We start from the raw sequence: 119,224 nt of genomic DNA, 5'->3' as shown, positions 1-119,224 counted from the left end.
ATTACTCTGGGAAACCAAAGCAAATACACTAGAAAATGGACGTTGGACAAGCCGGCTTCTAACTAGGCGTACCATCTCGACCTATAAATATGGCTTTACACTCTCATCAAATCATCACCCAACACACTAAACACACTTATTTTTCTAAGACTAATATACAACCACATAATAAAGCAAAAATGGCTGTGGTTATATCTAACAAATCCCTTAATTTGGTTCTCATGCTCTGCCTTTTTCTCATCATCTCCTTTGCTGAGGGCAAACAAATAGGCGGCAGTAAGTTTTATGGTATTAGAATTTTAATTGTCCAATTATGAATGGTAATCACGTATCATCGTTTTTTGTAAAATAAAATGAAATGAAATCTTCTCGTTTTTTAGGGAGTTGTTATTGACACTCTAGCAAGTCATCTAGCAAACACCCTTTGCCAATGTAAATTACAAAAATGAGGGGAAAATGCAGACTGACATTTTAGGAGTGCTAATAACAATTTATTTTGTGAGATTATATGGGATATTGATATGTTGCGTTTTGTGTTTGATTTTTGTCTTATGAATATTTGATGGTGTAGTTGGGTTTGTGGGTGTGAAAGCAACTCCAAGATGCCAACAAGTTTATGGGGTAGAAGCTGGGGATACTTGCAATGGAATCATGGCCAAGTTCAAGCTGACTGCTCACTTCTTTGCAATCAACCCTAACATCAACTGCAACACCATCTTTATTGGTCAATGGCTTTGTATTGCTGGAACAACAAAATAAGCGCTGGGGGCCGGAAGAGGGGAGAGTTCGAGTTCAACAAGAGAAAATAAATGCAAGAATAAAAAGAGCACAAGCAAGCATCAGTGTTCTTTCCGGATTCCACTTTTTTCTTCTTTTTCTTTTTTTTTTTTTCTTTTTTTTTTTTGGTTAGTTTTTCACTTTTGTGGCTTTATATCTACTTCATTTCTTAACCAAAATCCATGAAATTTATATGCATTTGAAGGTCTCGAAGAGTAGAACATGTTCGTACCTATTAGAAGTCCAAAATCCAACGAAAAACGATCGAAAAAATCCTTGGAAAATCCGGCCAACTTTGCAACTCTTCAAACTCACCTATTCCGCCGTCCACTCCACTCCAAATCTACTCTGAAGTGCTAGGGAAGTTGCATAGAGACCATCCCGAACCTCAAAACCTTGTAAATCGTCCGTGATCGTTCAAACTAACTCCTCGTCAGAGCTTCTGGTTTTCGAGCTAAAACTCACCAAAACGAAAAACTAAGGGTATGGTGGTGATCGTGTGGTCGAAAGAAGGATGGTGGTGGTTTCCAAAAGTTCGATCCGTGAGAGTTTGATGATGGTTGTGTATGTGGGGTGTCTCGGGTGTATGGAGGGAGAAGAGTTGAGAAGGAGAGAGAGAAGGAAAAGTGAGTGTGTGTGTGTGTGTGTATGTGTGTGTGTGTTCTGATTGGCTAAGAGAGAGAGAGAGAGAGAGAGCTAATTTTAATTGGCCCAAAAGAAGAAAAACAAATTATTTGATTGGGCTAAAAGAAATAGGAGCCCATATAATTGGTGCACGATTTGCCCATTTACGCACCTAAATAATCGTAATTTTTTCGTTACAGCTCCAATTCGGTTCTAATTAACGCACTCGTGACGTTGAGTACGATTTAATTACGATAGCGGAAATAATAATTTAAAACTGCATATACACATCCATGTCACTTAGCCAACAAGGACATATTCGTCACTTTACACGCTCGAGGAGAAAATTATATAATAAATAGGGACGGGTTGTCACACTATGAGTGACTTACACATTTTAAATGTTTTATATGCGTAAATTGACAAAAAGAAAGTCAAATATTTGAAGTAAATGAATAATTTTAGATCATGCTAGAAGAAGCCCCTCATAAACCAATTAAAGTAGCTGAATTTACATAATAAAATCGGTCTCTATAGAATTTACATTAAGAATAGAGAAAATAATAGTTAATAAACAATTGATTGAATCACATTATTACTAGCCCATTGTGAGGCTAAGCCCACTCCTATCTCCCTTAGTGTAGATAATATCGTTTATTAAAAAAAAAACAATAATTTGACAACTAATTTAATTACATTATTATCCGCGTGTGAAAGACCTTTTTTATAACTGGTATTACACGTCTCGTAAGATGTTTTGAACGTGTTTAAAAATAGAGAAATTGAATCACATTATTGCTAGCCTATTCTGAGATACTAATTAAATACCAAAAAAAAAAAAAAATACAAACAAACAAACAATCAAGCCACAAAAAAATTAATTATTAAAAAAATACCGTTAAAATTATGAAAATGCCCCTGCCTTAATCTGAAACATTATTTTGGAATGCTTTTGAAGTTTTGTCTTGGGGGCATTTTTGTCCAAATATTTTTGTTGAAGTTTAGTGACACCAAAATCACTTTTCACCTTTTCCATTAGCTTTATATATAGATTTTCAAATCTACTATTTTATCTTGTAACAAGAGTATTTTAAAGTACTCTATAGAGGGCAAGTCGAACTTAGGTGGCAGCGTAAGGGTGCGGGCACATCTCTTGGCCAACCGATCTAACCCAATTTTGCAAATTTAGTACAGTGGTCAAATAATTAAAGTTTACTCGAAAATTCATCTCTTTCCAAAAATAGTCAGCATGGTTCACTTACAATACAGTCTCGGTGTTTAAAGCCATTGAAAAGTAATCACTGCAAATAGTGTTTCTTTGAAAACAACTTGGAACCATTTTGTAACTACAGACCGTGTCGGGGCGCCAAAACCCCCGATGAGGAAGCGAAAATGCCCGTCCGAAGGGTACAAAAAAATTTATACAAGCAACAAGGGCATTGTTAACAGCCCTAATGACGCCAAACAAATTGTTACAAAAGAAGAAAGATAACAAAGTTCCGCAACTGGCAACGAGACATCTCATTAGGAGTACACAACTCACATGGCACCCGTACGAAGAGAAAGATGATCATAAAGATAAACCCAGGCTCCTCTGGTGTCCAAGATTATGCGACTTTATCTCCCATGAAGTATTCTGCTGTTGCTCCTCTGGAAGGACGAAAGGTAGAGAGATCTCACGGATCATCAAGTCCCCACAAAATGGGCATTCGCTGGCCACTGCATCATCCAACTGCGACCGTAGCTGCCAACATGAAATACTCGGTTTAACTTACCATACAGATCTTAATTTCATGAATCAATTAGGGATCAAATAAAAAACAATGTAATGAAGATACGTTTGTAAAACTATCACCAGAAACTGTAAAGTTAAGTTGAAATCGTATACTTGAAAATGTTAGATAATCAAAAGCAAATCTTATCGAAAATGGCTAAAAATCTACTAGACTCATTTGACAGCCATGAAACAGAAAACAAATCAAATAAGATAATGTAAAGCAAAAGATGAGAGAGCAAACTAAGATCAAAATGCAGACCTTATCTACGGGGGCCATGCTTGTTATGGTTTCCTCGGTAAGGCTACCATTTGAATCCTTCCTAGCTTCCCCGTCAAGTAGAGTTAGCTGCTTCTGCAGATCCAATATATACTCTGCCTACAATACACATTAAAAAAATGGGGCAAGTTATAGAAAATTCCTGTTACTGAAATACATTTCATACCAAACAAAAAATTAATTCAACTGGCACAAGCATCATCTAGCCCAAAGTATTTCTTACGCTTCAACTACTTGGGCGCACATAGTAAAGCTTTTGCAGGATACTATGTTATTATGAGCTGGTAATGATAAAAGAGAAGAATACAGAAAACAATACTTCAACTTACTTGAGCTTCATTTGTACTACGTGTGACGTGGGCAATCAGGCATTCGGCATGGAAGGCATGTCCGCATGGAAACACATAGAATGGAGCCATTTGGCCTACGGATGCATAGCCTCTAGCCAACTGATACTCCCTACCCACAGTTAAAATCTTACGCCGACAAACCTGATAGAAGAAGAAAAAGAAAAGCAAGTATTGGAAAAAGAAATGAAAGTATGAGCAAATCCAATTTAACTTACAACTATAAAATCAACATGAGCAATACCCCGCATTCTTCATCACGATCAATCACAGCATATCTTTGAGCAAGTGCACTAATGTCATTTCTAATGTTATCGGCACCATGTGTCGCATCATTCATCTCTTGCTTCAGTTCTTCAATTTGATTGTTGTAATCCTCTAATGACGAGCAAATTGCCTCCTACATACATACAGATTCAGTTCAAAATCCAACGTGCTGAAAATTAATAGTTCCAACAGCACCACACAAGTAAATATTCTGAAAACCACTTCATAATGGAAATCTAATATATAAACAACCACTATAGCAATTGATAAAGAGGCAACCTAAAGGGGAAACAAATGAAGCTATATAATCATATTCACTGTAACCAGAACACAATAAAACATGTTTCCATGCATGCAAATAAATTCACAAATGTAAAGTGGCCAACAAAAACAAAAACGGAGAAAATCACTCCTGGCGGAAAAGAAGAAAGCTTGAAACTTCACATAAGACTTGAATCATTATAAACAGTACAAACCCTGACAAAGCAGAAGGGTACGATAATTCTACCTTGAAGTCATCAATGAGAGCAAAGTCCGGAAAGAATGGTAATATATCCTCTATCTTTAAAAGGCCATCGGTTTCTTTAAGAAATGCTATTGCCTTCCGAATGTTCTCCCTTTTAGCTCCCTTTTCCTGTTCTATAACATGCTTCGCAACCATAAGCCAAAGCTTCTTTCTCAGGTCCTCATCATCTTCAACCTTGTCAGCCTCAGCCATAGCAAGCTCAGGATCAACCTTAAGGCACCAAAAGAACAAGTTATGAAACAATAGGATAAAAACCATTTCAACATACTGGAGCAAAAATAAAATTACAAAACCATAAAAGAATTATGTAACAATTAGATTTTTCCTGGGTTCCACTGGAGAAGAGAATATTAGGTGGAGGTGATTGTTTCTATTCCCATTGAGTTGGAGAAACAAGATACACAGAATTTATTACTACTACAACATTCAGATAACCTCAATCTCTATCCCAATGGCAGCATATGTTGTAAAGGTAGTTCTAACAAATATATAAACCAGAGAGGACCCTTGGTATCCAAAAACGAGAATATCATGTAAATTGAAATCCTTTTGCTACAAGTAAAACAATATATGGATTGGGGCAATAATAGTTGAATCACAAAAGCATAGCCTCAAACTATACCTGCAGGGCAAGAGCAACTGCTTCTTCATGCATGGACATCATACTATATATATGAACACAGGCACGCATTCGCTTTTCCTTGAGGCAAAGGCGTAAAGCATACTTGGGATCATAGAAGAACTCAGGGCCAATTTCCCGTCCTTTTCCGAACTTGAATTGAAGGAAACGCAAAAGTGCACTGTCGTCTTCCTGTAAATTATTGTGAAAGCAATGAAACGCATTCATATATAGATATGGCTATAAGGCAAAGAAATTCTCGTATACATATAATTTCATCTAAAATAAACCGAGGGGAAGTAAGAGATATGGCTATAAGCCTACAATTAACTTTTAAACTCAGGATGTGGTTTTTCTGCAAATTTCAAGCTACAAAATATTTTTCCTTCTTTCAAGTTGTGGAAACAGCCTCCTTGCAAAGCAAGGGTAAGGTTGCGTACAATAGACGTTGCGAACCCCCCAACCCTCACAAAGCGGGGAGCCTTGTAGGCATAAGTGAGTTAAGAAATGGGGACATCACAGTTTTTAAAAGATGTATATAATAATTAATAATGTATGTATGTATAGACACCTGTAAACCAAGATCATATTAAAAATCATATCAAATTCTTCAAGAAATCAACCTGTTTGGCATATAGCGATAATAGCAAGTTGTGAACACCAGGATCCTCATTATGCAGACGATGAACACAGTATTCCAAATATTTGATGACTTCGTGTGTTTCATTTCTGCATGTGATATAAAATAAATAAGTAGCAGTAAGAAAGAAGAGTAAAGCTTCAAAGTTTAAATGCATCATTAACTAACACACAGGATATAGAAATCCCGAGTTCTATAGAAACTGTAAATTAAAACTACTATCAACGAAAACTGTGTGCCTGAATGAAAGAGACGATGCTTCAGTGACCAAAGAATAAAAACACCATGGGAACCTAATATGTCATGCGAGAGGAGGGGTACATGTATACAAAGAAGGCATTGCAATACACTACTTCTCACAATGAATTCGAAATTTCAAGTTTTATGTCTAAAATCAACAAATAAAATATAGTGGATACGTGCTTTTTTTGTGTTAAGGGAAATTGATTAGTATCTAAAAAGCCTTATCCAGATCTTCAATTCATAATTGCAATTTCTAGTCCAGTATATACATGAGATAATACCTTGCATGTGGTTCACTTGAATAACGCATCATTGCAGGAATGAGTTTCCTTGGATTGAGGTTGTTTGTAGTCATCCATGACTCCACAGCTTCATATGCATCAAGCATGATTAGGTCTGGTGCAAACTTGTACTGCAAGTGAAGAATTGCATAATTTGATAAAATAAAACACATACATACTAATAATATTATACTACATAAACACTTGAGAACATGTGGAACCTGTTCGGGAAAATTTTCAAATACCAAACCAGAGAACATAACCCATACCTGAAGATCTATAGGAACAGTAGGTTTTTGGAGCACCTCCAATGCTTTCTTTGCCTCTCCTTGCTAATGTGCATTCAGTCAATGTAAATCAAGCATGACTAGAAGGACATTTAAAAAAAGAAAAAAAAAAAAAAACCATGGAAGTAGCAAAACAGGTGATAATGACAAGAATTTGAAACCAGATAAGAAATAAATCGGAAGCACAAAGCACCTGAATATAATGGTGGACTACAATTTCATACTGTTCCTTCAGACTAGCAAAAAAAACCAATTCTTCGACTCGGCCATAACTGCAGCATGTAGCCAGAGGATCCTTCGTTTTAGTATTCTTTCAACTGTAATATAATCTAAAGAGAAAGACCCACCAAGTACCTAATGGCACAGATCTTTCACAATAATCTAATTGTAGATGATAATACTTAAAAATGACATTTTCTTCTACTGATACATTTAAGCAACATGATATTAGCATATGGGATTCCACAGCTGTATAAGAATTTGAAAAGAATGGTGCGAGATGAACAATTCAAAGCAAATTCAATGACAATTACCTTTCTAAAAGTCTCATGGTAGTTGCCTCATCCAAAACATCCTTGGAGTCACTAAGAAATGCACGAAACTCTTTAATGATCAAGTGGTATTCTGAAGTACGATTATCCACTGCAGTATCATCTTCCAATAGTAGACGATTTATCTACAATGAAAAACAACATATTAGTGATGGCTTTGTAAATTCAAGGAAAGGAAACTTTCAACGTCTACATTATTCTATTTTAAGAGTGCATAAACTGACGACGGAGTCAAAAGGAAGATGTTCTCAGATTTTGTCCTAAGTAGAATGCATCGTCATTAATTATCGTTCTTGCCCTTTGATATGCATTAAGAAAAAAGATTGCAACATTTACAAGCTATCTAGTATAAAGCAGGAGAGGTAAGGAGAAAAAAGCTAGTTCTTTATCCAAGAGCTAAGTAAGACCTTATCCAAGTACAGTTCAGTTGCCCACGTCGAAATCATTGTTACTTGGCATTTGTCATCCACTGCAAGGCTATCAAGTTTCCGCAATAGAAAGGTTCTTAAAGCATCCTGCAAGCATGCCAAGTAATATAAAAAATCCATAAAGAGTTTAATACCAAATAAAAAACACAGACAGTGCAAGGAACATTTTGCAAGTACCTGTTCATTTACAGTGATAAACTTCAAAGTGATCTCCTCGAATGACAATATGTAATTAATCTGCAAGAAAATCCCATAATTTAATAAATGAGCTGTAACAAGTTATAATAACTAGAAATAAATCAAAACAATCATAGAGAAGCGGCAGGAAAATCATTGTTATTATGCTTCTACCAAATTAAATCACTAATTCAGTTACTCTCAGCATCCATCAAATATGAGACTTGGATGATCAGAGTGTGATAGAATGGAAAGGGCAACCAATTTCAATTTAACGATATTAGTAATATAGCTGTTCACTGAAAAGATATTAATTGGTAATTTCTTAGATATTGCCTTACAATATGAGAAACATCAAGACAAAAACAATGTGTACCTTATAGTTTAATAGCTACCACACAATATCTCAGTAAGTGAAGCATATTCCTAAATGTCATCAATGTGACTGCACAATTAGAAGTACTGAGTCTACTGACACGTTCAACTCTAGTATAAATATAACCAAAACCAAAAAATCGAGGCAATAAGATTAGAAAATAATCATATTATCATTAATAAACAACAAATGGCCTGCTGCACCTATAGGCAATATTGCAATAAATATATGGGAAAACAGATTAAGGAAATAGAGAATTCACTTTTGCATAGAATGATGATGCTCTAAGATAATCCTTGGCAGCAAATGCAGCTTCAGCCTGCAAATCAAATTACTTCGTTACTGACTACCCAGGTAAATACAAGACTGAGAAGAAAAATATACAACACAGCAATGCATTAATCTTCACAATTTTTTTAATTAAGTGCCATGGTGAGAATAAATTACAATAAATGACAATGAGTATAACCATCACTTAGATACGACCTGCACCAAATATACTTGGTCCCTCTGAAGAGGGTCACGGCAATTTGCCAAAGCAGCAGCGTACTCCTTCATGTCCAGGTAAACTTTCCACATGTCTCGGCCTTCATCATTAACAGACACCTACATTATGTTCTCAAATTCAGCAGTATGGAAAAAATTACTGTCTGATGCAAAATGAACAAAATTCAGAAAATATTTAGGCAATAGAAGACGCAAACCTGAAATACAGAGTTTTGATCATATGCATAGAACAACCCAGCAGTGGCGTCACTACACAATCCAGTGACACCCCTTGAAACTGCTTCAGGTGTTTGCTCAAACTGAAGTTCCTCAATAGTTTGCTCACTTATTCTATTTACAACCTAAAAACAATTACACTCATAATGGAAGCTAAAAAGGGGGCAGGTGCAGCATTCAGCAGTATTCTGTGAATAATAAAAGAATAACATATCTAATGCTTTTAACCTAATGCTTAGCACCAGCAGCAGTTCATAACATGATACTCAACAGGGACAGAGAGATAACAGCACTGAGAAGAAAAAAGTTATTCAGAGAATTAATATGTGAATACCTTAACCCGATTCCCGATAAGAAGCAAGAAATGAAATTCTGAAACTGCCATAGAACTGGGTTTCACTGGTTCAGAACCCTCATTCAAAGTTGAATAGTTCAAAAGAGCCTTGTTCTCCACAAAATTTTCATCTCCATCAGGAGAACTGCAAAAGAGATAAATTAGGAGAAGGTTACATGCTAACAATCATTAAATATTAAATATATCAAGGAATGCTATTAACAAGTTTCACAATGTCAATCATAAAACTACTCAGTAGAAGACAGAATGATCAGAATCTAGACAGACAAAGCCATCAGAAAAGAAGGAAGAACAGAAGAATGTTATCTTGTACCTATGTTGTGCTCCAAAATTTAAACCACCATGATATATACCAGCACCAGAAAGCCATGCAAAATGTATTGCTCTTCTTTGCTTGATATAGAAATGCAGTTCACTGAAATATGACAAGGTGAAACCAGAAAGCTCAACAAGAATGAGAGGAAACAGTACAACAATTTTGCAAATCAAAGGTAACCATTTATTTAATACAAGGAACAACGATTCCAAAAAAAGGGAAAAAAATAGGAAATATTTTTATCCCATTTTGAAAATAATTTTAGTAGTGTCAACATAAATACTTGCCTGTTGGGAATTTCACCAGGAAGTTCCATGAAATGCACCGTTTGTTCCGAGTAACTAGCAAAAACAGTCTAGAAACGCAGAATATTCAGGTTATGAGAATTGTAACAACAACAAATACATTGTCACTGGAAGTGACAATTTCACTAGGCATGGAAGAAAACTTACTTCCAGTGATCCAATACCAGTAAAAGAATAGAGTCTTGTAGGAGTTACAGCCATTACATAGTATCTAGTCCCACTGAGAATGGTTGCCGTTTCCATCTGCACACAAAGAATGAGATCAATATCATGATGCGTAGAGGCAAATTGGTATAACTGTCAGAATCAATTTCCTATTAGAGAAGGTGATCAAAGATAACCTGCAAACTCATGAAAGCCTCTGGAAGTTCCAATAATTCAAACAAAAACTTTACGTATTTCTCCTTCTTATCCTTCTCGTCAACTGCCATTTCATGAAGTTGGCCGTTGTCTGTACCAAGAATGACTTCCTTTGTTGAAGCTGAGATTTTTACGAACAAAATCACACACAATAGCTCAAATGAGTCAATATGCACAAACTTCCATTCAAATGCAATGGGGGAAAATAGTCAATGGACTGACCAATTACCTTCTGTAATCTGTTGTCTGTTCCAGGCAACAGCATTCACGACAAGACCCTTTAGCTTGGTTAAAAGACGGGGCTTGGTCCATTTTGCATGAGTATAGAACGTATCAGCACCCCCACTCCCAACAACAGTGGCAATGCAGTGGCTCCCTCCAGGATCAACAAAAACTCTATGGATGGATTGCTCGCCAGAACGACCCACCGAAAGATCAACATCTATAGCTCAAATAAACAACAACCATCAAGCATTGCTTGATCATACCATACACAAACTAGAAAGCAAACGAATCCAGTCAACCGAATTCAACAACGGGTTTCTTAGTAACCAAAGCAAATCATTGTTCTAATCAATCTCAATCAATCAAGTAAATTGCTGCTAATCATATCCTATCTAAGCTAATTACGCTAAACACTATCACTAAGCATATAAGCTCGGATCAAAATCCGAAATTTGACAGGAATTCAAAACTTATTCTGCAAAAGAATCACTAATTCGAGACGAAAGTTCCAGAATTTCATGTCAATTACAAAAGATTGAATTCCAAATTCTCATCAAATGGCAAATTTGTGAATTGGTAAAGAATTGAAAGTGCCAAACGAAAGGATTGGTTAAGAGTAACGTACCAAACGAATCGCCGACGCCGAAATCGTGTCGAATGATCCACCCTTTACTGGTTCCGAGCAAAATGACGTCGTTTCCGGCAGCCATACAGGTGATATTTCCGCGCCCCTTGGCCGCATATCGTTCCAGAAGATCCACCGTGAACACCTGCCTCCCTGAATCCATCTTCGAATCTAATTCCGGGATAATTTAGTCCGAAATCTTTATCCAGGCGTACAAACAGCCCCCCCTAACGGCTCACTGGAAGAAGAAGCTGACGTTAGCACGAGTTTTGGAGTTGCAGAGGGACTAGTGCCGCTGATCCGAACGGTCTAGCGTCTACCTGGATCCTCTGCCTTACTGGCCTAGTACCGGATTGTACAATGCTTTTAATCTGGACCGTCCATTACAATCCATGATGCATATTATGCCACGTCCATATGTGTTTTTATTTTTATTATACAAAATTTACATTAGGGAGTTTTAACGAAAAACTCACGGTACTGTTCACTTTAACGAAAAACCATATTTTTACACTAAAGAGTAGAAAAATAAATTCTATTAAGGGGTAGAAAAATAAATTAGTATAAAATGAATCATCCACTGAACTTGAGACCACCAAATCAAAGTATTATGATTTCTATAGTGTTATGATTATTAAGGGAAATGGGAAGTGTTCAAATTATTACAATAAATTATTTAGGAGTGAGAGGAGTTTCGAATACAAAATGAGTTTCAAAAGGCAACATAGAAATTAAAAATCTTGTTGAATTCATGATTCTAAAAGATGTTAAATGCTAGTCGGAACCTAGGCAGACTAGGTGAATTTAAGTAAATTTATTATATATTGTATGAATAAGTGTTTGTTTATACTAAAAAAATACATAATCATTTTGGGATATATAAATTGAAGAACATAATGACATATATTATAAAATATTAGAACATATTAAAAACAATTATAATAAAAATATAATTAGTGTTCATTGTAAGTATTCGACAAGTCTCTAACAATTTAGGATAAAAAAATAAATGCAAAATTAAAGTTATCTATTTCTGCCTAGACGGGAATGTTTATACATTTTAATTTGTATTACGTATCGAACCTGAAATATTAAACCAACTATTAGTTTGATACCTTCATTATCTATATTGATCGAAGCACATTCGGAAAACAGTCATTCGTCATGCAAACCGGTTGCGATTTTGACATGAGCAGATGCCGGTGGGAATCCCTCTATCAAACCAATTTTATCTGGATTTGTCTGGGGAAATTCAGTGTCGGTACAAAGAATCATTTCTTGCTAGCTTCCTCCATGTTGAAGTAAAAACCTTACGACGCTAATCACACTGTCAGGGATCATAAGATTCAAAGGATAATTGGCTGCAACGATCTTCGCCATCTTTAGATGACTCAGGGAGGGGACTCAAAACCTGAGCTTGACTCTCCCAGTATTTTTCTTCAGTGCAATCAGCATTTTCCAACAAACTGTTGTTCCATACCTGCAACAAAATTATAAAATATATCGTTATTACTTATGGAAATTGTTATTAGCACTCCAAAAATCTCATTCTACACTCCAAACTTTCTATATTAGGAAAGAAAAATACACTTGTGAGGAGTGTAGAATGAGATTTTTGGAGTGCCAATAACACTTCCCTTACTTATTAGTTACATATTCAAACTCTATAACGTACACGAGTGGTGATTTCAATCAGAAGAAAAATCAAGCTTTTCCCTAAAACGCATTTGTCTTTAAAACTTGCTAATGTACAGTATACCTAACTAGGCAAAAACTTACATCATTGCGGTCGCAGCTATGGGATAAATTGATTTTGGGAGTGTGGAGTATGGGAGAGCTCTTGAACAGGCAGGTTAGACCTGGGATCTTGCGTTTGCCGAAGCCCTTGGTATAAATTTCCAACGTCCGGAGTTTCACAAATGAATTTGCCTTTGGTAGACCACCTTCAAAATATACTTTGGATAAAACCTGTAAATGGTTAAATTAGCCATGTATTAATTAAAACTCTCCGAAGTTCCAGAGTAGTAGACAAAAAAAGAGCTGAGCAAATGAACCTAGAGAGTGTCGATGCTGAGGACAAGTTGTTGAACATGGAATAATCCAGATAATAGATTGACTGCGCCACAAGTCATCGCCTTGCTAATATTATTATCCCGAACCAAAAATCAATGTCAGATGTTCTCAGGGTAGTTGAGATTGGGGTCAGATATTTCACAATTGTAAGGTGATTAAGATTCCAACGAAACGTCTGCAGATTTGGAGCAAAAATGTCGACGAAACTTTGAGTTGCATGGACTAAACAGCTGTCGACGACCAAATTCTTCAGTCTCATTCCACATTTGTGCAGCCTAAATAAACCTGTTCCGAAAATATGTACTTCTTCGAGGCGCGGACAACTTATTTTGAGATCACCTATTCCTCTACATTTACATATGATCAAATTCAATTTCTCAAGCGAAGGGAGCGCTGAATCAGAAAATAAATCCATAACCAAAACACTACTATCCGAGAATTCCATAGAACCTAGGAACAAGGTGTATAGTAAACGGAGACCACTAGTAGTAATAGCCCTCCTAACACGGAGAAACGAAAAACTGCTAGTGGCTAACACTGTGAGACTCCTGAATGAATCACACTCAAATACACAGGCAAATCAAACATGCCATTTACGAGCTTCAGATAGAGTACAAGTTCTTCAACCTTATTATGCTGCACCACCAAGCAGATAGAATCATGTAAAAATTTTAAACTTGCACCTCCAGAATCTTTTATCGCAATGCGAAAGATTTTTATGTTAAGAGTTTTCTTGATGTCGAGTCAAAGCATTGGTTATGAACTGCATCCGTTTAATATCATCGACGTCAGATGGAAACCCCTTGTAGAAGCCGAGGATGGGAACAGAAGTCCATGAATATTCCCATCTTCTAGATAAAACGCTGGTTCGTTCTATGGATTTGACGGGTAACAAAGAGAGTATGCGATACAAAACATCATTTGGAAGATCGCTGATTCTGTCAATACTGCACTTTTGCTCATCGTGTGCTTCCTTTTCTTCCTCTATAAAAGCTCTAGTGATTTCCATGGATTAATGAGTTAATTACCTGCTAAAAAGATCAAAAGAATAAACGCCCCCCAAGTGAGTGCTGATGATGATCAGGGCCTAAAAAAAACTTACTTATACGAAACCCTAACCAAATTGTTTGAGCTAATTTTATTGAAGAACGTCCAAGCATGTAGACAGCCAAAACAAACAAACTTGCTATATATGACATGCCCCGATCCCGCTGTCCGGAGGACACTAGGATAGCCATGTGCTGGCCGACTCCCAAAGGGTGAAGCAAGCCATCATATCATGCTTATACTAAGAACATGTAAGCATGCTTGCAAATTTGCGCCGAATATAATAATCATATTAAAATACATATCTTTAAGATTTAAAGTGTGAGAATGATGAACATGTGTAGAGCATACTACTACTCAAGATTACAAGCGGAGGGAATAATATTTAAAGGTGGGGTTGCAAAGAAGAGGTACTGCAAGGAGGGGAGGACCTTGAGCTACCAATATGGGAATGCCTCCACGCCAAGGTCGTACGCCTCGTTTCTATGTCTTCAAGAGGGCAAAAACAAAGGTTAGTGGACCAGAGTTTATAACATAATAAGTAAAATCACTTTTCTTTTTAACGTACTAACCCCCTATTTTGGAAAACTCATATAGTATATAGTTTGTAGTAAGTTTTTCTGAAAAATTCCAGTATGCCATAAAATATTTGTATATTAGCGATATCATATTCATGAAAAGACTCATGGTCAAAGATGAAGCTATACGACATTGAGTTGCGCCATTGAAAAAAACATGGCGGGCCCCATCACCCGAAGGTGAAGTTGTACAACACTGGGTTACGCCAGTGCAGAAAACATATCACTCCAACACTAGCATTGGTTAGTGAAGTTGTCTGACACTAATTTCATTATTGAAGCTAGAAGTATATCATAAAGTACCTTGATACGTGTAAAACAAGGTCATATGGGCCATAGACAGGTACATACTCGTGTTATGTGTATAAGTGTATGATTACCTAAATAAGTAAATACAAAAAACATAAACATAGTCCTTTCATATCATAGCATAAAAGCTTAATAGCTCTAAACATTATCATAAAAACATGGGAGCTTTCTAGCCCAAAACATCATCATAGATCATAATCGTTTTCTAAAACGTGAAATTATTAAATTATGTTTTTCATGTATGCATCTCTAGTACTATAACAACAACAAAGTCGTATCCTACTAAGTGTGATCGGTTTAGAACATTATTGCCCTCAATTTTGCGCCAAGTCTTCTGTTAGCTCCATGTACTCTGTCTTTTCTTAAAGTCTCTTTCTAAATCTTCCTTTACCCTTTTTGCCTAAGCCTCTATCTCATAATCTCATTTTCTAACTGGAGCATCTGTAAGTTTTCAATTCACATGTCAAATCACCTTAATCGATTTTCTCTCATCTTAACTTTAATTGCAGTAACTCCTACTTTACCTCGGATATCCTCGTCCTTAATCACGTCATTTCTCTTGTGCACACATCTCCAACAAAGCATTCTCATCTTAGCTACACTCATTTTTTGCACGTGTTAATACTTGACCACCCAACATTCCGTGTCATAAAGCATTGATGACTTTATTGTCGTCCTATAAAGTTTTCCCTGGAGTTTTAGTGGCATATGATAGTCACACAACACACATGATGCCCTCTTCCACTTCATCCATCCAAATTGTATTTTATGGTTGGGATCTCCAACCAATTTTTTGTTCTTTTGCAAGATAAATTGAAGATAACGATAATGTTCACTCTTTGGTGCTTCGTGATCTCTAATCTTCACTCCTATCTCATTTGGACCCCCACATATCTAGTAATATATAAAATCATGCATTTGGAAAAAGTGTCCACTTACATATACTCCATCCACGAAAAGCAGCTCAACATAGAAAGAACGATGTCACCGATAACAATCGCACCTAAGCATATAAAATTACTTATTAGCAAAACTCTGTTGAAACAATTGATTTGGAAGAAATGGAGTGCGAATTCAGAATTAGCGTGTCGAGATACCCTAAAAGGGTCTTGAAGCCGATTTCGTCAAAAAAACAACAAACATTGGATGGTCAATGTCGATCCGAGCCCGGTATGGTCTGATCCGATCAGATTTGACCCAATTTGAAGCGATCGAGCCAGACCATGCCAATTAGAGCCTAAATGCAAAATACTCACAAAATTATATAGATTTTCGCTAGAATTTTTGCGTTAACTGTGTCATCGTGCATGCTCCAACGTCTGGTTTGATGACTGTATTATGCTTTAACCTCTAGGTGAGTCCAATGGTGGTGGCCTCGAGCCTCGGTTGTCTGTCGTTGGCCAGAAAAGCTCGCATGAGTCACTAAAACTTGCCAAAAATAAGGTTTCGCAGGTTTTTCTGCATATTTTTCAAATTGTCATAACTTCCTCATTTCTCAACCAAATTGAGTGATTCAAGAATGAAAATCCTACCTTAGAACACGCACGTGTTTTGGTTAGAAAGTTTGAGGCAAGCATGGGTGTTCTAGGTTTGTGAGGATGACACAAAGATGGTGTCCTTGATTTAGGAGGTGGTGGAAGAGAAAGTTGTGCACCATGTGTGCATAGTGACAACGGAAGAGTGTGTGTGATGGATGATAGAGGGAGAAAAAGGAAGGAGAGAGAAAATAGAGAAAAAAGAAGGGTGGTGCTATTTACACACCTATTACTTTCATACATTTTTTTTAATTTATATCATTTGATCTAACGACCTAAAATTTAAATAAAATAAAATAAAATAAAAACAATGTAGGAAGCAAAAAGAGATGTGGATAACACATCTCAAAGAAAAGGTAATGTAACAACACGTCCTTAATTTTATGGAATTCGAAGCGTTAAAGGTATTTCGGTAATTTTACGTTTGCGAGATATTTTCCCGTTTCGTCTCTTTTGGCTTTGTGTTGTGAGCCACTAGGGCCCACACTTGTCCCCCTGATTCCCTTTTCCTTCTCTTCACTCTCTTTTCTGTGGCTCTCTCTCTCATCTTCACTCTTTTTCTCTATTCCCTTCTCTTTCTCTCATTTCTCTACACTCTTTGTTTCTCTTCGAGAGACACACACACACACACATACTCACCTATAACAACAACAAGGAAAATTCCATCATCATCATCCTCGTGCCTCTGCAAGACCCTCAGACCAGGAACGACGAAAAAACCCTCAGAAATACCTCCATCGTGATGTATTGTGCAGCCACTGTGCACAAAATTTCCTTGTGAGTTCCTACCGTATCCAGGAATGTAAGCCCTAAGTCCATAACTTAGTTGACCATGTCTAGGGATACGATTAGAAGGTTTTTAATAAGTTTTGGTGGCTTTGAGACCATAAATGCCTCAAGGAAAGACTTCCCCAGTTTTTCAGCGAAAATTGCAAACTTTGCTGGCGTTTTCCAACCAACTCTGGCCACCACTCGGTCTAAATTGGTATGGATGTGTTCTCCTCATTTTAAGCTTCATTTCCATATAAAGATCGTCGATTTTGGTTAAGAATTGAAGAAATTCTGAACGTTTAAAATTTACCCTTAGTTTCTGGCGACCTCCGCCGCTTTCGAGCCATTTTTCAACAAAACCATAACGAGTTAGCCATTGAAAAGTGTACCAATCTTTTTGTCCCCTTTCGAGGTATGATTTTGCGCTTTTGAATCATTCAATTTCGTTGAGTATTGACGAAGTTATGGATGTTTAAAGTTTTTCCAGTTTTCAACGAAGAACCCAGTTTTCATGTGGACTTGTCACCTTTCAAGCTATTTTCTGGTCGTCTCTAGCCACCATTGAGCTTCCAAATAGGTATAATCTTGTTCTACACTTTCCTATCGTCGTTTTGATATATTATGGGTTGAATTTGGTTAAGAAACAATGAAGTTACGAAGCTTCGAAATTTGCCCAAATTTTCGACCAAAAATTCCAAATTCTGGTGTGAGCTCCGGCAGCTTAGGTTAGCTCGACTCAGCTTTGGCAGCTTGGCTTGAGTGAGTCAGCCGTTGACTTCTCGGTCAGCGTTGACAATTGACTAGTTGGTCGTCAATGTTGACTTTTGTTGAATTTTTTTTCGGGTTTCGACCATGACCCCTCCTAGACTAATTTCAACGCCCTGATTCCAAATTCGGGCTCCATTTTCCCAAATTCAATTGTTTTAGTAAGGTTTTAGGTTTTACTAATTGGTCATTTTATGTGCTTAGGTGCATTTGTTAAGGACGACCTTGTCCTCCTTAGTTTGCATGACTCTTCAGCGACAGATTATCTATGAGTGGACCCCTTCTCAAATTGCATGTTTATATCAAAATATTAGGATTGCATTCATGAAAAGCATGATTTCTTGATTTTACGCTTCATGAGATATATTTATGATTTATCAAACTTACATTTTATGAAATGTTTATGATTATTGAATTTACGTTTAGAAAGATTTGCGAACCATGACTTTTTATACTTTACGATATATGATGGATTTACAAATATGATTTATGATATGATGCTTGAGCTTTTGAGCTCCGATGATTTGATACAAGAGATATGATTTATGTTTCTGGTACTTATTTAGTGGGTAATCATACAACACATACACACAACACGAGTATGTATATGCCTATGGCCATGGGACACAGTTTGATGAGTAGTGAGATATTTTATGACATACTCCCAGCTTCACTGGCGAAACTAGTGTCGGACAGCTTCACTAGCCATGGCTAATGTCAGTGTGTTATGCACTTTTTCTTCTTTGACGTAATCCAGAGTCGTACAGCTTCATCTTCAGGTGATGGGACCTACCATGTTTCTTCACTGTCGTAACCCAGTGTTGTACAGCTTCATCCTCGGATGATGGAATGAATTCGGGCGACTATGATACCCCTAGTTAAGTACACTGTTTTATGATTTATGAATGTTTTATGGATTTGCCTTTGAGTAACTATATTACCATTACCGAGCACTGGTTTATACGTACATGTTTTACGAACGTTTTCATGGCATGTGAGGGTTTTCAAAAAACCTATTATATAGTATTATATGTGTTTTCAAAACATAGGGTTAGTATGTAACATCCCACATCGCCCAGGGGAGTGATCCTTATATGTATATTCCTATCCCTACCTAGCACGAGGCCTTTTGGGAGCTCACTGGCTTCGGGTTTCATGGGAACTCCGAAGTTAAGCGAGTAGCGCGCGAGAGCATTCCCAGGATGGGTGACCCATCGGGAAGTTCTCGTGTGAGTTCCCAAAAATAAAACCGTGAAGGTGTGGTCGGGGCCCAAAGCGGACAATATCGTGCTACGGTGGTGGAGCGGGCCCGGGAAGTGGTTCCCCCTGGGCCGGGATGTGACAATTTGGTATCAGAGCCTAACCCTGGCTGTGTGTGTGCCGACGAGGACGTTGGGCCCCTAAGGGGGGTGGATTGTAACATCCCACATCGCACAGGGGAGTGATCCTTATATGTATATTCCCATCCCTACCTAGCACGAGGCCTTTTGGGAGCTCACTGGCTTCGGGTTCCGTAGGAACTCCGAAGTTAAGCGAAGAGGGGGCTTGAGCAATCCCATGATGGGTGACCCACTGGGAAGTTGCTCGTGAGTTCCTAAAAACAAAACCGTGAGGGCCTGGTCGGGGCCCAAAGCGGACAATATCGTGCTACGGTGGTAACATCCTACATCGCCCAGGGGAGTGATCCTTATATGTATATTCTCATCCCTACCTAGCACAAGGCCTTTTGGGAGCTCACTGGCTTCGGGTTCCGTAGGAACTCCGAAGTTAAGCGAGAAGGGGGCTTGAGCAATCCCATGATGGGTGACCCACTGGGAAGTTGCTCGTGAGTTCCCAAAAACAAAACCGTGAGGGCCTGGTCGGGGCCCAAAGCGGACAATATCGTGCTACGGTGGTGGAGCTGGCCCAGGAAGTGGTCCCCCCCGGGCCGGGATGTGACATAGTATGTTCAAAAGGGAAAAACGGTTTTCTTATTATTATTATTACTATAAACATTGGTCCACTCACGTTTTGTTTTGCACCCCCTTTAAGACTTAAAAACGAGGTGTACGATCTCGGTGTTGAGGCATTCCCGTATTGGTGGTACCTTCAAGTCCTTTCGATGTAGGACCCCCTTTTCTTTGTAATCTCATTGTTATATAATATTTCTTTCGTAGTATTCTTGATTAGTTGTATACTCTAAACACATTCCCGCATTTCATATCTCAATATATTTTAAATTTACATATTTTATTTCCGTTTGTTCTTTCTTCATAACTTGCATGCATGTTAAAATGATTTCGTCACCCTCGGATGTCGGCACGTGTTCATCTTGGTGTTTGAAGGATATCAGAATTAGGACTTGTTAAGTAAAGAGGATACAGTGTCAGTAGCGTGGCCCCACGACACATTAATAATTGGAGTTCCGCGTGCAATTTTGCAACTTTTTCGTATGGACTCCGCATGGTGTGAGCACAACTCGAATAAAATAGTAGGAAAGAATTATCATTTTTTTGGGGGGAATGGATAATAAATTTGAATTATAAAAGCAACAATTGAAATCCTAATTCGAAACAATAAATCACTAATTTCAAAATTGAAGAATCAAACCAAATTGGAGAGGGATAACACAAATATTCTTCAAACATGGGAGATGTTTTTAGTTACATTTTCATACATGGGAGATGTTTTTAGTTACATTTTTGTTTGTATTCAATTTGCATACAAGGGAGATGTTTTTAGTTACATTTTCGTTTTGATCACATATTAAACATGAAGAACCAGCTAATAGCTTCATCATCTACATGGATCCATGCGCATTGAAAAACAATCAGTCAGCAAGCAAAACGATTGAGATTTTGACTTTGGCAGATGCTCGCGGAAATCCCTCTATTAAACCAATTGTATCCTTCCAAGGATCTCGGAAATATGTCGGGTGATAAGAACCAAGAACCATGTCTTGCAATCCTCCTCCATGTTGAAGTAAAACCCTCACAACGCTAATCACACTCTCGGGGATCATAAGATTCATAGGATAACTGGCAACAACGATCTTCACCACCCTTAGATGACACAGGGAGGGACTCAAAACCTGAGCTTGACTTTCCCAGTATTGTTCTTCAGTGCATTTAGTAATGTCCAACAAACTGTTGTTCCATACCTGCAACAAAATTATAAAATATGTCATTAATCGTTATTAGTTATATATTCAAAACTCTATAAAGTTCACAGTGTAACCTTAAACCGTATTAGTTATATATTAGTAAACTTACTAATATACAGTACACCAAAGTAGGCAAAAACTTACATCATTCTGGTCGCTGCCATTGGATATGTCGATTTTGAGAGTATGGAGTATGGGAGAGCTCTTGAGCAGGCACGTTAGACCTGGGATCTCACGTTTGCCAAATCCCTCAGTTTGAATTTCTAACGTCTGAAGTTTCACAAATGAATTTGGTAGACCATCTTCGAAATATATTCTGGATAAAACCTGGATATGGTTAAATAAGCCATATATCAATTAAACAATTCAGAAAATGCATACAAGTAGATGATATCATCACTTAACACAATTTCTCTAGTCTAATATATATCTCATTTTATGAAATTAAAAGTCTAAAGAGCTTCAAAGTAGTCGACAAGAAAACAGATGAGGAAATGAACCTGGAGAGCGTCGATGCTGAGGAAAAGTTGTTGAACATGGGATAATCCGCACAAAAGATTGACTGCGACACAAGTCATCGCCATGCTAATATCATTGCCCTGGACCAAAAAATTTACGTCAGATGTTCTCATGGTAGGAGAGATTTGGTTCAAATATTTCCCAGTTGTAAGGTAATTATGTTTCCAACGAAACGTCTGCAGACTTGGAGCAAATATGTCGACGAAACTTTGAGTTGCATTGACGAAACAGCCCACGACGTCCAAATTCTTTAGTCTCATTCCACATATGTGCAGCCTAAATAAATCTGTTCGGAACACTCGTACATATTCAAGGCGCGAACAACTTATTTTGAGATCACGTATTCCTCTACATATTAAAATGGTCAATTTCTCAAGGAAAGGGAATGTTGAATCAGAAAAGAAATCCATAACCAAATCCCTATTATCCAAGAAGTTCACACGAATTAAAGACAAGGTGTGAAGTGAACGGAGACCAATAGTAGTAGTAGCCATCCTAACACGGAGAAAGGAAAAACCGCTAGTGGCTGCCAGTGTGAGACTCCTCAATGAATCACTCTCACATACACAAAGAGGCAAATCAAACCTGCCATTTACGATCTTCAGATAGAGTACAATTTCTTCAACCTGATTATGCTGCACAACCCAGCAGATGCAGTCATGTAAAAATTGAAAACTCGCATCTCTAGATTCTTCACTCCCAATGCGAAAAACCTTTATGTTGGAGTTTTCTTGACGACGAGTCAAAACAGTGGTTATGAACTGCATCCGTTTTGTATCATCGACCTCAGATGTGAAGCCCGCACAGAAGTCGAGGACGGGAACGCAAGTCCATAGATATCTCCATCTTCTAGATAAAACACTGGTTCGTGCTGTGTATTTGACGGGTAACAAGGAGAGTATTTGGTACAAAATATCGTTTGGAAGATTGCTGGTTCTGTCAGCACTGCACTTTTGCTCATCGTGTGCTTTCTTTTCTCCCACTATAAAAGCTCTGGTGAGGGTTAAAGGGTTCATTACCTGATGAGAATATAAAAAAAAAACGCCCCTCAAGTCAGTGCTGATGATGATCAGAGCCTAGATAAAATTTATACGAAACGCTAATATATATACAGTGTTCGTTAATTTTTTTGAACTCAATTAGACACCTCAAACATTTCCTATGTGTCTACTATTTTGCAAGGATAATCTATTAAGTGCATCTTAAAAAATAGAAGTTCGGATAGTTGGATTCAACATGTATATAAACACATACAAATATACGTACATATTGGTGAAAATACATATAAAGAGAACTTACGTTACAGAAGAAGAAAGAAGAGAAGAATAATAGAGGAGGAAGAAGAAGATACAGGAAAGTTTCCAACTTACAGTCACAAGAGTTGTCATTTGACAAGGCAAACGATTTAGGGATTCGACTTTGACCCTTTGTTCATAGAGAAAGATTGGAAGTGGGTTGAGTGAGCTGCGGCTAGATGATTGGGTTGGGGCTGAGTCATGACCTTTGGACACCCAACACACGGGGAATTTTTTTTTTTCTTGGAAAGTGTCATCGATCGCTGGTTTGGTATGTCGCTCCAAAAGAGCATCGCGGAAAGTCAATCACATATGAAATGGTCAGCGATCTCAATTATGAGCATAGTGTTCGTGTGTGTTTGTTGAGCCCCATGTCTCTATCTCTCTAATCGGAGCCTTCCTATTCATATATTGATGCAAGAAAGCTGGCATATTTATTTTTTCTCAGTTGGAAATTTGTCAGCCAATTATTTTTGGTATAGTCGTAAATAAGTTGAATTATCATTCTCCATTATTAGTTCCGTGGTGAAGGGAAGAGTCATATTCCACCCGTAATGCTTGTAATCCTGAAGGAACTGTTCCAAAATTTTCAATATTACCAAATTAATTCCATAAAAAAAAAACCAAATTAATTGAAAAAAAAAATTGAAATACAACTTTATACCATGAAAAATTAGGATCATGGTCTTGCCTCTTTGGGTGGGGCGGGCGAGGACATGATTGAGATTTGCTTATACTAATAGGTCGCACAACTGTCAATTTTAATGAATCTAGTCCTCACATGGTTAAGAGCACCAAATATGAAAGATGTCTAATCTTAATAGAAAAAAAAAAATTGTTAGAGGTGACATCACCCTTACGATACTCATGTCATGTCCGAGCTACTGAACAAGACTTCTCCGTACAATATAATGTTGAAAAACGAGGATTTTACCATGTGATGTCATGAATTATATATTCTCTTCAGTTTTCAATTTTTAAATATTCAGAAATTGGGTTTCCCAAAATCGCCCAATTTAGTGTTTGAAAAAAACAAAATTATATTTTCTGAGAAATTGGGCACTGCCCTACGTAATAAAAACCTCTGAACCAAAAAATATAAACGTAAAAGGTAAAAACAAATATGTCCAAAAAAAACAAGAGCAAAAATACTTCAAATCTCATTAAAAACAAAAAACTTTAACTCAAATCGGAGCGTCTATAGGAGCCGTTTAGCATCCGACGGCTACGATTCCATGGAGCCTCAGGCTGGCCCCAACGTCTAAATTTCTTCCCAACGGTCAAAAATCTCAAAATACAAAAAAAATAAAGATCGCCTCTCTCTCTCTCTCTCTCTCTCTCTCACATCCAAGAATCACAAATCAGCAGTTACAGTACAAAACCCCATCATACAATCTTTCCATCTACCCCTAAAATCGTTTGAGCTTCGAACCCAGTGAGCGAAAATGAGTGTAGTTGAATACCAAGACGCCATTACCGCACCAGACCTTCAGGTGTGGAACAACGCCGCCTTCGACAACGAAGACTCCGAAGGCGGCTCCTCCGTCGTGAAGGCTTCCTGGTCCGATATACTCCAACCCCTTTCGCTGAATTGCTCTTCCGAGTCGTTTGAATCGGGTTGCAGCAAAGAGAATCTGAGCCCCGCTATTCTGAAAACCCCTGTCTGCGTCAAATCTTCGGTGCCCTTCAAGCCGCTGGACACAAATACGAATCTTGATCCCTTCTCGGCGGTTGCGAAGAAGAAGGGTCTTGCAGAGGTTGAAGAAGGAGAAGAGAGAGTTCGAGATGAGGGGAAGATCGATGCGGAGATTGAAGAGATTGAGAAGGAGATTAGTAGATTGAATTCGAGGCTTGAAGCGCTTAAACTTGAAAAGGCTGAGAGAAACGAGAAGGCGGTAGAGAAGCGTGGAAGGGTTGTGGCGGCGAAGTTCATGGAGCAGAAACAAAGTGTGAAGAATTTGGATGGGTTGAAAAAGATTGAGTCTATGATGATGAGTGTGAGGTCGAAGGTTAATCGGAGAGGAATGAGTTTGGGGCCGTCTGAGATTGTAGCTGGAGCCGGATTTCAGAGGCCGAGTAAGTTCGAGATCACCCCTGTTCAGGCAACGCAGAGTCGCAGGAAATCGTGCTTTTGGAAGCTTCAGGACATCGATGAATTGAGGGCTACGAAAGAGAGGGGCAAGAGTTTGAGTTTGAGTCCGAAATCGAGGAAAACTGTGTCCAAGGTTCAAGGTCCGAAACAGGCTGCAACTACTGTTGGAGGGTCCAAAAGGCCTATGAAGAAGCAAGACAAGGTTCTTGCATCAATTGGACCCAAGAAGCTTTTTAAAGACGGAGCCGAGAAGTCTGTGCCTGCTAAGAAAACACCATTCAAGCCTGGGAGGGTTGTGCCTAGTAGGTACAATCAGATTGGGAATTCGGCAGTGAGTGATGGTCGGAAGCGGTCTTGGCCTGAGGATGATAAGGATGACAGTAAGAGAGGTGACAAGAGGCGGGTCTCCTTGGTTGGAAAGCCGCGTGGCATTGCCCGTGAGACATCCAGGAGTCAAGGACCGGAGTGCCGGGTGAAGAAGAGGTGGGAGATTCCAAGTGAGATAGTGGTGTACCAAAGTGCAGCAGAGGATAACAAGTCACCTTCAGTTATTGCTGAGATAGGAGATGTGCTTCCAAAAATTAAGACAGTCCAATGTGGTATTGACACTCCGAGGGGTTCGGGGCCAGCCAAAAGGGCTGCTGAATTGGTTGGGATGAAATCCTACTTTAGCACCAATGGGGAGGTTTGCCATGAATTGAGTTTTGCAGAAGAAGGTGCTGAAGAAGAATAAGTGGAATTGTCGAGGAACTTCACCTCGACTGAATTTGTTAATTTTTGTTCTAAAGTTTACTTGATTTTCAGTTAGCCATAACTCTTGTTATGGAGTAAGTATGCACTTTGTAATGGTCAATTGGGTTTGTAAGTCTCTGGTTTCTCTGCTATGCAATAATAATAGATGAAGCTATTTTTCTTGCTTCCTAGCAAGATATGTCTGCTAATAACAACGATTTCACTCGAACAAAAGTGTCGAAATCTGAATCTTGATACAAAATCATTCCAATTGGTATACAACTATATACCAATTGGCAATAGCAAGAGACCTTGAAACCAAAAACCAAAAGATAACTTCAGCTTCTAACTACTTACAAGTGTATATTTCATTTGGAGTCCATAGGACTAGTAATCCGAGTATCATCAGTCTGCAAATAAGAACAACTTTGCTCGAAGAAAACTGTTGAATTCGAATCATGTTTGATAAAAATCATTTCGAAACTGAGCAAACAAAGTGAATAGCACATTTAAATCACTATACAACTACATCAATTGGCAATAACAAGAGACCTACAAATCGAAAACCAAATGGTATCTCCAGCTTAGAACTACTTACAACCGTTTATTACGTTTGAAATCCATTGGACCAGCAAGCTCCGAATCACACGAATTCATCTCCTCTGTTAAACTCAATGCCAAGTCCACCTTCCCCATCTTCTTCAGGTTCGTGATCAGTGACCGATAAACATACAGGGAAGGACAAATGTGCCTCGCCTTCATCTCGTCGAAGAATCTCAATGCCTCCTCAACATTTCCTGATCTTCCCAGGCTCTCAATCACTGCAGTATAAGTAAGCAAATCTGCCTCCACACCATTTTCACCCATTTCCTTGAAGTAAAACATACACACATCGAATTTCCCAAGCTTCCTCAAATTGTTCAACACCGTATTGTAAGAAACCACATCCGGGACAATGCCGGTCTCTTTCATAACCCCGAACTGACCCAGCATTTCATCAATCCTACCGGCATATCCTAAAATCTCTAAAACAGTGTTGTGGGTGTACAAATCAGGCACGAAATCAAGAGTTTTCATCTGGGAAAAGATCAGGAGCGCCTTCTCAGTCTCTCCGCATTCGCCGAAAGCAAAGAGAATCCTGTTTATGACTGTCATGCTGGGAGAGGTGAGCTCCATTACCTGCTTGGTTAATCTGAGCAGCTCCGCGCAATCATCCGACTTTGCGAAAGCTTTGGCGACAGTGAGAAAACAAGCAGAATTTAAAGGTTGAGAAGACGCGATTGCGAGCTGAAGAAGCTGGGATAGGAAGGAAAGAGCGCTGCTTTCGGCTGCGGCCGCAACCAGCACGCGGTTGAACGATTTGGGGCTGAGGAAAAGGCGGTTTTCGTACAAGGATTCGAGTAATGTGGCGGCGTTTTGTATGGAGGAAAGAATTTGATTCAGGGTAGCCTCTTGCTCTAGGGAAGAAGAGGTCCGAGAGCTGCTAATGAATCTGGTTGCGGTGGAAAACAATGGCGGATCGACTGAGGTGGAGAATGGCGGGGGGTTGTGATTCGGGCGCCGAATTGGAGCGGAGTTGGGGAGGACAGTGAGAGCGCGTAGGTCTGATGCTGCGGCTGCTGCTATGTAGCATCGCAAGTGCCTTGAGGAAGAAGATAGCATGCTCTGGATATTCATAGCGGATGGGGTGGGGGGTTCGAAAGTGCAGGTAAGGTGTTTGATGAAATGCCTCAGTCGTCAGTCACTGGACTTGGGAGAAGAACGTTGAGGCGCGGCTGCTGCGCGGGTTTTAATAGAAGTGCTTTAAACAAGCCGGCACACTTGGTTTTTTCACTTCTCTCTTGGTTTTTTTTTCACTTCTTTCTTTTTGGGCCAGTTTTGCCATTTTGTTGTATATAATCATTTTCCCTGCTCTTGATAGGGAGAAATTCTAAGGTCTGGCACCCGGTTCACTTGTACTATACGGCAAGACATAAAAAATCACACCTACCTTATCCCTTGGTTTTTAGGCCTACACTTACCCATTCATTGATCCCACCCTCTCTCTCATTGTCCCTAGTTCGGTTTTTGAACAGAAGAACTTCTAAATAAGATGTTATATCTTTATAAAAAGGAGACGGGTTGAGAAAAGTTGACTTCTATTCATTTTCAACTTTGATCTCTTTCGTTGACATGGTTTATGTTTTTAGCTATCATTTATAAAGTTTTTTTTCAATACAACCAATATTGAAGAAGAGAGAATTGAATCTAGGACCTCGGGTGCAAGGAATAAAAGTTGTTAACCATTTGAGCGCTTAGCTCCTTCAGCTTTAGACTGTAGATTTCTAGTCTTGGCTTGGTTCATACAAACAACTACTAGATGCATACAAAATACAAATGTGTTTTTTGCATATATGTAGTACAAATATCATAACTTCAATCCGGTTACAAGTTTGACAGTAAGAAATAAATGGAACCAATGCTCTACCTAATACATTGCAAGACAAATGGTGGAAACACAGTTCCAGTGTGATGATATATTTGCTCCCATCTGGTCTCAAATCCGACTGGAGTCCCTTCCAAAAATAGATCGCCTTCCCCAATCCGAAACCACCAGCACCCTTGTGCGCCAACTCACTAGCTTGCTGCAAAAATTCCAATAATTTTCAGTAGAAACCGATATGCTAATGCCAGATTTAAGCTGAGTGAAAGCAAATGTGCATCAGATATTTACCTAGCATATACTGAGTACCAGAGCCACTGAGTGCTGTGGCCAATTGAGACCCAATCTCCTGGAAGATGAGCTGCAGTTTGTTCTCCTCCCAGTGGGGCAAACATCCCAAAGTGTTTGTACCTTCAAGTAAATCATATAAAAAGTTCATGCCAATGAGCCTAGTAGCATAGCATTGTAACTAAGCACGACATTAAAGTCAGTTGTATGATGGATTGGTGATAGAATTTCACCTGAAGGGTTGAAAGCGGTGGCGTCCAACATCCCTGAACTTGAGGGGACCTTCAGGGTACTTCTCACATTCCTCCATACGATTGAAACAGTTGGCAAGGTAGGCACCTTGTTGAGCAGCTACCTAAATTATTAAAATTTCGAAAACAAAAATAGTTAAAGAAATGGAATATGAGTTAGAGGATAAGGAGATGTGATGGAAAAAGAAGTGAATATAATGAGTCAACCTGGGCAGTTGCTGGAAGATTTTTCATCTGCGAATCTGCTTGGGAAAGAGCTGCTTTAAACGTTTCAATATCGATTTCATCTTTCGGGTTTTTCCAACTATTTTCCAGCAACTCATCAATATTCCTCATATGCTTGCTCTTCAAATGAAGGCTTAGTTGAGGATACCTGACCATGAGGTCCTCCATGACTTCTTGAAATTCCTCTAGACTTAATGTACCAGAGTTGTCTTTATCTGCCTTTTGGAATATCGAAACAATATCATCCTGACAATAAATTGGTATGCAATGACAACAAAATATCATACATAGAATCAGCAAATTCTACCATACAACAATATAGGCATCGACACTTTCAACCACACTACAATGCATGGCATAAGCAGAAAAATATTAAATAGATACCACGACGCGGCGTTGATTTACTGTTGCACAATCACCTAAAGCATACACGCCGTCACATCCTTCCACCCTCAGCCATTCATCCGTAGCCAAAACACGCCGATTCGTCTGTTTTGTGCAGACAAATTACATCATTTGATTAATTGAAGCATCAAATCCAAAGTTAAGCTCTCGACTACAATTGGAAACAAGCACAAGTTAGTATCAAACCTGACCAATCTGCTTCATAAAATCAATAATCTCAGGGCGTGGCCCGATACCAGTTGCCCAGAGAACCATCCCATAAGGTATATTTGAAATTTTTCCTGTGTCTCTATCTTTAGCGGAGACTTCCTTATCAGTTAATTTTACGACCAGTGAACCTGTTTTTACATCAATTCCGTCTCGGAAGAACTTCCCTTCAGCAAATGAAGTAATTCTCTTGTCAAACCTGCAACACCAAATTAACCAAGTGTGTAAAAATTAAATTAGCATCTTTAAACATGTAAAACCCTAATACAAAAACCTGTAAGCATGCCTTACATGTTCAAAATATGATCGCTTGCTTCGATCACAGTAATTTTTACGTAGTCTATAACTGAAGGGTATAATTTGGCTAAATCCTCTTTTACAAAGTCATGAAGCTCTGCAGCAAACTCCACACCAGCTGGACCGCCACCAACACATACAAAACTCAGAAGTTTCTTCTTCTCTTCTTCGCTTACGCTAGGAAGACTTGCCCTTTCAAAACAGTCAATCACAGTCTGTCGGATCCTCACAGCGTCTTCTATTCCCTGCAAATCAAAAGCTCAAACCTAACATTAACACTTACTATTTCTTCATCCTATAAAATACTTATCGGACATGGGAGGAAGAATAAATTTAAGTTACCTTCAAGAAATGAGCATATTGCTCAACACCAGGAGTGTTAAATGTGTTTGTTTTGGCCCCCATTGCAACGATCAGGTAGTCGTAATCTACACTAAACTCAGCTTCTTTCAAACCCAAATTACTGTGTTGGGTTGATCGACAGAGAACTTTCTTATTCTTTGGATCAATTCGATAACATTCTGCTTCCCTAAATTCAACATCTAAACCTTTCTGCCATATCATTGAAACCAAAGAGAATTAAGCATAATTGTCTCATCATATCCAATTAATCAATCATTCGGATCATAAAATTTATATACATTACATGTCTAGGCACATACCTTATCAGTAATCTTGCGAATTGGTTCAACAATGCTGCGTGCTTCAACCGTGCCACATGTAACACTCGGTAGCAAAGGCGTGAACATGAAATAATTTTTGGGTGACACCACTTCAACATCATAAGAAGAACTCCTCAAATTCTTCAAGAAACTGACTCCGGCCCAACCGGTTCCTAGTACTACCACCTTCTTTTTCTTGCTTGTTTCGGCTTCCTGAGCCGAATCAGCATATACAGTATGGACTGGTTTGCTCTCATGAAATGTTGCTAGGCCTCCCCCACTGCAAATATATGCAATGCAAGTTAGAAGAAATCATGATATGTAGAGTTTCATTTAACATAAAATGCCAAAGATGTTATATCTACCATATATAATCGGCAAAAAAAGATATAAATAATAAATACATAAATCCTTGCAAAAGAAAGCTAAACAAAAACTATGCAAGCTCGTATAAACATGTGTGTTAAAGAGAGAAATTTCATGTGCATGACGTCTGTTCTTTATTAAAAAATGAATACATATTATTATTCTGAAAAATATACTAATATTGACAATCAATTGTTTTTTAAAATAAAGAACAGACGTATGTTTCATAACTGAACAAGTACCTCACAGTGACAACAACGAGAATCTTGCATAGAGAGGAACGTTGATGGAAAAGCCTTGAGGCTGTCTCAAAGAAAGAATGTCCCCACATTCTGAAACTCAAATTGTTTCTGAATCTTTCTGGGAAAGAAAAGGTTAGAAAATTACAATGGCGGATATATTATTTCTGGATTTAGAAGAATTCGAAAACTTGGGGTGTGACAGTTTCTAATGGTCGGGTATGTGAGTGAAGGTCCGAGGTCTAAGGTTAGACAGACACTCACTATTTTTTGGGGTCTGAGGTTGACTCGTCAAACCGGGAAATTAGGAGACGTGTACCTTGGCCAACAATCCAAGACTAGGTTGTAAATTATTGAGTAAATTTTAGTTATGGTCCCTTAACTTTAACTCAATTGGAGCAATGGTCCCTTAACTAAAAATCCATTACCATTGGTCCCTCAACTTTAATTCAACTGGAGAAATGGTCCTTTAACTTTAACCCAATTGTAGCAATGGTCCTTCTAATATAACTCGTTTTGACAAAAATTTTGACGTAATTGACGAAAATGACCATAATTACACACTTTGATGAGTTGAGGGACCCTTATTATATAAATGGTTATTCCAACATAACTTATTTTGACAAAATTTTGACGAAATTGATGAAAATGACTATAGCTACATATTTTGATAAGTTGAGGGACCAATAGTAATGGATTTTTAGTTGAAGAACCATTGCTACAATTTACTCAAATTAATTTGTAATGCTTTCACCATCTAATCAAATAGGGTTTTCTCTGATGATGAATAACTTTTGTAGGACATGAGTAGCCAGTCGATCGGCAATTAAGATAGTTGGGTAACTATTCACATCGTGAGATTTGTCTCTCATACTAATCAAATTGTATTCTATGAGTTTGTGACATTGTGTCTTTTTCTTAACCTCAGTGGTATGAAGGGAATTGTATCATATGATTCTGTGACAATGTGTTCATATTGTACTTACCAAAAAACAATTGAGTTAATTCTATGCACGTTTTCTCAATCAATAGAATATATAAACTACATATTTGGTACAATAAGCTCGACATCTCGCACATTCAAAAGAATTGATAGAACAAGATATTACTGCAGTAAGTTTGACATTGTGATAGTAAACAAATCGCATAAGCAAATGCAAACACTCATTATGCCACAACAGTGAACCTAGCTAATAAGGTTAATAATTTACATGTGCCAGAATGTGCTTTGACCTCTTCAAATACGGGTTGACATGTGCCAGCATGTGCTTTGACCTCTCCAAATACCTCTTGAATCTCTCCCAAAAATGAACGCTTAAAGCATTTGTTTAAAACTTACACTATGTTTGGATGAAAAAATTTAAGATTACTAAGGAATTTTAAAATGACGGGATTTTATTTTCAAGAATTTGTGAATTTTCTTGTTTGGTTAACCTAAAAGAACAATGGAATTGAATACATAATTTGTTATTTTTAAACTTTCAATCATAGAAATTGAGAAATAACACTTATTTACGTGGAATTTAAACTTGGGAATTGGAGGTCCCAAATTCCAAGTTTTTTTTCACGCAGAAATTCTAAATTTTGTATGTTTATGAATCCAAACAAGAGAATTGGTGCATGTCAATTTATAAAGTTTGACTTTAATCCAAATTCCAAGTTTATTTCTCTTATCCAAACATAGTGTTATAGTTTGTCGTGGTGTTTTTCTCTAATTTACTGTACTATTTTCTTATTTGCTTTCCAGTCACTACTCATGCAACCCTTATCAACCTTCTGGCAAACTCATGGTGACTGAATTATGGGAAAAATTGATAGGTGTTCGAGGAGAAAACCAACAGCACCAAGATTCATGTGTAGAAAACGCATGTTTTTTTGGAAAGTGAAAGAGGTGTAGCTTCATTGCCCTGCAGAATATGAACTACTGAAGACATTGTTAGTCGATCATTTGGCGCTTCTTGAACGCACAAAAACCCTACATGGATCAGGCCGGCATGTTTCCCCTATTGATCCATCAATCACCTCATTTCCTATTCCTTCTTTCCACAACTCCCATGCCTAATTTAAATTCAATATATATATATATAGATTACTCATAAATTTACAAGAGTTAAACACAGAATGAGAATAAGTTAGAATAATGTTTTAGTACTTACCCATCCAGCAAGAGTTGCTGAACTTTCAAAGCAATAAAAAGCAGCATTCTTCTTTCTACTTATAATCTCCAACAACAACACTCTGAAACTGAATACATCTAATTTCTCAGAGAAATGGCCATATCGGAGACATGTATGTCCCTGTTTGCCACCCAAACAATAGTCCTCTCAGTAACTATGTGCTTGGAGTACCATATGCCTATATAGTAGTTTGAAAGCTAACCTGGTTTGAAGAAACCTAGCTCGAAGATCCCACCTGAAGAAACAATGGTTGATCACTGGTTAGAGAATTGTTTTCGCTGATGGTGTCAGCTGCAACGGAGATACGAGACTTGAGAAATACACGTAATAAAATAATGGAGAACTCGAACAACGAGATTGGGTTGGTATCCATGGCTGCACAAAAAAATTAGCAGAAAAGGTAGAATTTAAACCATACTGTATGCATTCAAAATCAACTATTTAAGGGTAAATTCATATATTTATACGTCTACAACTTAACCTTCACATTGAAATCTTGTTATACTTGATATTTAATATTGATCAGTAGCTGCCATTACGAGAAATTTTTTATTGTGATCGGAATACGGATGGTACGTCATGTGCTTTTATACAAGTGGTTGTAAATTTTATTTTGGATAAAGTACAAAAAACTACCTCAACTATTAGGATCACGACAGTTTCATACCTCATCTTTTAAAATTGACAATGTCATACCGCATCTTACGAATTTGTGATAATGTCATACCTCCGTCAATTTTTTTGTTAGTTTTTCTGTTAAATGCTGACGTGGCAAGAGACGGGGACCACTTTCTATTAAAAAATTATTAAAAATTAAAAAAATATTTAATATTTTTTAAATATTAAAATAATAAATAAAAGTAAAATTAAAAAAAAAAGGGTAAAGTACAAAAAACTACCTCAACTATTGGAATCACGACAGTTTCATACCTCATCTTTTAAAATTGACAATGTCATACCGCATCTTACGAATTTGTGATAATGTCATACCTCCGTCAATTTTTCTGTTAGGTTTTCTGTTAAGTGCTAACGTGGCTTGATTCGAGACCTACTTTCCATTAAAAAATTATTAAAAACTAAAAAACAATTATTTAATATTTTTTAAAATATTAAAATAATAATAAAAAGCAGAAAAAAAAAAAAAAAAAAAAAAAAAAAAAAAAAACCCTCATTTCGTCCCTCCCCTCCCCCCTCCTCCCTCCTCTCTCCTCTCCCCATCTTCATCTTCTTCCCCCACCTGCAAATCCCAACAAAAAAAAAAAAAAAAAAAATATCCAATTTGTCTTCCCCCCACACCCACACCCACACTCTTCTCCCTCCTGCAACCTAGAAGAAAAAAAAAAAAAAAAACCCAGATCCCGTCGGCGGGAAGATGGGTGAGCAGAGAAGGTGGACGATGGGTGCGGAAGAGGATGTGGAGAATGGATGAAAGTGGTGGATTTGGGGTTTGATGGGTTTTCAAAATTTTTTTTTTTTTCCTTCTTTTTTTCCTCTTCTTCTTCTTCTTCTTCTTCCGCATGGGAGTTGATGGTTTTAAAAATTTAAAAAAAAAAAAAAAAATTCCTTCCTCCTTTTTTTACTCTTCTTCTTCTTCTTCTTCCTCCTTCTCTTTCTCCTTCTCCTTCTTCTTCTTCTGCAAGGGTGTGTTGATGGGTTTTCAAATTTTTTTTTATTTTTTCTTCCTCTTCTTCTTCTTCTTCCACGCCAACAGGGGGGAATTTTTTTTTTTTTCCTTCCTCCTTTTTTTCCTCTTCTTCTTCTTCTTCCTCCTCCTCCTCCTCCTCCTTCTTCTTCTTGTTCTTCCGCAGGGGGGTTGTTGGATTTTCAAAATTTTTTTATTTTTTTTATTTTTTTGGGTTTGCAGGTGGGGGGAAGAAAATGAAGATGGGGAGAAGAGAGAGGAAGGGGGAGGGGGAGGGGAGGGACGAACTGATGGTTTTTTTTTTTCTCTACTTTTTATTATTATTTTAATATTTAAAAAATATTAAATAATTTTTTTTTAGTTTTTAATAATTTTTTAATAGAAAGTATGTTCCGAATCAAGCCACGTGATCACTTAACAAAAAAACTAACAAAAAATTTGACGGAGGTATGACATTGTCACAAATTCGTAAGATGCGGTATAACATTGTCAATTTTAAAAGATGAGGTATGAAACTGTTGGGACCCCAATAGTTGAGGTAGTTTTTTGTACTTTACCCTTTTTTTTTAATTTTACTTTTATTTATTATTTTAATATTTAAAAAATATTAAATATTTTTTTTAGTTTTTAATAATATTTTATTAATTTTTTAATAGAAAGTGGTCCCCGTCTCTTGTCATGTCAGCATTTAACAGAAAAATTGACGGAGGTATGACATTGTCACAAATTCGTAAGATGCGGTATGACATTGTCAATTTTAAAAGATGGGGTATGAAACTGTCGTTACCCCAATAGTTGAGGTAGTTTTGTGTACTTTACCCTTTTATTTTTTAAGTTATTAACTTTTTAACACACATATCTCACCACTTATATAATGACACGTAGTGTACCATTCCGTGTTCCGGTCACACTGACCATGTCTTTGTGAACTATGAATATTCTAATGTGAAATTCTTTGTTCTAGTTGGACTAGTTAGTTTTTGGAGTAGTGTACTTGTTTTCTAAAAATTGGGAGATGTCAAAAAATTCCTTGTTTTTTATTTTAGTTTAGCGTACTTGTCTTCTCATGATATGGTTACGTCCACATCTGTAGTTGAACAATAATAAATAAATAAAATCTTGTGTTATTAAGTTTAGTTTGGATGGGAATAAACCATAAACCACACAAACGGTTCCTGTAATGTGTTAAAATGCGCAAAGAATACCAAAAATCCATTTTGTATATACGTGTCTAAGAGACTTCTCGCATTTGAGGGGTTTTTCTCTCTCTCCAATTGTGCCCTTGAAGTGTTTGTATAAAACTTATAGTTGTCAGGGTTTTTTTTTTTTTTTCCCTAATTTAATACACTATTTTCTCATCTTCTAGTCAGTTACTATTCTTCCAACCCCTATCGACCTTCTGGCAAACCCGTGGTGATTGCGTTGTGGGAAAAACTTGTAGGTGTTTGAGAAGAGAAAACAAAACTGGAATTCTTGCATGTTGAAAATGCAGGTTCTTTGGAAGGTGGAAGAGATGTAGCTTCAGTGCTCTGCAACATACGAATCTCCGAAGACATTGTTGGTCGATCAGTTGGAGATTCTTGAACACATAAAAACCCTACGTGGATGCACCTCAAAGCTTCATCTGGCCGACATGTTTCCCTTACTGATTCATCAATCACCTCCATTCCTCTTCCTTCTTTTCACAACTCCCATGCCTAATTAAAATGTTGAATTTACGGTCATTTGCAATTGCTAGGCTTAAAAACAGAATGATCATAAGTTGGAATGTTTGTTTAGTACTTACCCATCCAGCAAAAGTTGGTGAATGTTCAAAGTGATAGAAAGCAGCATTCTTCTTTCCACTTACAATCTCCAACAATAGAACTCCAAAACTAAATACATCCAGTTTCTCAGAAAAATGGCTATATCTTGCATACTCTTGTGACATGTAACCACTGCATCAATTAATGGTACAATAAGCAAAAGTACTAAAGTAGTGGTTGAGTAAGGTTTAGATGATTAAAAGCATGTACCATATCGACTTACTATGTGCCAACAACCCTATTGGTATTTGCTTCAGTCTGATTTATCTCGAAAATCTTAGCTATTCCAAAGTCTAATATTTTGGGTTCATCGAGCCATCCAACAGAACATTACTTGCTTTTAGGTCCCTGTGAATGATTTTCAGTCAGGAGTACTTGTGGATGTAAAGTACTCCTTGAGCGATCCCTTGGCTTCTATAATTCGAAAACGCTTTCCCCAATCTAATTCTTTTTTTTCACATGGATCTGATTGGACAGACCATGAAAGCAAATGAGCTAGTGTTTTTTCGATGGACAAACCGAATCAAAGTTGACTTCCCTGAAATCAACAATATCAAAGATATAAATCTTAGAAATGATGAGGATATACCAAACAAAAGTTTGTCCAAACTCCGATTGGGCATGTACTCGCAGATCAATAGCAGTTCCTCCTCTTCGACACCACAACAACCCAAGAGCCTAACAAGATTGGTATGCTGAAGCTTGGCTATAAGCTCCAACTCATTCAAAAACTCCTCATGTCCTTGCCTTGACTTCTTTGACAGCCTTTTTATCGCTACCCCTTGATTTTCAAGTAAAGTGCCCTGTAGAGGAAGGGAAATGCCACAAAGAGAACCACCACCGTGCCAATATTACTTAATTGGGGAAAAGGTTACTACGACAAGTACAAAGAAATTATCATTTTTATCAAGAACAATCAATGTACTTTAGTATTACAAATTAAGTGGAAGGGTCACCTTATAAACAGCGCCAAAGCCTCCCTCTCCGAGTTTATTAGCTTCAGAGAAGTTGTCTGTAGCAGCTAATATTCTCTTTAAACCGAAAAGTGGTAGTTCCGTATCATTCTTTACACCTCCAGCTCCATAGTTTATTTCAATCCCACCATGCTTCCTCCTGTGCTCCCTGTTTCAGTCTTATTGTTAGAGCATGGATCATTTGTGTGTATATGAGAAACAAAGAAAGACTGCTAGGATCCATGCTCCTGCGTGTACTTCTATTTTTGTGTGTGCGCGTGCGCGTATGAGAAGCAAAGAAAGACAGGCAGAATGGTAGCAGTACCTTTTCTTTCCCAATGTTTTCTTCCGTAAGAAATAGCCAAAACTTACAGCAAACAATCCTCCTGCTGCTGAGACCATTGCAATTTTAAGGGAACGCTTATCAGCACGACCCTTACCGCCTGCAAAAAAATTAAAAGATTGGGTTAACCAATAAAAATGATGGCTCTCCAAGTAATAGACACTCAAAACAACCCGAATAATCGTTCGCATATTACTTTTAAGATACATAAGCTCAGAAGCTGCAAGTCTGATGTATAACATTCTTCCATGACTGTCATCTTCCGCAAGTTGTTCCACGCCCAAGAGATCTTCGGTCCAAATTGAACATCTAGTACTGCTATCATAAGCATAAGCAGTGCGAGAGCAGTTACTTAAGCAGACTGATCCACATTTCTCAACACTCGTAACCTCCACAGCCTGTTTATTTTCAGGCATTAACATGTTATGCATTTCTAGGAATCTGTCTTCCGTCCCACACTGCAAACTCGTTTTTCTTGAACACCCATCAGAATAATCCTGCAAATACCAGTCCAGTGGCGACTTTGGCTCAAAACCCATCAAGCAAGTGCAGAGGGGCCCTGATGCATCATTGCAACTCCCGAATGCGCCACAAGTCGCATGAACTTCACATTGTCTTCTTGGTTGAGACCAAAACAAATTCCATTGCCTGGTATTCTCCATCCATGACAATAATTGAACCTGCCCCATGACAGACATCAAGCATCGATATACTAGCTTAGGATCATAAGGAGAATAGGTGAAGTAACTTATGTTTTCATTTGTTACATATCTGAAATTATACATAGAATTAAGCCTCAGCTCAGGATCCAACCTGAAAGTACGCGAACTTGCATCCCATGATCCGCTGGTCCAATACTGTATAGTCCTATTCCACCATATGCTATATGAATTGCTTCCATCTTGGTTTATCCCAACATACAAAAGGCCCGATGAAGGATCCTCCGAATTCTTCCATGAAGTGAGAAATTGGGTTTGTTTGGTAATTTTGTTGAATCCAAGTTGACCTCAGGGTAACCATGTATGAGTGGGATGATCGAAGCTTTGGCATAAAGGCTCTGAAGTATTATTACTAGACCCCGCTCTCAAGACAAGGTTTCCACTATCCCAAAGAACCATTTGGACAGAACCAGAATTGATGGTGGAGTTTAAATTTGTTGACCAAACTGGGGTTTTGGACTCGTTAAAGACAACTAGATTACCATCTACGATCCTCAACGCCGAAGAAAATCTTTCGGAGACTGGTATTTCCCTATTTGCTACCCAAACTACAATCCTCTCAGATGCTACTTTCTTTGAGTACCATATGCCTATATAGTAGTTTGGAAGCTGACCTACTTTAGGCAAAAGATATAACCCTATGCATGGTACTTGAACTTAACCTATATGCCCTTTTCGTGGTGATCAATTCAAGTCACCTATATGCCCTTCGCATAAAAAATCTTGTTTTTATACTCACGTTGGTTGACTGCACTTACGTATGTGAAGTACATGCGACTTGTGAGCCCTGATTTATCATTGCAACCCATGAAACAACTACATATGAGCCCAGATTCACCATTGCAACCCCAGAAGTCGCACGTTCAGCACGCAGCTGCCATTGTGGACCAAGCCTATGTAGAAAAAGCAATGTATGGAAAAGGCTTGAACATTGTTCTTCCCGTGTCAAAGCTTCTGTTCAAACTCATCAATGCTCAACCATGTGAAACCCTTGAGGCAGCACCTACCCAAAACCCGAGAAGAGATAGAAGTTTGAGTTAGGATTAGGACATGTTCGAGTTAGATTGCTTCGACTGCAAGCTAATGTACTATACTAAGCACTTATGCTTGCTATGAGTTATGGTGCACGTATATTTCAACGGGGCTACATACGATCATGATGTTGGGAATGAAGGCTCTAAGCTGATTTATTAGAGTTAAATTATTCATGCTGATGTGTAAATTAGTTTGTCACTGTTGAAGGGCTGTGATTAAGTTTGTTAGAGATCTTAGGCTCAAATGTGAGCAAGCGGCATCGTCTCGTAGGGCACTGTTTGAATGGTTGAGATGAGTGATGAGTCAATACAATATTATATGTTACCATAATCTTAGTTTATTTTGGTTATTATTTTGAAAGAATTTTGATATTTTAAATTGTATTTTTAATGCAAGACATTGGACTTCCTCTTAAGCAAAAAGTGATCAAACAAATGAATTTTGGAGTGATTTCAATTGAAGGAGTCTTTCAAGATGATTGTGCCAAAATTCCAAATTATTCTACCAAGCCGTTTGACCGTGGCAAATAAAAGAAGGCCCAGCACACAGCTTTTCCGAATTGACGTTTCTAGACGCTTTGAGTATTTGAAGGTCAAGATGGCATATTTTGAGGAAGATTCCTTTTGATGATTTGTTCGGAACGTCTCAAGCTTTAAAAAGAGACATTTTGGGACCTAATCGGAGTTGATTTGGTTGGTCAAAAGATGGATTTTCTCTGCAGTCCGAATTTCAGTTTAAATAGGAGACATTTTATTTCCTAGTTATCTTATTCTACTTGGCCATTAGAGAGACCAACGCATTATTTTATAAAACTTTTTCTAGGTATGATTTTATTTTGTGGTAATATAAATAACTTTATTTGGCCATTAGAGAGACGAACGCATTATTTTAGAGAAGGCGCTACTTTGAAGAATTTGATGATTCAAGTTTATTTTCAAGGTGTTTTCAATCTATGATCTTAATAATATTTTGTTTTATAATTGTTAGTAACTAATTTCCATTTGCTAGGACAAGGCCACAAGCCTTAGTAATAATATGTAATTTCTTTTCAATTTGCTTATAATATTATACATGAAGATTTTGAATTATTAATCACTGTGTTAAAACTATATAATTGTCTTGATGACTGATCACCATTAGATATTTGGAAAAGTAGTTTGATGCAATTTTGGCGAAGAGTTGTCCTGACTTCTTGTGGTTAATATATGTAACTTCTTATGATAGACGCCACGACTTAAGAGTTACACGGTTTTTCAAAATGTTTTCACAAAACTTAATGAGTCTTGAATGTTCACATTTAATTTGAATACCATAAACAGATTGCATGTTAAATATAAATTTTATGTTTGCACAAGCGTGATTCTCCTGCAAACTATACAAAATCTAATTCTGTCAACAATAAAAAGATTAGCAGCATCAACCCGAGTCACAAAAAGATTAGCGGTCCGACCCGGTTGATTCTCCTGCAAACTATACAAAATCTAATTCTGTCAACAATAAAAAGATTAGCAGCATCAACCCGAGTCACAAAAAGATTAGCGGTCCGACCCGGTTCGCCGGTCCGACCCGGTTCGCCGGTCCGACCCGGTTCGCCGGTCCGACCCGGTTCGCCGGTCCGACCCGGTTCGCCGGTCCGACCCGGTTCGCCGGTCCGACCCGGTTCGCCGGTCCGACCCGGTTCGCCGGTCCGACCCGGTTCGAGCGGTCCGACCCGGTTCGAGCGGTCCGACCCGCTCCAAAACTGGAAAACCGATCCAAACAACCTGTGAGAGGGCCGTTTTAAAACACAGAACTCGTTCTTCCTATTGCGCCACCGTTCCTAACAACGTACCGGAAACAGATGCTTTGTAGGGAGACGAATTAGAAAAAAATTTGGGACGGTTGGTAAGAATCAACAGCAGCAATTAACAACAAAACAAACAAGAAATCAAATTAGGAGAAAAACAAAACAATTAACACAAAAACATTCGCAGTAAATATTAAAAAAATTAAAACCTCAGTTAAATCCATAAAATTCATATGAAATGCAGTTTCGCCGAGGGGTTCTCCCTTCAAACAGGGTCTCAGTTCCACTGTACCTCCAACAGACGGATTCAATCATCATCGGCAACACAAACAATAAAAAAAAAAAAATCAAATAAATTTATACACAAAGGGCTCAGAGTATGAAACAGCTCTCTCGATCACGAATTTTCTGAAGCAGAACTGGCATAAAGCTGTATAATTCAGTCATCAGCGCCAAAATTAACCAAAAAATCCAACTTTTCAAACACACATACCAACAAATCACAATACAAATTGGCTCATATCAAGAAATTCAACCATTGATTATCACATTCTACTTCATCGATTGCTCTCAGAAGCGCGGATAGTTTGTAATCAAAGCCAAAAATTCAACAAAAGATATCAAAATCCACAAAAATATTTAAACAAAATTAGAAAATTTAGCGGACGTTTTTAGAGGAAAAACTATGAGAAGAGAAAAACCCCCACGTGTGACACCGCCATTGGATTTACGCCTCCATGACTAGCTCAGTTTTCGGAGATTTTTCGAAAACAGGCTTAAGGTGTGTCGAGGCGCGTCGGATCGGATCGGATCGTATGAAACTGAAAAATTGATGAAAATATTTAGGGTTTTGGGGGAGATGTAGCCGTCGATTTGACACAGAAAAGCCGTAGGGAAGAGCGAGGCTAAGCTGCAACACTTGACGGCGACGTTCTAGCACGAGCATTGGGGCTTTCTTCTTCAGTGAAATATACTCTCAGAGAAGCCCGGGGTGCATCGTGCATGATTGCAAACTATAAATTGCAGAAATTAAAGATTAGGTTTCGATTGCATGAAGGGGAATTGGGAGAATTCTGGACGAGAGGGGTAGAGGAGGCTTCGATGGAGAATGGAGAGTTTGAATAAGGAGCGGGGGTTAGTGTTGTTTATATAGGCATACAATGCCCTACGGAAACCCTAGGGTTTCTTCTTCGCGATTGTTACGGTGCTAACGGCATCGTTTTAACATTCATGGTCCAATAGTCATCTTTTTACGAATTTACCCCTCCACGGTCTTTGTTCCACTTCGGCCCTTTTAGTTTCAGTTGTTGCGTTTTGAACTCATATTGTTGCAAACTTGCAATTCAACCCCGCAATTCTGCAATTTTTTCAACATGATTATTACGCAAGAGGCATGTGTGGTGTTTTTACCTCAGGCTCAGAGAAGTCCGATTTCCCTCAATGTCACTGACGAGCTACTTACGACGAAAGATCGACAAATGTAACCATGTAAGTAACATTGTCCTTGAATTGCATAAATTAGCACACTACAAAGTCCACAATCTACGAAGGGTTAACTCGAGACAACTGAAACTGCAAGACCAAAGCAGAACTTCGCTTAAACTAAATGGACTGCACTCGTGAATTGGCGTCTTCTTACTTGAGAGCCAAGCATTTATAAGTGAGAAGGCCGTAAAAATCGAATTTGGCAAGAAACTATAGAAACATTTTCGGTTTGAATTCTATGGAAGGCTAGCTACTTGAAATTTCTGATGTTGTACAATCACTGAATTACAGAGAGAACACTTTTGACATCTCATATAATGGTATTCTTACACTCATACTATCATCCATGTCAAATGCCGGTAGCCAGCCCACTTAGCAGCAAGACGAATTCCGATGGCTAAACCTGCACCAAGCAAGGGCATTGGAAGCTTCCTGTTAGCCACTACAATTTCCTCCTCCGTATCTGATACCTTCTTTGAGTGATGAAAAATGGCCAAGGCCAGATACGATGCGATCACCAAAACTCTAACCCATGGTTCTCCTATGGCAGACATCACAGCTGCCGCAGGCAATGCGGACGTAACATCATCCCTCTTTTTAACTAATCGTGAGTAACCGTAGAACCCTACTAGAATCGTCCAGAATAAAGGCTCTGAGATGTAACCTGCCACTGCTGCGTAGCCTACTACACCAGATGCTGTGAGAAGAAAAGGTTGACAGTTTACAGCATTTGGAACAACAGCTTCTGCGATAGCAAGAACAGTTGATGCAAGTATGATCATTGTCATCAACTCTGGAATTGGAGCGTATGCCACTATGCCAGAGTAGAAAGAGCGTATGGCATACAATGTTGTTTCTATGAATCTAATCACGGAAGTAATGGGATCTCCAATGAAATGAAAGATTAGAGCCAGGATAAGTTTCAAAAGGTATCCCACAAAACGGACAACGCCCTCAGCAGCCTTTCTCCAGTTAGCTAATTCCAGCAAGACAGCTCTCCATGCATAGATAAGGAAGACCAATGCTGCACGATCAATGACAAATAGTATTTAGTCAGCTGCATAAACCATTATAGTGCAATTTGTATACGTGAAAGCCTCAACCGGAAAATAAATAACAAAAAAATTTATTTCAGCTTCAATTGAGGCTTCAAAAAGTTATAACTAGAAAACATCTCATAACACCACTGACGTGTGCACGTATCAGGAGCTAAATAGTCTAAACCAATACATTAAAGTTTCATCTCGTCAGGTTAAGTACAATATCACATCAATAAAGTCAGTGCTCAGATCTGTTTTACTCCAGAAACCAGTGCTTTCTTCCCCCTCCTAACTAGTTTTTAAATTTCACAAGCATCCCGATTCACCAATTTGTTCTATACTCATACAATCGCAATGAAAAAGCATTTGTCGGAGAGAATGCTGTCAAACATGAAGAAGTAAGACACATTAATCAGAGCACTAGTCTAAATCATCTTTCACAAACCCAATAAACTTAATTGTGTTACAATGTGTGAAGATTAAGTCATGAAATATCCCCGATCAGAATGAATGTAAAACTATGAGAAAACACAATTAGTTGAAGTTTCAACCACATTGTAATGCCTACACATATTACAACCTGCTAGCTCATTTTTCAGATGCTGGTGACAAATTCATATACTTTTCTTCACATACGCATCAAACATTTCCAAAATTCGAGGAAAGTCATGGTAAAAAATGTCAATATACTTTCTAACAAGAAATTAACCAAACAAGCTGTATTTATACATGGAAGCAAGTCCCTTCTGTTCTCAAATCTTGGGGCATTCGACAACAATCCCAAATACTCAAACTTTCTCTGTTTTCTCTCTTTCATTTACCAACATTTTCTCAGCAGCTAAACAGATGGTAAAAAGAAAAAGAAAGAGAGCAGAACAGTTTACCTACAAGCCAAGGCCACCTGACAGGAGGGTCAGGAGCTTCCTTGGTCAAGTACCTGAACCGCTCAGGCATAGTACTCTCCCCTCTGCTCTCCTCCTCAGCTGCATCAACACCCTCATTTTTCACACTCGCACGAACCCTCAACTTTCTCTCAAACAAAAACCCATTTGTTTTCCAGGAAAACCCAGGAAAATTCTGAGCTTGTATTCGGTTCAAACATTGGAATTTGGGTAAACTGCGAAAAGGGATTCTTTGGGTATGAGGTTGGATTCTGGGGGGAGTAAAAGAAGTGACTTTGAGTCTGAGAATGGAGGGGGTTGGAGCGGAGATGGTGGGAATGGAAGTCGCCATGGCTTGGGATTAGAGGGGTTTTGCTGCCATTACCGGTAGCAGCGATGGAGCTGCAGAATTTGGTGTTTTGGGGTTTTGAAAGGTTTCGACTTTTTGTATTATGGCCCCAAAACACTTCACAATTGGCCCATGTAACACTAATAGGTCCGGTCCATGGAAATGGAAAGTGATTTCCGTACTCTCGTTTTTTCCTCATAAATTTATAGCTTATAGATTGAATAAAATCAAACAAGAGAAAATAAACAAGGTATACTGTATACATAAAGGAAAAAAAGGTGTGCGAAAATTCTTTCTTAAGAGAAAAACTTCAGTAGGACAGTCAACTCTATTGGATTACATGTGTTAAACCATGGGCTAGATATACCAGGTGGCATTGTCATGCTGTGTATATGATGAACATAATATTGTCTCCTTGTTTTGGTTCACCGGGACCATGACAACTTCTTATTGGCCGATCGCACACGATTGACTATGTGACGTTGAACATTCACTATTTGCACATTTTTGTTCTCCTAAATTAGAATTTGCAACGCGGTTGTTTTAAATCCCAAAAACATTGAATCAAGGGCTTTAATTTTGTTAGGGATGACACATGACATGTAAGAATGCATTGGTGAAAACAATTCTAAGACGAATGAAAGCCCTTGATTCAACAAGGCAGCTCACATACAATGTTGAGTTGAGTCATTCAGAAATTCGGTATTGAAAAAGTGATGAACAATTCTAGACAGAGACACTTCTGTTGGATCGTTGTAACTGCGTGCGTTCTTTATCCACGCAGCGCAAAATAACTCTTAAGAATATATTTTTACATATACATCCGGGGACCTAAAGCAACTCAATGTATCTTCACTCTTCACCGTCTTCAAATTTCAGTAAAAAACCAGAAAATTCGTGTTGAAAAAATGAAGACATCTTGAAGCTTGCCACTGGTTCGAAAAGAAATTCCTTCCTCATCATCTGATCTCTCCCAAAAACGCTGCTTCTTCGTTCTCAATGTCGTAGATTAGGGTCAGATATTTGACAGGCGAAAGAAAGCTGTTCGCAGTAAGGCGAAACCTGATAACTTCCCAACACCTGAAATTAGTCTTGATAAACCACCCAACTAGTGCCAGATGATGCCTTCACTCCCTTCTCCTTCATTTTCCTTCTCATTCGTTGCGCTTCCTCATGCCTGCCTAAGCCAGAATACATTCTTGCCAATAGTAAATAATTGGCAGGATTATCAGGTTCAATTTCGGACAGAGCTTTCCCTGCAATCTCAGCAAGGTCCAAGTCTCCGTAAGTTCTACATGCTGAAAGAAGAGCACCCCAAGCTTTAGCAGTCACCTTCACTGGCATTTTCCTTATGACCTCATATGCCTCATGCAACCTCCCTGCTCTGCTCAGAACATCTACTAAACAAGAATAGTGATCACTATTTGCTTGCACACCATAATCCTCATGCATCCGACCAAAATAATGCAGTGCTTCATCTGCTAATCCTTCAGCATGGCTGCACGCCTTCAGTACCACAAGAAAAGTAATCTCATCAGGCTCTACTTTCCCCAATTCCATCTCTCTGAAAATTTCCAATGCAGTTCTTGCCTCCCCATGAAGTGCATACGCAGACATCAGACTACTCCATGCAACCACATCCTTTTTCTTCATATAGCGGAACAGATTACGCGCATTTGCAAGACAACCACAGCGCCCGTAGGCCTCTACTAGGCCACTACTCAATTGGGAATGTGAGTCAATCTCATTTCTCACATCATAACCATGAATTTCCTTAATAAACCTTAAAGCCGCTATATCAACAAAAGCACGTAACAGAGCAAGCAGCGTTATTAAATCCGGTTCCCTTCCGCACGCTCTCATTTTCCTATAGAACTCGACAGCCTTAAACGACCCATCATCCAATCCTGACATACCAGATATAATGGTATTAAAAGTTGACACATCGGGTTCAACATCCATTGCGTCAAACAATCCCAAAGCATCGAACACATTACCGTTACGCGTATAAAGTGATATCATAGCATTCCACACAACAACATTCCTGTGAGCAATTTCATCAAACAGGTTGCGTGCGGTCGACAATAACACGCACTTGCCATACATGTCGACAAGAGCAGAAGCCACAAATGGGTTTGATAGGATGGAAGATTTGGCGACATGGGCATGGACGGATACGCCGAGTTGCGGGCGGTGGACGGCGGAGCAGGACTTGAGAACAAGAGAGAAGACATGGGGGTCGAGAGATAGAGCCAGTGAGGTCTGCATGTGGTGGAAGAGGGAAAGGGCTTCGTCATGACGACCTTGGCTGACATGGGAGGTTAAGAGCTTGGTGAAAGAAAGCAACCGTTGGAAGTTTGACTGGTTGTAGGACCCCATGTTGTTCAGTGCTTTGGGGATCAATCAAGTATTTAGCATTGAACAAGCAAGTTAGTTAGATCTTTGTTCCCTGATTTAGGGGAGGGACTTAGAAAAGATACCCTGGGATATATTAACTATGTCGTTTATTTATATTGTTATACGAAAAATGCTAAGGAAATTCTCTCCAAAGTGAAATTATTCACTATCTGTCGCATCATGTTTTTGCACAATGTTTTATGATATTGGTATGATAATGTTAAATTATGAGGTGACGGAAAGTCCATAAAGAGTCATACTTTTAAAAAATCTCCTTAACATTACATTGTATGTTATTGAGTTTCGGGTACACATAAAAGTTTCTCCTCATATTTTACTCAATTAGAGTTTATGTGTGAGAGTTAAAAATCCACAAGTCCTTGAATTCATCATAATCAGAAGCAATGGCTTTTTAGGTAAAGACTAATGCTAAGGAGACTAAATTTTTAGACTACGTTTGTATATCATGTGATGAGTTACCAATAAGAAATAAGCACTTAATCAACACTTAATAATTCAATCATCAATAATAACATCATATAACTCACAAAATATGGTTTAAATAAACGGTATCTTTAGCATATTTTGTAAACCATATGACACATTTGTTGACGATTAAATTATTACTTAAATGATGATTAATATGATAATTTCATATTTGTGACATATCACATGATTTACAAACATGATCTAAAAAGTTGGTTCCATCTAGATGTCATAGGCTCAAAAGTTCTATTAACTTGAAATTCTAATTTCTCAAGTTGCCCAATATTTTCCATATTTACAAATGAGATGAGACTTTCTTGCTGATTCCCGCACTTACCCTTTTACTTTTAGGAAAGTAAATGTCCTTTCACCTACCGTTTCAACTAAACAAGACGGGAAGACAAATATAACCTCTCTTTTTTCAACATAAGTGACATGTGACATGTGACATTGAGGTGAAGGGAGAATCGAACAAATAACTTTATGTAAATTTATTTTGCAACTTGAGGTTGGCGACATTATCAATAAATTAAAATAGTTTATAGTATATTGTTAGAGAAAATTAAAAAAATCAAAACAAAAAGAAATTGTAAGTTTATGAAATTTAGACCAATCCCACATTTCTTTCTCAAAACAACTTCCTCTTCAAATTCACCCCTATATCCTTAAAAGAAAGAGTATGATTCAAAAAATTGAAATTATTATAAGCATTTTGTAACATCATCATGCACTTTTTTTTTTTTTTTGGGCAGGAAACAATTATGGATATGCATGGGAAGCACCAAATATTGAACAAAAGATTTCGAGTATATGATGAATATTTTTTTTGTCAAAAGAATATTTTTTTTTATCAAACGATAAATTTTGTTAGATTAGATGTTATATTAGCCAACAACGTGGTTTGAACCGATGATGTCATGCAAGAGCTCAACACTTTTTCATCACTGTAGTAAATAACTATTTGCGTATGATGAATATTTTTAACCACTTGAACTACAACCACCGTAAAAACGTACTACAAAATAAATTTTCCCTCAAAATTACCAATACACCACTAAAAATGGAAAAGTATGCATAGACCCCTGAAGTTTTGGTAATTACGACAAAGACCCTGAGGAATAATATAAAAGAGCGGGCCATATACTTGCGGGGAAAGAAAGAAAAGCCGACCGCACCAGAGTTTCTAAAGAGTGCGAGAGAATCCACAACACATCTCGAGAAGCCATGGCGGCCGCCTTGGGCTGCCGCCTCAGCGTTCTTGCCTCCCGGTACGTGTTCTTCCTCCTTACAGCTACACTTTCTTTCGTAGTTTCGTTCTCCGAAAATCATCAAAATTTGGAAACCAAAAAAAAACGATTGTTTATGTAAATCGCCAGAGAAAACGCTGTATTATGCTAAAAGTCGTTTCCTTTTTTTTTTTGGAAAATTAGATTCAAAAGAAGGAACAAATTCTGGGTTTCGTTTGCCTCGTCCTTTTTTCGCTTTTCGATTTATTAATTCCTGGAAAAGTGAAGAATTTGGTTTTTTTTTGGGGTTGTTATTTGTTAATGGTGTTTGTAATGTTTTTAAATAATTATCTCAGTGTTTTAGCTGTGGTAGGTTGTTTCTGAATTGTTTTTCTTGATGCAAGAGTTTGATTTTATAATTTTCGGAGGTCAGGAACGAAAAATTTCTTCGGAGTTAGAGAGTTTTTGATGTCATGTGAGAGGGAACAATTAGGAATTTATGAAAATTTGAATGTAGTTTAGAGGTTTGTTACATGAGCTGAATATTGGTCCGTAATTTAGCACTCTTCTTTTAAGCTCAACTTTTAAATTCAAGGTCGAAAAGTAGGTCTGTTGGTAATTAGTAGTTGATTTCTTGTTTATAGGCGTATGAATATGATATCGATTTAGAGATTCTTGGCAATGGAGTATAAGTTGTGTTTCTGCTGCATATTTAGATTCTTGGCAATAGAATGTGATTAGTTTTTATGGGCAATTTTAAGCGGTCTGAATTTTTGGTGAAGCCTTCTTCCCCTGTTTGCCTGCAGGATTAACATTCTCCGAGATTCTTAATTTTAGTACTTTTTTCATTGAGTTAATATATCATTTGTACTGTTTGCATTATCGCCTTAAGTGTGATTAAGTAGGGGACACACTTGAGTTGCCTTGCTTTTAATCTGAAACAGAGTGTGACATTTGGGAACATCTTATTTGTATGTGTTAAGGGAAGCCATAACTAATTTCTAAAATTTGTTTAGTTTGGAGGATCGGAATGACTTTTCAATCAGTAAGTGATGGTGGAGATACCAAAAGAAATCGGTTTTGTTGAATCTTTAATTACCAAAAGAAAGGATGATATTGAGCTTACGGAATAGTCGTGTTAGAGATGTTATGTGAGGAGCTTTTTCCGAGGCTTGGAAGACAGATTCTAACCGATTTCAATTGTTCCCGAGTATTTGTACAGAGTACGGCAGTTTTATTTTTTATAGTCTTGAGATCCACCTTTTCTTTTTCTGGTCTGGAATAGGGACAATTATTACCAGCATTTGAGTAATGAAACAAGAGTGTTGCTAAGTGTATATGATTGTTTCCCAGCTCATGTTAATCGATTATATTATATTGGTCTTTTAACTAGGTACAAGGATGTGAATCTAAATAGACAGAACAAGCGCAACGGGGTTGCATGCAGATCTAACTTGAATGCAATGCCTATACTGTCAAGCAGCAGGAGTCTACAACAACGTAATCACAATCTGCATTCCTGGGCTCCTAAAGGTATGCAAAGTTTCGTACTGAGTATCATCCTTGTTTCTCCTATAACTTGATTTGAAATTAGTCAGTTAGGTATACCAGAAGCAATGCCTTTAGATAGGAGCGTCTTTGAGATTTGTTATGTCCTTATAACCCCAAACTTGTAATTTTCAGGATTGCCAAGCTTGCAGCTTTCTTCTACGTCATCCACACTGTTAAGAGGGGACCAAGGCGATCGGTCACACAACATATCTGTGTTACCAAGACAACGGAAATCTTCAACATTGGTACAAGCACAGAAGAGTAACTCCATCAGTATACCTTTTCCAAAAATGAAAGAGAAGCCAGAATGGTGGTGGAGAACTTTAGCATGCTTCCCCTACTTAATCGCTTTGCAGATGTCTGATACCGGATTTTATATTCAACCCTTCGCAGAACACTACGAATTGTTTGGAGACTTGGTTTATTATGTCCCAGGAGCAATAAAGAGGTTACCGTATTGGTTCACAATGATATATTTCTTCTTCGCATACTTTGGAGTGGTAAAGAGAAAAGAGTGGCCTCACTTCTTCAGGTACCACGTAATCATGGCAATGCTATTAGAAACAATGCTGCAAGTGGTGTGGTACTCGAGCAATTTTTTCCCGCTTATACACTTCAACGGCATATTCGGCATAGAATACTGGGCGGTCGTGGCATTCGTGTACGTTTCGGTCTTGCTCGAGTGTATACGGTGTGCTCTTGCCGGCAAGTATGTTAAACTCCCATTCTTTAGTACCCCTGCTTTAGTCCATACTCTTTTCCAAGTAGAAGGATACCATAAACCTTTCTGAAGAGTTGTATCGTTTAGGTCACAGTCTGAGGGAGTTGTATCGTTTAGGTCACAGTCTGAGAAGTTATATTGTTGTTCTAGAGTGTATCATTTAGGCACACTATCATTTTTCATGTGCATCTGCCGGTATCACTTAGCTATGCGCTTTATATGAGTTGTATCATTTATATGGACGTTAAAGTGATTGGTTGCCTAGATTATACAAGATTGTCTGTGAGACTGTCACACAAACACGTATGAAATATAATCCTCTGGTTTACGAATTGGGGAGTGTTTGCAGACTTTTTTATTGAACCACTGTGTCTGTTTTCGGTAGGTTTTGTACAAATTAAAGGCCAAAGCTGGCCTAAAATTGATAGGACCTTTTTAGCAATGTTAATGGAAGATATGTATTCAATGGTAAATGCCACGGAGCCTTTAGAAACGAAACCCAAGCCTAAGGACGTTAGACGTTACTCACCTTGGATCAAGGGAAAAAAAAAAGCGTTCGATACAAGAAATGGCTAGTTTGAAAGTGCTTTTAAAATAACTGAAAGTGCTTTTGGTAAAATTGATTTTGGTTTCAAAAGCACATCAAGTGTTTTTTTTTTGGAAAAAACACTAGGTATGTGCTTTTTGCAAGAAGTACTTCAAGTGTTTTTCATAATTTACTTGAATTTTTATTGAGGATTGATTTCAGAAATATTTGCACCAAAAACGGTTTCAGGTATTTTAGAAGCACTTCTAAACGAACCCATGAATTAGCAAAGGGAGATAGTGTTTAGTTTTTGAGAAATGGTAAGGAGACAGTTGATTCTCCATGAAGTCTCTGTCACTTCATGTTTTCATACAATGTTTTATAATTTTGGCATGGGAATTGACGTTAATTGTGAGATGGCAGAGAGTCCCACTTTGAAAATAATATCTTTAACACTTCTCTTTTTTCTTTTATTATAAGTGGGTGGAATTGAACTTTATATCTAAGAGCTTTTTTTTTTGTTTTTTGTTCTTTCTCTTGCTGTATTCCAAAGGCGAGCTGAGCATACATTATCCTGCTTAACTAGTCTAACTCATGTTTATATAAACTTAATATAACTAATTTTAATTAATTTTCTTGACATATATTTTACCACTTAGAGCTAGTCCGCACAGGAATTATGTCTTTATTTTAATTGAAGACGATGTCATTGTAACATCATAAGTCAATTATTGTGGTAACACGTGGTTGATTTCATACTCTCACAATGACGTCACAAGTATCCCCTACTACAAGTATGGTAAGTAACTATGGTATCCCTAGTACAAGTATGGTGCTTTTGAGTTTTTAAGCCGGATCCGTCACTCAAGATCTTGGGTCATTACCATAACTTGATGAAAAAATGGGATCACTTCTTACGGATTTGTTGAGAATAATCCTAACTAATTCATAGTCTATTAGAAGCAGAAGATGCTCCAATGGGATTCTCACATATAAAAAGATTACAATTTCGTTATCTGGAAGCTCTCCTCTTTTGATCTATTTATATCATAGTAAATTTATTATTGTCCCTGTAAAATAGAAGTTACTATTGCCAATAATGTGGAGGTAACTATCACCTAACCATCGAGGAAAGAGACTTTCGAGGGATCAAACGAAAATGACATCACCAAATTGAATTAATGATTCTACTAACCTTTGTTTGTTTGGCCTCAATATGCTATTTTCATCTTAATAAAACCAACAAACAAAAATAATAAGCAGCAGCAGCATCAAAATTTTCAATTTTTTTCAGTGGTCTGAAAATTTAACTGTTAGATTTTGCATTTAGAAATTTTATAGAACTTTGCAATGCTTATATCTTGCATAAAACTCGTATGATATTGAGTGAAATATAACATTGTAACTGCGCTTCAAAATTTTGGATTCAACTACAATGATACGAATTTCATGCAATATTTAACATTGCTAAAATATACCAAATCTCTATATGCAATATCTAATAATTAATTACTTTGGATTATAGAATAATACAAAGGGAAATGTTATGCATACATCGCTTTTTAATTTTCTCACACTTTTATTAGTTTTTGTCCACGGACGAAAATTAAGAAAATGTATGAAAAATAAAAATGAATAGGCGGATTGTACCCCCTTAATACAAATCATGAAACAAAAATTACTAACTTTAGAAGAAAAAAAAAAAATGAATAAATAAAGCAGAGAAGCAAAAGCCACGCCACTCCACACATATAATTGCAACACACGAACTCCCCGAACAACTGTTGTTGTCTCTCTGCGAAAGACGAAGGAAAACTGAGAAGCAGAAGAAGAAGACACATAAAAACTCATTTCTTTCTCAGTAAATCTCCTCCCAATCCAAAAACCCACCACAGATTCGACCCCCAGAACCCTAAAATCCCATCCCCAATTTTCCTCACGTGACAAGATCCAATCCCTCCAAGTTTTCATCCGGATTGCGATCTCTGTCCGGAAGGCTGTAACTTTCCGGGAAACAAACGGGTATTCTGGACGCTTCAGATTTGGAAGCAGTGGAGAAATGAGGCGGAGAGCCCCGGAATTCCGGCGGCCACTGCGGCGGCGGTTCCCCAATGCCTTCTGGTGGGCGCTGTGCGGGGTTGCGGTTTTGCTCTTCGTTTTTACTTTGAGCAGAGTGAATCAGATGGAGTCCAGGCCTGTCATTCCCACTGTATGCGTATATTATCTCTCTACCCTTTTTGTCGTTTTTTTGTTTAATTGGGTGTTTGAACTCTGTTTGGTTGCCTAGAAAATGTAGGAAAGTGGAGGGAATTGGAGTATTGGATGCTGGGTTTCTGACTAAGTTGGGAGCTGGGGTAAAAAAAAATGCTGAATTGAGTTGTGAGTTTTTCATTTTTTGGAGCTAAAACAACAAAAAGATGTGAGCTTTAGGATTCAATATTATTTTTCCTTTATTTGGTGTTCTTGGTTAATCGAGCAAGGATTTGATTTTGCATACGTGGGTTTGGTTCGATCAGAGACAATGAAGTGTTATTTAGTTGGGATTTAGCATGATCTAGATTTCATCTGATATAATCTTATTATTTCCAATGATTTCGTCGAAAGGGCTGAAGACTCTGATTTCCATGTAATAGGAGTTGAGTGCACACGATCTATTGGGTAGGAACTTGCTACTTTCTGATCTATATCGCTACTGTGTATAAGTATATGAATTTAAGTGGAGGAGGGAACTAATGCCGTGGCAAGGGCATATACTGGAAGAGTTCTAAGATAAATTTTTTATTTGGGGGTATTCCGGTGTATTTGACTGAACTTGCTTGCATTATGTTTTTCGAAGTGGAATAGTAATGTTTGTTGAATCATAAAAAATGATATGGATGTGCTTGGTTACGTCTTTTTCAGTGTTTCAAAGTCTGCTTATGTTGTGGATTCTTGTAAAATGTATAGAGTTGATTGGATCCATAGGAGAATCTAGAGATTTTATTGTCATCATAAAGTCAAGGTAGATGTCACCGTAAAGTGCCCTGAGAAGTGAATGCTATAGTGTCGAGAACAGGGACTTTAAGACAGCACATTTACTGTGGTATGGCCAGAGTTAACTCATATAGATAACTTATACGACTTAATGATCTACTTTTGACTGATGTCGAGTTAAAATATTTAAAACGCTGGCTGAATCCTAGCATTCTGAATTGGAAGCGTATCATGACACAAACCATGTGGTCTTGATGCAAGATTGGTGGGAAGCTGCTCTTATGTGACGGGCACCAATAAAATCCTTCCACATATTGGAAGATGAACTATATCTTTGTTCTCTTCTTTTCTGTTGCAGAGGAGTGATAATATGCATTTTTTTCCCCTTTGCCTTTTCCAATTTATTTTGCAAACCTTAATAAAATATGTGCTTGTTTTCCTTTCGCAGAGGTTCAGGAATGATAGAGTTATGGAAGGCCTTAATATTACCGACGAAATGCTGAGCCCCAACTCAGTTTCAAGGCAGCTCAATGACCAAATTGCTCTTGCAAAAGCTTTTGTTGTGATTGCCAAAGAAAGTAACAACCTTCAGTTTGCTTGGGAATTAAGTGCCCAGATTCGCAGTTCGCAGATCCTGCTGTCAAATGCTGCAACCAGGCGAGTTCCTCTGACTATTAGAGAAACGGAAACTGCAATCCGTGATATGGCACTAATACTTTACCAAGCACAGCAGCTCCATTATGATAGTGCAACCATGATCATGAGACTGAAAGCCAAAATCCAAACTATGGAAGAACAGATGAGTTCGGTAAGTGAGAAAAGTTCGAAGTATGGACAAATAGCTGCTGAAGAAGTCCCAAAAAGTCTCTACTGCCTTGGTATTCAGCTGACTAGTGAATGGTTCAGAAGCCCGAATATACAGAGGAAAATTAAGGACAGAAAGCAAATAGAAATGAAACTGAAGGATAACAATCTCTATCATTTCTGCGTCTTCTCTGACAACATCCTAGCAACTTCTGTTGTGGTCAATTCAACTTCTATAAATTCCAAAAATCCAGATAAGATTGTTTTCCATCTCGTAACTGATGAAATCAACTATGCTGCAATGAAGGCCTGGTTTTCTATAAACAGCTTCAGAGGGGTGGCCGTCGAGGTTCAAAAGTTTGAGGATTTTACGTGGTTGAATGCTTCTTATGTTCCTGTACTTAAGCAGCTACAAGACACTGATACTCAGAGTTATTATTTCTCTGGAAATAGTGATGATGGGCGGACACCAATCAAGTTTCGAAACCCAAAGTATCTTTCTATGCTTAATCATCTGAGGTTTTATATTCCGGAAGTTTTTCCTGCCCTGAAGAAGGTGGTATTTCTGGATGATGATGTTGTGGTTCAGAAGGATCTGTCTGATCTGTTCTCCATTGATTTGAAAGGTAATGTCAATGGTGCGGTGGAGACATGCATGGAAACATTTCACAGATACCATAAATATCTGAACTACTCTCACCCTCTCATAAGGGCTCATTTTGATCCTGATGCATGTGGATGGGCATTCGGGATGAATGTTTTTGATTTGGTTCAATGGAGGAAAAGGAATGTCACCGGCATCTACCACTACTGGCAGGAAAGAAACATAGACCGGACATTGTGGAAGCTCGGCACACTACCACCTGGGTTGTTGACATTCTACGGATTGACAGAGCCTTTGGACGCCTCATGGCATATTCTGGGTTTGGGCTACACAACTGTTGACCCTCACTTAATAGAGAAAGGTGCTGTGCTGCACTATAACGGAAACTCAAAACCATGGTTGAAGATCGGTATGGAAAAGTACAAGCCCCTCTGGGAGAAATACGTAGATTATGGTCATTCGTTATTGCAACGGTGCAATTTCCATTGAGATTTCAGGCATGGAAGTTTCGACTTTACCACGACAGGTTTGGCGCGTAAAGGAGACATAACCTCTTTGAGGGCATGGATGAATGCTTGCATAATTTTTCCAGGATGAAAGCATGGATGGATGGGTAGTGGTTGTAAGATGGGTGGGGCTATTTATGTGATCTTCCTAGTTGTGTTGTAGTATAGTCTATAGATGATGATATACTTCATATATGTCATTCAGATTGTTAATGCTAACCACTGTTCTTCAAGAACTATTTTTTGCAGTATAATATTAATATGTTGAACTGCAATACTTGTATCCTTATAAATTGTTTGATCTATTTTTTTATTTATCAATATTAAGGAGAGATGAGAGTTCGAAACTATTACAATAATTTAGAAGATGAGGGAGTTTCGAACCCGAGACGCTTGGGTGGAAACCTAACACCTTATTCACTAAGATATTGGATCACGTGTTTGTTTGATCTATTGGTTGGTCAAGTTCTAGAGAAAATCTCACACCCTCTCTAATAAAATCATTCATTTTCATCCACTCTTCAATCTACGATTTTGGATCGAGCAAAGCAAAGGAGAATGAAGGAGCAAGCATAAACAAGGATGTCTAGAACGAGAAAAATGGTGTATAGAAATCCTTTTCCTATCTTTTCTTCAAGTGCTGACAACATATAGTTTATGATTTAACAAATGCGGTACAAGCAAAGCAAAGTGAGTGGCAAACCATAGAGTAGCGAAGTTGGTTAGAACTCCCTCATTTGCACTCAAGTTGTAGTATATTTTTTTTAACAAACGATATTCTCTACACAAAAGGGGTGGGGATGCCTCAGCCCCACAATATGCTAACAATAATGTAATTCAAATTCGCTTTTAGCGATAATCGAACCTAAGAGCTCTCACTTACAAATGAAGACGAATACTACTAAATCGTAGTATTAAGTGGTCACTCAAGTTATAATTTAGATTAAAATATTGCTTGAATACCAACTGTGGTAGGAAAATGTGAAGTCGAATTTTTAACCCATAATACTTCTACCTCTACCTGTCATAGATAGTAATCCGTTGAGAGTTAACATGGAGTAAAAACAATGTTAAAATATCAAATATAGGGACCTGGAACAACGAAGTCGTTGTAGTATAGTGGTAAGTATTCCCGCCTGTCACGCGGGTGACCCGGGTTCGATCCCCGGCAACGGCGTTCAGTTTTTTAATTTTAAGCTGTTTATTTTGTTTTTCCATTTTTTCAGAGGCCGAGCTGCTGTTATCTCTGGCTTGTGATGTGAGAAGCTCACCAACTTACAGAAAGTTTGACTTTTCAAGTTTTTCACGACCCCCTTGTGCGTGCATGTAATTATTTGGTAGTTCTAAGTTCGCTTTTGCTCACCCGTTATTCAAAGTAACTGTTTATCTTTTCAGAATTAATGTAACCATCACACTTTCTTTTAAAATCCTGTTACGTGTCTATCTAATCAAAATTTTTAAATCATTTTGTAAACCAAATAATATGTAAATAATAAAAAATAGGCACATTAATCGACAGTTAATTAATAATTCAATTATCTTCAAACACATCTTTTTGTTTACAAATTTGATTTAAAAAATTTGATCTTCCTAACATTACCTTGTTTAACTAACTATGCTTATATTTATGCCTCCAACTCCAACTCCAACTCCAAGCTTGGAGGCATTATCCATTGTATTTCCACACATATGCCTCCAACTCCAAGCTTACCAATCATACAAAATATATAAAAGGTCTCTTAGTTTTATCGAATTCGAAATTGACTGTTTCTTTCATATGATTTGAGATTAATTTATCACTTGAATTTTATTTACAGTAACAAAGATAAAACAATTAGCTTACATAAACACGCACATTCATATTAATAACAAATTTAACCCAAAAATTAAATACAAATTAACAAATACCAAGTGCATTGCAGAAGCCAACAAAAACACATTTTGACAAATGGCAGATTCCAAATAAACCCTTCGTTATCTCTTAACTTTGCCGGCTCAGTTCATTTCGTTAACTCTTATATATATTCACTCCTTCCACCACCCAAAACGAAAACCTTTAAAATTTCTAAAGATAAATAAGTTGTATTTAACCAGTCTTTCATGTAAACACCAATATGACTAAATAACGTGCATGGAGGATGGAGCATTGTCACGTTTGATAAATTTTACGTAATTCCAGTAAATAAATATGATACATGTAAACGTTACTATACTTATTAAACATGACGTAAATTTTGACAAAAAACAAACATGATGCAAATATCTAAATTCATTTACGTTTATTGATATTTTGTAGTGATAATCTGTTTATTGCAAAATTATAATGATTTAACATTCTTCATTTGACCTCTCACACTCCTACTTCAAGATTTTTTTTTTTTTTTTTGACCGTAAAAATATTCAAATCATTTTTGTTTTATTGGCCACATATTTACCAAGTCAGAGTCGACGAGGGCATTTCAGTAATCCCACCTCGAAAATCCCATAAAGCCTCCTCATATGCCGGCAGAGGATCTAATTTGCCGCCATTTCAAATGTGGTGGTTTGTTTTTGGTCTCATCTCTTTCCCAAACAAACGCAGACAAATCAACTTCTCAAATCCTTCGTTTCTCACACACAAGTAATCAAAACACCTCTCTCTCTCTCTCTCTCTCTCTCTCTCTCTCTCTCTACATACACACACAGAGAATGAAGAACGATCAAATGGTGACAGACCAATCCCACAAACCCAGAAGAGCCAAATCCCGCGAAGTAAGCTCGCGGTTTCTATCATCGCCAACCACCACAGAAACCACCACGCTCCCGTCGCCGAACCACCCCATCTCGCCGGTCCGGCGCAAACCCGTTTCACCTTTCTCCGATGCCCGAAAACCCAAAACGCAGCTCGAGGATTCGGGCCCCACCCGCGGACTATGGCCCTCTTCAAACTCGTCGCACAAGAAGCTCGACACTCTCGCCGACCACCTCGGAAACGACAGGCGCGAAGATCGCGTCCAGCGTAAGGATTCAATCTTTGACAGAGGAAGGAGCTGCAGAGAGTTTGGTTCGTCGGATAATCCCAAGGAGAAAGGGAGAGAAAGCCCCAAAGAAAATCACTTACCGTTTCTTGGCGGGTCGATGAGATACACTGGAAAGTTCAGGTTTTCCAGAAAATCTAACTCTTCTTCTTCTTCTACTTCGTCCTCTTCCAGCAAGTTTTCAAGCAGTTCGAATGTGGCTGCTCCTCGGAGATTTTCAGTGGACGAAAATGCTCTGTATCAGAAACAATCTCGGAGAAATTCGGATGGTTTTCCGGATACCCTTGATTCAGAATCGGAATGCAGTGACGGCTCTTCAGGGATGATTATGGGGTCTCCGAATATTGGTTCAGCTGCTCGAAAATCGGGTGTAGAGGTTTCTTCCAAGTACATGAATGAGATACCTTTGAGGCATCGAAGAGGGACGTCGGATTCTAACATCGCAAATCCGATATCAGGAGACAAGTCTCCGAAGCTGAACAAATTCACCATTAAGAATGTGATGAGGAGGGCTCATTCTCTGACGGCGACAACACAGTGGGCGTTGTCGCCGGGAAGAACAGGGTCGCCGACGATGTCTGTGGAGAATAAGGGAGTACCAATGTCATTTTCGAGCTTGAAGCCTCCTACAAGTCCCTCGAAAACCAAACGGGTGGAGAAGTTGTTCAACATGGGGTTGGACTTGTTCAAGAGTAAAAAATCTTCTTCTTCTAATGTCTTTCTGGTGAGGTCTAATTCGGTTTCTTCGGGCTCAAGTATGGCAGAGATGGGTCATCAACTCCGCTTGCTTCATAATCGATATTTGCAGTGGCGTTTTGCAAATGCTAGAGCTGCTGTTGTGAACCAGAACATAGCAGATCAAGCACAGGTATGTCTCGGTGCAATTAGAAATAAAATCACTAAATATAAGTTATATTTAATTGTCAAAGTTTTCTATGCAAGACTTTTAACATTCTTCAACATTTGCAGGTCAATGTTTTATATGCTTGGGATGCTCTGATGAAGTTACGGCATTCCATGCTACAGAAGAAAGTGAAGTTACAAAAAGAAAGGCTTGACATGAGGCTGAACTTAATACTCTATTCTCAAGTGAGTAGCAAACTACGATACCTAAAGGTTTTCGTTACGAGGTTTGATGGTGTATAGATGTTTGGATTGATTCAAACAACCTGTGTTAATATGTTTGTAATTTGTGTAGCTTAAGCAATTGGATTCTTGGGGAGATATGGAAAGGCAACATATGGCAGCAGTTTGCATGATGAAAGAGTGCTTGCATTCTGTTGTCTGCAGGGTGCCTCTCGTTGAAGGTGCAGAGGTAGGGGAAAGGAAACTGACTCTAATCTTTTGTTTTTGGCAAAAGAGATGCATTTTTTCTGACAAAACCGAGTGCGAATGCAGGCGGACACTCAATCTGCTTCCGTTGCTCTTCGACATGCTTCGGATCTCACCACTTCCATTAAGTTGTTGCTTTGTAATTTCTCACCATTGGTATGCTTCAGTTGTTTTATAATGTTGTATACTTGGGATTCATGTAATGTGGACTTACATTGAAGCCGATTTTTGAACAGGCAGAGCAAGCTGCTCCGTTACTGTCAGAATTAGCGGAGGTGGTTGCACAGGAAAAATTGCTTTTAGAGGAGTGTCTTGAGCTTTTCAGAAACATTTCCATACTAGAGGTAATAAGCTAACTCTTTTTTCCTTACAAAAACGATACATGTTACAAAATTACACTTGCTAATGCTTAGTGTCACATGACTTATGAACCGCACCAAACTCCGAAAAACTGACTTGTTCCTTCTGATTTGTTCGGACAGATTGAAGAGAGGAGTTTGAAGTGCAGTGTAATTCAGTTAGAACTTTGGAAACAAGAACAAATTAATTAGCACGAACCAAGACAAATGACGATGTTATACAGCACACCAGCACGGGCGCTAAGTGACATCATATTTCCTAGAAATTGTTGGTTGGAAGATGACTGATGCATGAAACTGGCCTTTGTAATGTATATGTGAGTATAAGGTTCTGTAAATGAGCAAGAAAGTTTTGGTCATTAGCTGATTGAATCTCAATTTTCTTTTTACGTAGACACTGTCTTTCTCTTACGTTGCTTAGTAGGAATATCGCTCGTAATAAAAAAAATCGTAGATATACCATGTTTGGCTCTTACTGATTCTGCCTTCTTATCATGTGTGTTTTTGTAACATGTTGACAACATCTTTTTATGCTAGTTTTCACAGTAACGGCACTTCTCACATTGCAAACCCTAGATGAATTTGAATAATTCACGTGACTGTATGGCCGTCACACTCGAACTTTACTCAGGCCGGCCAGCTGCTGCAACAAAATGTTTAGTGGTCATCATGTTTCTTTTATTTAATTAATCCATTTGGTCAACACGTACTTATGTTTCAATTCACAGTTGTTGCTTGAGATGAAAATCAATGACGAAGTCAAACCCAATTCAAACGGTATCTCATTTAGGAGATGCAGCCATGTGGTAGTTCATGGGCAACCATGAATCCCAATTTCTCCTCCAATGTCCGTCCTCTTAACGAGTGAAGGTTGCTACAAGCCTCTCACCAATCCAAACCCGAAACGCCTACCTGCCAAACAGGAAAGTTGATCAAAATACTTGAGCTGCGAAGATGAACGATTTGTTTATGAGCGATTCGTTCAGGAGATACAAGGATCTTGAACGCCAAGTCTACATCGATGACATGCAGGAAGGAGGCGAGGCATGGAAAGAGACCGTCAATCTTGATGGATTCTTCAAGGAGATAGAGAATGTCCAACGTGATATGAGAGCTGTGGTGCAGCATTACAAGCGGTTAGAGGGAGCGAACGAGGAGACCAAGCTCGTCCACGATGCCAAGTCCATGAAGGGGCTTCGTGCACGGATGGATTCCGATGTTGAGCAGGTGTTGAAGTTGGTTAAACTCATCAAGGGGAAGCTAGAAAAGCTCGAACTCTCCAATGCCGATCAGCGAAAAGTTCCAGGGTGCGGCACAGGGTCATCTTCGGATCGAACAAGAACCTCAGTGCTCAATGGCTTGGCCAAGAAGCTAAAGGACATGATGGATGATTTTCAAGGATTAAGGGCCAAAATTGCATGCGAATACAAAGAGACAGTTCAAAGGAGGTACTTCACAATTACAGGTGAGAAGGCCAACAAGGAAACAATAGAGAATTTGATATCGAGCGGAGAGGGAGAGACATTGCTCCAGAAGGCGATCGAGGAGCAGGGCCACGGCCAAGTTTTGGACACGGTTCAAGAAATCCAAGAGAGGCTTGGTGCTGTGAAGGAGATGGAGAAGAGCCTCATTGAGCTCCACCAGGTGTTCCTTGACATGGCTGCACTCGTAGATGCACAAGGGCAGCAGTTGAACGACATTGAGAGCCACGTGGTGTGCGCCAATTCGTTCGTTAGGCGGGGAACCGTGCAGCTTGAGGTGGCTAAGGACTATCAGAAGAGTACCAGGAAGTGCACTTGCATTGCCATTGTTATTGGCACTTGTGTTATTGTCATTCTTCTTTTGCCTATTTTGCTTCACTTCAAGAGTTAACAAAAATATGCAACTGCCCTCTGCATTAACAAGAGTTGTATTCTTTGCACGTTTCTACATTGCTAGGCTTACATTGTATGAATTATTAATATCATTTTATCTCATAATTTAACTTTGAATTAATTAGGAGTGGATAATAAAACACTAAAACGGGCCTTGTTCTGACACTAATTAATTATGTAGGACTTGCTTCACATGACTATTGTTCTAAAAATCTCCGTCTAAAGACGCTTAGATCTTGCCTAGGCGTTAGTGGCAAGCTACCATCCTGATTAACTCCTAGGCCGTTTGAAAATTAAGAAAGAGCCTCTAGACAAGCCTAGTTGCCCGCCTAGCCTGCCTAGGTGACTCTCACTTTATAAAAAAATAGATAACTTTAATTTTGCATTTTATTTTATTTTTCAATATATTGTAAGAGGTTTGTTAAATAATTAGATGAACACTCATTATATGTTTGTTCCTCATATTTTCAATATGTTCTAAATTTTATAAGCTATATGTCATTCTATTTTACAGTTTATGTATTCTAGTACGATTATGTATTTTTTAAGTATAAGTAAATATTTATTTATATGTTAGATAATAAATTTAATTAAAATTAAAAAGAGGGCCTAAACCCTTGCCTTCGCCCGATTAGCGTCGCTTTTTAAAACCTTGTCATTCACGTTGCGTGAGTCTCTGGTACATATCAAAAGCTAATGTTCAACTACAACGTGACAACCTGAAACTTCATTTGAACACGATTTAAATAGAAGAAGGCGATTAAGATAAGTGAAACTTCATTAAACTGTAAAACAAATTCAGTAAAAATTTTCTTTCCGATTAGGGCTGGTACATTCTTAGCTGAAATCAACTAGATTTTCAAGTTTTTAAGAACGTTTTGTATAAGAGAACTGATATGTAATTAGACATCAAGACTAAAACAATCACATTTTTTATATTTTTTATGTGACTAAGTTGAAACGCATAACGTTCTGTGATATATTTAAAAAATCGTTATTCTACAATTCTCGTTTCATGTAAATTTTCTTTTGTAAGTCGGCTTAGTTTGTCACCCTTGGGCTTACAAGGACTAACCCAACCCAAGTATAGGTCCCAACCGCGCTCCATCAGTAATTAGCCCAGACGACGTCGTTTTTTTCTGCGGGCAAGCCTCTTTCTATAACCAAAGCAGTTCCTCGCATTTCCCTTTCTCGCTCCTCTCTCCCTCTCTCTCATTTGAAGCTCAAAGCCATGGCTACTCTAACGGCGGCCGCAGCTCGTCAACTCGCCACTTCAAGTCGCATCTCCACGGCGAGAACCTCGTCTCTCCCTTCCAATATAATCCACCGCCGCGGCCTCGCCGGCGCTGCTGGTAATAATCGCAAATTTTCAATCTTGTGTTTCGTGTATTACTTGATCTCCGATCTGATTTTTTAGCTGATTTGGTTTTCTACCACAAAAAATGTGAAATTTTTAGATCACCATGGACCCCCAAAGGTTAACGTCTGGCAAGACCCATTGAGCCCATCTAAATGGAAGGAAGAGCATGTCAGTCTCTCTCTCCCCCTACATTTTTTGGTCTTCGATCTCATGAATTTATATATGTGTGTGTGTGTGTAATATGTATGCATGCATGTATTTATTGTTTTGGTATTCAATTTCATGAAATTAGTTACTTGTTAAATTTTGGGTTGTGATGATTTTTCTGGGTTTTGATTTTACCCATTTGTTTGGAATTGACAATCATAAAGAAAAAAAAAAAAATTTTTATGGATTAAGAAGTGTAGCATGATCAATATATAATCAGAAGATGCATTTTTTGTTGTTTTGGGTTTGAACTGTTTTATCTTCTGAGTTATGATTTATATTGTGACGAAAAGAGTGATGATTTTCTTAAATATAAACATGGTAAAAGAGAGTATTAGTTACAGATTAGTGGTTTTACACGTCACCTCGTTGAAGTTGATTAGTGTTGTTCTTGAACCACTAGTATGATAGAAATTAGTTGACACATTAAGTTGTCTTGACTGGGTTCGGTACTTTTGCAGTTTGTAATTGTCTCCTTATCTGCCTGGGGTCTACTCATCTTTGGAGGTTACAAGTTCTTCACTGGAGGCAAAGGCAAGAAAGAAGAGGTACTTCAGATTTCTTTCTCCCTTTAGCACTATGATATTGTTGTGGTGGGTTATGAGCCTAGGCATCGGATATCCTAAGCAACATTGTTGTGGTTATTTGAATGAACAATGGTTTTTATGTAAATGAACGTGGGCAGCGGCTCATGGTCCTGATTTTGGTGTAGTCAATTAGATATGCGTTTATATGACCGTTCACTTTCCCATTCTAGTGAAATGTTGTTCTTCTACTTTTTTTTTTTTTTCCAGCTTATAGATTTGTTCACTCTGTGCATGCTGAAAAGTAACTAGGACTCCAAATACGTAATTACATTACCCATGTTGCATCTCCCATTTTATACTGTTTAGATAAATGATTGTTCTCCTTATGCCCCTTCATCATATTTTCCTGTATATTGTGTGCTTTTGGTTGTCGGATAGAGATGGTGTTGTATTAAATGGTTAGTGGTTCATCTATGAGAAAATTTACAAATATAATCATCAGATGAATTGGACAATGTGTAACACGCCTATTTGCAATCTTCAAGTTGTTCGCATATGGTCAGTTGATCGGATTATCATGGGAGTTGTTTTTTAAAAAATGCGTGTGTGTGTAGATAATAAAATCATGGTGTGTTGTTTTGTTTCTAGTGTCTGCATAGAGCTAACAATGGATTAGGTTCGGTGAATTTAGGACGAGTCTGGTTTTTATAGAGTGCTTCTATCTGTCATGAAGCATGCAATTTAGCTTTTTCTATAATGTGTTCCACTATATTGGGGGACTGTTGTAGTATCTGGGAGAAGAGGAAGACAAAAAACACGTTTGGATTGAATTAGGTAAACATAACTGGAGGTGGCCTTGGCATTTTAATATGGAACGGGGTCACTGATGTAACTCTTGTCTTGTTTTCGACTGTAATTTTAGCTTTTGCTGACTAAAATTCTTGTTTATTTTCAGAACCTTGTGGAAGCAAAGCACTGAGGTTTGGAGTTTTAGATATTCCCAGAACTTCTTCGTGATAACGAGTTTGCTTGGATATAACATGTCTTCGTATTTCTTTCTCATTGTCAGAAAATGATCTATGATCGGTCTGTGGAGATCGATCCATTGAAAAAGTTGAGGTCAATGGTTTTGTTGGGAGTTCATGCCCCTGTCGAGTTGTGCTCTTTTTGTAGTTGCTTTTACGATCCCATGAGTTAACTTTTCATGTTTTCAATAATATAATGGCATCCTTCGTACAAATTCTTTAGATGGTGAAGCACAACCCAATCAGACCCGTAATCAATACTTCATAATCTCTATTTACCCCCGTGCTCTTTCGATTTTCCACCTTCAAGTTTCTGTTTCCTATCATCTGCTTTTTCAGGGTTTTGAAGCTCCCAAAGAATGCACGGGGTTGATCATCGCTTGTTACTTTCCAGTTTAAAGCTGCTTCCTCTTATTTGCCCACAGACCTACTCTGATCATCCATGAAGAATCTCCTGCTACTCACACTTTCCACTCGATTGGTCTTATAATTTCCCTTCTTCTCCTCCCTCCTATACCTTCACGTTGATCTCCATTTCTGTCGTCTCTCGCCGCTGCTAAAGCCATGCCTCCCTGTCACTCGACCCCTCACCTTTCTCAAAGCTCTCTTGCGTTTCCAACTCCCACCACCCGCAGTCACATTAAGGCCACTGCGGCCATCTCTAATGGAATGGACTAAAGGTCCAACAAACCAAAAAATAGCTTCATTTGTCAAAAAACTTACTTCCAATCAAAGATTGAGCTATAATTTTATGGAGCTTGCTAGGCCATTATTTGGCCAAAAGGGTATTAGGCTGGCTAAATGTAGCTCCCTCTTAACTCTTTTTTTAGGGCTTAAATCTTTAGTTTCGATAATTGATTTAAATTTATGGCTGGATTTGAAAACATTCAACAGTAATTTAATAAATTTAAACTATAAACTTAAAATTAATAAATTATTAAGGGGTTTATGTTTAACCTTTTCGGCTAGAGATAGTATATAAGTATATCTTGACACTGTTAATTTAAACATAAATTTTGCAGGGTTGTAATTTTGGATGGAGCTATATTGAGCCCTTTCGGTTTGGAGATAGCCTAAATTTCTGCCTCTCACCTGGTTCAAAAACATTCCGCTCTCCCATTTCCTGTGGTCTTAGTTTCTTCGCCGTCATCAACTTTCTCATCAACATATTTTCCTCCACCATCTTTCAATCCTCACCTTTCTTTCCTTGGCCTCGTATTCGTTGCTGCCATTCTTGGCATACCCTTCCTTCCTTAAATTATTGTAATAATTGTGAACTCTCTCCTATCCCCTAATAATAGTAAAAAAAATTTAAAAAAAAAACCAAGAATGAAAGAATAAAAATAAATATTTGTGTCCAAAAAAATCCCAAAGTACTTTATTTTCTTATTTAATTATTTTATTTTTGTAAGGCCACAACATAATTGGAAGCCCATATTACCCTGGATACCAAATTGGGTTAAGGCCCAATTACAAGCTTCCAAAGCCCGATCCAAATTCACAACCCGCACCCACTACCGCCAATTCCAGTCATTCGCGAACAGCTCTTTGTGGTCTCGACGGACAGTCCCGCAAACAACAGAGGCAACTACTTCACCGTATAAAACCTTTATCTGTTTACTCCTCTGAAATCGCCTTCCATGGCGGACGACGACATCTTTGGCGAAGATTTTTTGAATTTGGAAGCGAACCATCAAAAGGAAGGCTTCGACGAAGGCTACAGAGAAGGCTTGATCGCCGGAAAGGAGGAGGCGAAGCCGACGGGGATCAAAACTGGGTTCGAGGTGGGCGAGGAACTCGGGTTCTACAAGGGATGCGTGGATGTATGGAACTCAGCGATCTGGGTCGATCCGACACGGTTCTCGCACCGGGTCCAGAAGACCGTGAGGCAGATGGAGGAGCTGATTGAGAAGTACCCGATCATGGAACCCGAGGACGAGAGCGTCGGGGATGTGATGGAGGCTCTGAGGTTGAAGTTCCGGGCGGTTTGTGCTTCGTTGGGTGTGAAATTGGAGTATAAGGGGTACCCAAAATCTGCTTCTGAGGCTACGGAGACGTCGTTTTGAGATGGTTTGTTGTCGTTCTGATGGAATTAGGGTTAAAGGTGGAAGCTTTGGTACTTATGGGGAGTGTTGGTGTTCTTGATATGTACTGCTGAAATTGTTTTTGGTTCTGCTGTGACTAGTTTAGTCTAAATTAGATACAATTTACGGGTCTTAGCTTTTCGATTTGTGGATGCATTTTGCTTATGACAATGTTATGAATTCTGTTGTTTCATCGACTTGTTGTGCAAGAAATGTTCGAAAATTTTATCCAGCAGAGCATGGTTTTTTGCGAATTTCGGTTTTTGTTGAGATGGTTTTGTCATCAGCCACAAGTAGATAGCTGAATTAGTGGCTGAGGTTAGAGGAGATTGTGAATCTGTGATCAGATAAGAACAATGTCCACATTGTTTTCTGGTGGTGTTTTTCATTATTGTAATCTGTAGGATTTTTTTGCAGTTGGTGATGAGCAGGAGGGAGGGAACATGTTGAAGGCGATGCTTGGTTGCTGCAAGGTTTACATATCCGAGAGCAGAAACAGGGCAGCGCTGGACTCGATCGAACGGGCTGCTAAGCTGTTCTCGGAAGCACGGATTGTGAATAAGTTTGAAGATGAGACTTACAACAGAGTTGGTTACACACTTATCTCTAAGTTGGCTCCAAAGCCGTCTGCGGATCGTTGTCCCTTGAGGATGGCAGTGCTTGCCATGGTTAAAGCTGCTTTTGAAACAATTGATGTCGAGTCGCATTGTGGAAGTCATCCCCGGCTCGGAGTTGTGGATCATATATGCTTTCATCCCCTGCTTGGTGCTTCTTTGGACCAAGTTGCTGGGGTTGCAAACTCTTTGGTTGAAGATGTTGGCTCTAGTTTTCAAGGTTTGCTTTCGTTCTCTTCTTTTCGTAGTTTTGATGCTCCTAAACAAATTATATGATTCTTATAAACAGTAATTCGAACGACATGCGATCAGTTCACGTACTATATCAATTGCTAATAATCTTAAATGTGGCCTGCAGTCCCTACTTTTCTGTATGGAGCTGCCCATGATGAGGGAAGAACACTTGATTCAGTCTGGAGAGAGTTAGGTTTTCAAGCCGAATTCTAGCGGAGAACAGTGGGTAGGGGGACCGAAATCAAATTAATTGGCGCTGGAGCCGGACTAGGGTCCTCAAGTAACTCAAGGAAAAGGTGTCATTGTGATTGGAGCAACTCGGTGGGTTGATAACTATAATGTTCCTGTCGTCTCTACTGATATCGCTTCTGTTCGTAGAATTGCAAAACACATGAGCGGCAGAGGGACTGGTCTTGCCTCGGTTCAAGCCATGGCACCTGCGCATGGTGAATCCGTCATTGAAGTAGCTTGCAATTTGTTGGAACCAGAGAAGGTTGGAGGAGATAGGGTTCAACTTGAAGTTGAGAGGCTTGCAAAGGAAGAGGGTATGAGAGTTGGGAAAGGCTACTTTATTGATTTTTCTCAGGAAAGATTAATTGAAAGTCACTTGAAATCAGATTCGAGTACAAACAAAATGTGTTTCTAAATTGTAAAAGCACTTTTGATGATACATATTACTTCTAATAAAAGCGCTTTTAGCTTAAGCTTTTTTTATTCTTACAAAAACACTCCTAAATGAACCCATATCTTTGTCAGATTGCCTTCCAGCTCGTGACGAGGCTTCATAACTCGTTGGTTGAAGTTTCTCCATCCATCGTTGTCAACTCAATATTTAAGTATGTCATTTAGTACTATGTTCTAGAAGTAACAGGTCTTAAGTTCGATTCTCGTCAAAAACAAATTCGAACTACATTATCGTTAGCTCCTAAAAAATAAAAAATAAAAATAAAAACTCAATATCCAAACATTGGTTTCCCTTTCCTTTTTCTTTTTTTCTTTTTACTTTTTCTTCTGTTAACTTGAAACTTTGTCATTGTTCTTAGTGTGTATTTAAATCCTATCTTTGTTGTTATTATTGGAATCTATTTAAAACATTATTTGTTTTTCGAGTCGTAGAAACAGCCTTGTTGCAAAGTAAGGGTAAAATGACATACGATAGAGATTCCTCTTCCAATCCTCACAAAGTGAGGAGCCTTGTTGACTTGAAATCGCCTTCAATCTTATATATTTATAGAACAAGTATAGAAGTTGTATTTGGTGCTTAATTGTAGTATAACTCCATAGTTCATCTCCAATGGAGAGGGTTAAAGGTTCAAAAGCCAAAAAATAACTTGATTTGCCTAAAAATTCATCTTCAACCAATGACTGGACTATAGTTGTATAGAGTCTACTAGACCATTATTTGGCCAAAGGGGCATCAGGCTGGTTAAATATAGCCCCCTTCTAGGCTTTTTTTATTATTTATAATCAGCTCCTCAGTTGTAATAATTGATTCAAATTCAATGGTTAGATTTGAAAATATCCAATGATAATTTAACTAAATTAACCAATAAATTTAAAGTATAAACTTAAAACTAATCAGTTATTGAGAGGGCTATGTTTAGCCCCTTTGGTTGAAAATTGTATATGAGTATGACCTGACACTACGATCTATTGCTATCTCTTTTCACTTGTAAGTAAAAGGTCTTCGCTTCGATTCTCGCTAAAGATGATTTTGAACCACATTATTGCTAACCCATTGTGAGATTTAACTTACTCCCCTCCCTCTTAATGTAGATAATTAATATCATTTGTTCAAAAAGTTTTTTTCTTGCAGGGCTAATTCTGGACGGGCTATATTTAGTCATTTTGGTTAGAGATGGCCTTAAAAAAAACATTTTGTTTCCACCGAGCTAAAATAATTTGTCGATGTCCTTGGTAAACCAAAGTCATTGTTTAATAGCCAGTTTGCTTCAATTTCCATAATACAAAGTCCAAATTAAAGAATTAGTTATGATTAAGAAACAACTTTCCTTCTTTATCTATGGATCCTTACTCATACTCATTCAATTAGAATTATTGATCTAATTAAACAAAAATTGTGTTTCAAAATCATATAATCCAAATTTTCAAGTTTTAATTGATTATTGGATACAAATCAATTAGTGGATACAAATCACGAGAATGTATATTCTTTGTCAAATTTTTCATTAAGAGGTAAATGATTAAATCTTTTTAAGAAACACAGCTTTTGATCTGAATGAAATATTAATCAAATCGAAAGACTCTTTAAATATATAAAGGATTATACAACAAGTCACACTTTTATTACTTAACCATGTGCTCCATCTTTTCATCTAAATTCGAATTTTTTACTTTATAATTATTTTGTTAAAAAAAACTGAAATAATAAAGTAGAACATTTTGGATGCTTCTTCTTTCACACATGGCTTTGTAGTTTGCGCCGCACGTTTATGGTAAAGACAAATAGAGCTTGCTTAGGTGTTGGTATGCAACAAGAGTGACAAGAGACCATCATCTGCTTTCCAAGTCATCTGCTTCTGGATTTTTACAGTAACTTGCAGTCATACAAAAGGTGCTGAATAAGACAGCAGCTTATGTGCTAAGCTGCTTTTAATCACTTTCACCATGTGGGTTGTTTATTTATTATATATAGAGCATGGAGGGACAGTTGCTTACACGGATGTCGGACCCATGCTGACTCATAGAACATGGCTTTTATATAAAAGCACTTCCCAGACTGTCAGGTCTCAGAAACAGAACATAATTTCAGCTGCAAAGTTTAAACATTGGAGAAAAAAAGGAAAATGGATTTTAGCCAAGGCTGCAAGGTAACAGACTAACTTCTTTTTCAGCTGTAGAATCATTCACTTCAATGTCATGGGGGAGATTCTTCAGTCTCTCCCCGACGCCACTCGTGTATCCCTTCTTGTTGTATCTCTCATCAAGTCATGTAATTATGTTACTTGATCATTGTCATATAACGAGAGAAATAAATGAGATATATACGTTTCTCCAGTTGCATGCAAGATTATCTCCGATTTCGTGCCAATTATACGTGTGATTTGTAGATTTGTTGGGACCAAACCATCTATCCCTTGAAATTAACCTAGTTCTAAATTTTAAGGTTGCTTACTTTATTTGTAATGTTCGTTAGACAAATAAGATTTCTTGCAAATGGAAAATTATGAGCTGCTAATCAAAGCTTTCCTGTTGGCTAATGCCTGCTGGAGAAGGATCAACCAGATGAAACTGCATTCATAATTGATAAACAATAACAGCCGTACACTTGTCAGTTGATTAGTGCAAACTCATGACGTATGATGTGATTCTTATAAATAATCGTGTGATTAAGACCATTTTAATTTCTTGATAATGTTCCATTATTTTAGTTGACGTAAAGTTCACTGCATAATGCAGACGTAACTATGATAGAATATCTGTTCCTTTGCACTTGATTTCAAACTTCTCTTTCGATAAATTAGATAGTGTACAATGTCGATTTAGGTACATTTTCATCTTCTAGGACACGATGTACAGATCTGTCTTAGTAAAAATCATGAATGAGACGAATGTTGTTATTGACACTACGACAAGAAGAAGAAAACCATAGACCAGTCCATGCTATTGTGCTGCAAGCATTTCATATCTGAATTACGAAACCTCGCTGTTCTCGACGCCATTGAAAGTGCTGCCAGGCTACCCGAAGTCCGTCATCATTAACAAGTTTGAGGACCGAGCATACAATAGGGTCTGGTACACTATAGTGTCATATGTTATGCATGATAGCACAGGAAGTGCCGTGTATAGCCCCTTGCAGCAAACTGTCATGAAAATGGCTGAAGCGGCATTTGGAGCCATCAACCTTGAGCAGCACTCCGGGGCTCACCCTCGGTTGGGGGTTGTCGACGACATTGTCTTCCACCCGTTTGCTCGGGCATCATTGGATGAAGCTGCTTGGCTTGCTAAGGCAGTGGCAGTGGACATTGGCAATATATTCCAAGGTTGGTCCTAAGGTTTCAAACACCACTTTTATGTTGAGTTTGAATCTCTCTTCCCGTAGTTTATATTAATTTAGCATAGATTGTAAGAGAAACTCATTTTTAATTATGTACTGCAGAACCAGTTCGTATGCTGCAGCACACCTTACAGGCAAGGCACTAGACACAATCGGGCGTGAGCTAGGCTACTACAAACCCAATTTCATGGGGAGCCAATGGGCAGGATGGCCCATGCCAGACGTTCTCCAAGAAAAGCCCACTGAAGGCCCAACAAACGTATCCCCGGCAAGAGGGAATCTCAATGATCAGGGGACGTCCGTGGGTTACCTTGTACAACATTCCCGTCTTGTCCACGGATGTTGCGGCCACTCAACTGGTTGCACGGATGGTGAACGCCTGAGGGGGCGGACTTCCAACCGTGCAAACACCAGGCCTTGTGCATGGTGAGGACTCAACAGAGATGCTTGCGGCACAAGAAGGGTTGGATGCAGAGAAGGGGTACTTCACTGGTCACTCACCGGATATGATTATTGAAAAATACATGAAACTCATTTCATCTGCAGAACAATAATGCCAAGTGGATATTGTGAACTCGCATCTTCTATTTATATTTCTCAAAAAACAAAAAAAAAAAAAATTAATGTCATTTTACATCAGCCTTGTAAATATATGGTACAGTAATGTACATTTGGGTTCTTTTGTTCCAACTCTTACCTCTGCTCTGTCATGTACATTGCTTTCTTCGAAAATCTTCGGATAATAGTGTGTGAAGCAGCTCTTGGAACCTCTCTGAACCAGGACCTGGCTTAAACACCGAATCATTACCACGCACCGAGCATGGGTCAGCCCCGCCTTCAGGGCTGCCTATGCACCACCCCCCAGGCGCAAACCGGCTTGTGCGACCTAGAAGCTCTTTATCAATTTTGTCTAACACTGGGTCATCCTTTGCAAACTTTCGAGCAAAGGGAGCGTTGCTCTTTACCATTTTGTCAAAGTCCTTCATTGATAAAGAGATGGGATGCTGCTTAGGTGGTCTGTCCCAAGCAATGTAGTGGAGATCATGACTTATTGCAGTGTGGCGATATTGCTCATTGTTGCAAATAACAGTATGAAAATAGCCTTCCGGAGAAGAAACAAAATTTGTGTAGTACATAAGGATCGTGCGTGGGAGGTTATCCCATCCCCATATACAATACTCAAGAAATGATCGCGTTAGCATTACCCACGCTGAACCTGCACGCAAAGAGAAATGCAAAACGAGGGAAGCTATTTATTTAAATAGAGATTGACTGCTAATTTCAAAATGAAAATTGAAGTCATAAAGACTATTTCTAATCAGCCAAGTGAATCACAACTTGCAGAAGAAACAGAATTTGACATGTAAAGTGTTCATCTTCGTTCCATATCCCCCCTTTGTCGGCGCTGAGGAAGGCGGATAGTTCTGGTGGATCATTAGACATACACACACACACACACACATATACATACACAATTTTACTGGCATGTGATTTCTTTTCACAGCAAATCAGACTAGACCCACCTTCAATCCTGGTTCTTGTCCAATCCAATTTATCAGTGTGATCATTTAGCCCCAAGTAGGACGATTAAATGAGCGGGAAAAAAAGCATTTCCATTCTAATACTTATTAAGTTTGGAAATATGTTTATGCTATGTAATTTTATAATCATTAAACAAAAAAATGCAATAAAAACTTCATATAAATGAAAATGGGCTGACAGTTATAAAGTGTGCACATATAAAGGGTGCTCTATATGTATGTGTATACATATATACCTGTAAACAACTTAAATGATGTAGGAAGTGATCGGCGCTGAGTAGTCAGTGCAAGGTCAGATTTTTTTGATAAGTACAGGCCTGGGTCAATTATGATTGGTTTTGCTCGTTGGTTCCTACAAAATAAGGCATTATAGCATAACCATGATTATGTAATGGTTAACTCCAAAAATGAAATACTCTCTTGTTAGGCTATATGCACTTTACTTACAGTTTCCATCCAGTGATCTGCATGTGTTCAATAAAGTTGATATTTCTGGAAAGATTGGAGAAAGCATGAAGCAAATCTACACCATTAGGAAACCGATCAATGAACACAGACTGAAAATCGTCACATGACATACATTAGACTGTATCACACAGGCACAAAGCTAAATACCAAAAGTTCTGGGTGCAGCTTAATTAAAGAGTGTTCATGAGATTAAACTGGTAAATCAACAGGACGGAGCAGTTTTCACTCCTAGAACCAGAAAAACTCCCGTAAATGAAAGGTAGATAGATAGGCATCAGAACTGAATGTCCCAAACTAATATCTTTGAAAAATTATGATAACTGCCTTGTAGGACTCTAGCACACCGGCTTTTGAGTATTTCATAATCATAGGCAGGAACAGTCAATGAAAACAGACTTCATCAGGTATTCGAAGAAAAATGTCAATTCATGGGGTACCGATAGAGCACTGTGTATTAGCAGGCAAAACTTAGGTATACATAGGGTTCATTAACAAACAATAATTATCAACAATTGCGACATAGTAAGAGATACAGAATATATTGATTCATCAGCAGCCACAAACTCTGCTAGCACACTACGAGGGTTGAAAAGTTTGTCTTTTGAAATCCCCAACCCATCAATCTCAACAATAAACTCATTTTAACCCATCACCATATACAGAACCCCGCTTTCCCTTTCTGAGAAAGTCCGTTATAATTAGAAGTAGCATAATGGAGAACATGCAGCTACACAAATCCACACTACGACAACTAATGCTTCACAATTCAGGCAAAAAACAAAGTTCTTAAAATGAAGAATGTGGCCAGCAACGTTTTAACAGGCCATATAGAAGAAAAGAAACTCAATTCAAGTAATGGAATTGCTACCACATGCACAAAATATGTATCAAATATCTCTAACTATCGAGGCAGGAAACCTTATGCAAGCATACTACAAGATCGATCATGATAAAAAAAAGTAACAACAAGCAAAGAGAAAAGTCTGATACCATCTTGTGTCATGAGAGGATAATCTGATGCACTGAGGTTTATAAACCAGTCCCACTCTGAGCTCTCCTTTAATAGAATGGAAATGGCTTGCAGAGTACAAGCAATCATCGTAGGGCCCTTATAAGTCACCAAATTGGATTGAGACATAACACGTACATTCTCCACGTCGCGAAAAGTAAGATCAGCCCTCACTAAACTTGCCAATTCCAACCTTTCACGAGGCGGAGCCTCAAGATCCAAATGCAGGATATATTGATTTCTTGGATGATACACCGCGCTTAAAGTCCTCATCATCCTATGACTATCACCCCTTGTGCCGGATATAAGATACGCAAATCTAGGTGCCCCAATTTTGGAACTCCCATTGGTGTCCAATGATGTTTTCAAATCAGATTCGACATAATACCCACTTGGGTCATCTGATTTTGCGAAGGGAATAATGTCGAATGACAAATTCTCTCCATCGTGTGGGGAGGTAAAGAGCCCGGAAATGGCGGAGAAATAGAGGGTAATGAATATGATAAAGCTAGTAATGAATGGAATAACCCAATTCCTATCCCCAATCACCCTTGCTGAGTGATGATTCACATACTTCCTCATACTCGTTTACGGTTCCTGTCTAACTAAACTTCGGCTTAGAACCCTAAAACTCTATCAGCTCACAAACCCAGAAAGGTTTATCAAATGCAAATCAAAACCCACATATATCCTGAAGATTCTAGAGCTAAAGAGGAGTAAGGAGGTTCGGTTACCGAACCCAAAACGCCATTTTAATCAGCAAATGAATAACATCAAAGGCGGGGGTTCACAATTTTCAGCAATAAAAAACATGGGTTTCGATCAAAATTGCATAAATTACAGAACTTGGAAATTGAGGAGCTACGATTGCCAAAAGGGCAGGGGAAAAATGTATACTTTTTATAAAAATAGATGCTTACAGTGATACGTTGGCATTGAGGAGAAACGTCAAAATGAAAGATTTCAGTTTCAGAGTTTCATGAATGGTGAACGTCTGTGTCGGCTAACTAACTCAGATCTAACTTACCCAAAATTGTATACAAAGCCAAAGTTCTAAGCATAGAAGCTTCAAGCCATGAAGTTTGGCAGAGGGGAGAGAGAGAGAGAGAGAGAGAGAGGGGACCCAGAAAAGATTCAGAAACAAGAAACAGCCATAGAGAGAGAGCTCGAGGCTCGATACAGAAATTTGAAGGTTCAAGTGATAGACTTTTGGTAATGTGGTGATCAAAAAGTGGGCAGCTTTGAGAGAAAATTAGGGTAGAGTAGAGAGGGAGGGGAATCATGGGTGATTAAGTACATGAATACTTTGCTTTAATTGGGGGCAAAAGCAGAGTTTAATTAATCAGCTGATAATTGTTTTAGAGTTAATTAGATTATAGGAAGATGAATGTACAAGCTACAAGTAATGACATCAAAGATGTAAAAACCCCACCTCCATTATATTGGATTCTAATAAAGTCCTTGTACTTGGTAAATGACATTTGTTATTATAAAACACTATCTCAAATTCCTTTTTAAACCAAACGCGTAACGTTCTATAATTTATACAGTCTATCCTATTTAATAGAACAAAATTTTATTATTGTTGTTGGATAAGGATGTTTAAGAAAAAAAAAAATGCATTGTTATTGATATTATAAAATCAATGATGATGCACTATTTTTTATAATTATTAAACATTTGATCTTTTTTAAGTTTTAATAACAATTTCTAATGGAAACTACTCCTACAATATTATAATATAGCTCATATAGTTTTTAATTATTGAGGAATTATGACATTATACCTTTACATAGGTGAGGATAAGCTATGGCCCCATACTTAAATGCAATGAAAATGTTTGGTGAGATTTTGACAATGGATCACCCTAACTATATGAAATGACTATCTCATAAACAAAATTCACAATATTGTATTTAAGCAGATAAAATAACAAGGTGCGACTCACATATGTCATGTATCTTGGAGCGAGGATTTTGATATCCACAACCAAAAAACAAAACTTGCAGTCTCTATTTTTGTTGTGCTTATGGTATACCACTAATTTGTACATTATAATTCACTTCGTAATTAAAGAGTGCTTCTAATTAAATGGTTATGCGTATAGTTTTTGCTGCTAGTCTATATTGTGATAGCTTAGATGGTATTTTTCTATGCTAATCTGTGTTTTACTTGTGTTTTTGTTATCTAATATGATTCTTTTGTTGACTTAATAATAATCCTTATTTTGTAGAACTTTTATTCATTCATTATCTTGCACATTCTCTACGTTTTATATTTTGATATGTATATGGAGATTGTGATTAGAGAAATATTAAAAAGATTATCTTAAAATGAGATTTTGTATGCACTCTTTAACACTTCAACAAAAAATCGATAAAGAATCCTACATTTAAGAAAATCTCCAACCAGTTCTCTTCTTGTTATTATTTCAATCTAAATCCCAAAGAAATAGTCTTAACATAAATTGCTCCGTGCATTGCTTTATAGCCTGCATTCATTGTGTCTAATTTGGAGACCAGCCGTAAGGTCTAAACCCCCAACTCACCAACCTTTGAATTTCTGCCGACCTGGCAAAAATATAATAAAAATATCTCCTTTGTGTTGCTTTTGAGAAATGTGCTCGGCGCAAGTAAAAAGTGCTCGTTCTGCAACCTGCCAATTAAATCATGACAAAGAGGGTGTAGGGCTTGCATGCATGGCACGATAACTGATAAGCGTCTTTATTTACTGTATGTCACAGTGTCAATAACATAAATCTCGATTTATACCAAAAACAAACAATGATTACAATGTTGGAGTTCGTCGCATTTCACTACCGGGAACTGGGGAGCTAGTTATCCCACATCGGAAATTAAGAGAATATATGTATATACTTCGCATATATACTTAAAAGGACTTGCTCATCATTCTTTGATGTTACTAATCCTACTAACCTAAGCTTGTAACTAAGCATACCCTAGTACCATGAGTTTGTACTAAGCAAGCCGTGAACATAATTGGTGCTCTTAGGTATGATTTGGGATTGAGGTGATTTTAAAAAAAACTGGTATAAAAAAAAGTTGGGGGTCATTTTTGTGTTTGGTAAACTTCCAGCTTCAGCTTTTTTTCATAATTTTGGATGAAAAAAGTCAAAAAACAGAAGCAGCAAAATGCAGTTTTGAAAAGCTCGCTTTTCAGCTTCTGCGCAAACCTCTAAAACACGGGTGAAAAGTGACCCTTTAATGAAAGTTTCTGGCAATCCTACCCTAAGCTCTCTCTTTCGTCTCCACACTCCTCTGTCAAACCCACCACTTTCCCACACCTCTCCGCACCCCTTCCACCTCTCTTGCTCCTTCAAACCTACAAAACCCCCCAAACCACCTTCTTTATCTGCCTCAACATCGCCGCCTGCCAGAGACAGAGTCACCGACTTCGGAAAATACAAAGGCAAGTTGCTGGGCACCCTTCCTTCAGCCTACCTCAAGTGGGTCTCCAAAAATCTCTGCGCTCGCAACTTCAAGGACTAGGCGAAGCTCGCCGACCAGGTCCTTGACGACGCCGTTTACTGGGACCGGATCAAGTAGGAGCTGGCAGAGAACATCTTGAAAGGAAATCAGAGGAAAACAGACCCAACATCTGACGTTGTTTCGTCCACCGAGCTATAGCGGCTCCAAACCCATCAAGAACCCTAATTTCCCAAAACCCATTTCTCAATTTCACTGATAAATTCACACAGCTCAAGCTCAGGTAGTTGATTCCGAGGATTCCGAGCAGAAGGAAGAGAGAGTGTAGAGAGAGAGAGAGCTGAGGTGAGATGGTTTGAGATTGAAGGTTTGTGTGTGGGGTTGTCTCGGTGGAGGAGAGAGTGCAGAGAAAGAGAGAGATATCTGAGAGTTTTCGAGAGAGTTCGAGAGTGTAGAGGGAAAAGAAGATACATGGATAAGGGAAATGGGGTGTGGGCCCCACGGCCACACAAAATCCTCACATAAAAATAATAATATTAAATAAAATATCATAATAATAATATAGTATTATACCCTTTTTGGTCATTTCACACAGTCACAGTTGTTTTACATAAAAGTTTACCAAACACTATCATACTGCTTTTTTTTTTTTTTTCCAAAAACACTTTTACAAAAAAAGTTTACAAAACACTCTGCTGCTTTATTTCACAGTTGCTTATTCTCACAGCAAAGCAAAAGCAGCTTTTTTTCAAAGCACAACAATACCAAACCAGCCCTTAGTTTGTTCACTTTAGGTGAAGTCAAGTCACACAAAGCATTCATGTAAACCCTGAAAACTTTTGTCGCTCCATCCTCACTTGCGTTAGGGGAGTGTTTGTAATTGTTTTCGAAGAAATGAAACAAAAGATACGGTAAAAAAATTGATAAGTAATAGTCAACAAATTGGAATTCATTTATCAACAAATTAAACTTTTTTTATTCCATTTGAATTTGTTTCAATAATTAGTAGCATCATATCAACAACTAGAAGAAAACAATTTTTTTTTCCAAAGACAATGAGTATTTCAACTTCTGTGAAAGTATACATGTTTGGATCGACGAAGAAAATTTAATTCATTGTTTAATGTTTAGACTACAAAAGCTTATTATAACACTAATACTTACATGCCCAAAAATTATCTCACTTCCTTTGTACGAAAAAAATTCATTGTACACAAGTTAAATGATGGTCAAGTTTTTCAAGATGAGAAATATTAAGTAGACTCTCAAAAGTAGGACTCTCTCTTGTTGGATTTGACATTAAATCAACATGCCTAAACTAAAAAGCATTAGAATATCTTGGACGCAAGATATTTGGATTTGTGTTTCCTAGTTGGTTTGGGATTTGGTTTTAGTATAGGATTTGGGTTCCTATATTCTAGGGACTTTGTGTAAACCTATGACATCTTTTAGTATAATAGATGGATGTGAGATAGAGTTTGGTGTGTGAGAGTGTTTGAGAGGCATAAGTTTGTATACTTGAGAACACTTTATGTTTGTGAGTTCTCTTGTATTTGTTGGTAATCAAGACGACGGTTCAGAGTGCTAGGTTTGAAATTGAGAAATTTGATGGAACAAACAACTTTGCTATGTAGCAGTGTGAGGTTCGAGATGTCTTGATACAACAAGGTTTGGTTGTTGTGTTAGGAGACATGCCGTTTTCGATGAAAAAAAAAGAATGGGAAAGATTAAAAGCTCATGAATGTTCTACAATTCGGCTATGCTTGGGAAAGCAACAAAAGTATGGTGTGATGAACATAACTTATGCGAAGGAATTGTGGGCTACAGTGGAGACAAAACATATGAAGAAGAGTGCAGAGAATTGACTGCATCTCAAGAGTAAGTTGTACAGGTTCCAGTACAAAGAAGGCACAAAGATGATTGGCCATCTAAAAGAGTTTAACAAGCTTTTAATTGAACTGGAAAATCTTGAAGAGATAATCAAAGATGAAGACAAGGCCTTGATCGTGTTAAACTCATTGCCTGAATCCTATGAGCCTTTCGTGGCTACTTGGATTTATGGTAGGGAAACAATTAAGTATGATGAAAGCTCAAGTGCTCTTATAGATCATGAGGTGAGACACCTTGACAGGCAAGAAAGGAATAACTTTACTTTGATGGTGAGAGGGAGATCGACAGAAAAGAAGGGTTCGTATAGGGAAAATAATAGGTCTTGTACTAGAGGAGTCTCAAAGAAGAGGAAGTTCTTGGATAAAGATGAGTGTGTTTTTTGTCATGAAAAAGGACACTGGAAGAAAGACTACCCTAAAATCAAAGAAAAGACTAAAAAGAAGAAGGACGACTCAGAAGCAAATATGGTTAAAGTCAAGGATGAGGAATTTGTCTATGCCCTGACTGCACTAAGCACTGTGGATTGTACAAAATAGTGGGTGCTCAACACAGGTTGTACCCATCACATGACTTCTCAAAGGCATTGGTTTTCAAGCTTCAAAGTTATGAATGGAACTGTGTATATGAGAGATGATAACCCATGTATAACTCAAGGAATTGGAAGCATCAGGATCAGCATCATGATGGTGTGATTCGAGAATTGCATGGTGTAAGGTATGTCCCAAATTTGAAGAAAAATTTGACCTCACTAGGCAATCTCGAGTCACAAGGCACAAGTATTACTCTGATAACAACGTCCTTAAAGTTGCTAAAGGAGCACTTGTCATAATCAAAGGGCCTCAGAATGGCTTACTTTATATGCTACAAGGAAATACTTTGAAAAATGGAGTGGTTATGGTACATGATGAAGTGCTAAGTGATAAAAGTGATTTGTCTGCATTATGGCACATAAGGTTGAGACATATAAAAGAAAAAACATTGCAAGGATTGATCAAGTAAGGGTGTTTAAAAGAAGCAAGAACTGGAAAGATAGAGTTCTGTGAGCATTGCGTTCTTGGCAAACAAACAAAGGTGAAATTTGGCTCAGCTGTTAATCAAATGAAAGGGATTTTGGACTATGTTCACTCTGATGTTTGGGTGTAAGGACCTGTCCCAAACTTTACGAAACGGAAAGGCATTTTGGTTATTTCACTGTGGCTGAAAGATATTTTGAAATGTTTACTTTTTGGGGTCTTAATTAGTGTGCCTTGTGGGGTCCACTCCTTTTGATTTGTTCCCCCGGCCCACTTTCCTTCTTCTTTCTTCCTTCCCTCTCCTGTGACAAAATGCTTAACTCTCTCTCTCTCTCTCTCTCTCTCTCATCTCTCTCAATCTCTATCAGTGAGCACCACCCACACACTAAGACCACCATCAACTCATATTTCTAGCAAGATGCACCACGTCTAACCCTCTATGTCCCGAACTCAGGCTAAGGCCATGTAGTCCTGATGCCCAAAAAATGGCAACTTTATTGTTCATTGTCTTCTCCGTTGAAAGCACGGTGCACCCTTAAGTTTTCGAACAAGGTAAAGCCTAAAAAACAATGTAGGTCATCTTAGATCCCATTTTCACATTATTTTTTGCCTCATTTCAATGTTTGACATAGAAAAACCAGCTCGGAGATATTTCCCCAGTTTCAGATGAAAACCCGAAGCTTGTAGGCCGTTTTCCAGCCACGACTAAGGAACCTAATGGTATGATTCGAATCCTTATTCCTTGGGCTTCAATTTGGTATATCATATGACTTATTTTGGTTAAGTTTTGGGGTTGAACGGAGCTTGGAAAGCTCCAGCTTTCCTCTTCGTCAAAACCGGCCAACTCGGCCTGGAACCGGGTCAAACTCGACTTGGAACCACTAAACTGGCCCAAGCTTTTGAGCCATGCAACCCAGGCCCATCTATGTAACCCAGGCCCAACACCCAGTTATCTGGCCCAAATATATTACTTAGCTCAATAACTAGAAACCCAACCCACTAAACTAAACCTAACCAAAGTCGGGCCCAACCCAATAACCCAGTCCAACCTAGAAACCCAAACCCCAGACCCGGACCTAACCCGTTGACCGTTGACTTTGACCTATTGACTTTTTGACGTTGACCGTTGACTTTTGGTTGACTTTTTTGGACTTCGACCGGATCTCTTCTAAACTAATTTCAATGTCCTGATTCCAAATCTGCGCCCCATTTTCCCAAATTGAATCATTTTAGTATAGTTTTATTAATTGGACCCTGTATGTGCTTAGGTACGTTTGTTAGTGGCGTTTCCGTCTTCTTTAATTTGCATAGCCATTCGACGACATAGTAAGGTGAGTGGACCCTTTCCAAAATGTATGATTTTATTATTAAAAATGCATGCATGAAAGCATGATTTTATGAATACATTTTATGAAACGTTTATGAGTAAATTGAATTTATGCTTTATGAGATATCATGCTTCATCGGATTTACGTTCTTTGAAATATTTATGATTATATATACTTATGAACATGGTTTATGATGATGACTTGAGCTAGAATGCTCATATGATTTATAATATGATATTTGAGCTATTGAGCTCCGATGAGATATATATTTTGGAAATATTATGTTCAAGATTTTTTGTGCTTATGTATGCCTACGGGCAAAAGATACTTATATTGGCTTTGGCCAGGAAATGTAGTGCCTACGGGCGAAAGATATATATATTGGCTTTGGCGGGGAGATGAAGTGTCTACGGGCGATTGTGATACCACTATTAAGCACACTATATATGATATATGTTTTACGAACACATTCCACAATTGCATCCCTCTTGGTGTATGACCCATCCCTTTGTTGATTTAATTTTATATTATTCCTTTTTAGTGTCTTGGATTATTTGTATGTTCTGAACACATTCCACAATTGCATATTCATTATAGTTAAATTTACATGTTTTCTTTATGTTAGTTATTTCTTTCTAGTTTTCATGCATTCTATTATGGCTTCATCATCTTCAGGTGTCGGCCAGCACGTGCCTACATTGGTATTTAGAGGATATCAGCGTCGGGGGTGTCAATTTGGTATCAGAGCATGGTTTGTTCAGAGTAAACTTAGGATTTTCTATTACTGTAGTAGTGCGTCGGCCTTGACATCATTTGGATGTCACGATTTTTGGATTTGATGCATTTCGGCACAGTTGTGCAAATATTTTCTGTCTGATTTGTTGCATTCTGCTTGAAGTACAATAATTCGTGTCGGGATTGTGCCTTATAGGTGACGAAATGGATTGATGGACAACTTTCAATATCGAACCTATACTCTGTGACATGCATTCCCTAGGAATGGCAGGCAAAGTCGGTTTTACATTGATGTGATGTGAAATAGAAAATCTCAATAAGATAAAGTCTGGTTAAGACCAACTGAAGATCCAAAATGGCGATGCCACTCTCCAACATGCGTTTCTTAAGAATTGCGGGCAAAGTCGGATCTACATATAAGTGTTGGGAAACAGAAAAAATCTTCGCGGTATGAGTTTAGAGATCTAAAACGGAGATGTTACTCTGTGACATGCGTTCCCTTGCAATGGCGGGCAAAGTCACAACTATTTGGAAATTGCTCGAAACATCTGAAGTTCGTGTTGGAGAAAGCGAGTAAGCCTTAGTTGTTTGTGAAGTTTAGCAAGTGTTAGTTTGGTTGGACCAAATCATTGTTCTCGAACTTGTTGTTGCCACTGAAGGAAATTCATGTGAACTTCAGATGATTTCTCAGTGATTTTCTTGTCATTGACCTTCTTACCATTGAACTTGTTGTCACTTAACATCGACAGTCAATTTTACACCAAATTCTTTAAACGTTGGCTTCGTTTAGATTAAATACTTTTCTTGGGAGACTTTTTTTTATGGCAGATGATATTCTCATCAATTTCCAATAGGGTTGCAACCGTTGGAAATTGAAAATCCCCACAAGGTGTTGTGAAATGCAAAATATCCTTGGTATTGTCATTTTCTATTGGTAGTTCTTAACGATTCTTTGAGCATAGCCTTATCTCCTTGGCTATGAAATAATCAATTTTGTTGGGTTGTTAAAGGTGAACAAAGTTTCTGACAACGGAAGTATTGTCTCGCTTGATCATTGTTCTTACACTTTTCGATGACATCGCTGAATTTCAATCCTACGACGATGTGTTATTAGATGTCTGGTTGCATAACGTGTGTCCATCTTAACGGCTGAAATCGCAAGATGTGAACCATCCTATCTATGACTAAAGCTGGTAACAATTTCCTTTGCTGAAAAATCTAGTGACGTTTTCTCTACAGCGAGAAATGTTGCATCCTTTCTGACCAAAGAGTTTGCAGTGTGTTTTCATACAGAAATAGTTGAATTGGAGACAAAAAAGGTAGATGGAACTCATCGGTGATTTTGATTGCACTTTTAGGTACCATCTTGGTCAGGCAAATGTCGTAGCTGATGTGTTTAGTTAGAAATCTTATGGACAGTTTACCTCCATTCGAACTATCCATATCCCACCATCGTTTGACCTTCGAGGAATTGGCTTACTTTGGCGTCCGATCCATGGTGAGTATTGTCGGCTCACTTTTAAGTAAAACCTGTAATGCTAGATTTCGAGTAAGAAACCGAAGAGTTTGATTAGTATTGTGCATGGTTGAATGAGTAAGTGTTAGATTACTTGAGACGAGACGAGAAAGTTTGAGGAGTTGGAACTTTGTTGTTAAGAAACAAATTGTTCTTGCCTAAGGGTAAGGAAACTGTGGAAAAGGAAAATTCTTGATGAGGCTTACAATTCAGCGTATGCTATGCACACTAGCAGTACTAGATTGTACCATCATTTTCGTTCGCTTTATTACTGGTATTGTAGGAATGGGATATCGTTAAATATGTGAGTAAATGTCTGTTTTACTAATAAGTGAAAGCGATGATATGGAAACCATCGAGCTATCTCAATTTCTTTCTATTCCTGTTTGGAGGTGGGAAGAAATTCCTATAGTTGTTCTTCTTAGGTTGTCGAGGACCCACTGAGGATGCGAATGGAAATGGGTAAATGTCACCATAGATTTCCTGTACAAACTACCTTGTATACGTGGAGACTATGATGACATTTTGGTATTTATTGATCAACTCACTTAGAATATTATCTACCAGTCCGCGAGGACTATACTTTTGACCACTTGGCAGAATTCTTCATTCTAGACTTGTTTGATTGATGTCTCGATTAACATCGGTTTCGACCAAAATCCCTGTTTCACCTCTTGGTACTGGAAGACGTTTTAGTCAACTTTAGGTTCATGCTTACCCTACGACACTTCGTGTCTTCATTTCTAAAACAGAGTGACTATTTAGGAAAACCACACAGATCTGAAAGTTTTAGCTGGAACAATCAGGTACTCAATCACCCTTTAACATCTCATTGAGCGAATCATTACCACTAGTGATTAAATATCTCTGAGATTATCGTTATAACAAGTTGATGTGAATTTTGGAGTAGGAATAAGTCTTGAGTTCCCACCTATTTGATTACTTTAGACTACCACTCGAGTCGAGTCCGCACTTAACCATCTCGACTTGCCACCACAGAATCAAGTTTTGTACTCACACGTGTTCTTACATCAAAGTTACGTTTTCCATCCAGTTATCTTGTAGACTTGTACCCTCGACTTGATGGACTTGATTTGACCCTTAAATTCTTGAGTGTTCTTTTAGCCTTTTCGCTGAAGCCGAGAGAAATTCTCAATGAATCAGCTCGCTTAGGCTTTGTGAATCACATTGTTTGATTTTTTTTTTGTATGCTGTCACTTTTGTACCTCATCATGATGTGCATTTCACTTCTATGTATTGTGAAGCTTTCTTAAAGACCTTGGGTACTAAATTGTTGTTCGGTACCACATTTCATTTTCAGACTGTTGGACAGTCTAAACAAGTTATCTAGACCTTGGAAGACGTGTTGTGTTTCATTCATTTTGTGGTTTCAACATGATTAGATTTTGCACAGATTTCTTTTGGAATTGTTTACGACGATAGTTTTTATTTTTGGATTAGGTATGACACTTTGTGAGATATGGCATGAGGATTCCTACAAGCAACACTGGTTAGACAGTAGAGTTTTGCGAACTGGTATGTGGATGTTTGAATTTTCGATATGGGAAATTGTATACTTCAGATGATGTCGCCTTGGAGTTGGATGATGGTAATTTTGATCCTTTGAGAATTACTACTTGCTTATTGAGACAACAATGTGTTGTTGATATCGTAGGCGGCCGACTGTAATATCGATGACTTATTCGTTGGGTCGTTAAGCAAGTGGACAGGTAGACCTGTCTACGGTAGTTGTTATTGATTAGTTATTGTTAAGGCTCGACCCAGTGACGCCCACACTTATCCTCGATGCATGTGACGTTACGAATGCTTGGGCGAAACCCACTTCCATTTTCGGTTTCGACTTTTTTTTCAATACAAGTATTTTAACTTACCTTATTATAGTTATATATTTGTATTTTGATGTAACAAATGTTTGGGTGAGTCTTTTCCACTTTCAATTTTAAGTTTAGTACGAGTTTTCGGCTTCTATATTAGTACATATCTATTTTGACGTCATCCTATTATGCAAACGTATTTTGACCTTACGTTATTATATATTTTCGACTTTATATCTTTATAAAGTTTGTTCCTACTATTATACTGATGGGGGAAGAAAGTGTGAGCTTGGAGGTATGAAAGAGGAAATTGCAACCCGTTCGCGACAGTGTGGCATATTCTCTTTCATGTGTGTGTGTATATATATATATATATATATTCTTCTTCCAATCTTCGAGTATTATTGTACAGCCAGTTATTTCAATTTTCGAGGATGAAATTTTCTTAACGGAGGTAGATTGTAACGACTTGTTCTGAACTTTACGAAACGGAAGGGCATTTTGGTAATTTCACTTTGGCAAAAAGATATTTTGAAATGTTTACTTTTTGGGTCTTAATTAGTGTGCCTTGTGGGGCCCACACCTTTTGATTTTGTTCCCCCGACCTATTTTCCTTCTTCTCTCTTCCTTCCCTCTCCCATGACAAAATGCTCAGCTCTCTCTTTCTCTATCCATAAGCACCACCCACACACTGAGACCATCATCAACTCACATTTCCAACGAGCTACACCACGTCTAACTCTCCACGTCCTGAACTCAAGCTAAGGCCATGTAGTCAGGTCGCCCCAAAAGTGGCAACTCCACTGTTCATTGTTTTCTCCATTGAGAGCAAGATGCACCCTCAAGGCTTCAAACAGGGTAGGGCCTTAAAAAACAATGCAGGTCATCTTAGTTCCCATTTTCACATTATTCCTGGCCTCATTTTAACGTTTGACACAGAAAAACCGGCTCCGGGATATTTCCCCAGTTTCTGGCGAAAACCCAAAGCTTACAGGCCGTTTTTCGGCCAACTCCAACCACGACTAAGGAACCTAATGGTATGATTTGAATCCTTATTCCTTGGGCTTCAATTTGGTATATCATATGACTTGTTTTGGTTAAGTTTTGGGGTTGAACAGAGCTTGGAAAACTCCAATTTTCCTTTTTGTTGAAACCGGCCAACTCGGCTTAGAACCGGGTCAAACCCAACTCGAAACCACTAAATTGACCTAAGCCTTTGGGCCATGCAACCCAGGCCCATCTATGTAACTCGGGCTTAAAATCCAACTATCCGACCCAAATATGTTACCCAGGCTAACAACCAGAAGCCTTACCCACTAAATTAAACCTAACCAAAGTCAGGCCCAACCCAATAATCCAGTCCAACCCAGAAACCCAAAGCCCAGACCCGGATCCGACCCGTTGATTGTTGACCAGACCCGTTGACCGTTGAGCTGATCTGTTAACCGTTGACTTTGACCTGTTGACTTTTTTACTGTTGACCGTTGACTTTTTCGGATTTCGGCTCGGAGCCTTCCTAGACTAATTTCAACGTCCTGATTCCAAATCCGCACTTCGTTTTCCCAAATTCAATCATTTTACTATAGTTTTATTAATTGGACCCTTTATGTGGTTAGGTGCGTTTGTTAATGGCGTTTTCGTCTTCTTTAATTTGCACAACCCTTCGACAACGGAGTAAGGTGAGTGAACCCTTTCCAAAATGCATGATTTTATTATTAGAAATGCATACATGAAAGCATGATTTTATGACTACGTTTTATGAAACGTTTATGAGTAAATTGGATTTACGCTTTATGAAATATCATGCTTTGTCGGATTTACGTTCTTTGAAATATTTATGATTATATATACTTATGAACATGGTTTATGACGATGATTTGAGCTAGAACGCTCCTAAGATTTATAATATGATATTTGAGCTATTGAGCTCCGATGAGATATATATATATATATATATATATATTTTTTGGAAATATTATGTTCATGATTTTCTGTGCTTATGTATGTTTACGGGCGAAAGATACTTATATTGGCTTTGGCCAGGAGATGTAGTGCCTATGGGCGGAAGATACTTATATTGGCTTCGGCCGAGAGATGTAGTGCCTATGGGCGATTGTGATACCATTATTAAGCACACTATATATGATATATGTTTTACAAAGGTTTTATGGCATGCTAGGGTTTTCAGAAAACCCATTACATATTATGCTATTGAGTTTTCATAAACTTTGGGGTTTAGTACGTTGTTGAATAACGGTTTTAGTATTACTATATATCAACTTGGTCCACTCATGTTTTGATGGTGTATTCCATATGCTAATTTGGTTGGAGGATTAATGTATGCTATGGTGTGTACTCGTCCTAATATAGCACACGTGGCTAGAATTGTTAGTAGATTCATGCATAATCCTGGAAGAGAGCATTGAAATGCTGCTAAGTAAATACTAACGTATTAACATGGAATGAGGGACAAAGATATTTGTTTTGAAAGATGTGACGAAGGAATTGATGAGTTCTTAGTTGGATATGTGGATTCAGACTTTGCTGGAGACTTAGACAAGAGAAGATCGATGATTGGGTATGTATTTACTATGGCAAAGGGTCTTATATGCTGGAGATCAATATTACAACCAATGGTCGCTATCAGTGAGCACCACCCACACATTGAGACCACCATCAACTCACATTTCCAGCAAGCTGCACCACGTCTAATCCTCCATGTCTCGAACTCAGGCTAAGGCCATGTAGTCCTGATGCCCAAAAAGTGGCAACTTTATTGTTCATTGTCTTCTCCGTTGAAAGCACGGTGCACCCTCAAGTTTTCGAACAAGGTAAAGCCTAAAAAACAATGTAGGTCATCTTAGATTCCATTTTCACATTATTTTTGGCCTCATTTCAACGTTTGACATAGAAAAACCAGCTCGGAGATATTTCCCCAGTTTCCGACGAAAACTTGAAGCTTGCAGGCCGTTTTTTGGCCACGACTAAGGAATCTAATGGTATGATTCGAATCCTTATTCCTTGGGCTTCAATTTGATATATCATATGACATGTTTTGGTTAAGTTTTGGGGTTGAACGGAGCTTGGAAAGCTCCAGCTTTCCTCTTCGTCAAAATCGGCCAACTCGGTCTAGAACCGGGTCAAATTCGACTCGGAACCACTAAACCGGCCCAAGCTTTTGAGCCATGCAACCCAGGCCCATCTATGTAACCCAGGCCCAACACCTAGTTATCTGGCCCAAATATGTTACCTAACTCAATAACCAGAAACCCAACCCACTAAACTAAACCTAACCAAAGTCGGGCCCAACCCAATAACCAAGTCCAACCCAGAAACCCAAACCCCAGACCCGGACCTAACCCGTTGACCGTTGACTTTGACCTGTTGACTTTTTACGTTGACCGTTGACTTTTGGTTGACTTTTTTGGACTTCGACCGGATCTCTTCTAAACTAATTTCAATGTCCTGATTCCAAATCCGCGCCCCATTTTCCCAAATTCAATCATTTTAGTATAATTTTATTAATTGGACCCTTGATGTGCTTAGGTATGTTTGTTAGTGGCGTTTCCTTCTTCTTTAATTTGCACAGCCATTCGACGACATAGTAAAGTGAGTGGACCCTTTCCAAAATGCATGATTTTATTATTAAAAATGCATGCATGAAAGCATGATTTTATGAATACGTTTTATGAAACGTTTATGAGTAAATTGAATTTACGCTTTATGAGATATCATGCTTTATCGGATTTACGTTCTTTGAAATATTTATGATTATATATACTTATGAACATGGTTTATGATGATGACTTGAGCTAGAATGCTCATATGATTTATAATATGATATTTGAGCTATTGAGCTCCGATGAGATATATATTTTGGAAATATTATGTTCATGATTTTTTGTGCTTATGTATGCTTACGGGCAAAAGATACTTATATTGGCTTTGGCCAGGAGATGTAGTGCCTACGGGCGGAAGATATATATATTGGCTTTGGCGGGGAGATGAAGTGTCTATGGGCAATTGTGATACCACTATTAAGCACACTGTATATGATATATGTTTTACGTACAATTCCACAATTGCATCCCTCTTAGTGTATGACCCATCCCTTTGTTGATTTAATTTTATATTATTCCTTTTTAGTGTCTTGGATTATTTGTATGTTCTGAACACATTCCACAATTGCATATTCATTATAGTTAAATTTACATGTTTTCTTTATGTTAGTTATTTCTTTCTAGTTCTCATGCATTCTATTATGGCTTTGTCATCTTCAGGTGTCGGCCAGCACATGCCTACATTGGTATTTAGAGGATATCAGGGTCGGGGGTGTCAATTTGGTATCAGAGCATGGTTTGTTCAGAGTAAACTTAGGATTTTCTATTACTGTAGTAGTGTGTCGGCCTTGAAATCATTTGGATGTCACGATTTTTGGATTTGATGCATTTCGGCACATTTGTGCAAATATTTTCTGTCTGATTTGTCGCATTCTGCTTGAAGTACAAGAATTCATGTCGGGATTGTGCCTTATCGGTGACGAAATGGATTGATGGACGACTTTCAACATCGGACCTATACTCTGCGACATGCATTCCCTAGGAATGGCAGGCAGAGTCTGTTTTACATTGATGTGATGTGAAATAGAAAATCTCAGTAAGATGAAGTCTGGTTAAGACCAACTGAAGATCCAAAATGGCGATGCCACTCTCCAACATGCGTTCCTTAGGAATTGCGGGCAAAGTCAGATCTACATATAAGTGTTGGGAAACAGAAAAAATCTTAGCGGTATGAGTTTAGAGATCTAAAACGGAGATGTTACTCTGAGACATGCGTTCCCTTGCAATGGCGGGCAAAGTCACATCTATTTGGAAATTGCTGGAAACATCTGAAGTTCGTGTTGGAGAAAGCGAGTAAGCCCTAATTGTTTGTGAAGTTTAGCAAGTGTTAGTTTGGTTGGACTAAATCATTGTTCTCGAACTTGTTGTTGCCACTGAGGGAAATTCTTGTGAACTTCAGATGATTTATCGGTGATTTTCTTGTCATTGACCTTCTTGCCGTTGAACTTGTTGTTGTCACTTAACATCGACAGTCAATTTTACACCAAATTCTTCAAACGTTGGCTTCGTTTAGATTAAATACTTTTCTTGGGAGACTTTTTTTTTTTATGGCAGATGCTATTCTCATCAATTTTCAAAAGGGTTGCAACCGTTGGAAATTGAAAATCCCCACAAGGTGTTGTGAAATGCAAAATATCCTTGGTATTGTCATTTTCTATCGGTAGTTCTTAACAATTCTTTGAGCATAGCCTTATCTCCTTGGCTATGAAATAATCAATTTTGTTGAGTTGTTAAAGGTGAACAAAGTTTCTGACAACGGAAGTATTGTCTCGCTTGATCATTGTTCTTACACTTTTTGATGACATCGCTAAATTTCAATCCTACGACGATGTGTTATCAGATGTCTGGTTGCATGCTGACGCAGCATGAGCGAGTAACGCATGTCCATCTTAACGGCTGGAATCGCAAGATGTGAACCATCCTATCTATGACTAAAGCTGGTAACAATTTCCTTTGCTGAAAAATCTAGTGACGTTTTCTCTACAACGAGAAATGTTGCATCCTTTCTGATCAAAGAGTTTGCAGTGTGTTTTCACACAGAAATAGTTAAATTGGAGACAAAAAAGGTAGATGGAACTCATCGGTGATTTTGATTGCACTTTTGAGTACCATCTTGGTCAGGTAAATGTCATAGCTGATGTGTTTAGTTAGAAATCTTATGGACAGTTTACTTTCATTCGAGCTATCCATATCCCACCATCATTTGCCCTTCGAGGAATTGGCTTACTTTGGCGTCCGATCCATGGTGAGTATTGTCGGCTCACTTTTAAGTAAAACCTGTAATGGTAGATTTCGGGTAAGAAGCCCAAGAGTTTGATTAGTATTGTGCATGGTTGAATGAGTAAGTATTGGATTACTTGAGACGAGACGAGAAAGTTCGAGGAGTTGGAACTTTGTTGTTAAGAAACAAATTGTTCTTGCCTAAGGGTAAGGAAACTGTGAAAAAGGAAAATTCTTGATGAGGCTCACGATTCAACGTATGCTATGCACACTAGCAGTACTAGATTGTACCATCATTTTCGTCCGCTTTATTACTGGTATTGTGGGAATAGGATATCGTTGAATATGTGAGTAAATGTCTATTTTACTAACAAGTGAAAGCGGTGATATGGAAACCATCGAGCTATCTCAATTTCTTTCTATTCCTGTTTGGAGGTGGGAAGAAATTCCTATAGTTGTTCTTCTTGGGTTGTCGAGGACCCACTGAGGATGCGAATGGAAATGGGTAAATGTCACCATAGATTTCCTGTACAAACTACCTTGTATACGTGCAGACTATGATGACATTTTGGTATTTATTGATCAACTCACTCAGAATATTATCTACCAGTCTGCGAGGACTATACTTTTGACCACTTGGCAGAATTCTTCATTCTAGACTTGTTTGATTGACGTCTCGATTAACATCGGTTTCGACCAAAATCCCTGTTTCACCTCCTGGTACTGGAAGACGTTCGTGTCAACTTTAGGTTCATGCTTACCCTACGACACTTCGTGTCTTCATTTCTAAAGCAGAGAGACTATTCAGGAAAACCACGCAGATCTGAAAGTTTTAGCCGGAACCATCAGGTACTCAATCACCCTTTAACATCTCATTAAGCGAATCATTACCACTGGTGATTAAATATCTCTGAGATTATCGTTGTAACAAGTTGATGTGAATTTTGGAGTAGGAATAAGTCTTGAGTTCCCACATATCTGATTACTTTAGACTACTGTAGACATCGAAATTTTGGTGAAACAAATGTTCACCAACGTATTAAAGTTTTGACGTGTCAGGGCATACATGACATACGCCACGTGTCGTACAAATTGTACACATGGCATGTGACTCAACAAAATAGGAAGAAATACCCTTGGATGATTAAACAAGTTTTTCTTCTCAATTTGGGCAATAACAAGGTAAGCACATTTCAATCCATTACGGATCAAAGCAAGTTTTTCTCATTTGGGCAATGACAAAGCAAGCACATTTCAAGTTTAAAATTGTATTAAGTGGAAAATTAGGCCATTTGTTAGACCACTTCAATTTCAATATTGTATTAAGTGGGAAATTAGGCCATAAATAAGACCACTTCAATTTCAATATTGCATTAAGTGGAAAATTAGGCCATTTGTTAGACCACTTCAATTTCAATATTGCATTAAGTGGGAAAAATTAGGTAATAGTGCTTGGGTGGGAAAATTTTGTGGTGGTGATTCACTCTCAAAGCCTATAAATAGGCTTCTCCATCAAGAGGAAAAAACACCAATTCACAAATACATTTCTCTACACACCAAAACCTTGAAGCCTTAAAGTTCTAAAGCTCTCAAGAAAATCCCGAATGATCAAGAAAACACTCTTCGTTCTTCGTCAAATCCTCCTTCAAGATCAAGCCCCAACGGCCCTTGAAGAACTTCCACCAACTCAAGATCAAGCCCCGACGGCCCTTGAAGAAAGTGTTCATTGTTCATCATCCGTTCATCCTAAGATCAAGCCCCAACGGCCCTTTGGATCAACAACATCAACAAATCCACGCATCCAACCGTTCTTCAAGATCAAGCCCAAAAGCCCTTGAAGAAAACCAATTGTTCATTCAAGATCAAGCATCGACGGCCCTTGAAGAAAACCAACCATTCTTTAAGATCAAGCCCAAAAGCCCTTGAAGATCCGCTCATCCATCAACCTTCAAGATCAAGCCCCGAAGGCCCTTGAAGAAACTTCCATCAACCTTCAAGATCAAAGTCACGAAGGCCCTTGAAGAAACTTACAACTGTTCATCCAAGATCAAGCCTCGACGGCCCTTGGATCAACAAATCTACATCTTACGGAGATTGAATCAGAGGACCAAATTTAAGAGATCGTAACCCCAAAATCATTAAACACAAAAATATTATTTTGTACACGTATTCTTGTCTCTTGTTTCAGGAATTTTCCGTGTTCACAAATTTGGCACGCCCGGTGGGATAATCTCTACCTCTCATCTCTGTCTCCGTTCAAGATATTCAAGCACACTCCATGGCTTCAAACAAAGAACAAGTCATGACCATCGGCACTACCTCCATTGAAAAACAGCTGGTTCAGATGAAGGAAACAATTGCAAGGCTGATAAAGACTGCAGATGAGAAAAACTTGCAAACTGCCAGACTCATTAACCGTCTGGAGGCGCAACATGGTGTCATGGTGAAACCAAGCTCTCTTCCAACTAAGAGGACCGAAGAAGGCTTCAACCCAAATGCCTACGAACTCATGTCAAATGCTAGGTATGACTTTGCTTCCTCTTCAAATCTTGGAAAGAAGGTTTCAAACACCGTCAACGACAAAGATCGTGCCCTCATCAAAACTCAAAAGAAGTTGAAGGAGCATGGTTACGGAGTTGACAACAACAAAGCCGGACTTGGCTTCACACCAAATGCATCGGTGAAGATTTCAAGCAAAGTGAAGAAAGCTAGCGCTCAACACATCAGCGTGAGCATTGAACAAGACCAAAAAGAGCCTAAACCCGCCCCTCGGACGTCGGTCTTCGATAGGATGAGCCATTCAAGCTCCAGAATTTCAGTGCTTAATCACATTGGTAGTCAAGACCGAACCTCTGTCTTCAAGAGGCTTAACGCGCCAACATCCCAAAGCTCTGTTTTTGAAAGGTTGTTAAAGCCTAAGAAACAAAGCAACACAGCTATCTCTCCTCTGCGACGATCAGCTTCGGAAAGATTTGAAGATAATGAGAAGCCTTTTGGAAAGAGGAAGACAACACCAAAGGAAGAAAAATTCGATGGGTTAGCAGAAAAAGGCGACGTTCGAAGCTTGATTCTTTCAAGGATGAAGCGCCAAGCAATCCTAAAGGTCGACACAAAAGGACCACTGAAGGTAAGGAGGCGCATCATCGTCCACACTGGCAAATCTTCATGCCAACAAACCCAAGAGGACGACACTGAAGATGAAATCCGTAAGAAAGATGTCACTTCTGGCTCTTTCGACTCAAAGTCTTCACCTCGACTGTTGGGGGCATGCTCCAAGTTAAGTGAAATTGAAGGATGGACTCATGTCACTCCGAAGAAACTGCACGAGAAACATATGTCTTCTCCACAAGTGCACCAATCAGAAATGAGGGAAAGCAGCTTTCGCCAACCTCCAAAGCAATGTGAAAATGTCGAAGATAAGAAAATTTCAACACAAAGATCGTTCATGCGGGATCTTTTCTTCCTCGAAGACTTATTCAATTTCTTGGTCAAGGTTCCTTCCTATGAAGATTGTGAGGAATGCCTTTCGAAGATCGCTTCGAAGAAATTGGACAAGCAGCAACCATCTTGTCCACAAGTTTATCAGTCGAAAAGGGGGCAAAACAGCTCTTGTCAACCTCCAGAACAATGTGAAAGTGTTGGAGATAATGAAATTTCGACACAAAGATCGTCCAGCCCCATCACAATGTGCGACCTCTTCCCAGAAGACTTCTTCAATTACTCGGTCAAGGCTCATTCCTATGAAGATTGCGAGGAACGCCTCTCCCAGATCGCTTGACAAATCCACAACAACAACCAAAGCTCCTCGTTCGCACGAGCCTAAAAGGTGACAACCAAACGCTCCTTGCCTGCACGAGCTGAAAATGCAAACGGCACTAAACGCTCCTTGCCTGCACGAGTTGAAACTGCAAATGGCACCAAACGCTCCTGGCCCGCAAGAGAATAAACTGTGTACGGCAAAATCATCATCAAAATCACCAAAAAAAAAAAAAAAAAAAAAAGGCAACAGAATTATTGCAAAGAAGAAAATAAGGGAAAGAAGGTGCACGGCACCACTTGCAAAAGTGAAAAAAAAAAAAAAAAAAAAAAAAAGAAAGAAAAAAAAAAAAAGGGAAATAACACATCTTGGTGATATATATGTTTTATCTGTATTTAGCACAATACACTGAATAAAATAAAGCATGTCCATTGATCTCCGAGAAATTACAAGTGAGTACAAAAAAAAAAAAAAAAAAAAAAGAGAAAGATGGAGCCTTCACAAAGGTTGTTTACATGAAGCCCCACTACTTGGCAAAACTCCAGGAGCGGGAGGCATCGAAGATAGATCATTCGAGGCCTCAATACTTGGTGGAACGCTAGATGACACAGGAAAAAGGTGCCTCTGGAAGAAAGTCGCAAGCCTTTGACGGTCACTTTGAATTCGACCTTCAGATTCTTGCAGCTGATCAAGCTTCCTCTTCATGCTTGTCGAATAATTATTTGCAAGCACGTGCAAACCTCTATTCTCGTGCTTAAGCTGTTTGATCTCTTGCTTAAGATTTTCCACCTCCGCCATCAATGATTCAACTTGACGGGATCGAGCAAGTAGGCGTTGGCCCATGTTGGACACAGAGCCCGCACACTGAACACTGAGAGCTAGGGACTCTTGAACGGCCAACTCATCGGACCGTCCTGAAAGCAGCCTACTATCTCTAGGAGTGAGGAGGTTCCTAGCTACTATCGTAGCTGTTGTTGCATCCTTCATCACGGAGTCTTCACCTGTAAGAGGGCCATTAGAAGATAAGAAAGACGGGCACCATACATTACCCTGACGTGGCGCACCCGTACCACTGCTGAGACTCAAATCTAAGCAAATGTTAGATGGGTTAGCCATTTTCAAAGATGTTAAAAGAGAAGGGTTGGATGAACTAAAATCTCAAAGGGCCGTTAAAACAAAATACACCGGAGACGATTTTCACGAATGGGCAATCTTCAAAGTGTGCATGTTGGAGGTGATCGACACCTCTATAAAAGGAGAGGCGACACAACCACCGATTCAAAAATTGAAAAGACACCACTCTTCAAATCTTAAAAGCCGGATTTTCCTGTGCAAAGTTCGTCAACACTTTTCAGACACAATCTCGGCTTTTCAGATAACGCATGCAACTTTGTCAAAAGATCTCTGACAAAGTTGAAAACGTGTGGAGGTCATTATCCTAACTACACACTTTTGCCGACAAGCGTGGGTGAAAAAGCCGTAATCTCGGTTTTTCAGATAACACGTGCAACTTTGTCAAAAGATCTCTGACAAAGCCGCATCCGCACTACTACTTGCCATTACAATTCCTATATACGTCAATATTCATGGTAAGGCATACATCCAAAAACACATGACTCTTCTTCTCGGCCGAGAATGTAGCTGCAACCAAACCTCTCAACATGCTCAGTTTTCTTCTTCCCTGAAAGACAAAAAGAGAGAGAGATATCAGTCGGCACTTGGAATCAAGCTTCCCGTTTGGAGCCGACTGCCTGGAATCCCTTCCCTGATTGCTTATCCAGCTCTGCTCTCAAGTACTCATCTTCAACTATTGATGTACCCCCAAAGAAGATACCAGATGCCTGGAGTACAGATGAGGCAGGAGGAAACGGTAGATTGAAGCATATGGAGACAAGCACAACAAATATATGTGCTGATTCGTTCGCTGCTTCTTCAAAAGCAAAAGTATCTCATATCATCAAAGGCGAAAGCAAAGGTATCTCATATCATGCTTTTTCCCTGTCTTTTCCTTTGCCCTTGTTCTCACCTGCCAAGACAAGGACAGAGAAAGCAATATGTCGGAACCTCTACTCAAACTTGCGCTGCCACCAAGAAGTGATGGTCCATTCAAATGCAAGGTTTGCATTCCACTCCTGTATCAGAGGACAAATACTACAAGAGAAGATGCCAAACCTGCATAAGGAAATACCACTTCTGCAAGGAGAGCAAGTAAGGCAAGTGAAAATGATACATCGAAGCATGTGGAGACAAGCACAACAAATATATGTGCTGATTCGTTCGCTGCTTCTTCAAAAGCAAAAGTATCTCATATCATGCTTTCTCCATGTCCTTTCCTTTGTCCTTGTTCTTACTCGCATGGCAAAGTGAAAGAGAGCAATCAGCCGGCACTTGGAGTCAGTATTCCGATCTGGAACCGACTACCTGGAATCTATTCCCTGGTTGCTTACCTAGCGTTGCTCTCGAGTAGTCATCTTCAACGGTTGATACACTTCCAGAGAAGGGACCACATCTGCTTGGAGAACAGCTAAGACGAGTGACAATGAAACATCAATCTTGTGGATCGTCAGCAAACGCAACAACTGCATATGCTGAGTCATCCTCTAACCCTCTTCAATATGAATTGGAAAGATTGAACAAAGAAACAGGTCATCACCTCCACCTCGTGCTTGTCTGCCATGTGTCTGAATCCTGAAACCGCTCATGGTTTTATTTTCACTCAAGATCAAGCCTCGATGGCCCTTGAAGAAATCACAAGCCCGATTCAAAATCAAGTGTTTTCCACCCTTGAATCAAATTCAACTCCAGATAAAAGGAGTAAGTTCAGGCCTTCGGGGAAGACCAAAAGAATCCTCCAGCCCAGTTCAAGACTAAGCCTGTGGAAAATCAACGATTGGAGAAAACCAGAAAATCTTCCAGTCGAACTCAAGATCAAGCCTCGATGGCCCTTGAAGAAATCACAAGTCCGATTCAAAATCAAGTGTTCACCACCCTTGAATCAAATTCAACTCCAGATAAAATGAGTAAGTTCAGGCCTTCGGGGGAGACCAAAAGAATCCTCCAGCCCAGTTCAAGACTAAGCCTGTGGAAAATCAACGATTGGAGGAAACCAGAAAATCTTCCAGTCGAACTCAAGATCAAGCCTCGATGGCCTTTGAAGAAATTTCCAGCCCAATTCAAGATCAAGCCTCGACGGCCCTTGGGTTAACATCTACATTAAGGGACTTCAAAACGCATCTTCTACACGTGACAAGCACATGTCTACGACGCGCCTTGAAGTGGGGGCATTTGTAGACATCGAAATTTCGGTGAAACAAATGTTCACCAACGTATTAAAGTTTTGACGTGTCAGGGCATACATGGCATATGCCACATGTCGTACAAATTGTACACATGGCATGTGACTCAACAAAATAGGAAGAAATACCCTTGGATGATTAAACAAGTTTTTCTTCTCAATTTAGGCAATGACAAGGTAAGCACATTTCAATCCATTACGGATCAAAGCAAGTTTTTCTCATTTGGGCAATGACAAAGCAAGCACATTTCAAGTTTAAAATTGTATTAAGTGGAAAATTAGGCCATTTGTTAGACCACTTCAATTTCAATATTGTATTAAGTGGGAAATTAGGCCATAAATAAGACCACTTCAATTTCAATATTGCATTAAGTGGAAAATTAGGCCATTTGTTAGACCACTTCAATTTCAATATTGCATTAAGTGGGAAAATTAGGTAATAGTGCTTGGGTGGGAAAATTTTGTGGTGGTGATTCACTCTCAAAGCCTATAAATAGGCTTCTCCATCAAGAGGAAAAAACACCAATTCACAAATACATTTCTCTACACACCAAAACCTTGAAGCCTTAAAGTTCTAAAGCTCTCAAGAAAATCCCGAAGGATCAAGAAAGCACTCTTCGTTCTTCGTCAAATCCTCCTTCAAGATCAAGCCCCAACGGCCCTTGAAGAACTTCCACCAACTCAAGATCAAGCCCCGACGGCCCTTGAAGAAAGTGTTCATTGTTCATCATCCGTTCATCCTAAGATCAAGCCCCAACGGCCCTTTGGATCAACAACATCAACAAATCCACGCATCCAACCGTTCTTCAAGATCAAGCCCAAAAGCCCTTGAAGAAAACCAACTGTTCATTCAAGATCAAGCCTCGACGGCCCTTGAAGAAAACCAACTGTTCTTCAAGATCAAGCCCAAAAGCCCTTGAAGATCCGCTCATCCATCAACCTTCAAGATCAAGCCCCGAAGGCCCTTGAAGAAACTTACAACTGTTCATCCAAGATCAAGCCTCGACGGCCCTTGGATCAACAAATCTACATCTTATGGAGATTGAATCAGATGACCAAATTTAAGAGATCGTAACCCCAAAATCATTAAACACAAAAATATTATTTTGTACGCGTATTCTTGTCTCTTGTTTCAGGAATTTTCCGTGTTCACAACTACCACTCGAGTCCAGTCCGCACTCAACCATCTCGACTTGCCACCACAGAATCAAGTTTTGTACTCACACGTGTTCTTACATCAAAGTTACGCTTTCCATCCAGTTATCTTGTAGACTTGTACCCTCGACTTGATGGCCTTGATTTGACCCTTAAATTCTTGAGTGTTCCTGTAGCCTTTTCGCTGAAGCCAAGAGAAATTCGCAATGAATCAGCTCGCTTAGGCTTTGTGAATCACATTGTTTGATTTTTTTTTGTATGCCGTCACTTTTGTACCTCATCATGATGTGCATTTCACTTCTATGTATTGTGAAGCTTTCTTGAAGGCCTTGGGTACTAAATTGTTGTTCGGTACCACATTTCATTTTCAGACTATTGGACAATCTAAACAAGTTATCTAGACCTTGGAAGACGTGTTGTGTTTCATTCATTTTGTGGTTTCAACATGATTAGATTTTGCACAGATTTCTTTTGGAATTGTTTACGACGATAGTTTTTATTTTTGGATTAGGTATGGCACTTTGTGAGATATGGCATGAGGATTCCTACAAGCAACATTGGTTAGACAATAGAGTTTTGCGAACTGGTATGTGGATGTTTGAATTTTCGATATGGGAAATTGTATACTTCAGATGATGTCGTCTTGGAGTTGGATGATGGTAATTTTGATCCTTTGAGAATTGCTACTTGCTTATCGAGACAACAATGTGTTGTCGATATCGTAGGCGGCCGACTGTAATATCGATGACTTATTCGTTGGGTTCGTTAAGCAAGTGGACAGGTAGACCTGTCTACAGTAGTTGTTATTGGTTAGTTATTGTTAGGGCTCGACCCAGTGATGCCCACACTTATCCTCGATGCATGTGACGTTACGAATGCTTGGGCGAGACCCACTTCCATTTTCGGTTTTGACTTTTTTTTCAATACAAGTATTTTAACTTACCTTATTATAGTTATATATTTGTATTTTGATGTTACAAATGTTTGGGTGAGTCTTTTCCACTTTCAATTTTAAGTTCAATATGAGTTTTCGGCTTCTATATTAGTACATATCTATTTTGACGTCATCCTATTATGCGTACGTATTTTGACCTTACGTTATTATATATTTTCGACTTTATATCTTTATAAAGTTTGTTCCTACTATTATACTGATGAGGGAAGAAAGTGTGAGCTTGGAGGTATGAAAGAGGAAATTGCAACCCGTTCGCGACAGTGTGGCATATTCTCTTTCATGTGTGTGTGTGTGTATATATATATATTCTTCTTCCAATCTTCGAGTATTATTGTACAGTAAGTTATTTCAATTTTCGAGGATGAAATTTTCTTAACGGGGTAGATTGTAACGACTCGTTCTGAACTTTACGAAACGGAAAGGCATTTTGGTAAATTTCACTTTGGCAGAAAGATATTTTGAAATGTTTACTTTTTGGGTCTTAATTAGTGTGCCTTGTGGGGCCCACTCCTTTTGATTTTGTTCCCCCGACCCATTTTTCTTCTTCTCTCTTCCTTCCCTCTCCCGTGACAAAATGCTCAGCTATCTCTTTCTCTATCCATAAGCACCACCCACACACTGAGACCACCATCAACTCACATTTCCAGTGAGTTGCACCATGTCTAACTTTCTACGTCCTGAACTCAGGCTAAGGCCATATAGTCAGGTCGCCCCAAAAATGGCAACACCACTGTTCATTGTTTTCTCCATTGAAAGCACGATGCACCCTCAAGGCTTCAAACAAGGTAGGGCCTAAAAAACAATGCAGGTCATCTTAGTTCCCTTTTTCACATTATTCCTGGCCTCATTTTAACATTTGACACAAAAAAACCAGCTTAGGGATATTTCCCCAGTTTCTGGCGAAAACCCGAAGCTTACAGGCCGTTTTCCGGCCAACTCTAGCCACGACTAAGGAACCTAAAGGTATGATTTGAATCCTTATTCCTTGGGCTTCAATTTGGTATATCATATGACTTGTTTTGGTTAAGTTTTAGGGTTGAACAGAGCTTGGAAAACTCCAGCTTTCCTTTTTGTTGAAACCGACCAACTCGGCTTAGAACTGGGTCAAACCCGACTCGAAACCACTAAATTGACCCAAGCCTTTGGGCCATGCAACCTAGGCCCATCTATGTAACCTGGGCTCAAAATCCAACTATCCGGCCCAAATATGTTACCCAGGCCAACAACCAGAAGCCTTACCTACTAAACTAAACCTAACCAAAGTCAAGCCTAACCCAATAATCCAGTCTAACCCAGAAACCCAAAGCCCAGACCCGGATCCGACCAATTGATTGTTGACCCGACCCGTTGACCGTTGAGCCGATCTGTTAACCGTTGACTTTGACCTGTTGACTTTTTTGGATTTCGGCTCGGAGCTTTCCTAGACTAATTTCGACGTCCTGATTCCAAATCCGCACTTCGTTTTCCCAAATTCAATCATTTTACTATAGTTTTATTAATTGGATCCTTTATGTGGTTAGGTGCGTTTGTTAATGGCGTTTTTGTCTTCTTTAATTTGCACAGCCCTTCGACAACGGAGTAAGGTGAGTGAACCCCTTCCAAAATGCATGATTTTATTATTAGAAATGCATATATGAAAGCATGATTTTATGACTACGTTTTATGAACGTTTATGAGTAAATTGGATTTACGCTTTATGAAATATCATGCTTTATCGGATTTACGTTCTTTGAAATATTTATGATTATATATACTTATGAACATGGTTTATGACGATGATTTGAGCTAGAACGCTCCTAAGATTTATAATATGATATTTGAGCTATTGAGCTCCGATGAGATATATATATATTTTGGAAATATTATGTTCATGATTTTCTGTGCTTATGTATGTCTACGGGCGAAAGATACTTATAGTGGCTTTGGCCGGGAGATGTAGTGCCTATGGGCGGAAGATACTTATATTGGCTTCGATCGAGAGATGTAGTGCCTATGGGCGATTGTGATACCATTATTAAGCACACTATATATGATATATGTTTTACAAAGGTTTTATGGCATGCCAGGGTTTTCAGAAAACCTATTACATATTATGCTATTGAGTTTTCATAAACTTTGGGGGTTAGTACGTTGTTGAATAACAGTTTTAGTATTACTATATATCAACTTGGTCCACTCATGTTTTGATGGTGTATTCCATATGCTAATTTGGTTGGAGGATTAATGTATGCTATGGTGTGTACTCGTCCTAATATAGCACACGTGGCTAGAATTGTTAGTAGATTCATGCATAATCCTGGAAGAGAGCATTGAAATGCTGCTAAGTAAATACTAAGGTATTAACATGGAATGAGGGACAAAGATATTTGTTTTGAAAGATGTGATGAAGGAATTGATGAGTTCTTAGTTGGATATGTGGACTCAGACTTTGCTGGAGACTTAGACAAGAGAAGATCGATGATTGGGTATGTGTTTACTATGGCAAAGGGTCTTATATGTTGGAGATCAATATTACAACCAATGGTGGCACTATCAACGACACAAGAAAAATACATGGCGATTGCTGAAGCTATCAAAGAAGCAATGTGGACTCTGGGGTTGTTAGGAGACTTAGGTGTAGAACAACACAAGTTGGATGTATATTATGACAACCAAAGTGTCATTTATTTAGCCAGATATCAGGTACATCATGTCAGGACTAAGCACATTGATGTACAATATCATTTTGTGAGAGAAGTGGTAGCTGAAGATGAGATTCGTCTAAAAAAAAATTACTACAGAAGATAATCCAACTGATATGTTGACAAAGGTGGTTAATGCAGCTAAGTTCGAGCACTGCTTGGATTTGGTGCAGTTGAAGCAAGTTTGATCTTGCGATATAGTGGAGCAACGAAAGTTGTTGGATGCCTCGTTATGGATTTCATGCCAAGGTGGAGATTGTTGGATTTGGCATTAAATCAACATGCCTAAACTAAAAAGGATTAGGATATCTTGGACGCAAGATATTTGGATTTGTGTTTCCTAGTTGGTTTGGGATTTGGTTTCCTATATTCTAGGGACTTTGTGTAAACCTGTGACATCTATTAGTATAAATAGATGGATGTGAGATAGAGTTTGGTGTGTGAGAGTTTTTGAGAGGCATAAGTTTGTATACTTGAGAACACTTTGTGTTTGTGAGTTCTCTTGTGTTTGTGGGTAATCAATAAAGCTTCCGTTGTTAGAGAGGTGCTCCTATATTGGAGGAATTCTGAAATTGTTGTGCTTTGTTTATTGCTTGATTGGTTTTTGGTTTAGTTTACAACATCTCTATGGACTCTCTCCACCTCATTTTTTTTTTCATAATGTTTAATAATGTTGGCATGGAAATTGTTAAACTGAGATGGCTAAGAGTCCATGAAAAGTCTCACTTTTGAGAGAGCCGCTTTGCATTTCTCTTTCAAGACACTAACATTCGACAATCAATTTTTTCAGTCATAATTTTTGGGACGACGAAGATGCATGATTCAAAAGCAGCTCTTATTTTCCGTTATAGTTCGCTTGTAACGATTCGTCTTTCAACAACTTACGGTCAGTACATTTAGCAATGCCCTCGAATATTGACGAGAAGCCATTTTGCAGTCCATGCCAGTTTTCATCATTTCCTTTAAACTCTCCAAAACTTATTCGCCCATCCTAATAAAACACAAACCAAAATAATTAAAAAGGGTAAATCAGCAAGTACACTACTGCGATACCAACTTAAATCCATTTTCTGGACAGCATCATACGGTATTCACAGATTGTTACGACCCTAATCCTAAATCCTAAATTCTAAAACTTGTGTTAGTAATATCAGATAGCAGAAAACTTAAGTTGGTACCGATAGTATAAATCAGAAAGCAATCAAGTTGGTAAATTTGTAAGAAATGAAAAGGATATACTTAAAAATTAATTACCTTGTCCAAGTCAACATCGAATATGATGTCTTGGATAACCTGCTCATTAGCCGGACCAAGTGTGTCATCGAGCAAGGCTTCTCTCAACTCCTTGAACTCAATATATCCGCTGTTATTCTTGTCGAAATAGCCAAAAGCTTGATGGAGAAATCCATCGCTGTCTATCGTTTTTAAGTGAACAGACACCATAACGAACTCCTCACAGCTCAGTGTACCATTTCCATCAGCATCCGCCTTTTGAATATGTATAGAGAGATTGTTAATTAGATATGGTAAAGGAAAAGAGAAATCGAAAAACAAAAAGGCGTCAAGCAAAATAAACTCACAGCATCCAACAACATATGCACATCAGGATCAGCAACATTGTGTCCGATCTTCACAAGACCATCTCGAAGTTCTTCAAAAGTCAAGTTTCCGTTGTTGTCAATGTCCATCATTTCGAATATCTGTCTGATTCCATCTATTTGATCCCCTGGCAAGTTATCCGCCACCACCTGAAATTACAAATTATTCAACAGTTAACAATGGTTGTGAAAGAATCAAAGAACCACCTTTAACAATTAGTGAAAGAAAAGAGATTCGGGAAGTTGCATGCTCTAAGAACTTTCTTCTTGAACTTATTCATTAACGAGAACTGCTTGATCCTTAATGTGACATTTTCTTCCAGAGGAACATTAGGAACTTGATTTGCATTTTGTATCCACGGATGATCTTCATGTAAAATGATAGGGAATGGTTAGTACAATTTTTATGTAGTCCACTTCAGAACAACAAATGCACTTTTGAAGACATGGACATGCTAAGTGAAAGAAAGACAGACGTTGTATCCGACATTTTCTGCTCAAGCATGTGCAAAAATATACATACCGAGGACTTGTTCAACTGTGAGCCTGTTGTGAGGGTTTGGATCAAGCATGCGCCTCACTAGTTCTTTTGCTTCCTCCGAAACCTGTTTCTATGTCTCCCTCTCGAAATCTATGGTACCCCGAACAATAGCCTGTGCAATTCCTTCCTCAGATTCTGCACTAGGTATAAACCGAACATTAGAAAGCATTCTCGAAAACAACATCTTCACTCATTTTTTGCATATCATATGCACTGAAGTTAATCAGATTCCTGAGAAGAGAAAACTTAAATTCAACCACAATACAAATTTAAAATGAATTTACCTGCCCAAAATGGAGGCACTCCACAAAGTAGGATGTATAAGATAACCCCTGCACTCCAAACATCAATTCCCGATCCATAATTACGCCGTAGCACCTCCGGAGCCATGTAATATGGACTTCCAACAATTTAAGTGAATCTCTGACCTACCAAAATATTGGCAAGATTCGAAACGAGCAAAATTCGAAAAAGCAATAAGAACGCGAAAAAAAAAGGAGGTCATGTTTAGGAAGATACCTGGTTCGAAAAATATAGAAAGGCCAAAATCAATTGCCTTCAATTGAGCATTTTCACTACTATCTGCAAAAAGGAAATTCTCCGGTTTTCATGTCCCTATGTATTACTCCATGCTTGTGGCATACCTGCAAAAATCAATAACAATCAATTAGATAAAACACCCCGACAACTATAAGTTTTATAATATAAAATACAAACTTAGAGAGAACGGAACTCAAAGTATACCTGGCAAACCTCAAGCATTGTCCTGGTAACATTGGCTGCAGCGCGCTCCGTGTAATGCCCTTTGGCCACAATCCTATCAAAGAGCTCGCCGCCTTCGCAAAGCTCCATGACAAGATAAACTGCCTCCCTATCCTCATAAGCCTCCTTGAAGCAGACAATATTCAGATGCTTAGGCAAACGGCGCATGATCTCAGCCTCCCTCCTTACATCCTCGACATCTATCTCCGTCTTCAGCTTGCTCTTCGATATGGTCTTGCACGCAAAAGCCTCCCCTGTCTCCCTGTGGACACATCTGTAAGTGATTCCAAACTCCCCTCGCCCTAATTCCTTGCCAAATAGGTACTTGCCGAAGATGTCATCACCGGCAGTCTTGTCCAGCACCCATATAATACTGCGGTGATGGGGAACCACTGCAACGGACGACTTGCGCGGTGACGAGTCATGTACACTGTTTTGAGGTAGAGGTTTGATGATGTGGTGGACACCTGCTTTCGCAGGTGTGCATAAGCAGCTTCCCATGGGAATAAAGAAGGTGTATTTGGTCAATTATATCTGCAACATCGATCCCATGGGAAGAGAGAGAGAGAGAGAGAGAGCGATTGAATAGGGATACTAATTTTGGGAAATGTTTGCGTCTGGGAATAGTTTTGAAGAACAGTTGGTTTTGGTTTTAAGGCGTCCCGCCATTTTCTTAGGGTTGTTTTGTCACAGTCACGCTTGACGGCAAAACTTTACTGTCGTTAGGTATATCCCGTTATCAGTCTGTCATTTGGAAGGCCTGCAAACTAACGCCGCCAAGCCAAGTCAAGTGTGGTCTTAGATGGATGACAAAGATAGATGACAATGGTCAAATGCGGTCGTTGCTTGGTATTTTGTTAAGCAAAAGCATTTGCATAGAGAAAATATAGCTTCATAACCATCACCAGCTTACTTTGCTTGGTATTTTGAGATAGGTCGCAATTGTTTAACTTATTTTCTTTCCTTTTATTGCTCCGCCTTCTTCTCTTCCGCTGCTGTATTCCCTCGCAGCTATGCAGCGAGCGTTTTCTTCTATTTTATTGTGTCGTTGATTCCAGCCATGGGTAACGATCAAAGCTCAGATGGAGACAAGCCAAAAGCCTCCGGTCCATTTTTTATTTACATTCTCGTCTCCAATGAGGACAATTGTTGCACTTGGTAAAGATCGGTTTTTAACACACAATGTCAACAAAACATCTCAAGATATATTGATTTCTCGGATGACACACCGCGCTTAAAGTCCTCATCATCCTATGACTCAAACTTTGTATAAGGTGGCTTAGTTTCGCAACCCCCATCGGTGTCCAATGATCTTTTCAAATGAGACTCCACAAAAATCACAAAATACCCACTTGAGTCATTTGATTATGAGAATGGCAATTTCTCTCCGCCATGTAGGGCCGTAAAGAGCCCAGAAATGGCGGTCAGGGCGAGGGTAACGAATATGATAAAGCTAGCATAGAATGGAATAAACCCAAATCCCATCACCAATCACCCTTGCTGAGTGATGATGATTCACATACCTCCTCCATATACTCATCTACTGGTACCTGTCCAAAAAATGATTTGGCTTAAGACCATCTCCAAATAAGATGTCAAATATGCCAAATAGGATTAAAAGACATTCAAGTGTTTTCCAATGGATACGTCATATATGATGTGGCATGTGAGTCATTTAACTTCCTGTTTTCTAGCTACCTTTTTTTACTGCAAACAAAGAAGGAATCAAATATATTTCATTTAATTTTTTAATGTATGGGTCCCGTAAACAACCAATAGAATACAAACTAAAACTAATTTTGATTATTTTTTAATAGTTAATGTAACTCTAGGCCCAATAAAATAATAAAATAAATATTTGACACATCTGATGGAAAAGAAGAAGATTTAGCACTTGCACTCAATTTGTCACATCAGCCATCAAATAAAATTTTGACGTACTATATTTGACATATCCTTTGGAGATGCTCTTAAAACCTGAAAACTTTATCAGGTTAGAAACCTAGAAAGGTTACCAAAACCCACAAATCTTCTGAAGATTATAAACTAATACTGAACAATAATAGAGATGAGCCACTTATTACTATGTTTTAGTAGTATTCTTTTTCACTTGTTAGTAATATATCTTATATTTGATTCTCGCCAAAAGCGAATTTGAACAACATATTGCTGAGACAATGTGAAGGTAAAAGAGTACCACATTGGTGAAAGGAGAAACCTTGTAAGGGTTTATAAAGGTTGGGTTACTTTTTATATTGCTAATTGATTTTATGGTAAAACCTCAACTTTCTTCATGGTCACGGAGCAGGTTGTCTCGTGTCGCGTGTGAAGCCCAACAGCCACACGTGCTCCACCCGTTGTGTTGCCCACTTGTTAAGGCTTGAAAATTCGCCACATGTGAAAGGGTGTGTTAAGAAAAACAATAATAGTGAGAGATAGTATTTCATTTCTTTTGCTATGTAGGGATGCACCCTATAGGCGACACTGTTTGCAGAAGGCTAGTTTTTGTTTTTGGGCTCCAACTTGTGTTTCGACCCCCGCATTGTGTAATTTTGGGTCCATTTCTTCTGCTATGTATCTTTAATTTGGACCCTTTAGACCAACTCCAACCTTTGGAGTAAATCCTTAATTTTCCCTTATACTCCCCCCTTTCATTCCAACCCTTGTTCTATAATTGGATTAAGTGTTAGAACCTAAAAAAAAAAAAAAAACCCAAATACCAGCTAAGATTTAGCCCAAAATTAGTGGTGGGGCCCACATGTGAAAGTGGAAAACCTGATGTGAAGCCTAAACTCCCAAAAACCACTCTCGAAAGCGCCAAACACACTAGCCACAGCACCAGCAGGACCCCTTCCACGTGGGCATGTCCCCTGTGTGTTAGTAGCCATAATAGCCTAACGGCTGGTTTTTGTGATCCAACGGCCACATTTAAATGGGCCGTTGGTTGATCCAACGGTCCACGTTCAAATTTCTTTCTTTTTTTAATTTTTTAATATTTATATATTTATTGAATCCAACTGTTGAGATCGAATATAATCAAATCTAACGACCTAAATTTAAATCCAATGGCTAAAATAATTATAAAAAAAAATTTATTTAACTCAAAATTCATCCAAATTTAATGGTTTTTCAATATTTATCGAAATTTAAATATTTTAGGTTAAAATATTCATAAAATTAATTTATGATAGTCTACATAATTTTTTTTAAGTTAATTTAGAAAAAAAAATTAGCCTTAATTCATTCTTTAATAATATGGGGCTAAAATTTTAGGCCAAGAGAGTTGGAGCAGAAAAACTATTTCTTGGTTAAAACCTAAATTTTCTAAGCTAAAAATTTTAAGTTTTACTTCAAAGGTTGAAGATGGTCTTATGTTAGTTGTTTGTTGATAATAAAGACTTTACCTTTGTCAAAAAAAAAAAAAACATAATTAGGATTGATTAATGGGAGAGATTTTTTTTGTCGATAAAAGATATTCAAATAATTAATCAAATTAATGAAAGAGATTTTTTTTTTTTAGTCAAACGATAGATTTTGTTGGATTAGATTTTTTTTTTTTTTTTGAACAAATGGTATATCTACACTAAGGGGAGGTGGTAGGCTTAACCTCACAATGAGTTAGCAATAATGTGGTTCAAATTTGTTTTTGGCGAAAATCGAACATAAGACATCTCACTTACAAGTGAAAATGAATACCACTAAACTGTATTACTAAGTGACTTATTAGATTAACTACTAACAAGATTTGAACTCAAACCATCATACAATGAATTAATTCATTTCTACTAATGTAATAAAAGGGACATTTAAACGTTGACTTCATGGTGACTATGGTCATAGAGTACGGTTCTTTTTTGGGGATAGATGGTACGAGTAGCAGGCAGCAGGCAGTAGAGGAAGGAGACACGGTATTAGACCTCAGCAGACCTCTTAACTTTAGGTACTCCGACACTGACATTCAACAACAGAAACCCTATAACATTACCCTCTGTGTATATATGTCTACTATCTACACGGATATGTGCGTGTACATATATATATATATATATGTACTATGTTTAGAGTTTACGTCCCAAGTTGCCCTCCATCTCATGCAGTGTTAAACACGACTCACGAACCATGACCATCAGAAATGGATTAAAAAGTTTTGTGGGCTCATTTCTTAACAAACTTCTTTGCCACATGACAATTTAGGGTTTAGTTACGGATTTGTCAATATCGGTAATTCATGACAATTAGTTAATGGCATGTTATCTATCAATAGTATCGGTTACTTTACTTGCGCTAGCAGTGGTAACACTTTGTCGTAGCTACCTCTGTAATCTTGGAAAGCTTTGTAGAACAATCTTTATTAATGTATGTATGTATGGGTCAGATATATCGACATCAACAAAACATTGGGTTTTGTGCAGTTTTACACCGTACCATACCTGAAAGCCCCACTTCAATAGAGAGACGCTGACAATGCCTGAGACATATATTTTAAAGACCAAACGAATCAATATTTTTTTCTTATCTATGTACAACAATTCGTATTTGAGGATTTTTCTGGATGGACCGACTCGTAATATGGTCCAGGATTTTTAATTGTGAGATTCTCAATCGTGGACAGCATCGTTACGGATTCAACGATTAAGAATTTTAGACTATGACAAGAACCATTCTACTCGAAAGTTTTCAATATATTTTTGCTTCATTATCAATTTCATGGTTTCAATGTTATTAAGCTATATTGATTCAAACATAAAAAGGTAAGTCTATCAACCTAAATGGCAATTACAATCCTCTTTTAACTAAATTACTGATTAATGCAGTACAACAAGGATTTTTTTTTTCTCAAATAGAGAAAGATTAGGCGAGATTAGCTCTTTGGCAATGATCATGAGCAAGGCACTTACCTTTCTCGCAAAGAGGTGAGGACCATTACACCGAAAAACCCCCGACCCATAAGGAATAATTGTTATATACAAGCACAACACAGAATATATATATATATATATATATATATATATATATATATATGATTATATTCTTATGAATTTTTTGTGGTAGTAACCAACCTAGGTTTTGGCCATATGGATGACCTAGAATTCTGTTGTTTTTTTGCATCTCATGTTTGTAAATAGTAAAATAAAGCTCTCTTTCTAGGAGTTAGGTGGTTAGTAGGCACCGCCGGAGGTCAGTATATATAAGCTGGCAAATTTGGACCAAAAAGAGAAGAAGTTTTGGATTTGCCAATCAAAGTCTAGTTACCAGACAAAAAATGTTACATAACATTAAGAAAAAGACCCAAATGCATGAATGTGAATGAAAGTTGACTACGGCACAAGAATACATATATAGGTTAGGTATGAGAATACATGCTTGCGACACATATTTTGACATACGTTTTGGTGGAATTCACTTAGTAATATTTCAAACACATTTTGACATACACTTTTTTGGGACCCACTCAGTAATATTTCGACGATTAAACCGTCTACCTTTTATGTCTTACCTTAAAGGTCATGTACAAAAAATCACCCAAATCCGAAAATCATATATCGTTGGATTAAATTTAGTGTTTCTTTGTAGAACCGTATTCGTTTGTTTTTTTTACTACGAATAAATGTATTTATGATTTTGGATTTGTCTAATTTTGTAAGGATGATCTATGAATAATGTACTAAAATATAGACAATTCGGATTGTTAAACACATTACAAAGTGAGCCGTACAAAGTAAATGTTAAAATATATATCAAAACATGCATCTCCGAATCCTAACTCATGTATACTATATCAACTATGTATGTATCTCTATAATCTATATAATTCATTTCAAATGTATGTCTATAATCTATATAATTCATTTCAAGTTGGGTAGGCCTACTTTGTAGAATGCTTGAAGTCCAAGTGGTCCTCTCGGCTGAAGAATCCAATGTAATATCATGGCTTGTGAAAATTGCAAAGCACAACTTAGCTAAAGCTAATAAGTCAACATGGGCACCAATAGCAAGCGTCCCGCGTCCGGACTACCAATTTCCTACGCCTCAGACTCAAAAAAACTCTCATTGCCCACCCTCCCGATTTGAGGACGACTCCTACCTCGTTTTTGACCTCGTCATCTCTCTTTTGGTATTGTCCGGCATTCAGACAAAAGACCTTCTCGTCTCCCTCTTTTGGTATTTTGCGGTGTTTGGACAAAAGACCTCCAATAACACACATCCATGCACCAAATTCCATACAAGAAGCTCGATAAAACAATAGTTTCTTTACTTTTCTCAGTGTATATATGGTTTGCTCACTTGTTGACAAAGATATAGCCATAATAACATGTTTTGATCATTTGAGAACAGAGATATACACATAATGAGATAAACGGCTCTTTAGAACTCTCTAACTAAACCTAATCATTGTCTTACACCTAAATTTATTTATACACTTTGAAAAAAGAAAAGCTTATAGTTAATCATTGTTGTTACATAAAATGTGTGCAGGGCAGTGTTTCATGTGTACTTTTATCATTTTATTAATATATTTCTAATGCCTAATGATTTTATGCTAGAGCTGTACAACTTTTTGAACACAAAGAGAGAGAGGGAGAGGCAGAGGGATTATGATTCTCTTTTCTCTTTTTTTCATCATCTTCTATCTCTTTTTCTTACATTTTTTATTTTGTCTTTTTCATTTTATAAAAAATTAATACAAGATGTTAACGTAGCTTAATCATAATCGTTCATATAAGAGAAGAGGGAAGGAGAGTGAAAAAAAGAAGAAGAGAGAATTCTACTCCGACACATAGAGAGGTGAAGGTCGACCAAGCCCATATATGTCACTGTGTGTGGCCAGGTCACTTCAAGGGATATCAAACCAATCATAAACCGAATCGCATGCCACAGTGAAAAGAGCTAGGCCTTGTTTTCAATCATACTTTTTCCAACGGGACTACACTGAAATATTTCCTCTACCTTTTGCTAAAGAAGATGATGATGGCATCATATCATACATGGTTGAGGCATCATATCATACCTTTATTTAACTTGTTTATGTATTTTATGTTAATCCAACACGATTTGATCTGATTTAGTATCAGCGTTGTTATAGTCAAATTGATTTATCAATATTTCTATGCTCATCAAATATGCAGCGGATAATTTTTCTATAAATTGAGCTAACAACTTACCCCAATTAGCTAATTAATAGGTAATGACTAGTGCATGCACTGAGTCATGAGCTAATGATGGGTAGGAATCAACCAGTTGAAATTGCTGGAGATATCAACAGATGAAACCAAACTAACTACAGTCCTACTATGCTCCATGGTGTAGAGTACTAGTTGAGAATCTCTTCACAATCCCCCGCCACAATGGCCTTCTTGTGACTTATGATAAGATCGGACATTGACATCCACCACCGCCACTACCTGTCTTGAGATCAAACTTACTCAAACTTTCATGTAGTTCTTAATTTGACTACTAAAATAATGTGCTAACAATAGTTTACATTTATAGAAATGACTTTTTATATGTAAGATACAGAGCATGTTTAAACTAACTTACAGAAATAGGCACTTGTGCATAATATAATAAATATGGTATGAAAACTAGTGATCAAGTATATTTAAAGTTAATTAAACAATCGACACGTCCTGCATTGATCATTTAAAAGGTAATGTTGTAGTTGATGATGTTTAGCCTCAACAACTAAGAACTAAGTTGATGATGTTTAGTGGTATCCAACTTTGTCAACAAATATAGAAGCTGGCTCTAAGCTTAGTGTCAATAATGCATCTTTAAACAAAGCTTTAAGTTGTTTTTAAATAGCTTAATACTGTATAGAAAACAGAGAATGCATGTGGCAACTATGAAACGATGACGTACGTACATTAGTGAATGGCTCCACACACAAACTATATAAAATTATCCCCACATATTAAGGGTTGGTGAGATACCCTAAAATATAAGTATATATTAGCACTTTTGTCAAATTAATTAAGTTGCAAGTATGATAATTCATATTTCTCCTAAATTAGTGTAACTAGTTGACGTTCAACGTTACCTTAGAAAACTTCAGGTAACCTGAGAAATGGTAGTCTCGCTTTATATCGAAGTATGCAAGATGATGGTGGGATAAAGCTAAAGTTTGTATTTTCAAGGTTTCAGGTTCAGTATAGTTTGCCACCAATCTATGATATCCGAGCTACCTTAACGTTTTAAGAGTTTGGTCATCATTCATCCATTAGACTAGAGACAACTCAACTGTTTGAAGACTCATTGTTCATTCTAATACCCTTAGAGGAGAGCTAGCGCAAGATGATAAACATTTTAGGCGCAACATGATCCATCACCAACATCACTGATATCGTTTCTAAATTAACAATTTATTACTACATGTGAAGTTTTATCGCAAAATGCATCAGTGACATTAGAAGTGAACCTATGCTATTTTGTTATCTCTTTGATGTGGGACTCTATTCTCTAACATCGTGTAAGGAAATATACCCAAATCTTGGTTATTATTAGGGCAAATGAGTAAATCTTGTGTCATTTGATAAAAATGGCCATTATTCATAGGTGGTTTTATCCACACACCCCTTCTTACCTCCCACACACTGCATGTTAATTTCTATCATTTGATATTTGTCAATTCATTCAATCCAATGGTCGAAAATTAATAAATGTATATGAAAGGTAAAAAAAAATGTGTGAATATCCTCCTTTTTAATTATTATAGCTGCCATTTTCTAACTCGACTATTTTTCTATCCAAGTTTCTATTCAAAGTTGACAATGATTTGGATAGAGTTGTTTACACCTATTATGTATGCACCTCTAACCAAAATATAAAAAATTTGTATTGTAATCCTACCCAACCTCACCACCAACTAACGTGAGAGATGCTTTAGTAAGACGGCTATGCCAAATTTCTTCTTTGACACAAGAAATCGTTAACCATTAGTTTGGCTTTTAGTTTGTTTTAGGAACCAAAATTGTGATTGCAATGTTATAACACTCCTCTCGTAAAAAATATCATATGGTTTACAACAATTTTCTTAGATTTACAGTATATGTCATGCATCGAATGAACAATAAATTATATATACGGTCACTGATCTAACGGTAAAAAATCTCAATGTATATTGAACTATTTCGCTCATGCGTATGAGAGAGCCAAAAGGGTTTAGCTTTGGATTGGGTTTTACTCAACAGTCGGTTTCACCATTTGAAACTGCTAAAGCCTAAAGCTAACTAAAAATCACCGTCATTGCTACTGCTTTCCAATCCCGACTCACGAGAATACCAAGTATAAACCTCCAATTTCTGATCACAATCTTTGGCTCTGTTCACTACTTAATCGATAAAAGTCCAGCACCAAACTCATTTCCGTACACTTTCTGCATCAAATTCTTACACCTCGGCCTCTCTGGTTGCCTGGCGCCAACCACACAGCACCTCACCTCACTTCACCACCACAGTACCACAGTACCAAAGTTTTAAGACTATTTGTTAGCCAAACTGACTAGATCAATGTGCTCTGTTTTTTGCTTTAAATTTCAAATCCGTCTGGTTGGGATTTAGCGTAGATTATCGCTCGAATCAAAGATGCCATCTTTTATGAAAACAGTGCAAATCTCCAAGCAGCAGTAAAAAGAAGGGGAGTAAAAAAAGGACTTTGAACAGAAACCGAAAACCTCACCTCCTTCCCACGAGAGGGATTTTCCCATAAACGAAAGCCCCCGACCCCAAGACCCATTTTTTTTCCCTTTATTTTATCCCTCCTTCCCTCTCATGTCATATCATGCATCTCTTGCAATTGGCAAATAGGAGAGAAAGGGAGTGAGGAGAGAGAAAGAGAGAGGAGTGAGAGAGAGAGGCTTTTAACCCCTTCTCACTC

The 119,224-nt window shown here is 38.2% G+C and overlaps 16 protein-coding genes, 4 non-coding genes and 3 pseudogenes across 22 annotated transcripts; 10 read left to right on the top strand and 13 right to left on the bottom strand.

Annotated features, from left to right (window-relative positions):
- Positions 1-2,606: 2,606 nt before the first annotated feature.
- On the bottom strand, positions 2,607-11,420 carry LOC103942117 (vacuolar sorting protein 18). The gene is made up of 23 exons (XM_009352331.3): positions 11,107-11,420; positions 10,486-10,698; positions 10,238-10,377; positions 10,044-10,139; positions 9,879-9,946; positions 9,589-9,690; positions 9,255-9,399; positions 8,902-9,045; positions 8,684-8,803; positions 8,460-8,516; positions 7,822-7,881; positions 7,624-7,731; positions 7,199-7,341; positions 6,859-6,937; positions 6,648-6,710; positions 6,379-6,509; positions 5,838-5,943; positions 5,218-5,406; positions 4,578-4,805; positions 4,047-4,202; positions 3,785-3,946; positions 3,438-3,554; positions 2,607-3,145 (listed from the first exon to the last, which is right to left on the bottom strand). The coding sequence occupies exons 1-23, from the start codon at positions 11,267-11,269 to the stop codon at positions 2,972-2,974; spliced, it is 2,964 nt and encodes a 987-aa protein (XP_009350606.1). The 5' UTR covers positions 11,270-11,420; the 3' UTR covers positions 2,607-2,971.
- An 841-nt stretch (positions 11,421-12,261) lies between these two features.
- Positions 12,262-14,188, bottom strand: LOC103942972 (annotated as a pseudogene).
- Positions 14,189-20,799: 6,611 nt separating this feature from the next.
- On the bottom strand, positions 20,800-22,861 carry LOC125475036 (putative F-box/FBD/LRR-repeat protein At4g03220). Its single transcript, XM_048579371.1, has 3 exons — positions 21,827-22,861; positions 21,471-21,653; positions 20,800-21,323 (listed from the first exon to the last, which is right to left on the bottom strand). Exons 1-3 carry the CDS (start codon positions 22,859-22,861, stop codon positions 20,994-20,996), a joined length of 1,548 nt encoding a protein of 515 aa, XP_048435328.1. The 3' UTR covers positions 20,800-20,993.
- Positions 22,862-24,585: 1,724 nt separating this feature from the next.
- On the top strand, positions 24,586-25,965 carry LOC103942974. The gene has a single exon (XM_009353168.2). The coding sequence runs from the start codon at positions 24,586-24,588 to the stop codon at positions 25,963-25,965; it is 1,380 nt and encodes a 459-aa protein (XP_009351443.2).
- A 387-nt stretch (positions 25,966-26,352) lies between these two features.
- On the bottom strand, positions 26,353-27,987 carry LOC103942975 (pentatricopeptide repeat-containing protein At1g11900). The gene has a single exon (XM_009353169.2). It carries the CDS (start codon positions 27,639-27,641, stop codon positions 26,559-26,561), a length of 1,083 nt encoding a protein of 360 aa, XP_009351444.2. The 5' UTR covers positions 27,642-27,987; the 3' UTR covers positions 26,353-26,558.
- Positions 27,988-28,381: 394 nt separating this feature from the next.
- Positions 28,382-31,418, bottom strand: LOC103942124 (external alternative NAD(P)H-ubiquinone oxidoreductase B3, mitochondrial-like). Its single transcript, XM_009352338.3, has 10 exons — positions 31,330-31,418; positions 30,722-31,001; positions 30,402-30,611; positions 30,054-30,304; positions 29,742-29,961; positions 29,535-29,639; positions 29,133-29,396; positions 28,908-29,029; positions 28,678-28,797; positions 28,382-28,588 (listed from the first exon to the last, which is right to left on the bottom strand). The coding sequence occupies exons 1-10, from the start codon at positions 31,416-31,418 to the stop codon at positions 28,501-28,503; spliced, it is 1,749 nt and encodes a 582-aa protein (XP_009350613.2). The 3' UTR covers positions 28,382-28,500.
- Positions 31,419-36,483: 5,065 nt separating this feature from the next.
- Positions 36,484-42,233, bottom strand: LOC103942976 (annotated as a pseudogene).
- LOC125468067 lies at positions 42,152-42,244 on the bottom strand. The gene has a single exon (XR_007256377.1). It is a non-coding gene; the product is annotated as a small nucleolar RNA Z223 (small nucleolar RNA).
- A 55-nt stretch (positions 42,245-42,299) lies between these two features.
- On the bottom strand, positions 42,300-42,388 carry LOC125475057. The gene has a single exon (XR_007256392.1). It is a non-coding gene; the product is annotated as a small nucleolar RNA U36a (small nucleolar RNA).
- Positions 42,389-42,643: 255 nt separating this feature from the next.
- LOC125475058 lies at positions 42,644-42,790 on the bottom strand. Its single transcript, XR_007256393.1, has one exon. It is a non-coding gene; the product is annotated as a small nucleolar RNA snoR134 (small nucleolar RNA).
- A 692-nt stretch (positions 42,791-43,482) lies between these two features.
- On the bottom strand, positions 43,483-45,626 carry LOC103942134. Its single transcript, XM_009352347.2, has 2 exons — positions 45,196-45,626; positions 43,483-44,295 (listed from the first exon to the last, which is right to left on the bottom strand). Exons 1-2 carry the CDS (start codon positions 45,542-45,544, stop codon positions 43,604-43,606), a joined length of 1,041 nt encoding a protein of 346 aa, XP_009350622.2. The 5' UTR covers positions 45,545-45,626; the 3' UTR covers positions 43,483-43,603.
- A 551-nt stretch (positions 45,627-46,177) lies between these two features.
- LOC103942146 (putative pentatricopeptide repeat-containing protein At1g03510) lies at positions 46,178-48,015 on the bottom strand. Of its 2 annotated transcripts, XM_048578679.1 has the most exons (2): positions 47,539-48,015; positions 46,178-47,448 (listed from the first exon to the last, which is right to left on the bottom strand). In XM_048578679.1, the coding sequence occupies exons 1-2, from the start codon at positions 47,918-47,920 to the stop codon at positions 46,628-46,630; spliced, it is 1,203 nt and encodes a 400-aa protein (XP_048434636.1). In that variant the 5' UTR covers positions 47,921-48,015; the 3' UTR covers positions 46,178-46,627. The 2 variants fall into 2 exon arrangements, with proteins under 2 accessions (XP_048434636.1, XP_009350630.2); XM_009352355.2 differs by having other exon boundaries at positions 46,178-48,015.
- Positions 48,016-49,578: 1,563 nt separating this feature from the next.
- Positions 49,579-52,272, top strand: LOC103942165 (protein TIC 20-IV, chloroplastic). The gene is made up of 4 exons (XM_048579114.1): positions 49,579-49,692; positions 51,044-51,183; positions 51,334-52,009; positions 52,040-52,272. Exons 1-3 carry the CDS (start codon positions 49,649-49,651, stop codon positions 51,990-51,992), a joined length of 843 nt encoding a protein of 280 aa, XP_048435071.1. The 5' UTR covers positions 49,579-49,648; the 3' UTR covers positions 51,993-52,009; positions 52,040-52,272.
- Positions 52,273-54,475: 2,203 nt separating this feature from the next.
- LOC103942174 (probable galacturonosyltransferase 10) lies at positions 54,476-57,610 on the top strand. The gene is made up of 2 exons (XM_009352383.2): positions 54,476-54,657; positions 55,870-57,610. The coding sequence occupies exons 1-2, from the start codon at positions 54,508-54,510 to the stop codon at positions 57,316-57,318; spliced, it is 1,599 nt and encodes a 532-aa protein (XP_009350658.1). The 5' UTR covers positions 54,476-54,507; the 3' UTR covers positions 57,319-57,610.
- Positions 57,611-58,440: 830 nt separating this feature from the next.
- TRNAD-GUC lies at positions 58,441-58,512 on the top strand. Its single transcript has one exon. It is a non-coding gene; the product is annotated as a tRNA-Asp (tRNA).
- Positions 58,513-59,641: 1,129 nt separating this feature from the next.
- Positions 59,642-62,235, top strand: LOC103942977 (QWRF motif-containing protein 3). The gene is made up of 6 exons (XM_018646402.2): positions 59,642-61,220; positions 61,322-61,441; positions 61,551-61,667; positions 61,751-61,840; positions 61,921-62,028; positions 62,167-62,235. Exons 1-6 carry the CDS (start codon positions 59,835-59,837, stop codon positions 62,233-62,235), a joined length of 1,890 nt encoding a protein of 629 aa, XP_018501918.2. The 5' UTR covers positions 59,642-59,834.
- Positions 62,236-62,699: 464 nt separating this feature from the next.
- Positions 62,700-63,927, top strand: LOC103942978 (syntaxin-124-like). Its single transcript, XM_048579112.1, has one exon. It carries the CDS (start codon positions 62,998-63,000, stop codon positions 63,913-63,915), a length of 918 nt encoding a protein of 305 aa, XP_048435069.1. The 5' UTR covers positions 62,700-62,997; the 3' UTR covers positions 63,916-63,927.
- Positions 63,928-65,093: 1,166 nt separating this feature from the next.
- Positions 65,094-67,251, top strand: LOC103942205. 2 transcript variants are annotated; one of them, XM_009352412.3, is made up of 4 exons: positions 65,097-65,269; positions 65,375-65,445; positions 65,946-66,032; positions 66,967-67,251. In XM_009352412.3, the coding sequence occupies exons 1-4, from the start codon at positions 65,149-65,151 to the stop codon at positions 66,988-66,990; spliced, it is 303 nt and encodes a 100-aa protein (XP_009350687.1). In that variant the 5' UTR covers positions 65,097-65,148; the 3' UTR covers positions 66,991-67,251. The 2 variants fall into 2 exon arrangements, with proteins under 2 accessions (XP_009350681.2, XP_009350687.1); XM_009352406.3 differs by lacking the exon at positions 66,967-67,251 and having other exon boundaries at positions 65,094-65,269; positions 65,946-66,074.
- Positions 67,252-68,559: 1,308 nt separating this feature from the next.
- Positions 68,560-69,355, top strand: LOC125467850 (protein LTO1 homolog). Its single transcript, XM_048579113.1, has one exon. It carries the CDS (start codon positions 68,677-68,679, stop codon positions 69,100-69,102), a length of 426 nt encoding a protein of 141 aa, XP_048435070.1. The 5' UTR covers positions 68,560-68,676; the 3' UTR covers positions 69,103-69,355.
- Positions 69,356-69,501: 146 nt separating this feature from the next.
- LOC103942184 (formimidoyltransferase-cyclodeaminase) lies at positions 69,502-70,672 on the top strand. The gene is given in 3 exon segments (XM_018646187.2): positions 69,502-69,954; positions 70,093-70,162; positions 70,164-70,672. Coding segments are annotated over 3 exon segments (912 nt in total). The 5' UTR covers positions 69,502-69,563; the 3' UTR covers positions 70,615-70,672.
- Positions 70,673-73,331: 2,659 nt separating this feature from the next.
- LOC103942979 (glutamate formimidoyltransferase-like) lies at positions 73,332-74,414 on the top strand. Its single transcript, XM_048579111.1, is given in 3 exon segments — positions 73,332-73,669; positions 73,671-73,972; positions 74,089-74,414. Coding segments are annotated over 3 exon segments (426 nt in total). The 5' UTR covers positions 73,332-73,589; the 3' UTR covers positions 74,133-74,414.
- Positions 74,415-74,551: 137 nt separating this feature from the next.
- Positions 74,552-78,374, bottom strand: LOC103942222 (beta-glucuronosyltransferase GlcAT14A). Its single transcript, XM_009352424.3, has 4 exons — positions 76,986-78,374; positions 75,975-76,050; positions 75,764-75,879; positions 74,552-75,202 (listed from the first exon to the last, which is right to left on the bottom strand). The coding sequence occupies exons 1-4, from the start codon at positions 77,584-77,586 to the stop codon at positions 74,694-74,696; spliced, it is 1,302 nt and encodes a 433-aa protein (XP_009350699.2). The 5' UTR covers positions 77,587-78,374; the 3' UTR covers positions 74,552-74,693.
- Positions 78,375-107,037: 28,663 nt separating this feature from the next.
- Positions 107,038-109,906, bottom strand: LOC103942980 (annotated as a pseudogene).
- Between the last annotated feature and the right edge of the window lie 9,318 nt (positions 109,907-119,224).

Source organism: the organism of the source record quoted next, unplaced genomic scaffold, assembly GCF_019419815.1.
Source record: "Pyrus x bretschneideri cultivar Hongxiangsu unplaced genomic scaffold, Pyrus_bretschneideri_v1 Contig13, whole genome shotgun sequence".
Classification (NCBI taxonomy): domain Eukaryota; kingdom Viridiplantae; phylum Streptophyta; class Magnoliopsida; order Rosales; family Rosaceae; genus Pyrus; species Pyrus x bretschneideri.
This window is presented reverse-complemented; position numbering and strand designations above follow the sequence as displayed.

Bases quoted from the DNA above. Each gene is read 5' to 3' on its own strand.
- LOC103942134 (XM_009352347.2), bottom strand. From the start codon at position 45,544: ATGGCGACTTCCATTCCCACCATCTCCGCTCCAACCCCCTCCATTCTC. The intron at 44,296-45,195 runs GTAAACTGTTCT...TTGATCGTGCAG, and splicing joins CAGGTGGCCTTGGCTTGTAG to CATTGGTCTTCCTTATCTAT.
- LOC103942174 (XM_009352383.2), top strand. From the start codon at position 54,508: ATGAGGCGGAGAGCCCCGGAATTCCGGCGGCCACTGCGGCGGCGGTTC. The intron at 54,658-55,869 runs GTATGCGTATAT...TTCCTTTCGCAG, and splicing joins CCAGGCCTGTCATTCCCACT to AGGTTCAGGAATGATAGAGT.
- LOC103942978 (XM_048579112.1), top strand. From the start codon at position 62,998: ATGAACGATTTGTTTATGAGCGATTCGTTCAGGAGATACAAGGATCTT.
- LOC103942124 (XM_009352338.3), bottom strand. From the start codon at position 31,418: ATGTGGGGACATTCTTTCTTTGAGACAGCCTCAAGGCTTTTCCATCAA. The intron at 31,002-31,329 runs GTACTTGTTCAG...ATATATTTGCAG, and splicing joins CTCGTTGTTGTCACTGTGAG to TGGGGGAGGCCTAGCAACAT. The intron at 30,305-30,401 runs GTAACTTAAATT...TTTGATTTGCAG, and splicing joins AATATGCTCATTTCTTGAAG to GGAATAGAAGACGCTGTGAG.
- LOC103942146 (XM_009352355.2), bottom strand. From the start codon at position 47,920: ATGGGGTCCTACAACCAGTCAAACTTCCAACGGTTGCTTTCTTTCACC.
- LOC103942977 (XM_018646402.2), top strand. From the start codon at position 59,835: ATGCCGGCAGAGGATCTAATTTGCCGCCATTTCAAATGTGGTGGTTTG. The intron at 61,442-61,550 runs GTGAGTAGCAAA...TAATTTGTGTAG, and splicing joins ACTTAATACTCTATTCTCAA to CTTAAGCAATTGGATTCTTG. The intron at 62,029-62,166 runs GTAATAAGCTAA...TTGTTCGGACAG, and splicing joins GAAACATTTCCATACTAGAG to ATTGAAGAGAGGAGTTTGAA.
- LOC103942117 (XM_009352331.3), bottom strand. From the start codon at position 11,269: ATGGATTCAGGGAGGCAGGTGTTCACGGTGGATCTTCTGGAACGATAT. The intron at 9,400-9,588 runs GTACAAGATAAC...TCTCTTTTGCAG, and splicing joins AATTTTGGAGCACAACATAG to TTCTCCTGATGGAGATGAAA. The intron at 3,947-4,046 runs GTATTGCTCATG...TTCTTCTATCAG, and splicing joins ATCGTGATGAAGAATGCGGG to GTTTGTCGGCGTAAGATTTT.
- LOC103942975 (XM_009353169.2), bottom strand. From the start codon at position 27,641: ATGAATATCCAGAGCATGCTATCTTCTTCCTCAAGGCACTTGCGATGC.
- LOC103942165 (XM_048579114.1), top strand. From the start codon at position 49,649: ATGGCGGCCGCCTTGGGCTGCCGCCTCAGCGTTCTTGCCTCCCG. The intron at 49,693-51,043 runs GTACGTGTTCTT...TCTTTTAACTAG, and splicing joins CTCAGCGTTCTTGCCTCCCG to GTACAAGGATGTGAATCTAA. The intron at 51,184-51,333 runs GTATGCAAAGTT...TGTAATTTTCAG, and splicing joins GCATTCCTGGGCTCCTAAAG to GATTGCCAAGCTTGCAGCTT.
- LOC125467850 (XM_048579113.1), top strand. From the start codon at position 68,677: ATGGCGGACGACGACATCTTTGGCGAAGATTTTTTGAATTTGGAAGCG.
- LOC103942205 (XM_009352406.3), top strand. From the start codon at position 65,149: ATGGCTACTCTAACGGCGGCCGCAGCTCGTCAACTCGCCACTTCAAGT. The intron at 65,270-65,374 runs GTAATAATCGCA...TGAAATTTTTAG, and splicing joins CGGCCTCGCCGGCGCTGCTG to ATCACCATGGACCCCCAAAG. The intron at 65,446-65,945 runs GTCAGTCTCTCT...GTACTTTTGCAG, and splicing joins CTAAATGGAAGGAAGAGCAT to TTTGTAATTGTCTCCTTATC.
- LOC103942222 (XM_009352424.3), bottom strand. From the start codon at position 77,586: ATGAGGAAGTATGTGAATCATCACTCAGCAAGGGTGATTGGGGATAGG. The intron at 76,051-76,985 runs GTATCAGACTTT...CTAATGGTGTAG, and splicing joins TCCTCTCATGACACAAGATG to ATTTGCTTCATGCTTTCTCC. The intron at 75,880-75,974 runs GTAAGTAAAGTG...CTTATTTTGTAG, and splicing joins CAGATCACTGGATGGAAACT to GAACCAACGAGCAAAACCAA.
- LOC125475036 (XM_048579371.1), bottom strand. From the start codon at position 22,861: ATGAACCCTTTAACCCTCACCAGAGCTTTTATAGTGGGAGAAAAGAAA. The intron at 21,654-21,826 runs GTTCATTTCCTC...AACCATATCCAG, and splicing joins TCAGCATCGACGCTCTCCAG to GTTTTATCCAGAATATATTT. The intron at 21,324-21,470 runs GTAAGTTTTTGC...ATTTTGTTGCAG, and splicing joins ATGGCAGCGACCAGAATGAT to GTATGGAACAACAGTTTGTT.
- LOC103942974 (XM_009353168.2), top strand. From the start codon at position 24,586: ATGAGTGTAGTTGAATACCAAGACGCCATTACCGCACCAGACCTTCAG.